Source organism: Taudactylus pleione, unplaced genomic scaffold (assembly GCF_031769625.1).
Source record: "Taudactylus pleione unplaced genomic scaffold, aTauple2 ptg000130l, whole genome shotgun sequence".
NCBI lineage: Eukaryota > Metazoa > Chordata > Amphibia > Anura > Myobatrachidae > Taudactylus > Taudactylus pleione.
In genome coordinates, this window is record NW_028284532.1 from 6822359 (window position 1) to 6966537 (window position 144179).

Here is a 144179-nt window from a genome sequence, read left to right on the forward strand (position 1 = left end):
TTTTCTGGTTACACAGTGGGCGGCACAATCACGTGGCAGTTCAACTTCTAATATGGCACATCTTGGAAACAGAGTGGCACTGCAGTGCCAGATAGGATGGCAGTTTAATAAACTATACTACCCCATATTAGAAACTAAGATTTTTTTAATTTGACTTTATGCACACGCTGTAAATGACGTAACAGGGAGGAGGTGGTTAAAGTCCCTAACTCTACTTACTGTAGCTTCACAAATGCTACAGATGGCAAGACAATTGTTGTCTGGGTTTGGGTAAAAATAAAAATCCAACTGTTATGTGTGGAATTAAGTCTTATGCCCAGGTATTCTTCTTATGATGGACAAGGTCTTCTTCCACTGGTGCCTCACATACACAAAAAAACATCCACATCATCAACATCCTCATCAGCAACATCTTCATTAGCACCTGCATCATGCTATATCCCCCTCATCCTGTTTCACTGCTACCATAGCATCCTTAATGTCTAGGTCAGTGATTACTTGACTTGTGCTGCTCACAAGTCCCCACTTTGGCAGAGGGTGAAGAAATGGAGGAAGGAGGCTTTTTTATGAGTACAGAAAGGTCAGACTCACACATAGCAATTGTGGACACACTCAGACTCTCCTCAGGGATTTGTAACATTTCTGTTTCTGAACACACAGTTTGTTCTACTGCTTTAGGGGTTTTAATGTTTTGACACCTCTTCAAGACTCTGAGTGAAAATGTCTTGCATCATCATGAGAGGCAGGAAAAATGCCAATTGCAGAACTAACACTCATAAAGGCCAAGGTCTGAGCTTTTCTTTGCTACTGTGTGTGGTGAATGGCATATTGGCAGTGTTATGTTTTCTGCACTAAACTTTACCTTTACTAAAGGTGTTTTTTTCTTTACATTTGTGAAATAGTGTTTTTTATTTTAGATGCCCAAGAGCATAGAAAGCTTAAGTAGATGAAGTTGAAGGACTAGTATTATCATGACTGGTGGCAACAGCTGCAGTGCTAGTATTTGATTGCTGCTCCTGCTCTTCTCTCAACTGAGAAGTTATCCATATCGACAAAGACACAAAAGTAGTACAAACAATAGAACAATATATTTTTGTTTTACTACTTTTTTCGCAAATGACAGGTCACACTGTGGGATATCACAGCGCTTATACATGTGTGAACAAACGCAGTGGGGTACAACAATTTGTACTAAAGCATACAAACCTTTTTTAAAAACTTTTTAAAACATTTTGCAAATTACAACTGACACTGCTTAGATTTACGTGAATGCAAGTACAGCCTGAGCCTGAAGGACTGGAGTGGAACCAGCAGCACTGGAGTGGATGGACACTGGACAAATATATATATATGTCAGCAGCACTGGATTGAATGGAAACTGGACAGATATATAAACGTCAGGAGCACTGGAGTGGATGCACACTGGACAGATATATATGTCAACAGCACTGGAGTGAATGGACACTGTACAGATATATAAGCATCAGCAGCACTGGAGTGGATGCACACTGGACAAACTTGGGGAACTTCAGGTGGACTCGGTTGTCAAAGAATCAAGCTTGCTCATCTCTAATTTTTACATTGTGCAAATGCACTAAATGAAACTTTTTGTTAGGCCAATATGTACATCCATATTGTCAGAACATTTTAGCTAGATTTCTATTCTATTATTTTGCTTTGCTTTTTGGGTGGAATGCAGTGCCACTTTTGAGGCATATGAGTCCCACTCGTCTTTAGTGTTGAAGGGGTTCAAATCTTATTGCACAAAATCAAATTCATTGTGTTAAGTCATTAGGTAGAAATTCAGCCCCGTTAATACCCATTGCAGTATGGACACGCAGCGTAAGTGGTAACTCGCCGATTCTGGGCACCTTCTCTTTGCCACCATAGTTTAGATTGTTATCAATAAAGGATTAATTTTTCTGAGGCATTTCTCAGTACCTGGAAACTCCTAGCTATTTTTTTTCTACTGATGCTTGGCCATTCCATTAGTCGGAGGAAATGCAGTGGCCGCGGATCTGCTGATCTAGTGAGATGGGGTCATCATTGATACTCTATTTCAGTGTCATAAACAGAAATGTATTTTTATTTTTATTGAATATTTCAGATTAATGCATAGTAAATTAAAAGTCAGCATTATAATACATTGAATGATAAACATTGTTGCACTGATCTTTTCTGAAATTAGCAACTTTCAATTGGTTACTAAAATTACTATTTATACATACTGTAACAGGATACATCACACTGTTGTAGTGTGTTCTGATGACAATCACTTACGTATACAAGCTGGTTTGGGTGCTATGTAACACAGCACATAGTCAGATATGACAGTAGGGAGGTAGGACAGAGGGAGGTAGAGGAGCTTGCAGTCCCAACCAGGAGAGTATCTTGTCCAGGGGTAGACAGCAGTCAGAGCATGTTCCATGCAATTTGTCACTTTGTAAACTTTTGGGCTGGCTGATCCCGATAGATTTTGCAGTAGGTTTATATCTGCAAGTACACCAGGCACAAGAAGTCAAGCATTATATAACTTTAAAAATATCATTATGTAATAACAGTTATTTATATTGTGCACACAAATTACACAGTGCTTTGAAGAGAATATTTGGTCATTCACATTTTTTTTCTCTCAATGGAACATATTGATCATATTCCCTACCTCGTGAATACACACATACACAAGGTTAATTGTTTTGTCAGAAGCCAATTAGATTACTAGTTTTTGGAGTATAGCAAGAAGCCGAAGGACACAGTGGAAATCCATACGATCTCCACATAGACTGGGTCTTAGTAAAGAATTGAATTCAGGACCTCAGTGATCCTGCCCATAACAACCAATCTGTGACCTGATGGACATACTCTGCCAACCAGTTTAGGGGTCACTATACTTGAGCATCCCCAGTGGGCTTACTTTGCCACCTGTAAGGTATAGGGATTCCATTTCACTGCCAATAACCACCTTCGTTGTAAGAGGTTAAGTCGCTCTTACCATCATGCTCCAGTACTGGCAACTGAAATTGCTTACTTTTGGGTATATGTGTGGTCATGCTGCTGTAGCAGCTCCTGGATAGTAATAGCTAATTCCTCAATGGCTGCTTGCTATGGATCACTTCTGCTCTCCATCAGTTATCAGACTCAAAGAGTATATAGGTGGATTTAGGAACAATGATGTTATAGTAGTGCTGCTAAAACAAAAATGGAAACAATGGAATTTACCTATATATCAATAGTAAAGATGGATATAATAGGCTTCCTTATTACCTTGGGTTATAGTCTGTCTTTAGCGCTAAAGGGGTAATGCTTCGTTGATAAATGGGGGCCAACGTACCAACCAACCAGCTCCTAACTGTCATTTTTCAAACACAGCCTGTAAAGTGACAGTTAGGAGCTGATTGTTTGGTATGTTACCTCTCTCCAAGGCTTAGTAAATAGACGCCAAATAACAACCAATCAGCTCCTAATTGTCATTTTACAGGTTATGAGCTGATTGGTTAGTACTTTATCTCTCTCCACTTTATCTCTCTTCAAGTTTTAGTACATATACCCATAATAGTGCCTCCATACAGGGGGCATGATGATATCTGGAGGCACTGATCTCTCTGAGTGCTTCAGGGTGGCTCAGCAGGTGATTCCCATCTCCCCCAAATTTTAGAGTAATAGTAATAACCTATATACATATCCAGCTCTCCCTCATTGTTAGGGAGACTCCCTGAAATAGTAGAAATCTCCCTGACGCCCTGAGGAGTCTAGAAATCTCCCTGATTGCACCTTACCCCCATTATGTATCTGTTATATACTTGGGAAAAAAATAAATCAGTTATATATACATTCAAATGGAATCATCAGTGCCATTTTTTTGCATTGGTTATAAGGCAATATACTAAACTCATCCCCATCCACACTCCTGTGTGCTCTCCTCGCTCTGACAATGACCACTGGTTCTCCTTCCCACTGATCACCTCTTCTCACTCCCACCTTTTGTCTTGCTCCCAAACACTGGTACTCACTCACTCGTCTTATCACCCACCCTCCTATTGCCACCTGTCCCCAAATCTTCAAACAGATTTTCAAAATTCATCACTTTATCAAAGCCTACTACCTCTCTAACTAACCCTAACACTTTGCCCCCACACACTGACTCAACTCTTCTGTGTCACCCCTGTGTGACTACGTCTCTCCTATAGATTGTAAGATCTCATGAGCAGGTCCCTCTTCCATTGCTAATGCTTTCTTTCCTTAGTTAAATCATCATCTCTCCCCCCTCATGGTATTTCCATTGTCATCAGTGGCTCTGAAACCCTAGGGCAGTGATTTCCAACCTCGGTCCTCAAGGCACACCAACAGTCCTGGTTTTAGTGATATCCATGCTTAAGCACAGATGGTTAAATCAAAATAACTGAGGTACTAATTAAGTCACCTGTGCTCAAGTATGGCTATCCTTAAAACCTGAACTGTTAGTGTGCCTTGAGGACCGTGGTTGGGAACCCCTGCCCTAGGGTATCGATTCAGCCAGTGCTGATTTTCCACAAACTACATACGAGTAGATCTATCTATATTATTTTTTGTCATACTACTACAGTATGTCTGTAACGTACTTTTATATGTAATTAATGTTTTGTAGTTTTGTATGCACTTTATGTCCTGCAATGCCTAATTTGAATTTTTAGGACCTGCAATGGCGGTTTTGTATGCACCTTGTTGCACCCTACAAATAAAGAATAATATGAATAACTTACAAAATTCATAGTAGTGTTCACCATAATTCTCCTTTACTGTAGTAGGGAGATTGTCCCATAGACGCTTCAAATTATTTGTATGAGCATCAGGTGAGCAAGTCAGCATTGTTTGAAATGCACCAGGTTCTATCATTGAGACTTTTACCCCAAAGTCACGCTGTTCCCTTCTGGAAAGAAAAAAATAATTAAACTTTTACAATGAAAGCTGGATGTATGGATGGATCCTTTTCTGTTGTACAGTTACTGTTCTGGGGGAAGCAGTTATGTATTAGGGATGTAGAGGAGAAAAATGGGAGTGATTGTTTCTTTGAAATGTTTTCTATTAAAATACAGTGTCAACTACTTTCCTTGTTAGCACAGGCATTGCTCAAACTAACAAGGCCAGCTAGAAATTGAGCTAGCTCTGCTCCATGACCTCAAACTTTTTGTCAAACCAGTCTTTCTTTACAGTAGATTACAATCACTTTTTGGTATGGCCACTATGGTGTGAGTTTGATAACTGCTTTGTTAATTTTGGCTTTTAGTTTAGTTAGAGTTTCAGAAAAGCAGCTGTAAGAGCGGGGATTCAGGTAAGCCTGGCTGAATAAGGGGGATCACTACTGGGGCACTGGACACTAATGGGAGCCTGCATAAGGGGGACCCATACTGGGGTACTGTATAAGGGGCACTAATGGGGGCCTGCATAAGGGATACCACTACTGGGGGCATTGCATACTGGGGTACTGTATAAGGGGCACTACTGGAGGCCTGCATAAGGGGAACAACTATAAGAGACACTGCATTAAGGTGCATATGGAATGGAAAAGAATGTTCCCAGAGAGACGAGAAAGGGGTGTGCGTCATGTTGACATGCCCCATTTTCCAGTGGCCATGCCCATTTTTTGGCACACATGCATTTGGCGCAGTCACATAGGGGGAGGCTCCTTTTTTAAATGTGCCCTGGGCTCCAAATACCCTAGTTACGCCTCTGATAAACATAACATGTTCCCACCAACTAACACAATGGAATCTGTTCACTCTTCTCAAAATTTAGGTAACTTTTCTTTAAATAACTTCAGGCATCTCCACTTAGCCCTATCAATTATTCAATAGAGCACAAGTCTGAAGGGAACTGCAGGTTTCCCTTTCATAAGTGATCAGGTTCAACCTGTGTAGCCAATAACTAGAGTAGTTTCCACTCTGGCAGCACCCACCCTCTCTTCCACCCCTGTGTACTGTGTAGAAACTACTACTCGAGGTTGTCTGGGGTTTCCAGAGCATGCTCAAATTGATTGCTTTTGTAAATCAACAAATAGTAGAAGAATTGTGCTACATGTAATAAAAGAAAGGGATAATTGAGAGTTACTGCTTTGGAAATGCTAAGCTTTTCAGAGCCTGGTAAATGTTCTTTTTTGTAGTCCCAATAGACAGTTATGGTAACTCATTTTGCATGTGTTAAGAGTTGGACTAGAGATATCTGCTGCCTTAAGGTCTGTACACACTAAACCATATCCTCACTGAGGCAGTGGCGTGCTCAACTCATTTACAACACTGAGCACACACACTAAACGATATTGTTGACGATATCATTCAGTGCCGGCACCCTCCCTCATCCCCGAACCTGCACAACCTGACGATATCACCAGGTTGGACTGCAGGTTCGAGCGATGAACAATTTTGTCAATGACCAGCAGGAGTGCGCAGCGTTGGTTGTCGACGACACACACACTGGCTGATATTGTGAACGATTGAATGATAATGATATTGTTATCGTTCAATCACTCATAATATTGGCTAGAAACAAATAAGGGTACTGTGCTTGATCCTTACAAGGCTAATGTATGTTTGTATTGTTTACATGTAATATTGATGAAGAAGGAGATGCTCCGCATGCATGAATATCTAATCAATTTTACTACGCAATAAATGAAAATGTACACAACAATAAAATCAATACAGTACAATAGATACAGCCGATAATTGGAGCTTATAACTCTAATGTATATAGATCAGTGGAATAAGCAAGTTTCCACTGATAGTTGCGTGGGTCAGCGGTAAACCACTCTTGGTTTAACTTGGGTTGTAGGTGAGTAACGGCGTCCAGTTAGTCACACGGTAACCCCGTCCGTTGGTGCTAGCAAGGTGATGCCTCGTTGCTCGGGGTGTCTTCAGGGCGGGAGTAGAGGGCCACGGGGTGCCAGAGCAGGGGTTCCTGGCAAGGGAAAATTGGTTGGTGGCTCCGGTTAGTGCCACACTTTGTATTCATGCTGCCCTGAACCAGGCCACACAGCTATCTCCCTTTACCTAGGGAGGGGATGCTGCTGGTTTTGACCTTCTGAACTCTGCCGGGCACCCCCTTCAAAGAGGAATTCACCTGCCACTTGCCGCGCTGCCTGTTGCTCCCTCTTCAGCCCTCTATGGATGACAGCCTCGCTTGGTGTGCTTGTCGGTGTCTCCGTCTCCTTGTTACTTCCAGGTCACGTGACCGCTAGTGGCACCAGACCGTCCACTGCTCAAAGTTAAACTGTGTGTAATGGAGTTGAATGACAGGATTACTAGTATGGATATTTGTGAGTGCTCCTATTGGCTAGTGTGTACCAGTGGAGTAAGTTCATCCCAGGTGCCCGGAGGCAAGTTATCATTTAGTGCCCCCTATCCCCCATATTTACAGCCCTAAGTGGGGTGAATATATTGTGGGTGATGGAGGAGGTGCCCCTTCAGTGCTGGCGCCCGGTGGCAGGCACCTCCATTGTCTCCCATACTTCTGCCCCTGGTGTGTACGCAGCTTTACGCTCTTGGTAAATGGCTCGCTACTAAAAATGGCAAAATACAGACAGCTGTTAATTCCAGATTGGCAGCAACTGTGAATCTTAAATTGGGTAGCACAAGCAACACTACTGATGCCCATCCTGCATACATATGGTGTCTGGTCCCTCCGCCTGGGCCAGTCACCCATGGGCTACCATCTGAGAGCTGTAGAGATTACTCTGAGGGGTCTATTCATGCAGCAGAGAAAAGTCCTTCATCACTCTCTAACTGTGATAACAGGTTTTTCACAGCTTCGCTTTATTAACAAATGGGGGTTGCCATGTAGAAATCTCAGAGTTCTCCAACAGGACCCTTATTAGTGTAAATATCACTTTCCGATACACTAGTATGGAGACAGCAATTCAGAGAAGAACAGAAATATCATGCTTTTGTTTTGCTTATCAATATAATTTCGCAATCAGGTGATGTAAATCATACCTCAGTAAAGGGAGAGGAGCAGTGTACAGGTAGATCACTGCTCCTGCTCCTTCATTGTCTCACGTCAGCTCTGTGACGTGAGCAAATGCTGAAGCACAAACACACTGTCAGCGCATGCACAGCAGTGTGAAGAAGACTTACTGGACTACCGATAGTACAGTCTTTGTGCTGCTTGCTGGGATTACGGAGGGGCCATTTATTGGAAGACGTCACTGGACAGATAAGTTTTCCCTGAATGGCTACAAAACATTATACAGTATATAGAGGCCTCTAAGTGCTATGTGCTGAGACGGTCTTATGCTGGTGCTGAAACACAGGAGGAGAAAGGCGGGTGCCAAAGCCATTCGCCTCCTTCTCTTTGATGAGCTGTCTACTGCACTGACAGCAATTGGATGAGGAGACAAAGCAAGCTCCTCATCCTACTGGCTGCAGGGCCCTCCTGTGGATTTAACAGATTGTCCTTCATATCCTATATTTTGTACAATATCCACTATAATGAGTAAATTCAATCACTGGCATTATATTGAGAATGTACCACCATTATATGATAGTCTAGATGTGCCTGGAGAACCTATTTTTCCATCTTCACTTCTCCTCTAGTCAAAAGCTAGCAACGCCACTGGCACAAACCCTTTGAAAACAGCTGTTTTTGGAGGTTTGAATGCATATTTTAATATAATAGGCCTTTAAATGATCTGGATCCACAAAATTATATCTACAGTAGTTTTTTGCTTACAAATACTGGGCCTGATTCAGAGCCGGATGCTCTGACAGAGCGCTCGCTCTGAATCAGGGCCGGCCCTCTGTTTTTTTTGAGCGGCCTCCTGGCTGCTCGCATAGCTGTGGGTGACCATGATGATGGCAGCGACGCCCCCGGCCCACCCACCAAAGGGGGCGTGCTGTCACTCAACATCGACAGCACGCCCCCTTTGGTACGAGACCTGGAGCGACGGTTTGCCCGTCGCTATCTGGGTCTCGCGCATGACGTTGCCTGCTCCGTCGTACGCATGAGCACTGGGCCACCATCAACCTGATTGTGAGCGCATAGTGCTCGCGAGCGGGTCTGAATCAGGCCCACTGATACATTTTCATTTAAAGATCTCAGTATTACTAAGCAAAAATACAGTAGTATGACCAATACCAGGGTCTGCTGGCAAAATTTGGGGAATTTATGAGACAATGAGTTAGCTGTGAGGTCAGAGTGTGCTGAGAGTGGCTCAGTGTTATATGGAAGGAACTGGCAGCGAGAGAGGAGGTAATGAGAGACAGCTATGGATGGGCAATCAAGGATATATGCAGGGAGGACTCTATGAGACAATTATGGAGGTGGCAAATAGGGAGATATGCAGGGAGGGCTGGTAGAAAAGCTGGGGCCACTTGATTGCATTCCCTTCCCCCCCAGGCTAAAAGTTGCCAGCCAGCCCCTGGATGTGAGCTTCGCTGTTGCCACCAATGGTGCATCTAAGTCTTAGCAGAAAGATCATTGGTTGAGGCATTAGGATAAAGATGCGGCAAAAGATGCAACCACGTCTGTGTGCTTCTCTAATTCAGGCCCATAGTTGTGGATGTGCTTGGGCACAAAATAAAATAAACCACTATTAGCAATGTTAAATGTATATATTCTAATTTCCTGGAGTGTATGTTTTGCTGCATTCTGCCTGTAAACCACAATCACATATGGGTACACATACACAGGGGCGTTTCTAGAGAGGAGGGGGCCCATGTGCAGTCTCCGGCATGGGCCACCTCCTCTCTGCCCGGCGGCCAGCAGCGCACTGAGCTGTGTGCGACCAGCGCCGGAGTTATAGACTCTGGGCACTAGAGTGTGCCCAGAGTCTATAGTGTATGCACAGGTCACCGGGAAAATGACTGCGGTGGCCATTTTCCCTGTACTGCGCATGCGCAAACGACGGGAAAATGGCCGCCACGGCCATTTTTCTGTCGCTTTACAGCGACAGACGCCCGCACCGACGTGGTACTCCAGAGAGGTAAGTATTATTATGGGTGCAGAGTATGTGTTGTAGGGCCCCCCTGGACCCAGAGGCCGTTTTCCCCGCACACCCTGCACCCATTATAGTTACGCCCCTGCCCATACACATCACTAACTAGTAGATTAGATTATGGTGACTGACCTTAGGCTGTCTGAGAAGGCCTCCACACCATACTTAGATGGGCTATATCCTCCACCACTCGTGGATAATCTTCCAGCGGCACTGGATACATTAACAATACGTCCCCGGGCCTTTTGGACAAGATGGAGCAGGTGCAGCGTCACGTTGATCGTACCGAGCAAATTCACATTCAAAACCTTGGAAAAATCTTCAACTTTTTGCCACTCATTAGGGGCTACGCAAAACCCAAACCCAGCATTATTCACCAAGCCCCAGAGCCCTGCAGTACATAAAATAAGATTTGGTAAATAGAATCACCAATATGAAAAGTTAACAAGTTCACTTAAAGCTGCATTTCTTGAAACTTGCACCTACCTAGTTCCTCCACTGCAGCCACGCTTGAACTGGCCCAGTGGGTGCCGGGCAATTTCTCAATTTTGCTTATGGTTAACGTTCTTGCCATTTTTTGGCTATTTTAGTTACATTTGACGTGTTAGAATGAACAAAAGACTAATGATGTTATCTAAAACTACAAAGGTTTCTGGGGAAAAACAAGGTATAATTGTGTGGGTACTGTGTAACCAGTAGGGTTAGTGTTAGTGTGACCCTTGTCCCAAATTCATCTGTTGTTCAAGTTTTTCTGTTGTCAAATATTTTGCTCTAAATTATTGTTCAAATATATGCAGGTCATGTAGTGACATGTGCATACAAATTGTTATTCGGGCATAACAAAATATACTTACTTAATAAGATAGTTTTGATAATAATGACATGGTCGGTGGCCTTGACATTTATACACACAGAAATTATATGTATTATTCTTAATTGAGGCAATACTGCCCCCTGCTGCTAATAAAAGTAGTGTTCCCATATGTATTCTGGGGAGACACATCCCTTAATTTCAAGTAAATAAAAGGTGAATTCATACGACACATTATCCTTTGTAACTGGAGCCTATATGGTTGAGTGGTGTGTCCAGTATCCACAATCATCAATCTTGGTGACGATTTATAGCAGAAGGGGTTCCCCAGGAATGAAAAAGCTGATGTACATGCACTGCATTGAAGCTAACCTAAGTAGTGTATATTTTGTATATGTGTGTATATAAACATAATCTGTTAAACACACATACACACACACATATTTATATATATATATATATTTATATATACACATACATATCTCAATAAACTGTTTATATAATCTTGATTCTGTGTGTTTTCACTCTGTCATGACCCACTTTCATAGTGTACAAAAAGTCCCCACTGATAGCAGTACTGCATAAAATAATAATCTATATTGATGTTGGAATGTGACAACCCCAAACATTGGAAAATGGCTTCAGCACAGGGGTTAAAAAACCCTCAGCAATGAAGGCGTTAATAACACTTCTCAATTACAAAATTACTTTCACATCTTATATTAACCACTTGCCTGGCGTGGTCACATCAGATGCGACCACCCCAGACTGGACTTTAACCGACAAGGTCACATCTGATGCGACCAATCAGAAACGGCCACTAGGCGGCTGCGGGAAGCTAATCTTCACATACTCGCCTATATCAGAGGGACCTCTCTGTCACCCAGCACTCTCGGCTTCCCCTCTTTTGTGTACCGATCACTGCTGGCCATAGTGATCGGGCACCCTGCGGCACCCCACTCCCAGCATGGCTGCAAGCCATGACATCCATAGCAGCAGCAGCTTCAGCTCCTGATAGCCGTGGCTGCTGCGTCTTGATGGCTGTGGCCAGCAGTGATCAGGAAGCTAGCTTCACAATCATGACATGCTACCTCAATGATGTTATCACACCTCCTGCCTTGATACTATGTTGAAAGGGATGCTGAATCATTAAAACTCCAATATGTCCTTGATTGCAGAACAGTTATGCTTTGTGGAAAAATCTTCTGAAACTACTTATATGTGTGTTCTTGTGAAAACCAGATCACATATGAAAATATATTAATATGATTTAAGAAAAAAAAATGGGATTGAAGCTTATAAATAGGTTAATGAATTTGACACCTAGGGGATCAATCCAATTGTGGGTGCCTTACGGCAGCCTGTATCTGCTCAAAACTGCTCACAGCCTCATGGGGTTGTTAGCAAAAATTAGCTAATTCAGGCTGAAAGCGGGTCGCAAGGGGTACGAGATGCTGTGCCGTTGCTGACGTTTTAACACCATGGCAAGGGCAACTGACACGCTTCACAGCTAATTGGATTGAACCCCTAGTAGGAAGTGCATAGTTGCAACAATAGACTGAGAAAAATCAATGTCAGTTGGATGCACTACTGTAGTTATAAATTATACATTACAGAAAAGTAATGTTTTAGCTGTCCTTGATAAGAAACTACTAAGAGATACAGTTTCAACATAGCAGAGACAAGGCATTGAGCTTGACCATATGATCATATGTTCATGTGACCATGCCTGAAGAAGACTGCTGATCTTTAAAGAGTCACGCAACAAAGTAAAGAGTATAGGGGGCATAGTGATCAACTAATATTTCCGAAATATCACACCTGTTTTTGTAGGGTTCCTGCACATATTAAGCATCTCCAGGATATAAGTGGGGAGGGGGGACCGCAGCAGATATCAGGGATAATTTCTGCAGTCCCCTGTTTATGACCACTAAGGATGCTCCCAAGGTTTCTATGGTGGTTGCTTAGTTGCTGAATTTACCAAGCATGTTCCAGAGCTTGGCCGCGGAAGCTGACGCCTTTAGATTGCGTTAGCCATTAGAGCCTATTAGCCTCACTCCACAATATTTTCTCATTAGAATACATATGCGCAGTAGCAGGGTCCCGAAGGAGAAGTGATTGCATTAGTGTTCACTTTATTTCTAACATATCACAGGGATGGCTTCTTTTTGAAGCCCCTGTTCACAAATGTGTTTTTTGATAGTGTGCCCCTAGGACTTAGAATGTACTGTACATTTAGGTTAGTCTAGGGGAGAGCTATAAGCATATGGGATACAGTATGGTTAGAGTGATGTACTGTAGGTTTGTGATATAAGGGGCACATTACAGGTAATACATTGTTAAATTACAGGCATAAAAGTGCATAAAAAATGCAAGTAGCACTCTAAATACCCCTGCACACTATTCTCATCTCCTCACACTGTACAGACAAACTTATTGTAGCCCTCCATCACCTTTGTAGAGTGAGATAGCAGAAAAATATTTAATATGAAGAAACTCTTGCTAACAAGTATTAATGGAATTTCACACTGAAAAGAGCAAACTACTCTGCCCTACAACTTCATGCTGAATACATTAGGACTAGAAAAAGAATGAAAATAAAAATAAATCACCTGTGTTTCCAACAGCACTTGATACCCACTTGGCAGTAGAGCTCACACTTTCATTGTCAGTAACATCCAGTATTACAGTTTGCAGTCTGCTGGAGGTCTCCTTCTTCAGGTTCTCAGCTTCTGTCTCCGTCAGACAGGCAGCCAGAACCCTCATTCCACGTCTGTCCAGCTGCTTTGCCAGCAGGTTCCCAAATCCAGTGTCACATCCAGTGATGAAGACATATTTGTCTGTGAGATTCTCCAGTATCTGACTCTGTCTGTACCATCTGTACAGGAGGATGAGAGCCAACATCGCCAGCAGAGGGAGCCACATGATGCAGCATGACATTATTCTCCTGTAACATGAGGTTTTTTTCACATTAAGTAAGATTCTTTTATAACATTATACCATGTTTTTTAGTTAAAATAGTAAAACATTATGCCAGTTCCCTTCCAAACAGAATTAAATTCTGGAGCCCAGGAATGCTAGCCTGCCCACACAGCATTCTGAAATGAATGTGAAGCCCCAGTGTTACCGATTGCTGATACAGTATCTTGGAGTTCAGGTGGGAGCTAGACAGGGCCAGAAGCTGAGGGATTTTTTTGGAAAATGTCTCACCATCTCACTTATAAAAGTGAATGTTGCAATATAATGGCCATGAGAATGTTGTATATTTGTATTAGAAAAATATACAGGTTGAGTCTCCCATATCCAAAATGCTTGGGACCAGGGGTATTTTGGATATCGGAATATTCCGTATTTTGGAATATTTACATATCATAATGACATATTTTGGGAATGGGACCCAAATCTAATCAGAATACATTTATGTGTTATATACACCTTAGACACACACCCTAAAGGTAATTTTATACAATCTTTTCAATAATTTTGTGGCTCAAACAAAGTTTGTGTACATACATAAAATACATTTATGTTTCATATACATCTTATACACACAGCCTGAAGGTCATTTTATACAATATTTTTAATAATTTTGTGCTTTAAACAAAGTTTGTGTACAGTACATTGAACCATCAAAAAAACAAAAAGGTTTCACTATATCAGTCATGCTCAAAAGATTCCGTATTTCGGAATATTTGGATATGGGAGACTCAACCTGTATATGAAAGTGGAAGTAACAAGGAATGCCTGGAGATTTTTGATCACAGATGTCCACATGGAGTACCCTCACTGACATTTACTATAAGATAACAGTTAAACTCAATATGGTAAGGTGGGTGCAAGCTGACAAAGTATTTTTCAGAAAAAGAATGCTTCTCTTGTGTGTTAAGAACTATTGTTTTAGTATTATAGGAAGTCTATTTTACAGTTATTGTTTGCCATCCTTTTTGGCTGCCTCCTCCAGAAGAAGGCAGTCAGGTTGGCACTGTGAGGGGCGGGGATTGTCAGATGTGGGGGGGTCTGGGGGCATGACGACTTGATTTTGTCATCGTAGCCCAGCCCCCCACTATGGTGGAGCCAAGGTGACGCAATTTAACGTGACATCGGATGCCTGTACCTCCCACTTCCCTGGGGAAGTAGGCAGCCAGGTGGCCCAAGCCTCCAGGAGACTTGTCCACCTTTCCAGTGGGCCAGGAGCACCACCTGATATTCGGAGCCTCCAGGCCACTCCGAGGGCAGGCAAGTATGTTAAATTGGTATGAATGAATTGTAACTGTGGGCCTGATCCAGAGTTGTATGCTATTGCCAACACAGCTGCTGTACGCACTGTAGCTACTCTGAGAAAATATGCAAGTGTCGCGGCCACTCGTGGCATCACAAATGTAAGCAATTGCATACAAATACACAGTCCATTCACAGATCCTTTGACTAATGAATAGCCCTATGGTCGTGCAGAATGTCCTTGTAAACTGAGACGAAAGAGTCATATTTCTTCCGTAGTGGATTGCAGATACAGGCTGTGACACACAGCTGAGACACCTGCGTTATTACCCGACACTCCCCGTTACCATTCCCAAATGCTCCCTGACTGTCAGTCTCACTGAAAATAAAGAGTTGCAGTGTGCAACTACGGTAATGTAATTTGACACAGTGCGACTCAGACAAATGCACAGTGGAAAACAATTGCTCCATTTGCATAAACATCAGCATAGCGTAATCTCTGATATAGCTCCAGTGTTTGTATTTTGCGCATACTATTTTTTTTTATTGTTAAGGCACCACAGTTTCTGCAGTACCTTCCATAACTACCTACCGTCGGACCTACCACTGCATACCGATAGCAGGAGTACCATATTATGAACTCTCCCCTGGCCAAGGACTAATCATTTGGTATTATTTCCTCAGGATCTCAAATAAGCTCTACTCATAATTCATGATGCGCAATTTCTTTCTTTTATGTAAAAAATAAGTTTACCGTACAATATAACACTTTAGTGATTTCCATATTTCTTTGAGGTACATGTAAAATTTTATTTGAATTCAAATACCTTCGATTTCCTGCTATGAGATACAAAAGTAGAGATGTGCGCTGACCCCCATGTTTTGGTTCTAATTAGGGGTGTGCACCGGCCACTTTTCGTGTTTTGTGTTTTGGTTTTGGTTCTGGATCTTTCTTCGTGTTTTGGATCTGGATTGGTTTTGCCAAAACCACCCTTCCATGTTTTGGATTCTGGGTTTTGTGTTTTGGATCTGTATTTTTTTGAAAAAAAGCATAAAAACAGCTAAAATCACAGAATGTGTGGGTTTTTCTGCTCCTATGCTATTATTAACCTCAATAACCTTAATTTCCACTCATTTCCAGTCTAATCTGAACACCTCACACCTCAAAATAGTGTTTTTATGTCCAAAAGGTTGCACCGAGGTAGATGGATGACTATGCTAAGCGACACGAGTGGGCGGCACAAACACGTGGCCCATCTAGGAGTGGCACTGCAGTGGCAGACAGGATGGCAGTTTGAAAAACTAGGCCCCAAACAGTACATAATGCAAAGAAAAAAAAAGAGGTGCAAGATGGAATTGTCCTTGGGCCCTCCCACCCACCCTTATGTTGTATAAACGGGACATGCACACTTTAACAAAGCAATAATTTCAGCGCCAGGGTCTGCCACACGACTGTGGCTGAAATGATTGGTTCGTTTGGGCCCCCACAAAACAAGCTGGCAAGTAATCTGTCCCTGCACAAACTGGCTCTACGGAGGCAAGATGTCATCCTCATCCTCCTCATCCACCTATTCCTCATCCTCTTCAGTGTTGTGTACATCCTCATTGAGTATTAATTTGTCCCCGCTGGAATCCACCACCACAGGTCCCTCTGTACGTTCTGGAGGCTGGTCTCCCTGGAAGAGTTGATAATTCATTTTTATAAACGTCATCTTCTCAACATTTTGTGGAATCAACCTTCTATGCCTTTCGCTGACAAGGTTCCCGGCTGCACTAAACACTCTTTCGGAGTACACACTGGAGGGGGGGGGGAAACTCAGGTAAAATAGAGCCAGTTTGTACAGGGGGCTCCAAATAGCCTCATTTTCCTGCCAGTACAGGTATGGACTGTCTGACATGCCTACTTGGATGCGGTCACCGAAACAATCCTCCCCCATTCTGTCAACGGTGACAGTATCATATGCAGTGACAGTAGACATGTCAGAAATTGTTGCCAGGTCCTTCAGTCCGGACCAGATGTCCAAACTTGGTCCTGACTGCCCTGCATCACTGCCAGCGGGTTGCTTAGGATACCTAAGTTTTTTTTTGGCAGCCCCAGTTGCGGGAGAAAATGAAGGAGCTGTTGACGTGTCACGTTCCGCTTCAGCTGACAGTGTTTTCACCAGCAGGTCTTTGCACCTCTGCAGGCTTGTGTCGGCCGGAAAGAGAGACACCACTTAGGCTTTAAACCTAGGATCAAGCACAGTGGACAAAATGTAGTGGTCTGATTTCAACAGATTGACCACCCTGGAATTGTGGCAAAGCGAATGAAGGGCTTCATCCACAAGTCCCACATGCCGAGCGGAATCGCTCCATCTCAGCTCCTCCTTCATTTTCTCCAGCTGCTTCTGCAAAAGCCTGATGAGGGGAATGACCTGACTCAAGCTGGTAGTGTCTGAACTGACTTCACGTGTGGCAAGTTTGAAGGGCTGGAGAACCTTGCACAACACAGAAATCATTCTCCACTGCACTTGAGTCAGATGCATACCCCTTCTTTGCCTATGTCATAGGTGGATGTATAGGCTTGAATGGCCTTTTGCTGCTCCTCCATCCTCTGAAGCATATAGAGGGTTGAGTTCCACCGCATCACAACCTCTTGCTTCAGGTGATGGCGGGGCAGCTTCAAGAGTGTTTGCTGGTGCTCTAGTCTTTGGCACGCAGTCGCTGAATGGCGAAAGTGGCCAGAAATTTTTTGGGCCACCCAAAGCATCTCCTGCACGCCCCTGTCGCTTTTCAGAAAATTCTGCACCACCAAGTTTATTGTGTGAGCAAAACATGGGACGTGCTGGAATTTGCCCAGATGTAATGCCCGCACAATATTGGTGGCGTTGTCAGATATCACAAATTCCCAGGAGAGTCTAAGTGGGGTAAGCCACTGGGCGATGATTTCCCTCAGTTTCTCTAAGAGGTTGTCAGTGGTGTGCCTCTTGCTGAAACCGGTGATACACAGCGTAGCCTGCCTTGGAACGAGCTGGCGTTTCTGAGATGCTGCTACTGGTGACGCTGCTGTTGTTGCTGCGTAAGGTGATACATCTACCCAGTGGGCTGTCACAGTCATATAGTCCTTAATCTGCCCTGTTCCACTTGTCCACATGTCCGTGGTTAAGTGGACATTGGGTACAACTGCATTTTTCAGGACACTGAGGACACTTTTTCTGATGTTTCTGTACAGTCTCGGTATCGCCTGCCTAGTGAAGTGGAATCTAGACGGGATTTGGAACCGGGGACACACTACCTCCATCAATTGTCTAAAGCCCACTGCACTAATGGCGGATACCGGACGCACATCTAACACCAAAATAGCAGTCAAGGCCTCAGTTATGCGTTTTGCTTCAGGATGACTACTGTCGTACTTCATCCTCCTCACTAAGGACTGTTGGAGGGTCAATTGTTTAGTAAAAGTAGTGGTGTTCCTCCTTCCTCTCTGGGATGATGAACGACTCCCAGCAGCAACAGCAGCAGCGGCAGCAGTAGGCATAGCAATGCACGATCCTCCGGAGGAATCCCGGATAGGAGAGTCAGTCATGCCAGTGACATGGCCTGCAGGACTACTTCCGATCCTGACTAAGGAGGAAATTGACGAGGATGGAGTTGACGGTGTGGTTTGCAGGCGCTTGGATACAACAGGACAATGGGATTTAGGTGTCCCTGTACTGCTTACGGTCTTAGACAAAGTTTCTGAACTTGACAGTAACTTTTTATGAACGCGCTGCAGGTGCCGTATAAGGGAGGATGTTCCTAGGTGGTTAACATCCCTACCCCTACTTATTTCACCTTTACATATGGTACATATGGCAAGACAGTTGTTGTCCAGATTTGGATAGAAATATTGCCAGACCAAAAGAGGTGGAATGTTTGGTCTTCTGCCCAGGCATGAGCGTGATGGGCTTTTTCATCCCACGGACAACAACAACTGTCTCCCCCGGAGCCAGATTTAAACAAACCACATCACCATCAGAATCCTCCTCGCCAACTTCCTTCTCAGCGCCAGCTACACCAGTATCCTCATCCTGTTGTACTTCAACAGTGACATCTTAAATTTGCATATCAGCAAATGGACAGTGGGTGCTCCTTTCAGGCGTGCAAATGGTGGAAAGAGCCACCTCTTCCCATCCAGTGCTGGGAAGGTCAGGCATCGCAGCCACCACCACACTTGGACTCTCCTTGGGGATTTGTGATATCTTCTTAGAAAACACAGTTCTTCGCTGTGCTTTTGCCAGCTTAACTCGTTTGATTCTTTTAGCGGGAGGAGGGCTTCCATCGTCATGTGAAGCTGAACCACTAGTCATGAACATAGGGGAAAACCTTAGCCGTTCCTTGCCACTCCGTGTTGTAAATGGCATATTGGCAAGTTTACGTTTCTCCTCAGATGATTTAAATGTTTTTTTTAAGGTCATTTTCCTGAACTTTGTCATTTGGGATTGTATGTGCCCTCTACTATGACATTGGGCATTGGCCTTGGCAGATGACGTTGATGGCATGTTATCGTCTATGTCATGACTAGTGGCAACAGCTTCAGCACTAGGAGGAAGTGGTTCTTGATCTTTCCATATTTTATTTTTATCGGAGAAAGTTTGGTCCTCCATTTATGTTATATTGATATATACATGCGGCTAAGGCGCACACAAACACAGAAAATAATTTTTTATTTTTGTTGGAGACTAGTGCACTTTGTGGGTTACACCACCCTTTAAGAAATGAGCCAGCCGGCTCTTTACTTATGGGACACAGGCGCACGCTTGGCGCTGCTCCTTTGTTGATGCACGTGCAGCTACAGTGCACACAATTCACAAAGACAGAAAAAAAGAATTTTTTATTTTTTGTGGAGTGCACTTTGGGAGTTACATCACCCTTTAACAAACGAGCCAGCCGACCCTTTACTTATGACACATGCGCATGCTTGGCGCTACTTTGTTGATGCACGTGCGGCCACAGTGCACACAATTCACAAAAACAGAAAATTATTTTTTATTTTGTTTAGAGTGCACTTTGGGGGTTACAGTACCTTTTAACGGTCAAGCCAGCCCGCCCTTTATTTATGACACAGGCGCACGCTTGGTGTTACTCCTTTGTTGATGCACATGCGGCTTACTGTGCACACAATTCACAAACACAGAAAAAATATTTATTTTTTTTGCACTTGGGGGGAGCACCCCTGATGGACAGAGCACCCCCTGGACAAAACTACAGCACCCCTTTAGGACTGGGACACTGCACAGGACTTTGGAGTGGACACAGCACCTATGGACAGCTGACTGCACAACACAGTCCAGACAGCCCCTATGGACTTTGGAGGAGTGTACACAGCCCCTATGCACAACAGCAGCACAGCACAACACAGCCAGCCCCTATGGACTTTGGGGGAGTGGACACAGCCCCTATGGACAACAGCAGCACAGAGCAGCATAGCACAGCACAACACTACACTACACTACACAGCACAGCCAGCCCCAACTCCCACCCTCCCTCTTCACTGTCCACAGCCGAGAGAGAAAATGGCGCAGACGCGGGTACCTTATATAGAATCCAAAACCCGCGAGACCCGGAAGGCAGGATGATGATGTTTTGCCTCGATTTCAGATTCGAGTCAGGTGGGAAAAGTCGAGCCTGACTCGGATTGGCCTCGGATTGGGGGGGCTCGGGGGGGTTCGGATTTCAGAAATCCGAACCCGCTCACCCCTAGTTCTAATTCATAATCGTGTTTTGGTTTTGGTAGATCAACCCTCACATGTTTTGTTTTTGGATTTGTATTTTGTTTTAAAAAAAATTATAAAAACAGCTAAAATCATGTAATTTGGGCCTGTTTTTGTTCCTACAGTATTATTAATCTCAATAACATTGGCTGGGACCCACGTGTGGATGTAGCAGTCACTCATTGGCTGGGACCCATGTGTAGCCAGCCAATGAGCGGCCGCTATATGTAAAGCAGCCTCTGATTGGCTGGTGGTCCATGGGGATTTCCCAAAGTGGCCTGGCACCTGTCATTCATGATGTATTGGTATGTGTGACAACACACATACAAATACTTGTCTGCATGGATCAGGTCAGTCAGTTTGTTTTATTGGCCAAGTCCGGCGATGCTACGGAGAACAGCGCAAGGACAGAGGAGAGTATAAGATTTTTATTTTAGGTACACCCGTGGCATCTACATGGACAAGTGGACGAGAACAGCTGGCTGCAGGTAAGTACAGTATGTGTGAGTGGGATAGGTGTATGTGTTAAAGATATATTGTATACAGTGTATTTGTTCTGTGGTTATTTAACTATTTATTTTACAGTTGGGGTATGGGTAGCGGCTGCCTGCTGACACTTGTAGTTCTACAAGTGCCAAAGTGCAGGCATGCCAGCACCTGTAGTTCCACTGTAAAATACAATAGTTTACAACTATTTTTCCAATACTATTACCCCCGTACCCACAGGCCAGGGTTGCGGGGAATAGCCTGGGCTTCAGCCTAAGCCTGTGGTTTTGGGAAAGGGGGGTCCCCTTCTTGGGGGGTCCCCACCTCCCTTGAGATCCCTTGCTTGGGCTTAACAGCTTGGGGTGATAATGCTTTAGCCGTGGAGACCCGGTGAGTTTGGGTCCGGTGCTGGTCTTAAATATAGGGGAACCCCTACCCATTATCCCCATTATATTTAAAACCAGGACTGGCCCTGCAGCCAGGTGCTGGTTCCCAAACTATGGGGGAACCCTACAAATTTTTTTCCCTATAATTTTAGGAACCAGGACTGGCTAAGCAAGTCGGGGCTAGTTATGTCTTTTGGGGTAGGACCCTACGTTGATTTTTTTTTAAATTAACCCTCAAAACACAGCTTCCATTATTAAACATACACAAATCAAACTGATCTGTGTATTTTTGATGGAAACTCGCAGCTCAGGAGGTGGTGAACATGCAACTTCTATTTAGTCCCCGATTTGGCTGCAAAAACGGCCGAATAGCACAAAACGATTAATGGAAAATTCCCGAATTAGGCTGAAGTGAATGAAAAGTACTTCCGATTTCAGTAGATAGTGTATTAATTTCTAGTTAAAAAAACGGCCAAATTTGCTGTATTAAGATGCCAGATTTCACCCTCAGTAAATGAAAAAAAAACCCGATTTTAATAGTAAATTCGCGATTAGCAAAAAAGTGATATCACCCGAGATAGCAATTTCGAACCAACACAATTCTTAGTAAATTTACCTCTCAGTGAGAAGGTGTCGCATCATCATGTGAGGTTATGGAAGAAGATGCCTGACTGACAACAGTTTTAGAACCACTACTCACAAATAAAGGCCAAGGTCAGCATATCCTTGCCACTGCATGTGCTGTATGGCATGTTGGCAATTTTATGTTTTGCTGCTGTAAACTTTCCATTTATTATTAAAGGTGATGTTCTTTTTCTTAAACATTGTAAAATATTGTTTTGATTTCAGGTGCGCTGTCTTAAACCCTCTATGCCATTGAGCACCGGCTTTAGTAGATGTTGACATACTAGTATCATCTTGTCTGGCAGCAGCTGCAGCATTAGTACTAAGGGCCTGATTCACTACAGATCACTATTGCGATCGCAGCTACAATTACACATGAAGGTCTGCTGAGAAAATCTGCAATTGAATGCAATCGCAAAGCCGTTGCACAGCCAGCATAGAGACACCCACTACCGCTATATCACATCCATAATACATTGCAGTCCTGCATATACATTGAAAGGCAAATCAGGCTGCGCAATCTGTACATGTATAGGTCACGTATAGAACCATCGGTCGCAATGGTGGATGGCGCCGGCCAGCTGAGTAAACCTCAGCTTACGCAGGCTGGCCAGCTTGCAATCCCAGGAAACTGAGTCCATGGATACAGATCCTGTCCTTGTCGCTCCAGGAAAATTGGAGTGACAAACCCCAGTTTCCAGGAACTGCGGCCTTCTCCACCCTCGCACCCCATTGTAAATGCCTCTGCCTGTCAATCAGACAGAGGCATAGCAGGGGCTGCATGCTATCATGCAGGACCCAATCTGCACATGCACAGAACAGGTCCTGCACACACGTAGATTCCCGAGATTCGGGTATATACGTTCAGCATTGCACGGAAAATCAGGTCCTTCACAGTCTGCCACAGCATTAGTGCTTGCGCCTCACAGCCCTTCACTGACACAGTCTTCTTAGTGTTCAAGGCATCCCACAGCCATTCACAGTCTGCCACAGCAGTACTTAGTTGCATCCCACAGCCCTTCTCTGACACTGACTACCATCAACCCATCCTAATCCACAACATTCCATGTGAAATGGCGCCCGCAATCATGATGGAGGGACTTTTATCGAATCCAAAACATGCAAGATCAGTCATTGGAAAGATGGGGTTTTTTTGCTTCGTTTTGGATTCCCAGTTTGGTGGGAGAACCCAAGCCCGGGCTCGGAAGTACTCAGATATGCAACATTTGGGTGGGTTCAGTTTTCAGAAAACCCCTATATAAAAGTCAATCACGTATTTTATATTTCCACATGTTGGAACTTGGCCTATACCATCCGATGGGTGCCGGACTAAAGATCTACATAAAAAAGGTCGACAATGTCTAGATAGACACCAGATGTTAGACAGACTAGTGACAAAATGTCAACACACAAGGTCGACATGGAAGAACGTCGACGGGTACAAATGGTCGACAGTGTCAAAATGTCAACATGAAATTGGTTGACATTTTTTTTTTTAGGGTTATGGATAGGCACTTACATGAGGGTTAGGGTTAGGCACTTACATGAGGGTTAGGGTTAGGCACTTACCCCAATGGGAGGGTTAGGCACCAAGGGGAGGGTTAGGATGAAGATTAGGGTTAAAATGCAAAACGATCATGCGTCAACCATTACTGTGTCAACCATTTTCATGTCGACCTTTTGACACCGTCAACCATTTGCACATGTCGGCATTCTTACATGTTGACCTTTAGTGTGTCAACCTTTTGTCCCTGTCGATATATTGTCAGTCTTAACATCTGGGGCCAAATGTAATAGGGTGAAAGTTTAGAAAGTGTGAGAGTTTAGCAGTAAGCAGTAAGCTCTCACACTTTTTAAACTCGGCCAATGTAATAGAGTCCGAGAACATGAAAACTCACATGATTTTCAGAGTTAAAAAAACTCACGATTTAAACTCTCATCCAGATGTTTTCCCATTTTGAAGATCCAACTCGATCAATGTAATAGTGTGAGCGTTTACTGCTAAACTCTTACTTTTTCTAAACTCTCATCCTATTACATTTGGACCCTAATGTCTATCTAGACATTGTCAACCTTTTTTCATGTAGAACTATTATACCACACCCTGCCCGATGTACTGTATGAGGAAATATATCCAGGGATAGGAGCTCAAACTACTATGTATAAAGTAAAGTGATCACTAATGCAATCACTTTACATTGTGCTGCAGGTTCCCGCTGGCCTACTGCACATGTAAGGCAATTAGACAGCAAATGCCCATTATTACCAGGGAGGGAACCCACACAGAATCCTTTCCCGGTAAATACAGGTTGAGTCTCCCATATCCAAAATGCTTGGGACCAGGGGTATTTTGGATATCAGAATATTCCGTATTTTGGAATATTTGCATACCATAATGAGATCTTGAGAATGGGACCCAAATGTAAACACAAAGTGCATTTATGTATTATATACACCATACATACATAGCCTGAAGGTCATTTTATACAATATTTTCAATAATACTGTGCATAAAAAAAGTTTGTGTACATACATGAAATTAATTTATGTTTCATATACACCTTATACACAGAGCCTGAAGGTTATTTTATACTATATTTTAATAAATTTGTGCTTTAAACAAAGTTTGTTTACATTGAACCATCAGAAAGCAAAGGTTTCACTTTCTCAGACATGCTAAAAATATTCCGTAATTCGGAATATTTGGATATGGGATACTCAACCTGTAGTATAATATGTAGCCTAGAGGAATGCTGTGTATGCACCTGCTGTGCCAAAATATGCAAATGTTACAGCCGCCGGGATTTGTATTGAGACACTCAACTGCAACTTTGCAGATCCAAGCATCTGCATCCAAAGATGCAGCATGGGGAAGTAGTCTCATGCCGACCACTGACAAGATTCCCGGCTGTGATGAAAACACTTTCTGAGTACACACTGAAAGGTGGGCAGCTCAAGTAAAGCAATGGCAGTTTGGGTAAGGGCCTACAAATTGCCTCTTTATTCCTGCCAATAGTTCTTTACATTTCTTCAGATCTGTGTCCGCTGGGAAGACAAAACAATGGCCCTCATTCAGACCCACTCGCAAGCGGGCGCACGTACGTTAGGCGTACGTACAAAATTATTTAAATTCTATGGCTCGCTCGTATTTTCGTTCGCATCTAAAATTCCTCCCTAAACTCAGGCGACCCCTCCTCTAACTAACGAGCGTGCGAAATAGCGAGCGTACATCCCCGAAATGGCTTGAAGGGAACGCACGCACAAGTGAAACCGGAAGTGGCCTTGTCAGATGTCGATTACCTGCTCCTTTATTCTGCCTACCTCCCTCAATCGTATCATGCCAATCAATGTATCAATTAGCTTAATTGTTTTTTTTTTTTCAACACAATGCAAGAAACTTTACTCTTGTCCGTGTTTGTGTTTACCCGCAGAATACGTACGGATAGAACATTCGCTTTTATTGTTCAAAAAACATGTGAACCACAATTAAACAATTGTTCTATTGCTGTGGATCCCCGCATATTTTCCGGGGTTCATTTCTTTATTTAAATTTGCAAACGCATGTCACTGCATCAAGCCTATCATAACTCTCCAGAGATTTCTGGCCCTGTTGAACACATGACTCATACACTAACCAATAAAATTGCTCCTGTTAATTTCAAAAATACATTAGCCAATCAGAAATTTTTTGCACACTTTATCAAAAATGTTTTGTATGAAAAACTCCATTGCCATCATGAGAGCCTCCGCATTCACCAGGCGCGAGCTGCTGGTGCTTACGGAGGTGATGGATCGCCGTATCACCAGCCAGCCTCCACCCATCACCAACCGGCAGAAGCGCTCCGCATATGCGGAGGCACGGTCCCGCCTGCGGTCCTTAGGGTCACGCCGCAACATCGGGCAGCTGGAGCGCAGGTGGTCAGACCTGCAACGGCGAACGCCCCGCTTGCTGGCATGATTTCGCATGCAGATACTGGAAAGTAAGTGTTATGTATTGTGGTTTTCATGTTTGTGTTTGTGGGGCAAACTGGGTGTGCATGTTTTCCTGTCTGTCCTATTAATTATTTGTCCTCATATCTGCGTGTGCATGTTTTCCTGTCTGTCCTATTAATTATTTGTCCTCATATCTGCGTGTGCATGTTTTCCCTCTATTTCTGTTTTTTTCATTCTACTCCTATTTGCATGTTTTTTGTTGGTTTTTTTTTGTTTTTTATTTGGGTCGCGGATTTGGCCAGAAACTAACCTCAATTTGTTTGACATATTTTAGGTGGACAGCCAAGACTACGCCGTCACTGTCCGGCCAGACGGTGTTCCCGGCCACTATCCCCAACCCCCAGCCAACACTCCACCCCAAATATTTCCCCTATACCCCACTCCTCCCCAGCCTTCCCAGACCCTCTCCCGGAACTGTCGGGCCTCATTCCCCTCCGTCCCACTTCCCCCTCTCCTCCACCCACCCCTCTTCCAATTACCCCCTCCCCGGAGTCCGTCATTACCCCTCCCCGTTCTTTGGGGAATGAAGGCTCCTCCGAGGAAGAACATGGAGGGACTTCCGGAGCTCCCGTTTTGGCTCCCGGTATGTTTTTCTTTCGCATTTTTTTTAAGCACAAACTGTTTGTATGTAATCATGTGTCATGCCTTTATTCGTGATTTTTGGGGTTACTTTTGGTGATTTAGCAGTTTGCCTTTACCTCTTCCTGCTGGTTTCAACATACACATATCACACCTGTGGGAATTTGTACATAGGCCTTGTATTTTTGGCAGCACCCCCTTTTTGTTTTGGTTTCTTTTTTTTAGGTTTAGGAGTGATTTCGTTGTGTTGTTTTTTTTTTAATGTGGCTTCCCTATTGTTTTATTAATCCACACACTTTTCTCACCCACAGAGGAACAGAGGCGTCGGCAAGAGGTGGTCGAATGTGTTGGCCAGATGCGCCAACATGTCATTGGCGTTCTTGTGGGCCTTGACCGGCTGTCTGGCATCCTTCGCCAGTAGTTTTTTTTGTTTTTTTTCGTTTTATAAATAAATTGTTGATATCGAATATACGTTGTGGCTCATTCTTTTTTTCCCAAACCACAAAAAATTTCCCTGACATAAGTCTACTGTTCCTGCAAGGATTTCCCTTTTTTAAAAGTTAGATTGTGTTTTGTATTTGTATGTAAAACAGCCACAAGAAACACAGAACAGTAACAATGTCATTTCCCTTTTTGGGTGTAGTGTCAATTAGATATTTCTACATTTTACAGGTTCCTAGTTGGTGTGCAAGCTGCTTAGGCCAATCTTCCAAATCCAAAGGTTTGGACAGGCTTCCTTTTGGTGTGGGTTGGGAACCTGAAAACATATTTCAGTTTACATCAACTGGTGTCAGTACTGGATTACCCCTTAGTCAAATGTAAGGTGTGTTAACCTGGTTACACTTGCTGTTAACGTCCAAAAAAAGGAAGACCATTTCACTCTCCAAACATTTATTCACAACATAAATGAGAAATCAAAGTGGTCACTCCCTCAAAAAAAAAAACAATGATAAACTCAAATACAACACATACAAATAAAATATTAAAATTAAAAAAACAATCAAGAACTGGTTGACGAAGGACCATGCCAACATGATTCCACAAACATGGCTTTGCGATATATGGGTTCCAGAATATATGCCCCAAATCACCAGATCCAGGTTTGGTAAGGGTAGCAGGAAGTAGTGAGCGTTGGAGTGCCAAAGATTATGTGAACAAACAGAAGATGTTGAAAAAAAATCAAATAAATTAGATGTTCGCAAACAAACACAAACACATTAGGTATAAACACTGTAGTTTTGGTCAAACTTACCTAAAAAATCTGGCCACCACATCATCGCGTATGGCCCCCCCACATACTGACCTCCGACCAACCTCGGGGGGGCCATCCTCAGGTAAGGCATCCTCTGGCTGCATTGGGACACCACTCCTTATGGCGATGTTGTGAAATATCCCACACAGGACCACAATTTTCGACACCATATCCGGCAAATACATGAGCTCGCCACCAGAGCGGTGGAGGCATCTGAATCGGCCTTTTAAAAGGCCGATACAGCGCTCCACCACTTGCCTGGTGGCTGTAAGTGCGGAATTATACTCACTTTGTGGGCCTGGTGTGGGAGCCAAATAAGGAGTGAGCAGCCAGGACATGCAAGGGTATCCACTGTCTCCTGTGAAAAATAAGAGACAACATCAGGAACACTGTGTATCAAGCTTAACATTGTTATGTACTAAAGGTCTCCACTTACCCAGAAGCCACGCATCACCAGCTTGTAGGTTGGTTAGTTTCTGCCATATCCCTGATTGCCGGATGACGAAGGAGTCATGTGCACTTCCTGGTAATTTAGCATTCAGGGACAGGATCTGGAGGGAGGCATCACATACCACCATTACATGCAGGGAGTGATAGTGTTTCCGGTTTCTAAATATTGCCTCCAGCCGTGCTGGAGGCTGAAGTGGTATGTGAGTACCATCCACAACCCCTATGATGTGTGGGAAGCCAGCTATTTGGTAAAAATTGGCCTTGGCCACACTAAGGGCACCCATATCCAAAGGCATTTGAATAAAATGATGGAGGTGCTTGAAAAGTGCCTCCATCACTGCCCTCAGGATCCGGGAAAAGGAGGATTGGGAGATGCCCGCCACTATTCCCACCGTTGTTTGAACGATCCTGAGGCACAGAAATGTAACACCGCCATAAATTGCGTCAGTGGTGGTATTGCTGTTGGACTGTCAATTTGCCGCTCAAGATCACTTTCTATTAATGAGAGAGTGTTTATGATGATTTTGGGAGGTAGACGGTAGCGTCTTAAAACCTCATCATCGGGCATTCCAAAAAGGGTGACACGTGTTCAAAATATCTGGGGCCTTGCATGCCTACGATGCCTACGCCTGGGATGAGATTGAGGTTGGTCGGCTTCCGGGACCATTGCCAGAACAATCCACCCCAGATCAACCTGAAATTCAAAGATTTCAAAGTAAGGCTTTTGAGCCACCCCAAAACTATATTAAAACAACTTAGCTTGATGATACCATCCATTGCTGCTTACATGCCGGGGTATTGTCATTATACGTCCAAACTGAAAATAAACACCAAAATTACTTGACACATTTCACTCTGTGCATTTTTGTTTATAAATTTTGTGCTAGACCAAAGTTAAAATATGCCAAACACCCATTTAGCAAAACCGCAAAGCTACATTTAACACAGTACATCAAAACGGGACGTAATGTTGGCTCAAAAAGCGAAAGATAAACCACCAAAAATTTAGAATGATTATTAAGCGGTTTAAAATGCGCTAATTAGTTCGCTACTACAAGTCACAAGAGTAACTACTAAAAATGCGCTAATTAGTTCGCTAATACAAGTCACAAGAGTAACTACTAAAAATGCGCTAATTAGTTCGCTAATACAAGATAAAAAATGGACTTACCAAGAGCAAATATCTAAGATTCAAAATCAAAAGGTCTTTGGGGTTGAAAATAAACAAAATCTAAAATAGAAGAAATTAGGGATCCAAAAATTACAAAATATACGAAACACAATGAAACAACAATTGAACAAAAGTTAGACTTCACAAAACTTACCCAATCAAGAAACGAGGTCCCAAAAATATAAACCAACAAAGATAACGGAAAAAAAAACGCAAATCTAAACAACAAACGAATCTCCAACCGCCAACTCCTTTCTACGCAATCAATAAACTCCAGCCAAAATAACCTCCAACAATCCAAAAACGCCACCTCGACTTGAGACACACCAAGCCATAAATAGTGTTTCGTTTCCCGCACAAATTAAGGATGGATCATAGGGCCGCACAATCAATGGAAGAGGCTGCTGGGCCCAGTATTCCGGCCAAAGCGGGCAAAAAAAAAAAGGCAGCCACATTTCACAAGAAAGGAGATGGAGGTTTTGATACAGAAGTGTGTGGACATCCTGCCACAGGCAGACAGGAATATGAGTCTAAGCCAGAAGTGGAGAATGTGGGAAGAGGTAGCCGTTGCTGTCAATAGGGTGGGTGATTATGTCCGTCTAGCCCGGGATGTCAAACGGCGGTAAGTAAACCCTTGCCCCCCCTAAAAACAAACCCCATTTTAAACCAAAGGATAATGGCTTCCATTTTTCCCCACAGATGGGGCGACTTCAAATATCGCCTAAAGCAAAAACTCGCGGACAGGGCTAGGCATGCAAGGGGGACAGGTGGGGGTCCCACCCCTGTGTCATTGGAGTTGACGGATTTAGAAGAGCTGGCACAGGGGTGTGTGCAGCCTGTGGAGGTGTTTGGCGTGTCCAACATGGATACGGACATGCCAGACTTTGCGGCTCCTCATGTTGGCCCAGGTAAGTATTGTGATGTCACCAACTCTGAAATGCTATTGTGCCAATATGTAGATTCTAATGTGACTCTTTTCTCATTTTTCCAACAGAGACACAGGCGGATGAGTCTGCTCCAGAGGGAAGCCTTGGCCGCAGAATTTCTGCTGGCTCTGCAGGGGAGGAACCAGTACATCCGGCTGAGGACCCTGCAGAAGCCAGTCCAGGGCGTGCCCCCTCGCACGCAGTGGGCCTCCTCACAGAACTCAATTTCAAATCGGATTTCCATACGGAGATTCTGCAGAGGATGGACGCCAGTCTGATACGGGTGGCTGAGGCCCTGGAGCAAAATGCTGCGGCCAACGTGACCATTGGTCAGGCCCTGGCGGAAAATACCAGGGCCAACATCCGCATCGCCGATGCCCTGGAGCAGCTCGTTCGCCAGCACATGGTGGAGCCGACCTCCCTTCCTGCCGGAACATCAGGATCCTCCACCTCTGGCACAACATCAGCCAATCCTCCAAATGTGCCTAGCCCTGTGCCTAGTCCAGAGGCCACAACATCTGCCTCTGGACAGGCCAGCCCGATGGCATCCCGGACCCGGTCTGGCGCCCACCCTCCCCCATCCAAACGGGCGAAAAAATGGTGACAGCAATGGCGACTTTTCCCACACTCCTTCTGTGCTTGGCTCATATTCCTTTCTGGTCAAAACTTCCCTCTCCTTTCTTGTGAAATGTTTTTAATTTATTTTTGTAAGTTTATGTTAGCAGTTATTGATTATTTATTTTTGTTAAAAAGTATCTTTGCCAGAAAAAAAGAAAACAAAATATTATGCCAATTGGTTTGTGTTTAAACAATAAATTTATGATAAAAATCTGACATTGTATTGTGACATTATTGTACAAATGGGTTACATTTAATCCTGGCCCTAAAGGCAAAAACTGACACAAAAAACCATTTCATTTTTTTTACCAAAAAGGCCTCTTGAAGGAACGTTTAAAAAATCACATAACGATGCAAATTCCACAGTAAAAAAAAAAAAGGGGAGCTAATTAAAACATGATGACATTATTGTCACAATAGGCCATAAACAACAAATTGAGGCCAAAAAAAACCCCCAAAAATGTACGCCAATTGATTGTGTAATCCTGACATTAGCAGGTATGATTTCCACCTGCGTACGGTTTTGTGCTATCCCAATAAACTGCTTTCCAAACACATACCAAGCCGGTTTTCAATACAACACTAATTGCTTTTGTGTCCACCCGCGATTAATCGCTGCAACATCATGGAGTCCCGGGACGGAGGAGAAGGCCATCGCCAATGTGGTCGAGTAATCCAGACCCTAAACTGTGCGAGCATTTTGAAGGGAAAGAGGATGTTCCAGTGACGTATGTGACGGTCCGAACACATTTGACGTTCGCATCTGCTAATGTATGTACGCCCCAAAAACGCCTCGCCACGCCTGCGTTTTTCCATCTCCACCCCCGTCAACACCCAAAAACGCCCTGTTCTGTCAATCACATTTGACATGTCACTTCCTGTACGCTATTTTAGGAACGAGAGAAAAAAAGCTCGCAATCTGCCATACGCACATGCGCAGTGTAACACCGACGCATGCGCGGTTAGTCAACATCGGAACGCAACGAGCGTACTGTTGGTAACGTGCGCCTCGGAATGAGGGCCAATGTCTTCATCCCTTCTGGGATGAAAATCCACTCCTAGCAGCAGAAGCAGGTGCAGGATTCTCGAGAGAGCCACAACTTAAGACCTTAAATCTTGTGCTTGTCCGCATATCTGTTCTGGTTAAGTGGCAGTTTGGAGGCCACTAACAAACTATGGCCCTCATTCAGAGCCACTCGCTAGCGGCAGTACGCTCGTTCCGAGCGATGTTCGCACATCTGCGCATGCGTACGTTTTTTAGTACGCATGCGCGAACCAGTCAGTGCGGCCGAAAATCATTTGTACGCAATATAGCGAGTGCCTGCTATTTTGAGTGACAGAATGAGGCGTATGTGGGTGGTAACAGGGGAAGGTGCTTGAAAACGGGGAGTGGAGATCCGATCGCAGGCGTGCTTAAAGGTCAAAACGGGCATTTTATGGGTGTGCATAATTAATACAGCAGCGTCATTGACCACGTCACTTGGTTTTTTTTAACTCAGAACTGCTCGCAAAATAGCGGTTGAAAAAACCAACCACAAGAATAGCGAGCAGTTCATATCCTGTTCGATGTACTCGATTAATCTAATAAATAGCGGACATGACATATGGTGCGAGCGGCCAGGGGGCGTTTTTATCAAATAAACGAGCGTATGTTTTGCTCGCTCATTCAGACTTAGAGGTGTGAACAGACTGCAATGTGTGAACGGATCATTTGCATAGCCACCCCTTGTTTTTGAACGAGCGAACGCAAATAGCGAACGGCTCTGAATGAGGGCCTATGGATTGAGTGACAGAATTGTCGTTCAATTTGACCACACACACAAGAGGCAATGGGCTCTATTCAGAAATCAAATAGCTTATTAAAAAATGTGGAAATGAGCATTTCAGCATTTCTTCATACTATTCAGCAAAGGGTTAACGGAGGAGATAATGCAACTATCTACTCCGTAATACCGAGCTCACACAGTTTCACACTGTAGAGAACAAGCCATTTCTATGTGCAGCTCTTTAATGTCTTTGTTATTCAGCAAACATGAAAACGTTAAAAAATGCGTAAAAGCTGAATTCATATATCGGCATCTTAGAATGGCATTATATGTAGAAAAGCCTTATTTGAGCCTAAAAACTATAGGGACAGAGGGATCTCGTCCAATCAGTCCCTGCACCTGGCTGAAACACCGCCCACACTCCGCCCCTGACTCAATAATTACACCTAACAGTGTTCCCAGCAGTGTAATTATTGAGTCAGTGTCCTGCTGACTGTCTCATTGTGGCTGTAGCACAGTTGAATATTCAAACACCAACTGTCATAACAAGTGCTGCCAAACATCACTGGCAGCTGGTGTAGCTCCCCTATTTGAATAGTGAAGGAAGGAAGGCCCTCATTCAGAGCCGTTCGCTATTTGCGTTCGTTCGTTCAAAATCAAGGGGTGGCTATTCAAATGATCCGTTCGCACATTGCAGTCTGTTCACACCTCTAAGTCTGAACGAGCGAGCAAAACATACGCTCGTTTATTTGTTAAAAACGCCCCCTGGCCGCTCGCACCATACGTCATGTCCGCTATTTATTAGATTAATCGAGTACATCGAACAGGATATGAACTGCTCGCTATTCTTGTGGTTGGTTTTTTCAACCGCTATTTTGCGAGCAGTTCTGAGTTAAAAAAAACCAAGTGACGTGGTCAATGACGCTGCTGTATTAATTATGCCCACCCATAAAACGCCCGTTTTGACCTTTAAGCACGCCTGCGATCGGATCTCCACTCCCCGTTTTCAAGCACCTTCCCCTGTTACCACCCACATACGCCTCATTCTGTCACTCAAAATAGCAGGCACTCGCTATATTGCGTACAAATGATTTTCGGCCACACTGACTGGTTCGCGCATGCGTACTAAAAACTGTACGCATGCGCAGATGTGCGAACATCGCTCAGAACGAGCGTACTGCCGCTAGCGAGTGGCTCTGAATGAGGGCCTATGTTTTTTTAATATCCCTGTACAGGCTGGGAAATGCCTTTTCATGTGGAAGCTTTGCAAAGGATTATTTAACAGTCAATTGTTTTGGAAAACACTACTAGAAGTCTTCCTGGTCCCCTTCTGGGATGAAAAAATTTTCACTCCCAGCAGGAGGCATGGACTGATGTGAATGTGTCAAATTGTTTTTGTAAATGCCTCCCCTCCTCTTCTCCCTCATAAATTTACTTTGGAATAAAAAAATTACATAAATTTACTACCAATCAACAATTCCTGTCCCTGCCTTCAACTACATACATACTCCAACTCCCTCAGGCCTCTCTTGAATAATAAAAACATTTTTTCCTGATGTGCCATGTTGGAAGTTGAACTGCCACGTGTTTGTGCTGCCCACTGCTGCTGCTCAGCTTAGTCAGCCAGCTAGTTTTTGTGCAAAGGGCCTGATTCTTAGCCGCTTGTAAGCGGCCACTCGTTCGCTCTGAGCGATGTTTGCCCAACTGTGCATGCGTACAGATCGTTATACGCATTGCGCGAACCAGTCAGTGCGGTCGAAAATCATGTTCATCGCAAAATAGCGAATGCCTGATAATTTGAGTGACAGGAGGAGGCGTATGTGGGTGGTAACGGGAAGGTGCTTGAAAACGGGGGGTGGAGATCCGAACGCAGGCGTGCTTAAAGGTCAAAACGGACATTTTATGGGTGTGCATAATTAATACAGCAGCGTCATTGACCACGTCACTGGGTTATTTTATAGCCAGAACTGCTCGCAAAATTGTTGTAGCAAAAATCAACCACAAGAATAGCGAGCAGTTCATACCCTGGTCGATGTACTCGATTAACCTAATAAATAGCGGACATGACGTATGATGCGAGCGGCCAGGGGGCGTATTTTTTCAAAAAACGACCACAAGTTTTGTTCCCTTGTTCAGACATAGAGGCGTGAACAGACCGCAAAGAGCGAACGGTTCATTTGAATAGCCACCCCTATTTTCTGGACGAACGACCGCAAATAGCGTCCGGCTCTGAATCAGGCCCAAAGTTTGGGCCTAAACTGGATGAAAACAATATAGTGAGCTGTGAGGTGGTCAAGATTGACTGGAAACGAGTGGAAATAAATATTATTGAGGTTAATAATACTGTAGGAACTAAAACAGATGCAAATTGTGTGATTTTAGCTGTTTTTATGATTTTTTTTAGAAAAAAAATACAGATCCAAAACCAAAACCCCAAAACAAAACACGGAAGGGCGGTTTTGGCAAAATCAATCCAGATCCAAAACCAGGGGAGATACAGATCCAAAACCAAAACACAGGGGTCAGCGCACATCTCTAATTACATCCTGGAAAGTACATTAAATGAAATCAAACTTTTTTCAGCTTTATTTACACATTATAACCCTCAATGGGATCCGGTCAATATCCCAACCTAGGGGATTCTGTCGGTCAGAATGCCGGCACTGGAATCCTGACATCTGTCAGAATCCTGGCGTCGGCATCCCATCCACCAGAATCCCAAAGATAAGTAGCAGGATTAGGGGGAGGGTTAGTGTTAGGGTTTATGGTTTATTAGGTTAGGTTTAGGGTGCGGGAGGAGGTTTTGTTTAGATACTAGGGAAGGAGATTAGGTTCAGTCACCGAGGAGGGTTATGGTTAGAGTAGGGAGAAGGGGAGGGTTAGGAAACCGACCCTCAACATGAAAGTGAAAATAACATTTACACAAATCTTAACAATTAATATAATTACCAAAATACCTGCTTGGATAATTGGTCATACCCTTATAGTAGTGGTTCCCAACTCCAACCTTTGTGTACCCCCAAAAGGACATATTTTCAGTATTTTGGTCTCTGGAAGCAGATGAGATATGATTAAAGAAATCCACAAACCATTAACTGTTGGTGATACTTGAGGTTTGGAGTTGAGAACAGCTACCTAATGCTGGGTACACACTAAATGATGTGCAGGGCTGCCGACAGCTCTGCCGGACCCAGGTACAGGGAGGGGGCGTGGCCAACAATGGAGGTGGGGCCAGACCCCCTCCTTACAGATAAAAAATCATTATGTTCTGCACAGGGGGCGCAGGTGTCCGGGGATGGGGGTGCAATCACTACCTCCTCCTGCATATAATACAGGGAGATAGAGAACTGACTGCTGCTGCAGCAGCCTCTCTCCCTAAACCAGCACACAGCGTGACAGGTGGAGGCTGCTGCAGAAGTCTCTCTCCCTGCATGAACTTAACAGCAGCGGCAGGGGGCGCGGGTTAATAGTACCCACTCCCCCAATCTCTGCACCCCTAACGATGTGTACCCAGCACATTCTGCAGCATATCACCATTCGGACCTGCATGAATCGTCAGCAAAATAGCGGGTACACACTGCCCAATGTGGACGATATGTCATCAGATCCATGGGATCGGACGACATATCATCTAGTGTGTACCCAGCTTTAGAGTAATCATTACCTTGCTCAGGTACAACCAATAACCTTCGACCTCACACACCAGGCCAATTGGCCAAAACCTGACATCAATTGTAGTGGTTATGATTACTTCAGAATGAAATAGGATTCTACTACTACTTTTGCAATGTATGGTAATGCAGAAAATTCACGATAGTACAAAAAGTGCTTTCAAAGGGACTCTAGGATAAAGTAGAGGACTGGCAATGTTAAGATTTCAAAGGCTTTTAATCTCCCTCTGGGTACCATTCAAAGCATATGGCATTCACTTGATTCCGATGAGTTGGCCCCCTTTTTTAAAACGGCAATAATTTAAAAGGCAAAACCAGGGTTGTTTTGTCTTTAAAATGATTGCTATTCTAAAATAAAAATAAGCAGGTTCGCCGCAATAAATTGAGACAAAGATAGAACTTTTTGAATTGAACACCAAATACTATGTTTGGCGAAAGCCAAACACAGCAATACAACCAAAACACACCTTACCTACATGTACTATTAAGCATGGTGATGGCAACATTATGTTGTAGGACTGTTTCTCTTCGGCAGAGACTGGGCAAATTGGTCAGGATTGATAGGAAAATGGATGCTGCCAAGTACACCCACATTTTTTAGGAAAACCTGTGGCCCATAGCTGAAGATGGGCAGCATGATAATGACCATAGACATACCACCAAGAAAACAACACAGTGGCTTAAGGATAGGTGAATGTCCTTGAGTGGCCAAGTCAGAGCCCTATATCCGATAGAATCTCTATAGATGTACATGAAGAGAGCAGTCCATTGACGCTCACCACAAAATTTAAACGAACTTGAACAATTCGGCCATTAAGAATAGGCAAATATTCCCCAATGTAGGTGCTCAAAGCTGGTAGAGACATATAACAGACTGATGGCTGTAACTGCAGAAGATGGCTCTACAAAGTATTACTGTACATTCGGGGACTGATCACTTTTCCAACCATGTTATTCTATTTTTTCATTTTTTATTGATTTTCAGAATTGTTGCCTTTTATTATGAGTTGAATGTTGTTAGGGAAAATTGTAAATAAAGATAGAAGGTTTGATTTAACTACATTTCTTTTTCAGGGCAAACATGACAAAAAGGTAAAGATTTTGACAGGGTGTGAGGATTTTCTATAGTCAAAATATATACCAGGATTCTCCAGTCAGAGTTAGAAGTGTTGGCAGGTATATAAAATATCCTGCCTTTAACATGGATTTAATAACTGAAAACAAATAAAGGCTGTCTCATGGCCGTGTTATGGGAGTGTCAAGGTCGTGTGACTGAATGGGGCTGCGTTCCAAAATGCAGTGACCGCAGCCAGAGAGGCGATGTTTAGCTGGAGTTCAGAAGGAACTCCTTAGACTGGTGTATGTGAGAATGGTGAATGCGATGGTGCACTAATGGTGGAGATTTTGAAACCATCGGTGGAGTTGTACCATCCACAGGCATCTCAGGGCTTGCACTATCCACACACTAGTACACATGGGGGAGGCTGAAACTACCACATGCATATTACCGCCACTGAGACTCTACAAAAAATTGCAACCGTCACTGCAACTCAGGCCCTCTATGTGCACTCTTATTCTTAAACCAAGTACTCTGTAACGGTACTCATTTCACCTCAAAAACTCGCAATGCGGATGGGGTATAAAATGAAGTGTTGCATCTCTAATTAATAATAACAGACACAACGATGCCCTGTGCCAAAAAGAGCATTGGTGCCCCCTCCTCATTATTTTTTAAATAGGGACATAAGAAATGCACCCGAAAAAGGACAATGGCCTCATGGGGAAGGGCGAGGAAAGAGATAGAGGAGGCCAGGAGCTGCTGGGGATATAAAGAAGAGGAAGCTACAAGTGAGAATGATAATAAACAGAAAATTTACATGCCCGAACAGCGCCCTCTGCCCTGTGGTGCCCTGTGCCATGGCACTGGTCGCAACTCCTTAGTTACGGCCCTGCACAAATTAATCATATTTTTTAAATGAAAATTTAATCTGGATAAACTTACATGATATCTTTTTGTGATGTTACATTTATATCAATTGTTATTACATTTTGTTTTTTTCTCTTAACTCTAGGCTGACAGCCAGGATGTGATGATAATTATTGGTACCGTCCAATGAACCTCTATTGAAGCCTCTATTCATAGCTATTCCTGCATGTAGCCCCTGATAATTTCTCTATGAGAAATAATGAGAAAATTAGGATGTATGTGAAAAACTTGTGATTAATAGAGCATCACATTGAGAACACATGAGAACAGCACTGAAATATCTGGAAGAATAAGCCACTGCCATTTCCACCAGAGCCGGCCCTAGGTAATTTGGTACCCTAGGCAAAATTTTGACTGGTGCCCCCTATCAGATGATAATCCCACCAGCAATCTAAGTGTTTAAATGCGGATGTAGTTATATTGCTGGCGGATGGGATGCCAGCTGTCCAAATACTGATGCAAGAACCCCTAACGTCCATACCTGGGTAAGTATGTTAAGTTTCCCCATAATGGGGGGGTTTAGATTTAGGAGCTCCCGGGGGGTAGATTAGGGATAGGCACCCCCGGAGTGTATTAGGGTTAGGCTACGTATGGTTAGACACCACTCGGGGGAGGTAATAGGCATATTTATCAAAGGATAAATGCCCGGTCTTTACACAATATGCCGCACATTAATGCCCTTTACACATTATGCCACAGAGCAATGCCCAGCCTTCACACATGCCACACATTAATGCCCGGTCTTTACACATTATGCCATGCAGTAATACCCCTTACAAATGATGCTGCACATTAACGCCCTTTACATATGATGCCGCACATTAATGCCCTTTAGTCCCCAACTGCAGCGCCCCAGTAGTAGTTCCCCTCTGCAGTGCCCGCAGTGGTAGCCCCCCTCTGCAGTGCCCCAGTGGTAGTTCCCCCTCTGCAGTGCCCCCAGTAGTAGTCCCCCTTCTGCAGTGCCCCCAGTGATAGCCCCCCTCTGCAGTGCCCCAGTGGTAGTCCCCCCTCTGCAGTGCCCCCAGTGGTAGTCCCCCCTCTGCAGTGCCCCCCAGTAGTAGTTCCCCTCTGCAGTGCCCCCAGGAGTCCCCCATAGCTGCCCCTCAAATAGGAGTGATCTGGGCATTAGGCCCAGATCACTATAGGGCAAATTGGTGGGTCAAAAACTGGGGACCCACCTATTTGCCCTTTAGTGACCTGGGCCTAATGCCCAGGTCACACACCTTTTTGGGGGGTGGCAGATTCCTTCAATTGGGCCTAATGCTCCCTATGTAGCCCGGGCCTTGTGCCTGCCTAATTACCTACAGGCCTATTGTCTGAAATTATGCCACGGGCCTAGTGCCCGACAATCCTGGTGGTCTAGGGAGGGGTAAATAACTGTGGCCCGAGGCCGCCTACCCGCACGGTGGAAGAGGCTACGGGGGGGAGCTTCGATAGCTCTTTTGCTTTCCTCCCCCGCAGTCCCCTTCGGTCCTCAGCTTCAGTCTTCTGCCGCTGGCCTGCCCAGGCCAGCGGCGCCGACTCTTCCTTCTTAATCGCGCTGTCTTCTAACCTCTTGCGCGGCCGCCAGAACTGTTGCCGCGCCGCTATTCACTTATCTTTGGGGGGTCTTCACTCCTCCCCTCCGCCGACGGACTGAACGTTCCCGCTCTGCAGTGTCTATTCAAGAAGCCATGAGTGGGCGGGGCTTTGACGCGACGAGCCGCGATTGGCTCATCACGTCTGCCTCCTATTGGCTGCTGGACCATGAGCCAAAAGCTCGCGGCCAGTGCCAAACCACCGCCGCTACTTGGCTTCCAGGCAGCGAGCTCTGCGCAGCCTAGCTTCTCCCGCTGCCACTGGTGGAAGGGACCAGGCAGTCCCTTCACCAGGTACCTGCCGCGGTGGCTTACCCGGCTCTGGAAACAAACACTGTTCCAGCGCCGGGCACGGATGCTGTGCCGATGCTGGAATCATACACTTGATCCCAGCACGGCTTTCCACAGCAGCAGCCAATGAGAGTCTATCTGACTCTCATTGGCTGCTCTAACAGACAGCGTTATGTCTGTCTCTGCAGGGGGACACGCTGTGCTGCAGCCAGCTGTCAGGGATTGGCCACAGCACAGGCGTTCCCGGGGACCCAGTAACTGGTAAAATACGCGCTATAGCGCGTATTTGCGAACTCTGGGGAGGGCATCAGCAGAGCCCTGGAATGCCCCTAGGCATTCCAGTCAGCCCCTAGGCATTTACTTAGAATGCCTATGCCTAGGGCTGGCTCTGATTTCCACAATATGGCCCTGTAGTCTAAAGTGGAATTACGTGCTGCCCTAGAGAATGGTTGTTAAGGACAAAAATATGTAGCCAATTTTCGGTGGAAATAATGTCTATACTCCTGTACCAGGCAAAACTGGAAAATAATGTTTACACTAAATTATTTATGTGGTTTATGACTAGGAATTTATGACTAGCAGCAGTGGGATCCCTGTCTGATAATCCATGTAAAACGTTGATCATATTTGGGCTAATGGAAAAATTGGTCAAAAAAGAAAAATGTGTGTCACCCCCATTTTTCGGGAGGGTTGAGGCCAGGGTCTGTGTCTGTAGATGCAGATTTCCTGGCCTCACAGCTGTCAGGACCCAGTAGTACTCCTGTTGTATTAGTGGCGTGACATGGCAAAGAGTGTGAATGCTTACAGTGATCTGCTTACTTTGTGGTGGAACCTCTTCAATTAGTCCTCCTGGCAGAGGGAGGAAGATGATAGTGGATGGCAGTGACATGCGGTGAGGTCAATAGTTGGGGAGGCACGCATGTATGAAAAGTAAACACAGTTTTTATATAAAAACTCTGGAGCATGCCAGGGAGTATGACAGGGAAGGCTATGCCTCCCCTGCCTACCCTGACTGCACGTCCTCGGTGTATGGAGTTACGCTATCCGGAACAAAACAAGGACGTTCTAGCAAGTGGATCTATCTTTTGATGATGATGAAAGAACAGATACGATAAACGCCACAGTACTTTTTAAGTAAAGTATCACTTGTTTGAAAGCCGCGGTGAAGACTCCTAATAAATGTCATCTTCTATGTAGCCTTAAACCTTCACTGATTGTCAGCAGAGGTAAACAAATGAAAACATCAAAAACCAAGAAAAAGGACTTGATATCTGATATTCATGCCTCTTTATTACTGGAGAGGCAGAACGGGGGAGGGAGGGGTGGTCTAAAATAGGCCAAGTAAGTTGTTATGCAAACAACTCTGTATCAGCTCATTAGACCCACCCGAATTTTGCAGATCCGAGTCGGATCCAAGCCGGCTCAGGGTTTTCCCGCCTAACTCGGATCTCAAAGCGAGGCAAAATGTCATCATCCTGCTGTTGGATACACACAAGTTTTGGATTGTATAAAAGGTTCTGCGCTTGCCACCATTTTCATTCTGGCTGTGGAGAGTGAAGAGGAAGCAAGGGAGGGGCTGTGCTCTTGTTGTCCATAGCGGCTGTGCTGTGCTGTTGCCGACTTACTGTCCATAGGGGCTGGCTATATTCCATAGGGGCTGGCTGTTGTCCAGGGCTGTGCTGAGCTGTTGTCCACTCTATACTCTATAGGAGCTGTGCTGTGGACAGAAGAGCGGGGCTTCAGTGGCTCCTGTGTCACTGCAGTCCATAAAGGGGTGCTGCTGTGTTGTCCAGGGGGTGCTCTGTCCATCAGGTATGCTCTCCCCCAAGTGTAAAAAAAAGAATCAAAGTGTTTTTTTCTGTGTGTGTGCATGTTAGCTACACTTATCAACAATGTAGCTGTGCAGGGGTGCTGCCTGTGTTGTTTACCAAGAAGCTGCTGCTTTGTTCAGGGGTGCTCCCCCTTCCAGTTATTAAAAAAAAAAAAAAGAAATCTATAAGAGTATTTTGTGTGTGTGTGTGCGCACGTTAGCCACACTTATCAACAACATAGCTGCACAGGGGTGCTGCCTATGTAATTTATCAAGTGGCTGCTGCCTCATTCAGGGGTGCTCTCCCCCCTCTAGTTTAAAAAAAAAAAGTTTTTTTTTTCTGTGTGTGTGCGCGCGCATTAGCCACACTTATCAACAGCGTAGCTGCGCAGGGGTGCTGCCTGTGTCATTTATCAAGGGGCTGCTGCCTTGTTCAGGGGTGCTCCTCACCCAGTTTTAAAAATGTATATATTTTTGTGTGGTTGCATGCGTTAGCCACAACTTAGCTGTGCTATAATTGCTTGGTGACACTGCTGCAAGACCGCAGTGAGTATGAAGGACAGTCACATGACAGGAGAGCAGGAACCACATACCAGTTGTGTAGGTGCAAGGAACAGCAGTCATGATGATGATGCAAGGTCATCAACGTCATCTATGAAGGCCGATGCCCCAGGGCTTAAGTCAGGCCATGTAAAATCAACTTTTACCCTGTTAAAGGAAAAAAAATCTGAAGCTAAGTCAGCTTTAGAGAAACAAAAAATTGGCAATATGGCATTCACTACATGAAGTGGCAAGGAAAGGACAAGGCCTTGACCTTTATTTATTACTGGTGGTTCTAGTTGTGATGATTTAAGCCCTTCTGCTTGTAGAAGAGGTACAAAAATAATTAAGATGAGTAAGACACCGGAACCAACTGTGTGCTCCGAAAAGTCACAGATCCCCGAGGGGAGACCTAGTGTGTCCGTGGTTGCCATGTGTTAGCCAGACCTTTCTAATACTGTACTTGAAGAGGATCCTCCTTCCACCATTTGTGTGCCCTCTGCAAATGTAGGGATGAGCAGCACAAGTCAACATGCTGACGTAGAAATTGACGATGCTTCTGTGGAATTGCACCAGGAGGATATTTATGTAGTTGGCGATAACAACAAGGATGATGAGGATGTTGATGATGATGAGGATGTTTATGCCAAGGATGTTTGTGTAAAAACTGTAAATCAGGCAACAGTTGTTGTCTATGGAGGGAAACATCCAATTTTTGCCATGCCTGGGCAAAAGACCAGAAAATCCACTTCTCATGTGTGGAATTATTTCCACCCAAATCCAGACAACCTTTGCCAAGCCATTTGTAACCATTGCCAAGTTACAGTGAGTAGATGCAAGGACCTTGACCATCTTGGAACCTCCTCCCTGTTACGTCACTTGCAGCACATTCATCTAAGTGAAAAGGGTATTTAAAATTCAGAAACTTTGGCTACAAAAAAACCTAACAACAATCAGTCCAGTGTCATCTAGCTGCTCCCTTTCTGTCTAGATCCAAGTGACTGCAATCTCCACCACCACCACCTGCATCATCATCAACATCCTCATTCATGATCAGAAGTAGTCCTGCATCCAATTTCATAAGAATGACTCACTGGTCTCCTATCCGTGGTTCCTCAGAAGGATCCTTGAGTGCTACGCCTATTGCTGCTGCTGGGGGTGGATCTTCATCCTAGAAAGGGACCAAGAAGTCTACTACTAGTAGTAATATACAAAAAAAATTACTATTAAACAGTCCTTTGATAGAGGAAGTATGTATAACAGCCGTCACCCAGTTTCACAGCGGATCACTGACGCCATGATGGCTGTGCTAGTATTAGATGGTGAAATAATAGAAAATGAGGAAGATAGTGTGGAGGAAGTGCAAAAGGAGGATAAGGGGGAAATTTGTGTCCTATCTGAGGATGTTAATGAGGAGGATGTTGTTTGCCAGAAAAGCCACATCTTGGGTGTGGAATTATTTTAATCCAAATTCTGACAACGGTTGTGAAGGCATCTGTTCCAATTGTAAAGCCACAGTTAGTAGAGGAAGGGACATTAACTAAGGCACCTCCTCCCTGTTAAACAAATTGCATGAACTCGCTGCAAATTATGTAACAAAATTATAATAATTTGTAAATTAATAACAAGCAGTCCAGTATCAGCTACCAGCAGTTTGGACCAGCACACGTACTCTCCACCACCAACATCCTCATCATCAACCTCCTCCTTAATAATTGAAGGTAGTCCTTCCAAAAAATGTCTTGTAGGGACCCAAACAAACCAAGGAGTTCAGCCACAAAAGTGTCAGTCCTAGTCGCTAAAGTGCTTGGTTTGTTAAACTGTGCATGTCCTTTTTAAATCCCATATAAGAGTGGGTGGGAAAGACAATTCCATCTTGCATCTCTTTTCTTTGCATTTTGCACAATTTGTGGCATTGCCGACTGATATTATTATAGTTTAGTAAACTGCCATTCTGTCTGCCACTGCTGTGCAGAGCCCATCTACAGAAAAGAATACGACACAGGAATTATCCAAGTCAGTTATTGTGACTCCATCACCTAGCAAAGAAGATTAATACAGGATTTAAAAATGAATGTCTAAGGCGCTTATGCAATTGGAATAAGGATTTGAGACCCATCCAGATCGATTCATCATTGCTATTGCAACCACCATAGGACCACGGTGTTGATTTGTGTCCATTGTACTGATCTCACCTATAAAGGGTGAGTATATGTCTATATACATGCTTTTTTGGTTTTTATCACAGATTTACACTATATTTTTATCCATTCTCTTTTTTTCCCCCAAAATAACACTGATCCTTGGGAGCGCCGGAATACTTCTATACAAAAAACTGGCAATGTTTCATGCTTACTCTAGCCAGCCAGCTCACTGCAGCCTTTGGCCTATATTGGTGAAAAATAGTGAAATCAAATTGTGAGCTATGAGGTGGTTAAAAATGCATTGAAATGCCTGAAAATGATTGTTATTAAGGTTAATAATACTGTAGGAACGAAAACAGACTCAAATTATGTGGTTTTAGCTGTTTATATTGTTTTTTTTTTTTTTTTTTTTTTTAAATACAGATCCAAAACCAAAAAACAAAACACCAAGGTTAAAGATCCAAAACCAGATCCAGATCCAAAACACAAGGAGATACAGATCCAAAACCGAAACCAAAACACAGGGGTCAGCGCACATCTCTAGTCACAATATGTGTATCAATATATTACACTGCGGTCTGACCAGCAGCAACACAGTAGAAACAATTAAATAATGTACTGTAGTACACTGGGGTACAGCACCAAAATCTATATTAGCTTCTTTTTTTTTTTACACTGGGCACTCTTGGATGGACAGAGCAGTACCTGGAAGGACACACCAGCCCCTGCCCTGTATGGACACAGCAGTTCCTGGATGGACACAGCAACCCCTGCCACTGGATGGACACCACAGCCCCTGCCCCTGGATGGACACCGCAGGCCCTGCCCCTGGATGGACACCGCAGCCCCTCCCACTGGATGGTCACTGCAGCCCCTGCCCCTGGATGGACACTGCAGCCCCTGCCCCTGGATGGACACTGCAGCCACTGATGGACCCAGTAGCCCCTGCTCTGGACAGACACAGCACCCCTGGACAGACACAGCATGTCTGTTTACTTCACTCTCCACAGCCATAGTGAAATGGCGCAGATGACCGGGTACCTTTATAGTATCCAAAACCCTCAAGAATCCGACAGCGGGATGATGATGTTTGCCTTGTTTTAGATTCTGAGTTTGGGTGGCAAAACCCGAGCTGGACTCGAATCCCAGCCCGGATATTGAAGTTCGGGGGAACCAGACCCGGTCATCTCTACTTCACACATATACAAACCTAGTTTATGTTGAAAGTGGAGTGCACTACTGCACAGACCCCAATTTACTGTTTCTCCAGGGAGGCCTCATTCCCTGTACCAAAATGGTCACCACCTTGCTACTGTGTAGAGTGTCATGATGGGAGACAGAAGTCTCCTACTTGGCTCCTAATAATGGAATTGTTTATTACCTGCTATTACGCTGTTCCATCATCCTGCACCGCTACTCAAAAGCATCACACACTCACTGCATGGTGAGCAGTATGAAAGCTCACTCAGCTCAAGCACCAGTCCATCACCACTGTGTACACCGCATTGAGTATAGCTGTACCTGCTATTTCCAATTAAACCAACATGACTGGTGAAGTTATACCTCTTTTACATCTGAATGTCGGGTTGCACCTGGGATTTTGCTCACGTGCACATCCCGAATGCAACCCAGCTGAGACCCCTTTTAGACTGGCGGCCCGACCTGACACTAATGCCGGGTCGATGATGTCATTGGCATCACATGATGAGCTGGTGCATGGAGATGATCTCTTCTCCAAGCGATGGCTCTTCCTTTGCAGTGAACAGGACCCAGGTCGCATCGACCAGGGTTACCCATTCACACTGCATCACGAACTGGCTTGAACATGCGTTCAACCCTTCTCATGACCATGGTTGAAATGCCGGGTCACTCGACCCAGCTTATTTCAACTCAGCCCTTTCAAACTGCACAGTAACCCGGGTTGCTACTCACTCGCGTGCAACTGTGAAAGAGGTATAACTGGGATGTTCATAGTTTCAGTGACCCGCTGGTGTGTGCCTACATACTGTAACTCTTCAATATCAACACCTGTACACACACATAATTTCCAACAGTTTACTTAATTATCTACTCATTTATCTTATGCATTGAATAGTTTTCAATCTACTCTTTACTACAAAATATGTATACTAATAACTGTGGTTAACATAATTTTAAGCATTAATCATATTTTAATCAAACAAATACATATCTGGTAACACAACAGAGTTAGTGAATAAAAGCACCTAAGGGCAGATGGGTGGGATGCAAATACCAAGCAGAAGGAGTCTCAGCCTTCAAGTGTACAAAATGCACAAATAGGGTGGAAAGGGGGAGGGGGCTTGGTGCCATCTGCCCTTAGGTGCTTTTAATCATCTACACAGGTTCCTACATATGCTGTCTACATATTAGAATGGGTACTATGATAGGCAAGACCTGGATAATTTGACATAATGTGTTAGTAGTAGGGATGTTATGGACCCAGCTTATGGGGGTCACCTTGACGTGGTGGATGGGCAAACAAATTTGACCAAACTTGTACTAAGAACCTCACTTATACTCCATTTTAATTGTAGAGTTTATTAGGATTATTTTGACCATCATTGTTCTTAGTACTCAGAGTATGCACCTGTGTTCTTTGTCCCCTGCATTGTTCTACGGTATACTTTTAGGATGCCGGCAGCCGCAATACCAACCGCCGGCTTCCCAACTCCTCAATCCCGGCTAGGGTTAAATGGCAGGCGTCTAAAATCTTGACGCCTGTCATTACCCCTACGCCGGGAGACCGGCACCCCGATCGAAGAGATGCCGGGTGCCGTGAGCGGACAGCCACGGAGGGGGGGGGGTTAGGTTTAGAACTCCTAGGGGGGACTTAGGGCTAGGCACCCCCAGTGAGGGTTAGGGTTAGGCTAGGGGAAGGGGGGGGTTAGGGTTAGGCACCCCCGGGGGGAGGTTAGGGTTAGGCCCCCCCTAGGGACATGGGTTTGGCAGCGGGGAAGGGGGGTTAGGTTTAGGCACTTAGAGGGGGATTAGGGTTAGGCAGTTGGGGGGGAGGTTAGGGTTAGGCACCCCTAAGGGAGGGTTAGGGTTAGGGGGGTAGGTTAGTTAATACTTACCTGGGGACGATTGGGACTTCCAGTGCTGTTGGGCTGCCGCTGCCGGGATCTCTTCCTCTGTTGGCCTGACGCTGCCGGGATTCGAACTGCCGGCCATGCGGCCGGCGGTATTACATACCGATTCCTTGTTCTACAAGTCTCAGCATGGTAGCACTTCTTATGTTTAAAATTAGGGTGTGCAGTCCAAGCCACCACCCAAAAATACAACAGAGTTGACGAACATACATTAATGTACACTATATAGTTAATAACTTTTTTTAAACTCTTTTGATTAGTTTTGACCCACAATATTCATCCTTAATGTAACCCTTTTTCTTACTGGGTCAATAAAATGTGCCTACACCCAAGATTAATTATATGTGTGTATAATACCTAGGCTCGCTTGGGTAAGCCTGATTAAACTTAAGTGTATTTTTCAATGTGGTGCACAAAATAATTATCACAATAAATCACCAACTTCTTTCTCCCTTTTGAATCCTGTAGGTACAGATGAAATGGGACCTTCTTAATGCTCTTCCAGGTAAGAAAACACACGTTATTATAGATTTTTGTTATTTTATGTTAACCGATGTGAAAGAATGAGAGCAAACAAATTACTGTGTTTAAGAATAACAAAGTTACACTTTCCTCTAACACTAATGTCTCTTTGATGAACATACAAATTGATGAAGTCCTCTATCAATTGAGTATATAGACATCCTTGTTAATATCCACTGTGTTGGTCCGCTTTCAATGTCTTTGAAACATTCAAATACGAATTCTCATATTACCAATAGTTTCTTAAAATAACATAAATAGCACAATAAGGGCGGGCGAAACAGGAGTCAATGAAGGAAGTTTATGTATCTCTAGCTATTTATCACTTCTCTGTAAAATAAGTTCTGAAATAATTTGTAGCAGTACCCCAATTAAGCCACAATGTCATATATAAGTCCTCCAGAAGTGGGGATGTTATTGATGTAATACAATCCTTTCACTTTATACCTGGGCTAGAGCTATGGCCCTCATTCAGAGCCGCTCGTAAGCTCATCTGCACATGCGTACGGATTGTAATACGCATGCGCGAACCAGTCAGTGCGGCCGAAAATAGTTTGTTCGCTAAATAGCGAATGCCTGCTATTTTGAGTGACAGGAGGAGGCGTATGTGGGTGGTAACAGGGGAAGGTGCTTGAAAAAAGGGAGTGGAATTCAGAACGCAGGCGTGCTTAAAGGTCAAAACGGGCGTTTTAAGGGTGTGCATAATTAAAACAGCAGCGTCATCGACCACGTCACTTGGTTGTTTTATAGGCAGAACTGCTCGCAAGATAGCGGTAGGAAAAACCAACCACAAGAATAGCGAGCAGTTCATACGTTGTTCGATGTACTCGATTAATCTAATAAATAGCGGACATGACGTATGGTGCGAGCAGCCAGGGGGCGTATTTTTCAAAATTACGACCGCAAGTTTTGTTCGCTCGTTCAGACATAGAGGCGTCAACAGACCGCAAAGAGCGAACGGTTAATTTGAATAGCCACCCCTTTTTTCTGAATGAACGACCGCAAATAGCGTCCGGCTCTGAATCAGGGCCTATGTTCCCAATTATTGATGAGATCAAGCAGTACTTATACTGTAGATAATTTGAAGGTTGCTGCTTGCCCAAAATTCAGGATAAAGCAGTACTCCAGGTGCTCTTCTCTCCTCAGGATCATCTCCCTAGTACTTTTCCTCCTATTTTGCTATATGTTTGACTAGGATTCCAAATAATAATGTTAGTATAAGTCTCAAGGTGACTTCTGGGGTAGAATAACTCCTATCTGTGCTGTTTAGGTTTAAGGTCAATTATTAATGCTGTATAAGAGATCCAGCTGAGTGTGTTACTGGTGTAATAGTAGTCACTGTAGGTACAGCGCTGCTGCTGTTCCCACTGCCACTGGTTAGCTTTACTCACTTCTGCTACCAGACTAGCTGTCAGCTGCCTGTATAATGCAGGCTCTCCTTGCCTTGGTATTGGTGGCTGGGACTCAGGCACGGCTGTTAGCTATCTCAATATGGGCAGTCTCTCTTACTGACCGGCCCCGGCTCTGATGCGACTGTACTCTTCACCTCCAGCCGCCTTCAACTGGAACAGCTGCTGGGAACTCTAGTCACCTCTGACCAAGTCGCTACCCATCCAGCCTCACTCTGGCCCTGCGCAAACTCACACTCCCGGATGCTGCTAGGATCTCCCTTCACACATCGCCAGTGGAGTGATGAGTGGCAGTCTTTGGTGAGGGGAACTCCAGACTGTCAGATGCTGCTAACAGCTCTTAACTCCCCTCTCTCTAAACGGATCCTCTATTCCTGACAGACAACAAATCACTACCACCTATATCACTCCGCCCCTGCTCTGCATGCTTATGTTCCAACATTAACCCCTGCCAGTCCCGCCCTTTTACAATCAAAACATAACATTTTACAAAGATACATCTCTATATTTAATCTTATATGTTAAAACAACTTTCCCTAATAAATTGTGATATATCATACCTCAGAGATCTGTCACAATATCCCTATACTTCCTGTATAACAAACTCTAGACATATATCAATATGGCTACATTAACTTAAAGAAAAATCTAAAATACTAAGAATTACATTACTTATACTATAGACTTCAAAAGAAAAACCCAGTAACTCATAACACTGAAAATTTGTGTGCTAAATTAAGGAAAGCAATTCTTGGGACCAATTACCATATTAGTGGCTTACATCATCCAAAATGTAATTTTTCCCCGCTAACTCCAAACTAGTAGAATGCTGGGGGTTCCAGGGCAACATTCTCCATAATTTTGTAAAACTGACCCTAGCTAGTGTCATAATGGTTCTTGTCCAGGAGATGTAAACAAGTTCAAACAGCCTAGTGTCAGTTTCTAACAGACACATTGTTTATATCAGAACTGCTCCCAGCTATCATTGCTAGGACAAAAAAGCATTACAACTCAGGTGGGGGAGGGTGTTTTCCAAAACAGAAGACATAGGATTAGGAAAGGGACAATGGGTCTGATTCAGCATGGATCGCTATTCTGCTTATATGCATGCAACGCATTTGCTAATATCAGCGGTGGTCTGTAAATAATTGCAATTCACTTTGCGATCGTAGCCTAACATAAGGACGTCCACTTCCCCTTACTCAAATCTGTATACTTGCGCAACATAGCGAAACAATCATTAACATTGAGTAACATCTGACCCATACGCACAGTTAAGGCAGGTCAGACCTCACTCAGGAATTGCTTACTTCAGCGCACACTATGAGGCCTCAGGCTGCGTTTGGTATCGCAGTGGCTAATTTATGCACGCCCATGCAATACCATCCCAATGCACTGACACACCTTTGTTTGCCCAATCAACCCCCATCACCACCTACAAACGGCACTTCCTGTCAATCACCAGTCCCGATCACAGCGCCCACTTCGCGCATGTGCACTGCGATGTGTATGCATGCGTACTATGCAACAATCGGCTGATTGCGTGCATATAAGCAACTGCGATCCTTGCTGAATCAGGCCCAATGTTGGTTGAAAATCATTTTACAGTATAAGCTGTGTAATTAAGGTGTATCGGTTTTCTGATTCCAGTAAAAAAAATTTGCAATGGAAAGGATTCCAGTAGGAAACATAGGATTATCCTTGAAAAATTAGGATATATTTAAGCCCTAAAGGTGCGTACACACTGGGCGATTAACATGAACGATTGAATGATTACGACATCGGAATTGTTCATTAATCGTTCAGTAATCGTGCAGTATAATGTCGAAAAACGACTAGCGATGCACGCTCCCATTAGTCGTTTTTTACAACAATCACCGCCTAAACATGCTGGCCAACCTGTCGATAATGGCAATATATCGTTCAGTGTAGGCACATTGAGGGTCATTCAGACCCGGTCGCAAGCGCTGAGCACTCGCAACCGGGTCGATGTTTCTCCACTGGGCATGCGCACGTCGGAGGCGGCTCCGAGGTGCGCATGTGCGAGACCCGGCTAGCGACGGGCGCTCCATCGCTACGGGTCTCGCACCAAAGGGGGCGAGCTGTCGATGGTGAGTGACAGCTCGCCCCATTTGGGAGGCGGGCATTGGGCATGGCTGGCCAAATCTAGGCGTTCCTGATGGAACGCTTGCCGTTTGGGGGCAGCCCCACTGAAATCAGCAATGTCGTCAGTGGGGAGCTTCCTGCTTGATCAGAGCAGGAAGCTCCCTGGGGCTTGCGGTTGACGAGACCTAACCTTAGGGTCTCGTCGCATGCCCCGATGGTCACGATGGTCTTGACCATCACCCTGGTTGATCGCAAGAGCTGTGGGTGGTAACCCACAGCCTAGCGATCGACCAAGAGGCGGAACTTAAAAAAGTAAGCAGCCACCCTCATTTAGAGCGATCGCATGCAGCAAGCGATCGACTCTTAATGAGGTCCTTTATCCACTGCACAGGAAGATGTACGATTATGTTGTAATCGTACATTCATTCCTCTATCATCTACTGTGTACGCACCTTAACTCTAGAATGGCTGATAGCTCTTCAGTTTAAATTAAGTTGTGTAGAACTCACCTCTACAGTTGAGTAACGAGCAGCACAGGTTCAGTCCACAGTCACTGTAGTGAGAGAGAAAGTGATGTCCTAAAAGTCATACAGTGCAATGTTGAGCAAAAAGGGAGGAGAACAACTCAAGACTGCACAGACAAAAAGGGGACAAACCTGTTCATTCAGCTACAGCAGGTAACACATTCTTTCTATGTATTGTTTTAGATCGATAGGGGAAAAAAGCACCAAGCGCCAAAAGGGAGTATATTACAATAAAAACGTTAGATAGAATGTGTAAACAGCTGCCCACCACCTGGGAGTATGCCAACACTCCCAAACGGCACAGAATGTGCCGGTGACTGCAGACACCATCATTGAGCAGACACCATCATTGTTCTGCCACAAACTCTTCTATTGTACTTTATGTGAAGGTTGTACAGTATATACACTACCCACGTTTCAGATTACAGCTTCTATAGAGAGTGGTGAATATTTGTATTTAGTACATGTTATTGACACTTTGTTCATTTATACATATATTCTTCATTCATACATATTTTTAATAAATGCTCTACATTTTATGTATTCATTAATGGTGATCATGTGCTTCTAGCGCCGTTCCACCTATACTCTTCCTTATGTATTGTTTTATGCTTCTATCTCATAGCATTATACTTTTTTTTATATATTGTTTTGTGAAAGGATCATTTAATTAAAATACAAACCGCATTACTGTACAATATAAAATATCAAGGGCATAATTTTTAAGCCGTTTTTTTTTTATAAAGTAATGTATAAAGATGTGCCCTCATATACCTTTGCTGCAGTCATGACAAACTGACCTTTTTGTCGCGCTAGGTCCTGTATGACTCTGCTAGCGCCAGGCATCTTTTTTGCCTGAAAATGCATATTAGTCACAATGTGATGCAACTACAGATATGCCAGCTAAATTGTTGCCGATGGCACAGTGAATCGTGCCATGCATAGCAAGAGACGCGTGCCTGCAAGCTGATACGAGACCGTGCCTCCATAGGAATGCATGGCATAATTGCAGTGAGTGCCATAGCGTAGCATGTTGAATGCAGCCATGAGGAATTGCATGGCGTGATGCGTGCGCACGTTTTTGTAGCGATCAGCCACAATGAAACTGGGCACATCTGTAGGATTCACCAGGAGACTGTGATGATTAATATGATATGTGACACTTGTATATCTGTGTGCGACTGAGTCTCTGAATGAAGTGCTACTCTGCTGCGGCCTCAGGTTTTTTTCCACGCCAAGTACTGTTGTGCTTTGTATACAGACTCAGATGCACTCGGATATACAAGTGGCGTATATCCAATTAACCAGCCCAGTCTCCTGGTGCTTTCTAGTCGCATCACATTGCGACTAAAATGCATTTTCAGGTGAAAAAAGATGCCCAGTGCTAGCAAAGTTGCATGGGACCTGGCAGCTCACTTTATTGAGGCAAGTTGTATAAGGACAAATCTGTAAATAGCCAAATGAAGGATATTTCACAGGCCCCTTATTGTTGATGATAACAAACCTGATTAAAGAGTTTGAAAAAAACTTGCCTCATTTTTATATGGAAAAAACACCCAAAGAATACAGGGGGTCATTCAGACCCGGTTGTTAGCGCCGATGCGCTCGGACCGGATCGATGGCCCCCCACAGAGCATGCGCATGACGGCGCCGGCACGCGCATGCGTGAGGCCCGCTACGACCGACAGCGCCGGTCGTAGCGGGTCTCGATCCAAAGGGGGCGAGCTGTCGGTGTTGATTGACAGCTCGCCCCCTTTGGAAGGCGGGCCGGGGGGGTGGCAGCCCAAATGGAGGCGTTCCTATGGGAACGCCTGCCATTTGGGGGAGGCCCCACTGACATCACTAGTGATGTCAGTGGAGAGCTTCCGGCTCAGACAGAGCCAGAAGCTCTCCGGGGCTTACGACAAGGGAGACCCTACCCTAGGGTCTCGTCATAAGCCCCGATGGTCTCTGACCATCACCAGAGCGGTCGTTAGAGCTGTGAGTGTTAACCCACAGCCTAACGACCGCAACAGAGGCGGGCGGTCGGGATGCAAGTGGCCGCCCAGTTTCTGAGCGACCGCTTGCTTCCTCCGACCGCCTCTGAATGAGACCCACAGTGCTAACCTAAAAGTCTAGGGCACAGGTTCCCAAACTTGGTCCTTAAGGCACCCTAACAGTCCAGGTTTTAAGAATAACCATGCATAGACACAGGGCTGTAACTAGGGTAATGGGACCTGTGCCACCACACAGGGTACCGCAGGGCAGGGGGCGCTGTTTGAGCCTTTCAATTTTCTGGTTATAATCATTCTCACTTGTAGCTTTCATTTATTTTATCCCCAGCATCTCCTTGCCTCACCATATTTTCCCTTCCCCATGAGGTCATGCCCCTTTTTCGTGTGCGTTTTGTCCCCATTTGAAAAATAGAGGGGGCACCAATGCTCTTTCTGGCACAGGGCACCAAAAAGTCTAGTTACGGCTCTGCATAGACACCAGGGATCCTCGGTCAATTTGATCTAGCAATCTGTGCTCAACTATGGATATCCTTAAAACCTGGACAGTTAGGCTGCCTTGAAAACTGATTTTTAGGCCCACTGGTCTAGGGGGTAAATGTATTAAGATTCATGTTTGCTTTCTATTACAATCCAATGGACATCGGCAGCAGATTGGTGCCCAAAAATGCAGGATTTACTATTCATTGTTTTTCAGTGTTTATTGCAAAGTGCCAGAGATACCCATCTTTTTTTCTATCCAAAAACCTGGCTGATTGTCCCCTTTATGCAGTAACGTCACAAAGGGGTTGCGCGGCACAGGGGTGAAACCAAGGGGTGACACCAAGGTGCATAATCCCCCTCAGTGACAGGAGCCGGGTGCTGTACTGTATAATTAAGTGCAGCACTCGGCTCCTGACACTGTGAGGGAGCCTGTCGGCACTGCACGCACCTCCAACACCCCTGCCCCTACCTCCAGGCTCCGAGTGATAACGGGGCCATGGGGTTCGGCCGTGAGGCCACCTCCACTTCCCGCAAAGCCACACCCCTTCCCATGAGGCCACGCCCCTTATGGCGCTTTGCCCCCCCAACGTCCCTCCCGCCACCGGGTGACACCGTGGTGAGGGACTACCACTGCCTTTATGATAATCTCTGCTGTCAAATAGAACTATGAATCCATCTTTAAACTGCAGTGGATTCAAAGCACTGCCCAGAGTCAGTATGATCTAAATAGTGAAATAAAATAGTTTTTTGCAAGAGGAAGTCCAAACAAGTCTGCCCTGGCATGATAGCACTTGAAGAACCACAAGTGCCAGCATGCTCAGATATTAAGGGTATAGAAAATATGAAAATAAACAAAAAGATACAGAATATTGTACAGCTTTATTAAAAAAGCCTTCCCCCACACACAGGGTCGGCAACGGAAATCTTGGGGCCTGGTACATTGATATCTCTGGGGGGCCCACATTCTCACCACCACAACCCCCGTTCCTGCACATCCATCCCCTGCATGTGTGATATGTGAAAGATGATAATGTTAACTGAAATTATGCCAGCCTTAAAATAAAGTAAAAATACTCTATGACTTCCCACCCTGTCTCTCTGTCACTAACGATGCAGGCTGTAGTTCTTCACCATCATCAGCCCAGAAACCCCCCATCACTTTCTTTGTCCCCAGCCCAATCACTTTCCTCTGCCCCATCACCTTCCTCCATCACTTGGGCCCCCAGCCCCCTTCACCTTCCTCTGTCACCAGCCCCTATCACCTTATGCCCCTTCACCCTCCTCCATCCCCAGCCCAATCACTTTCCTCTGCCCCATCACCTTCCTGAATCACCTGCGTCCCCAGTCCCCTTCCTCTGTCCCCAGCCCCTATCACCATCTGCCCCCAGCCCCCATCACCTTCCTCTGCCCCATCACCTTCCTCCATCCCCAAACCCATCACCTTCCATTTCCCCCATCACCTTCCTCAATCACCTGCGTCCTCAGCCCCCTTCACCTTCCTCTGTCCCCAGTCCCTATCACCTTCAGCCCCCATCACCTTCCTCTGCCCCTTCACCTTCCTCCATCCCCAGCCTCCATCACCATCTTCTGTCCCCATCCCCAATCACCATTCATTACCAGTCCCTATTACCTTCCTCTGCACCCTTCACCTTCTTCCATCCGCAGCCCCCTCACCTTCCTCTGCCCCTAGCCCCTATTCCCTATCCTCTATCACCTATCACCTCAACTCCTCACCACCCCAGCAGCGCAACCTGCCTGATGGGCAAGGAAGACGTGCGGCGACGTGACCTATGATGTCACGCCACTGCATTGCTGACTTAAGGTCAGGCCTGGCTCAGACCACAGCTGAACCACCTGGAAGAGCCCAGCGCTACCCGGGCCAGGCTACAAGAGACCAGCGACTGGGCGGCTATGGGTCCCGGTGGCCGAGGGCTGGAAAAGTGAGTCCGCCATCTGCGGCCTTGTTTTGCACCTGTCTGGGCCTCAGGGCCACTCTGGTCCTCGGGGCCCAGTATGAGTGTACCTTTAGTTCCTCCCTGTAACCAGACTGCTCACACATTCATCTTTCAATTTAATACTCACAAAATACATGAATAAGATTATCTTTGTTCCATGTAGCATCCACAATTCTTTTCAAAACAAAACAACAATTAACAGACACCCTTTGCAGGGTCCCTATGCTCCTGTCACTCCATTGAAATTACAAATGAGTGGGTTCGGTTTCCAGGAACTTATCAATTCCAAGGGGATCAGAGTCCCAGCTCAGATTTCCCCACCATATTAAGATCCGCAAACTAGGCAAAATGTAATCTTCCTGGCGCTAGATCTCACGTGTTTTGTATTCTAGTGTATATAAACTATCTCCCCTATGATCTGGTGCCATTTCTCAATGTAGATCATGGGGCACTGTACTACAGACACTGCATTGTGGGACTGGCTGCAGAAGAGGGTGTTGGTACTGGTATGTAGTGTACTAAAGCCAGGGTTCAAGGGCATAGAAGTTTAAGATTCGGCACCTGAAATCAATACAATATTGTACAATGTTAAAGAAAAAAAAAATCACCTCTAATAATAAAGGGAACGTTTCCTGTTTAAAAATACAAAATTGCCCACATGCTACACACAGTGGCAAAGAAAAGCTCAAGCATTGGCCTATATTATTGACTGGTAGTTCTGCAACTGCTGTCAGTCAGGCATCTTCTTCTGTAGCCTCATATGACGATGCAACAACTTCTAATTCTTGAAGTCTAGAAGGGGTGTCAAAATTAAAACAGGCAAATCAGAGCAGAAAAAAACCACTAAGGCTGAAAAAACAGGAGAGTCTAAGGGTGTCCATGAATACTATGTGTCAGTCTGACATTTCTGAACTGTACTCTTAGAGAAGCCTCCTTCCATTTCTGCACCTTCTGCAAATGTGGGGATGAGCAGCACAAGTAAAGATGGTAACATAATAGAAATTGAGAACACTAGTGTGGAAGTGTAACAGGAGAATGAGGGGGATATTTATGTACTATCTGATGCTAGTAAGGCTGTTTGTGTAAGTCAGTCACTAGTGGCAGCAGTTCTTGCTCATGATATAAAGAATATCATTGTCATGCCTGGGCATAAGAACAGAAAAGCCACTTTTTGGGTGTGGAATTATTTTAACCCAAATCCTGACATCTTTTGTGAAGGCATCTGTACCATTTCTAAGGCCAAGGGCCCTGATTAAGACCCACTCGCAAGCGGCTGTCCGCTCGCAAGTGGGTCGATGTTCTGCACTGAGCATGCGCACGACGGAGGGAGCTCCGTCGTGCGCATGCGCCAGATGCGACGAGCGAAGGAAAGTCCTTTGCGCGTTGTGTCTGATCAAAGGGGGCGTGCTGTCAATGTTGATTGACAGCATGCCCCCTTTGGTGGGCGTGCCGGGGGCGTGCCTCCCTGACGGGGGCATTCCCACGGGAACGCCTCCCATCAGAAGCCGGCCCACTGACATCACTAGTGATGTCAGTGGGAGTGATTTTGGCTCTGATAGAGCCAAAATCACTCCGGAGCTTGCGGTTGAAAACCTCAACCGCAGGCTCCGGCTCGCAGTTTCGATGGTTGCGATGGTCACGACCATCGCGGCCATCAAAATGCACGCTCATATAGGCTGTGGGTGGTGACCCACAGCTATACGAGCGTCCAGGAGGACGCTCCATTTTTATGGAGGGCGGCCCTCATTCAGAGCGTGCGCTCTGCTCAGAGCGTACGGCTCTGAATGAGGGCCAAAGTTAGTAGAGGTAAGGGCGTTTTCATCTATGCACCTCTTCCCTGTTATGTGTCATTTGCTGCAAGTTCATGCAATTTATATAACAAAATTAAAATAATTTGTAAAATAATAACAAGCAGTCCAGTATCTGCTACCCGCAGTTTGGACCAGCACATGCAATATCCACTGCCAACAACCTCATCATCAACCTCCTCATTAATGATCAGAGGTAGTCCTTTCAAAAAATTGTTTTGTGGGAGTTCAAACAAACCAAAGATTTTAGCCACAAAAGTGGCAGCCCTGTTACTGACATGCTTGGTTTGTTAAACTGTGCATGTCATAAGGGTGGGTGGGAGCCGGGAGCCCAAGGACAAACCATCTTGCATCACTTTTCTTTTCATTACGGGTTGAATTTTTGAGGGGCATTGGGGACAGTCTTTTCTGCATAGACAAACATTTTAATTAGTTATTGCTCTAATTGATTACTAATTAGCAACAGATTTTTAACCAGAAATAATGTGGTGACTCACAAAAAACAATTAACAGAATTATGGACCTTATTCAGTATTATTCAGTAATATGCACAAAACAATTTAATAGATTATTCACAACAGTCAACATAAATTCTTGCAAGCTTGTAGATAATGGATAAGCTGAAAATCTGTTTGTGGACTAGATTTAGGAGAAAAAACATTGTATTATCCCTCATACTCAGGGGTATATTTACTAATGTGCAGATTTTATAATTGGAGATGTTGCCCATAGCAACCAATAAGATTGTACTTAAAATTTCATGCTCCTCCTATAAGATAATAGCTACAATCTGATTGCTTGCCATGGGCAACATCTCTACGTCTAAAAACCCGCACTTTAGTAAATATACCCCTCAGACTCTCTGGTGCACCTCATAGATGTACTATAGGCCTGAGTTACCCAATTAGGAAGGAGGAGGTGGAGGGCAGTATGGTCAGGTCAGCCTCTAATATTTGTTAGTGCAAGAAAGGCTGTTTTGGAGTTTGCAGCTCTAGGGTGTAACTATTAATTTTCTTGGCTTCTCTTTCAACATTTCTGAGGAATGTTTGGACATTAGCATTGTATTCTTCTATGGTCTTAAATATTATTTTCTTAAATCAATCAATTATAATGAATCAATCCTTTACCTGCCTTCCAGTACATATATATTCCATCTCCCTGTACTGCTCTCTGACCTCTGATCTAGTTCTTGATTAATGAAAACATTCTTGGTTTCTATGGGGTCAGATAGTTTATTAAAGTGCCATTCTGTCTACCACTGCTGTGTGTCAATGTTTCATAGATGTGCTACAGTCTTTTAAACTGAAATGTATTTGCTCAGCTTCGCTGTTACTTAGTTTAGCCAGCCAGCCTCTGGGCAATATTGGTGAACAATATTGTGAGCTGTTCAAAATTGTCTGGAAATTACTGGAAATTAGAGATGAGCGGGTTCGGATTTACTAGGTTCTAATCGTCATATTACTGCAAGTTCAGATTAGTTCGGATTTATTGAATTGGCTATCCAAAACACGTAATAGCTGATAGCCAATAAAATGCCATTTTGAGAACCAAGTAAATCTGAGTAAATCCGGACCCACTTATCTCTACTGGAAATTAATGTTGTTGAGGTTAATTTTAAACAAAAACAGGCCCACATTACATGATTTTAGCTGTTTTTAGCAATTTTGTGGAAAAAAAAACAGGTCCAAAATCAAAACAAGTGAGGTTGGTATTGGCAAAAGCAAAACAAGACTATAAATTAGAACCAAAACACAAGGGTCAGCACACATCTCTGATTGAAATGATCGGAGAAGTGCTGACTGGCTGAAAGCTGACACTGCCATGGAAACTATTCTCAGGATCTCAGTCAATCTGTGCTTCCCCATTCATTTTAATGGAGTGACTGGGAGTAACCTACCACTCAGCTCCAGGACCCTGCAAAGGGTGACAGTTCAAATTTGCTTTGAAAAGAATTGGGGATGGTACATGGGCCCTGATTCAGAGCCGGACGCTCTGACGGAGCGCTCGCTCTGAATCAGGGACGTCCTTCTTGATTTTTAGAGCGGCCTCCTGGCCACTGGTATAGCTGTGGGTGACCAACCACAGCTATAGTGAGTGGCCAGGAAGATGGTCGCAATGGTCAAGACCATCGCGACCATCGGGCTTGCGATGAGACCCTTTTGGTAGGGTCTCATTGCCGCAAGCCCTAGAGTGCTTTTGGCTCAAACAGAGCCGAAAGCACTCCCACTGACATCACTTGTGATGTCAGTGGGGCCGGCCCCAGACGGTAGGCATTCCCATGGGAACGCCTCCATCTGGGCAGCCACGCCCCCGGCACACCCACCAAAGGGGGAGTGCTGTCACTCAACATCAACATCACGCCCCCTTTGGTACGAGACCCGGAGCGACGGTTTGCCCATCGCTATCTGGGTCTCGCGCATGCGCACGAGGGAGCCGGCTCCATCGTGCGCATGCACACAGGGCCACCATCGACCCACTTGCGAGCGCTCAGCGCTCGCGAGTGGGTCTGAATCAGACCCATGGAATGAAGAGGATCTAATCCATGGATTTTGTGAGTATTACATTGGTGAAAGAGATGTGGGGGAGTGTTTTTTTTTTAAATAAAAGGATACTATATGTAGTGTCTTGCGTTTTATTAATTATTTTTTTTTACAGGCAGACTAAAGGTGCCAGAAGGTCCTTAATGTCTGGGCAAGCTGTCACTTGTGGTTCTATTAGTGCCATCATGCCGGGGCAGGCTTGCTGGGACTTGTAGTCTACCTGTACAGAACAATGGGCCAGATTTAGAGATGTATGCAAGCCCGATGCTTACATACATCTCTGATGGTGTGAGACCTGCACATGTGCAGCTATTTGGGGGCAAGGATAGGGTGACAACAGCCAGCATTCTTGAAAATGAGGGCTTGTCAGATCCGAAATAGGACACCTGTAAAGTGGCAGACTATCAATGTTCGGTTATTTGTTATAACATCAGATACAATATTTGTGAAAATATTTTACTTTGGATACAATAAATCCTGTATTATACCCCTTTTACACCAGAGCAAAAACCCAGGTTATTGCTGGGTCTACCCAGGTCGCAGCTCAGTGTAAAAGGGTCCCTGAGAAAGAACCCGGGTCAAGTGACCTTGCAATCCAACCCAGGTGGCTATGTAATACCTCTTTTCCACCAAAATTCCGGGTCTGACCCAGAGTTGGAACAGAGGGCCTGATTCAGACCCGCTCACGAGCACTGTGCTCGCATATGGGTCGCTCCGGGTCTCGTACCAGGGGGGGTGTGCTGTCGATGTTGAGTGACAGCAAGCCCCCTTTGGTGGGTGGGCCGGGGGCATGACTGGCCAGACGGAGGCATTCCCATGGGAATGCCTACTCTCTGGGACCGGCCCCACTGACATCACAAGTGATGTCAGTGGGAGTGCTTTTGGTTCTGGTAGCGCCGAAAGCACTCTAGGGCTTGCGGCAACAAGACCCTACCACAAGGGTCTCATCGCAAGCATGATGGTTGCAATGGTCTTGACCATTGCGACCATCTTCCTGCAAGCTCGCTATAGCTGTGGGTGGTCACCCACAGCTATGCGAGCGGCCAGGAGGCCGCTCTAAAAAAAACAGAGGGACAGCCCTGATTCAGAGTGAGCACTCTGTCAGAGCATCCAGCTCTGAATCAGGCTTAGAGTTCCTATCCGGATCAGACCCAGAATTTAGCCGGCGCCGACTCGGGATTTTCCCGAGTTGGCGCCGCTCACACCGGATTCGGGTCTGCATAGACCCGGCTTTCCCAGCATGAAAGTGGATGTTTGGAGATGACGTCATCTCCAAGCGCCACTGAAGCCGGACCAATCGGCCGGTTTGCAGCGCACTCCAGGTCATCGTGACCCGGAGTGCGCTGTTCTCACAGCAGGGTTTCACGGGCTACGCCCATGTTAAGCCCTGCTAGTTACCTGGGTTGGATTGCCGAGTCACTTGACCCGGCGATCCAACCCTCTCCCCTTTTACACCAGGGAGCTACCCGGGTTAACCCTGCTATAACCCAGGTTTTAGCTCCGATGTAGAAGGGGTATATACGGCGCAACCCGGGACATCCGACCTGGGTCATGCCTAAAATTAGCCGATTGGTGGTTATGGAGCAGTCACCTCCCACTTTTTATGATCTCACAAGTTTAGCAGGGCAGACCCAGATTCAGTGTGAACGTGGCTGACCTGAGAATAACCCAGATCGATGGTGCTTTGTAAACGGTGTCTGACCTGGGTTGGAATCATGTCTAAAAACCCAGGTTGTACCCGGGTTTTTGGTGGAAAAGAGGTATTAGATACAAAAACAAATAGTTACCATCTCCCACGTGTCATTATTTCAGAGATAATGACAACTGAATGACAGTCTGCACTACTAATCGGAGATTTTCAGCATTTCCAGCTTGTCAGATAGCCTTCTATACAAAGTATCTTATTAAACCCAAGATGTGTCAATTTTAACAATCAAAGAAACGCTGTGGACACAATTTATACATATAAGTGGATATCTGTATTATAGTCTATTTTTGGACTCAACTACATGGCAATATACAGTAGTGCCCAACAGTTCTTTCTTTTCTTTTTTGCAGACATACAGTATATTAATCATGACAGATTGTTTGTTAAGTGAAATTTAATTTTATTGTATTATATGTTTTATGTTGATGTAATTGCTATGTAATTATTTCTATCAAGTTTCCTAAAACTTTTTTTATTAACTAAATTCAGACATCTGACAGCGCTTTGAACGATCTTTTTTGTTTATGTCTCCAAACAAACCACTTTAGCACAATTATCACTTGAATCTTTCTAGCCCCCCTTTCAGTCTTGCTAACAGTTAAGTGCAAACTATATTATGTTGATAGAACATTCATGGAAAATCTTTCAAACAACCCTTCATTGCTGACTAATACAATCTGTAAATGTATCATACACTAAAACACCACAAAAACCCATGGCTATCATACACAAGGTGTTGGTTGTATAATGCAGTGGCTCTTACCTCAAGTACCCCCCTGCAGGTCATGTATTGAAGATTTCTGTCAGTGTAAGCAGGTGGGATAATTTCTTATACAGCAAAATAGATTAACTCACCTGTGCATGATTAAAGTAATCCAGAAAACATGATCTGTTGTAGGTACTTGAGGACTGGAGTTGAGAACCGCTGTTCTAATGCAGAGATTTTCAAACTCGGTCCTCAGGACCTCAAACAGTGCATGTTTTCCAGGTCTCCTCAAAGAATCACAAGTGAGATACTTAGCTCCACCTGTGGATCTCTTAAAATGTGTCAGTGAGTAATGAATACATTTGTGCACCTGCCAGGAGACCTGGAAAACATGATCTGTTTGGGGTCCTGAGAACCAAGTTTGAGAACCTCAGACTCCATGTTCAATATATTATATAAATATCAGTGATCGCAGTAACACATGTAAAGGCTATGTCTCATCAATCCCCATTTCCCAGGCATTCCCACAGATCAGTCTCATGTGTATCTGAACACACGAGCCAGAGTATTATTTTACATTTATGAAACTCAAAGCAACAGGAGGAAAAAGAACAAGCCCAATTAGGGATAAGCTACTCTCAAATAGACAATATGATGAATGATTAATTATTAACATACAGCTGTGGATGCTATAAAATATATTTAATATAATAAGAAAGTTTATGTTACATAAAGATATATATATATATATATATATATATATATATAGACAATATTATATATGCAATCTAATAAGAGCAAAAAATAAAATAAAACACAATAATCTGTATTGTCTGTAATATTAGAATTCACTCTGTTCTACTTATTATCTGATTCCCACTTATTGCATTATGAATAGTATGTCCAATAGTGATGTCAAAAATAAGGAAATAAAAAATTATCTGCTTAGTCTGTGTAGCAGCTCTCAATTCTCATCAGTAATGGTTCCAGGCACTATAGGACGGGATGAAGAAATCTGCCCAATGTATGTTTAGATTGTAATACAGACTCTTTAAAAAAGAGATAATTACATTTCGCTTCCCTGATATTTTCCTGGCCAAAATACCAGTTTCATCATAGATATGATGGGAACATGAGGTAATGTCAGCAGCTGGCATAGACCTGTCTATTAATGACAGGTGTGTCTGTTAAGGTGCCCCCAGTAGTGGTCCCCCCTATTCAGTGCCCCCAGTAGTGCCCTTTACATATATCACAAAGACACACAAAACAATACACAATTTTTACCTGAATCACCACTCCTGTGTGTCAACATGACACACCTCAGTTTCTCATCACTCTGGGAACATTCCTTTCCATCCCATATGCACCTTAATGCCCCCGGTAGTAGTGCCCCTCTTGCAATGCCCACTGTAGTACTGCCCTTTATGCACTGCTCCATGTAGTAGTGCCCCAGTAGTGCCCCTTATACAGTGCCCCAGTAGTGCCCCTTTTACAGTTTCCCCCAGTAGTGCACCTTATACAGTGCCCCAGTAGTGGTCCCCACTATGCAGTGCCCCCAGTAGTGCCCCTTATACAGTGCCCCCCATAGTGGTCCCCCCTATGCAATGCCCCCAGTAGTGGTTCCCCCTATGCAGTGCCCCATATACAGTGCCCCCAGTAGTGGTCCCCCTATGTAGTGCATCTTATACAGTGCCCCCAGTAGTGATCCCCCTTATGCAGTGCCCGCAGTAGTACCACCCTTATACAGTGCCCCCAATAGTACCCCTTATACAGTGCCCCCAATAGTGGTCCCCTGATGCAGTGCCTCCAGTATTGACCCTTATACAGTACCTCCAGTAGTAGTCCCTTCTATACAATGCCCTCAGTAGTGCCCTTTTATACAGTGCCCCCAGTAGTGGTCCACCTATGCAGTGCCCCCACTAGTAACCCTTATACAGTTCCCCTTACACAGTGCCCCCATTAGTGGTCCCCTCTTTGCAGTGCCCCCAGTAGTGCCCCAAATGCAATTCCCCCAGTAGTGCATCTTAAACAGTGATCCCCAGTAGCGGTCCCCCCTATGACGTTCCCCCAGTAGTGATTGCCGCTATGCAGTGCCCCCAGTAGTGGTCCCCCCCTATGCAGTGCCCCTTACATATATCACAAAGATACACACAAAACAAAACACCATACTTACCTGAATCCCCACTCCTGCATTCGCCGCTGTCTACTCATCTATCCTCCCTTCAGCACTTTGGGAGAGACATCATAAAGGTTGTATACATATAATAGAAATGCGATGGCCTTGCTTGTGGAGGTGCTACTAAATAGTACACACTGTAAACAAACATTTACTTTGTGCTCAGGGAGGTTGTTAGGGATAATGGCGCCAAAACTTGCTGTTTACAACCGAGGACAGCAGCCTGTATCTCTCCAGCTGAGCTACAACTCCCAGCATCCGTGCTGTTTGAGAGGCCTACTGGAAGTTGTTTGTCAACAACGGATGGTGTGCCTTAGGTTACCTCAGCCTGCTTTACGCACTGTATGTAACATGTAAATATTTGACCAATATACACAACTCATTTTTGTATTAAACATTTTTGCACTTAATTTCACACATCCTGGCAGGAAGATGCTCTGTGCTGCTGTTCATATTTCTGGTCTCTCTCATGACACTCACCATCTACATTATCCAGTTATTACGCTTAGAGTCACCTACATACAAAGGTGGCAGCCTATCAATTCACCAAGGTTCTGGAACAACCAGTTGGGGTTGGGAGAAATGACAGAAACTGGGTAAATGTATAAATCTACCATGTTTTGCAGACCCAATCAACTTTGTAATTCAGATTTTTTTTAAATATTAAAGGGGCATACAGGGGATGCTGCCTGTGGCCATAAAGGGGGAGGAGGGGAGTCATTTGTAAAGAAACTTGACTCATTCACATCAGTCCTTGCCCCAGTTGAGCGCTTTGGTGGTTCCGCATTTTTTTAAATAAAAATAAAAGGAGCATGTGGGAAATGCTTTAGGTGGCCATTAAAAATTCTGGACATTTTTAGCATTCAGCAACGCCATGTAGAAGACTTCAGTGGCTGTGACAGATCAGTTACCAACAGGGTACATCTAGGAAAGAGAATGCACTGCAGTGGCAGATAGGAAAGCAGTTTAATAAACTATAAGAATAATGTTTGTCATCTACACAAACAGACAGTTCGCAATGCTCCAAACAGCGCATAATACTAAGAAAAGAGGTGCAAAATGAAATTGTCCTTGGACCCTCCCACCGACGGAAGTAATGCCGGTGTCGCACCTGCCCTGCTCTGAACAGGAAGGGGACAGAGGGATTTTAAAGTTTGGTACTAAACATCTCTAATCATTGTGCTTCTGAGATAATGTATGGGCAGGATGGGAGGGGAGGAGGGAGAACATCTCCAGATACCATCACAAAATAGCTTCTCCATTTGGTGTTTGAGCTGCATCTGACCAAACATGGCTGTTATAATCAAGGAAAGCCAAGCCCACCAGGTTGGTATCTGCAAATCAAGGTTGAAAAATGACATAAGAGTATTTTGCAAGTATATAAGGATATATAATCCTGGCGCTAGGTAGTGATATTTAGGGCACACAAATATAAGCAGTTGCCTTCCTGAATAGAGGAGTGTCAATCCTCATTGCAGGGCCATAGGGAGGGTGGTGCGGCCGGTGTCTCCACACAGGGCAGAATCCTCCAGCGGCACCGGCCACACACTTCCTGGCACCAGAGGCCTGCAGGAAGAGACTTCCGGCAGTGGTGCGCAGTGCACAAGAACATAGGCACAGGATCCCGTCCGCCTTCCAGCCCCTGGAAGGAAAGGTGAGTGCTCAGGGGGAGGAGGGGGGCAGAGAGGGAGCGAGAGGGGCTGCAGTGCTGCACAGGGCACACTGCCATCCAGATAGGGCGCTTCCTCAATGCAATCAGACAGAAAAAGGAAAACACAGGTGGCGCTGCTATATGTGTAATAAAGAACACAATATATTCAATTACTAAATATAAATTTTATTAAAATTAAGATATTAGCAATGCCGGATTTATGTTTAATATTGCATATAAAAATGGTTGATTTGAACTATTTCGGGGGGAACCCAGAGGTGAACTCCTGTAACAGCATCCTAAGCCTAGGCATTGCACACTGGGCCTGATTCAGACCCGGTCGCAAGCGCTGTGCGCTCGCAACCGGGTCGATGGTCACCATTGCGCATGCGCATGACGGAGCCGGCTCCGTCATGTGCATGCGCGAGACCCGGATAGCGACCCGTCGCTCCGGGTCTCGCACCAAAGGGGGCGTGCAGTCGATGTTGAGTGACAGCACGCCCTCTTTGGTGGGTGGCCCGGGGGGGTGGCTGCCTAGATGGAGGCATTCCCATGAGAACGCCTACCATCTGGGGGCGACCCCGCTGACATCACAAGTGATGTCAGTGGGAGAGCTTTCGGCTCTGTTTGAGCCGAAAGCTCTCTGGGGCTTGTGGCCACGAGACCCTACCACAAGGGTCTCGTCACAAGCCCGATGGTCGCGATGGTCTTGACCATCACGACCATCATCCTGGCCGCTCGCATTAGCTGTGGGTGGCAACCCACAGCAATGCGTGCGGCCTGGAGGCCGCTCCATATTAAAAAAAAGACGCCCTGATTCAGAGCGAGCGCTCTGTCAGAGCGTCCGGCTCTGAATCAGGGCCACTGTTTGAACCAACCAATGACCCCCAGTGAACTGGAAATGTCCCACCCATGGACCAATGGAAGAAGACACAGCCTGCTATTATACATACCCATAATTTAACTGTATAAATTAGGCTCTCCTGACCTAAAGACAGGGGATTGACAAGGCATATTATACTCCAACCTATTAATGAAGTAAGAGTTACTCGCCTAAAAAATATAAGACTAGACAATAGTTGTAGTAAAAATCATAACTAATTATACTCAATAAGGCTCAACAGAGCCCAATGCTATAACCCTCTAAAATATAGAAAATATGAGAGCTGAGATTAATATTATCATACTAAGAAAATGGATAGAGGAAATATTTCAATAGCAAAGTATAAAACATTCTTATTAAATAACAGAGATATAGAGCATTCAACAATCAAAAAGTATACTCAGCTATTGACGGAAATAAGTATGAAGCAAATCTACTAGGTCTTCAGTGTCCAATAAACTAACTTATATGAAACCAATCTAATTCACGATCACTCAAAGGAAGTTCAGGAAAATTTTGAAATAAAGTCATCGTACCAAATTAAGAATGTCTGATATATCCTAAGAAGAAGCCTCTCGTTCCTCACAAATTTAGGCCATAGTGTCAGAAGGATTGGTGAACTCTTTGTAAGTGGATCCTTCAAACAATCTAAGCCTGACTGGGTAGATAAGAGCAAATTTACGTTTGTTCACAACCAATTGAGAGCAAACAGGGGAAAAAGCTTTCCGAGCTCTAGATAATTCTACCGAATAATCCTGAAAGAGAAAAAGCCTCTTACAGTCCCAGTCTATCGGCTTTGTTTTCTTCTTTGAAGCCACCCAGAATGTGTGCTTATGTAAATAGTTGAGACATCAATAAAGAACAACTCTTGGTCGTGCATATGATGTACTGGGACTTTGGCCTAGTCTATGGACCCTCTCCACTACCAAATCACGGCATTCCTCTTCAGTGTCGAGTAAGGTTGGTAATGTATTACAAACAAACTGGGCCAAGGCTGAGCCTTTGATCGATTCTGGAAGGCCAACTAGTCTAATGTTATTTCGATGAGACCTATTTTCAAGGTCATCTAGTTTATTCCCTAAATGATAATTGTTTTGCTCTACCATTTTCACTGTATGTTTTAGTTGGGAGACATTTTGGAAAACTTCACCCATTTTCTGTACTGTCTCAGTAACTCTATGAGTTAAGTTGGGACAGGAGTGGACCCATTGTTGTTTTTATGGCTTCTACAGCATTATTGTAAGTAATAGGAGCATCTGAGACACTACGTCCCAGCTATGTTAGTTAATCTTGAGGTAATATTTCTTTCTTAGATGCAGGTGTTGCAGGATCTGACTCAGCACCTGAAGACACTGTCATTTCAGCCCGACGTTTCTCTTGTCTCTCCTGTTGTGGCTTCAGTGTGGCTGAGGAAGGGAAGTACTTTTCCATAGAAAATGTGTCTGCTATGGTGTCGTATATGAGCAACAACAGTGAAAACTTAGTATAAAATATAGTTGCAGTATAGCAACGGAGCTCTGTGTAATAGATAATTACAACATTAAAGCTGGATTCAGGTTCTGGAGTGAAATCTTAATACCACATGGACAATAGAACAATCAGGTAATATGAGAAATAAACAGAAAATACTATGACCTGAGCAGCTGTCACAGTGTGCCGGACACCGGTCATCACTTACCAGGTCCTGCAGCACTGGCTCCCCGGCGGGCAGCGGGTGGGGAGATCCCAGCGCCCGCTGCCGATGAAGCCTCCTCCGCGTCCCTGTCACTTTCCCCGGCGGGCAGCAAGCAGGGAGATCCTGGCGCCTCCTGCCTCTGGCTCCCGCTGTGGTGGCTGTGTGCAGGCTGCCGCGGCTCCCTTTAGGGGCACACGCCGTCCTGCAAGAAGATTTAAAGGGCCAGGTGCGCCAAACATTAATCATGTTTGGCGTGAGAATTGAACTCCTCCCGATAAGAGGGAGTATCTGGCAACTGACAGGTGCCAAAGTATAGGCTCCAATACCTACTTCAGTGTTCCAGTGCATATCCTGTTATTCTGTTTCTGACCTTGGCTTGTTGTGACTCTGTTTTCATCTGATCCCTGGTACTGCATTAGATATCTGGTTTTGACCTTAGCTACTCCCTGTGACCCGCTTACGTCTGCTCCCTGGTACCGTTTCATCTGTTTGGTTTTGACCCGGCCTGTCGACTACGCTTAAGTCTACTGCACTCCATCCAGAGTTCACTAGCACCTGTATAGGGAAACCTAACCTGAGTGTCGCGACCTGTGTGTAAGACGCAGCCAAGTCCATATCTTCTTGCGAGGGTCCCTGGTGAATACCGCTGGTACATTAGACTCCACACCTCAAGTATAGGTCACACCAATTCCCTAAATACGGGCCGCATCCACAATCCATCCGAGAGTTGCGACACCAGCAGTGTCATTAAAATAAATATTCTGCAATTGATGCTATCTATCCATTGGTTATGGGGGTGAAGCAGGGTGAAAATAGCTCTGGATCTTTATGTGCATCCAGGCAAAGCACCTCTATTATCCTGTTGATCAGGGTTTGGATATCAAAATGGCGGGCATCACTAACAGTCAGAAATTATATATTAATGGAGTGGCGTCTCCGTAGGTCCGGGCGAGGCCATGATCGTTCCAGCCATAAATTCAGACTGCGGTCTCAGCCACTGCGTTAGGCCGCAAAAGGTAATAGCAGACGGGAGCCGTGGGAAATGGATTTTTCCTGCTGATTAAACACTTTTTCTCCTAGGATGACTTTTCCTCCATAAGGGTATATAGGAAAAACATATATACAAAATTGTATATAGTGAAGTAAAGTTTAATATTTACATACATACAATTATAATACCACCACACAAATGTTAAGCAGCGTACCAGATACTGGGGGGTGTAGATCTCTCACACCCACACATGCATATAGGTTGATGTACCCCAGATGCCTCCCGGGTAAGGTGCCTGGATTACTCCCAATATGTCCACCCTTCACCTGTATAGCTGCTTTCCTTTCTCCACCCATCTTTTAGTGTTTGCAGCAAGGAGAGCTCCAAGGTATGCGTCTTCCCAGGTCCACATCCAAGCCACGCCCCCATCTGTTGCTTAATTAATCAGCTTTCAATCACCTTTCATTGCAGGTGCACTGTGTGCTCATAAGACTATCACTAAAAGCATTATTTTGCTAGCAGGTATAGTACTTAGCAATATTTATTATAGCAATACAAATATAAAAATATATAATATAAAATATTTTGCTATACGGATAGACTTTATATAGTACACTGATAATAGACATGTATATCACCAGAATCAGATTCTAATAAGTCACTAATATAATAATAGTGGTGAATAATATAAACAAAAAATAATAAGAATAAGAAAACAAAGAAAAAAGAAACAATACATAAATGTAAGCATTACTTATCTGGATAAAACTTAATAGGTACTGTATATAAATGGCAAAATAAAATATGTATATGTCATATGTAATCAGATAGAGAGTTACCATGTATAAGTATATTTATTCAAAACCAAATAAACAAGTGAGTGAGATGCCTAATACTAGTCTATAATTTCTAATACATTACAGGAAGAGATTTTATATAAATTCTAAATCTATATTCTCATTTAAACCCTATGGTTTAAGAGATCACATTTTCAGAATCAATGCAGCCTCTTGTCTGCATAGGAGTCATGACCCCTAAATGTCCTAGACACCACCTCCAAACCAACCAGTTTTAAACCTGTTGGATCACCAGAATGTGACTCAGAGAAATGTCTAAGAACGCAGTGTTTCAGGAATCTGTTTATGATATTTCCTCTATGATCCATGAATCTGGTCTTTAAGGTGCGCATTGTTCTTCCTATATAATATAGCCCACATGGGCACATTGGCAAATTAGTAAGTATATAACTTATTGGGAATTACAATATATATGAGTTTCAAAAGAGAATTCAGTTTTGGATATTGCTGAGTATACAATGTTTGTATTATTTCAAGCAAACAAAAATGTGGTGCATCTATTATAGTTGCACCTATAGAATCCAACAGTAGGGGGACCCAACCATGTGTACCCACTATTCAGCTTATTGTTATGTAAAGTATTTTTAAGGTAGCTTGGGACGAGAAAATGTCACTAGCCAGTTCTGATATACAGACTTTGCCATCAGCTCTCAGAGACTGCACCAGTGCATCACCAGTGGGTCTTTTTTGGGAAAGTGGCGTTTTTTCTTGGCAGTCGCACTTGCTGTAGAAACTGAAGGAAGAGCCATCACTGCATCACTTTCCACTTGAGCAGACAATTTGCTTACTAACAGCTCTTTGCATCTCTCCAGATCTGTGTTCATTGGGAAGAAGGACACGATGTACAGTATGACTTAAACCTAGAATCGAGCATGGTTGCCAAAATGTATTAATCCTATTGGAAGATCCTGACCACCCTTGGATCCTGGAGAAGTGAATAAAGGACTTGATCTACAAGTCCGACATACTTAGCAGAATTTTGTTTCAGTTTTTCCTTCAGTTTCTTAAGCTGCTTTTCCAACGGTCTAATAATGGGAATTACCTGACTTAAGCTGGCAGTGTCTGAACTCACTTCACAGGTGACTACTTCAAAGGGTTGCAGCACTTTGCACAACACGGAATTATTTTCCACTGAGCTTGAGTAAGGTACATTCCCCCTTCTCTTCCTATGTCATAGTTCCTTGTGTAGCTTTGGATGGCTTTTTGCTGTTCCTCCATCTGCCAAAGCATATAAATTGTGGAGATCCACTTTGTGACTAAATCTTGCTTCAGCTGTTGGCAGGACAAATTCATAATTTCTTGCAGGTGCAATCAGATACAATGTCCTCCCTTCAAGATCAACTTCAACAGTCCAATTAATTCATAAATCTTTTAGGATGTAGTTCCTTCGTGGCAGTGTGTAAACCAATGGTAATAGTTATTTTCTTCCGAAATAAGTCCCCACGTAGAGTTTTCCGGATAAAAAAAATGGAAGTTAAAAATGTGTTTTCAGAGATGGTAATAAATCCTCACAAAGAGTAGTCTGGCATGGGACTGAATAATCAACAGCCTTGTTACTTAATATACTGCCACTAAAGGGTTCTTGGTTCCGCTATGCTATCTTGCTGCCGGGTCTGGGTTACACCAGCAGCCTGCACCACTCACATGACGTCATGTGAACAGTGCTGGCTGCTGGTGTGATCCAAACCTGGTGGCCAGGTAGCATAGCGGAACCAATAACCCTTTAGTGGCAGTCAGAAAAGTGGGACATTCCCATGAACACATAGCAAATATGGACTAAATAGAAAAGGAAAATCTTTATGAGGTTACAGTCATGTATCTTGCGTTTGCCCTGTTCCTCATGTCCATATATCTGTGGATAAGTAGACATTAGAGGTGTGCACCGGCCACTTTTCATGTTTTGTGTTTTGGTTTTGGATCTGGATCTTTCTTCGTGTTTTGGATCTGAATTGGTTTTGCCAAAACCACCCTTCCGTGTTTTGGGTTCTGAGTTTTGTGTTTTGGATCTGTATATTTTTGGAAAAAAGCATATAAACAGCTAAAATCACAGAATTTGTGTTTTTTTTGTTTCTATGCTATTATTAACCTCAATAACATTAATATCTACTCATTTCCAGTCTATTCTGAACACCTCACACCTCACAATATTGTTTTTAGGCCAAAGCTAGCTGGATGACTATGCTAAGCGACACAAGTGGGCGGCACAAACACGTGGCCCATATACAGTAGGAGTGACACTGCAGTGGCAGACAGGATGGCAGTTTGAAAAACTAGGCCCCAAACAGTACATAATGCAAAAAAAAAAGATGTGCTAGATGGAATTGTCCTTGGACCCTCCCACCCACCCTTATGTTGTATAAACAGGACATGCACACTTTAACAAACCAATCATTTCAGCGCAAGGGTCTGCCACATGACTGTGGCTGAAATGATTGGTTTGTTTGGGCCCCACAAAACAAGCTGGCAATTAATCTGTCCCTGCACAAACTGGCTCTATGGAGGCAAGATGTCATCCTCATCCTCCTCATCCACCGATTCCTCATCCTCTTCAGTGTTGTGTACATCCTCATCCTCACAGAGTATTAATTCGTCCCCACTGGAATCCACCACCAAAGGTCACTCTGTACTTTATGGAGGCTGGTCTCCCTGGAGGAATTGATAATTCATTTTTATGAACATCATTTTCTCCACATTTTGTGGAAGCAACCTCCTATGCCTTTAGCTGACGAGGTTCCTGGCTGCACTAAACACTCTTTCAGAGTACACACTGGAGGGGGGCAAAATAGGTAAAATAGAGCCAGTTTGTACAGGGGCCTCCAAATTGCCTCTTTTTCCTGCCAGTGTAGGTACAGACTGTCTGAAATGCCTACTTGGATGCTGTCACCGATGTAATCCTCCACCATTCTGTCAATGGTGACAGTATCATATGCAGTGACAGTAGACATGTCAGAAATTGTTGCCAAATCATTCAGTCCAGACCAGATGTCCAAACTTGGTCCTGTCTGCCCTTTATCACCGCCAGCAGGTTGCTTAGGATACCTAAGTTGTTTCCAGGCAGCCCCAGTTGCGGGAGAAAATGAAGAAGGAGCTGTTGATGTGTCACGCTCCACTTCAGCTGACAGTGTTTTCACCAGCAGGTCTTTGCATCTCTGCAGACTTGTGTCCACCGGAAAGAGAGACATCACATAGGTTTTAAACCTAGGATCGAGCATGGTGGCCAAAATGTAAAGGTCTGAGTTCAACAGATTGGCCACCCTCGAATCCTGGCAAAGCGAATTAAGGGCTTCATCCACAAGTCCCACATACCGAGCGGAATCGCTCCATCTTAGCTCCTCCTTTACTTTCTCCAGCTGCTTCTGCAAAAGCCTGATGAGGGGAATGACCTGACTCAAGCTGGCAGTGTCTGAACTGACTTCACGTGTGGCAAGTTCGAAGGGCTAGAGAACCTTGCACAACACAGAAATCATTCTCCACTGCGCTTGAGTCAGGTGCATACCCCCTCCTTTGCCTATGTCATAGGTGGATGTATAGACTTGAATGGCCTTTTGCTGCTCCTCCATCCTCTGAAGCATATAGAGAGTTGAGTTCCACCACGTCACAACCTCTTGCTTCAGGTGATGGCAGGGCAGGTTCAAGAGTGTTTGCTGGCACTGCAGTCTTCGGCACGCAGTTGTTGAATGGCGAAAGTGGGCTGAAATTTTTTGGGCCACCCAAAGTGCCTCTTGCATGGCCCTATCATTTTTCAGAAAATTCTGCACCACCAAATTTATTGTGTGAGCAAAACATGGGACATGCTGGAATTTGCCCAGATGTAATGCCCACACAATATTGGTGGTGTAGTCAGATATCACAAATCCCCAGGAGAGTCTAAGTGAAGTAAGCCATTGGGCGATGATTTCCCTCAGTTTCTCTTAGAGGTTGTTGGCAGTGTGCCTCTTACGCAAACCAGTGATACAAAGCGTAGCCTGCCTTGGAACGAGCTGGCATTTCTGAGATGCTGCTACTGGTGACTCTGTTGTTGTTGCTGCATAAGGTGATACATCTACCCAGTGGGCTGTCACAGTATGTGGACCTTTTTACAATTACAGAGTTGGGTAGGAGTGGTTTAGCATCAGCGAAAGCATCCGGGGGTATTGGTGAGGAAGCATATCATTCTTATAATAATTGGATGAGTGCTGGTTTTTGCCACTTCTAATCTCTAGACTAGGCCAACAGAATAAATGAATGTGCTGAGGTACATTCATCCTATCCATTGCATGCAGGTTAAATGCCTGCGCCACCACCTGGCATTCCTATGATAAGGATTTTCGCAGGAAGCAGGATGGTAATCAGATCATGGCATTGGGTTTCAAGGATGTCGAGGTATGGCTTGATGTTACACAGCAGCGCAAAGTCCTAGGTGACAGTGCACCAATGTGTAAGGTTCCGTTCCCCGGCAAAGCGCAGGCCATTCCATTTGTGAAAGGAAAGTGCTTTGTTATTAATACTGGTCAGACACTCTGCCAAGAATTACACCAAGGCAGCTGGGTCTTCAGGCACCCCTTGTAGCGACACCACAAAGTAGTTTTGTTATAGCCCCTTCCCCGATTTGTTTGCCAGCTTTGTTTAGATGGTTAAGTTTTTACCCAGATAGGGCCTCCTCCAAATTTTTGTTTCAAGGTTTTTTGTGTGGTTTTCGCATCCAGGTCGTAGGGCCAGTTGCAGCTGTAGCATCCTGCAATTTACGTTCTGCCAGAATATTTCCCGAAGTAGTTAGAGCTAAATTGGCCACAGAACTGCTTTTGGGTTGCATGGTCGGTCCATTTCCCATACCTCACATGCCCAATTTGTGCATATGGCCACCAGCCGTAGTCCCCAAAAAGGTTCCAGGTAAGTTCAGGCTTATACAGGACTTGTGGTACCCTGCCAGCAGGTCAGTTAATGATGCCATTGAACCTAACATTAGCAGTGTGAGTTATCAATCTTTTGATGATGCGCTCAGCCTTGTTAGGAGTTTTGGGCTCGAGGCATTAATGGTGAAGGTTGATATTAGGGATGAGTGGGTTTGCTTTTCTGAGAACCGAACCCACCCGAACTTCAGGGATCCTGGGCGATCTGAGGCGCCCCTTGGATCTCTCTTTCTAACCCGGAACCGTAATCTCTTTCTAACCCGGAACCCTAACCCAGAACCCTAATCCTCTGTGTCGGATCTCGAGGTTTTGCCTCGAGTGGCCATTTTAAAAAATGCCTTTGCCTTCAATGGGCAAAGCACTGATTGGCTGACAGAGCCATCTGTCATGGCTCTCAGCCAATCAGCATTATGGTGTTCATTTGCATGTAGCATGGACCCAGAAGATTCTTGCAACATGATTGACACAGAGCACAGATGGGTCAGTGAGACCCATCTGTGCTACTGTGTATTTCAATGACACAGATGAACACATGGACCAGGAGATCAGTGCTACTTGCATCTGTGTCATTGACACAGAAAACTGAAGGGTCCATGAGACCCGTCTGTGCTGCCATGGTAAAAAAAAACCCAAAAAACCTGTGTAAAAAAAAGAAAAAAATTGCGTGCCCCCCCCAAAAAAGAGCAACCAGCCTCAGGCATTCATGACCCAGTGCTGGGTCCCCCGTACTTAAGCATGACCAGCACCGGGCTAGTCAAAACCACCCCTGGTTGCCAAAGTTCGGGGAACAAACAACATAGGGGTCCCCCGTATTCTGCGCAACCAGCACTGGGCTCTAATCTGGTCCTGGTTCTGGAAATACAGGGGAAAAAAATAAGTAGGATTCCCCTGTATGTTCCAGAACCAGTACCAAACTTTTTCTAGCGAGGGGCTGATGCCACAGCCAGGGGAGCCCTTTCACTGTGCCCCCCAGCCGCAGCATCAGCCCTGACTGCTAGTCAGTAAGGGGGACCCCTACATCGTTTGTCCCCTGTATTTAAGCACACCCAGCACTGGGTCACTAATGCCCGAGACTGGTTGCTTTTTATGGTGAGGGGGCACGCCATTATTTCTTTTTTTACACAGGTTTTTTTTTAACCGCGGCAGCACAGACGGGTCTCATGGACCTGTCAGTGCTCTGTGTCAATGACACAGATGCAAGTAGCACGGATCTCCTGGTCCATACGTGCATCTGTGTAATTGAAATACACAGCAGCACAGACGGGTCTCACTGACCCGTCCGAGGTCTGTGTCACACAGATGCATGTAGCATGATCTCCCGGGTCCATGCTACATGCAAATGGGCACCATAATGCTGATTGGCTTCCTGTCTGCCACTCCTAGATGGGCCACATGTTTGTGCCGCTCACTTGTGTCACTTAGCATAGTCATCCAGCTACCTCGGTGCAACCTTTTGGCATAAAAACAATATTGTGAGGTGTTCAGAATAAACTGGAAATGAGTGGAAATGAATGTTATTGAGGTTATTAATAGCGTAGGAATAATAAAAGGCCCATTTTATGTGATTTTAGCAGTTTTTTTTATTTTTTAAGAAAAAATCCTTATCCTGAACCAAAACCCGAAAACAAACACGGAGGTGAGGTTTTGGCAAAACCAATCCAGATCCAAAACCAGGGGAGATCCAGATCCAAAACCAAACCAAAACCAAAACACGGGGGCTGGCGCACATCTCTTGTTGATATTGAATCGGCCTTCTGTTTGTTACCCTTACATCCCAAATATTTTCGCTTAATGGGCTTTAAGTTTGACGGTTCTTATTTTTTAGACCGTTGTTTGCCCATGTGATGCGCAGTCTCTTCCACGTTCTTTGAAAAGTTTAGTACTTTTCTTCAATGGTGCATTCAGGCGGGTACTGGTCATACTGGTGTTGCCCATTACCTGGATGATTGTTCAGTCGTGGGACCAGCGGGGGAGGTCACCTGTGGTGACGTGCTTTTTTCAGTGAACCCATTTTTTTCATGCACACTGGGGGAGCCCGTCGCACATGAAAAAACAGAAGGCCCAGTGACATGCTTATCCTGTTTAGGCATCAAGATAGACACCTTGGCCGGTTGTTGTCCCTTGCCGGATGACAAGGTTCAGCGGCTGAAAGAGCAAATTGGTCATTGCAAAGAAGCAGGCAAGGTTTCTTTGCGGAAGGTGCAGTCCTTGTTAGAGTTGTTACATTTTTCATGCCATGAAATACCCATAGGGAGGGTTTTCTGTAGGAAGCTGGAGAGATCCACATCGGGTATATCTTTGCCACATCACAAATTGCGCCTGCCTAGGGATATCATGGACAATCTGACTTTGTGGTTGTCGTTCTTAGGTGAGTTTAATGACATTAGGAAATGGCCTTCTATTGCCTAGCAATTCTTTGCAGGGATTTATGGATGCGCTTGGGGCAGTTGTTTTTGGCGAGTATTTTGATGGCAAATGGTGTGACGAGCCTAGGCCGGAGTCATGCCACTCCTCAGGCTTGACGGCAAGTATGCTACTATTGGAGCATTTTCCAATAGTGGTCGCTGTCAAGCTTTGGACCCAAAATTGAGTAATCAGAACATTGTGTTCTGGTGCAACAATTTAGGGGTTGTTGAAGCCATTAATAATTAGAAGTCATCTTCTATGCCTGCATTGCATTTAGTGAGGCATATAGTGCTTCGTTGCTTGGAAGCGAATATTGGATTTAGGGCATGCCACATTCCTGGGGCGGACAACTACATAGGAGATGCATTGTCGCATTTTCAGTGGTTAAGATTAGGAATTTAGGGTCCGATTCAGACCCGTTCTCTAGGAAGCGTTCGCTCGTAGCTGCATATGGTTTGCAATGTGTGCATGCGTACGCATCGTACTGCATGTGCACAAACTAGTCCAAGCGATCGGGAAGTATTCGCTCGCTGCGCATAGACAGCCCAGCAGAATGAGTGACAGGAGAAGCCATTTATGGGTGGTGACAGGGGTTGCTCTTTGAAAACGGGGGAGTGAAGGTGTGAACGCTGGCATGCCTGAGCATCTCAACGCCGTTTCAGAGGTGTGCATAATTAAGATGGAGCATCATAGTACAGTGCTCGCAGTACTTGCAGTAGGGTATGGTCAACCAGGGACGCTGTGTTCGCTTCCGATGGTGCCAGATGGTACCAATGGTTGATAGCACATCCTGGAGATGACGTGCACAAGTGGGCGTCTTAAGACAGGCTGGGCCTGCCTTGCTGTTAGTCAGCCGAATTTGCATATGCATCAAGTGAGCGAACACATCCTGGAGAATGGGTCTGAATCAGGCCCATAGCACCATATGCTAGTTCTCACGGCCTAACTTGTCCTCCTTCTGTATGGCAGATTGTTAAGCCGGTATAGAAGGACTGGCAACCATAGCTTTGGCGCCGTCGACTAGGCATGCATACTTAGTGGCCTGAAGAGATTGGGAACACTACCTTGGGTCAGAGGTTGCCTCAGGTAAGACAGAAAGTAATGCCTTAGCGCTTTGTCTGGGGCTGTTATGAAGGAGGTAGGTCTAAAGTGTCTACAACTACGGCCCTGGATATTTTTCGAGATTAAATGGCAAGGCAGACCCAACTAAGTCCTTTTTAGTTTCAAAAGCTATGAAGGGCTGGGCATGTTGCGATATCTTACAATCGATGCATTCGCTGGTTGATGTAGTGTCGGGAGTATCTGTGGATCCATACGAGGCAGCACTGTTTCAGGTTGCATTGTCAATGGCTTTTTACAGGGTTTTTAGAAATTGCGAGTTGGTTGTGTCCCCAAGTGCTCGTTGGATTCCGGCATGCTAGCTGAGAATGTTGTCCTTAAGGCCGACTCCCTATTATGCAAGATACACCACTCAAAGACCGATCAGCTTGGTCGGGGGCGGTGGATTACCCTCAAAGCGCAGCCTCAGTCTGGAGCGTGCCCGATATTGTTAACAGTTAAGTTTGCTATTTTACGCCCATTGCACTGTTGCCATTGGCAGGCGCATGCAAATTCCTCTCCCCTTATGAAGTTTCAATTTTTAGCTGTCTTTAAACGTTGTTTGCTTGCTTTACATTTGGATGTGTCCTCTTATGGGACGCATTCCTTTAGGATAGGAGCTGCCACTTGCGCTGCAGAAGGCATGTCTGTCAGCAGCATACAGTTGCATGGTGATGGAAATCTTCCACTTGCAAGCGTTACATTAGTCCTAACATTAGCAGCTAGGCATGCGCTCCCTGCGGGGTTGACCCAGACTTTTACTCATCACCATTGCTGCTCCCCTTTTTGTTTTATTGTATTGGCTATGTTTTTGTTTTTGGAGGAATGTATAATTTATAGCTATATGTTTTCTGTTTTGGTGTGGATATTGACTGTGTTGGGATTAATATGATTACAGATGCATCTCAAGACAGCTCACCTATTTGGTTTATTGGGCATTCCTTAATTTTCTGGGTGGCAATCCCATTTATAAACCAGGTCAGTAGCTTTAGTTGGTGGTCGGGAGGTTAGGTGGTTAGGAGTTAGGGGGCTTAGGTCGGAGGGAGTCCTTCCACTTATTACTGAGTCCATTGTGAAATGGAGCATTCCTGGGTGCATGGTTTCATGCGGGTGGTAATGATCTGGGTAAAGGAACAGGTGTCGGCCTCATCCTCTGAATTAAAGCCAATTTAGAGGAGGTGCAGGCTCGGTGGGGCCCCATTAGCATAATATGGTCGGATATCACTCAGCGTTGTGAGTGGCAATGCTCTTATAGTGCAGCGATTTTAGACCGGGCGAGAAGGAAAGTTAATGCCTCTGTTGGCAATTTTGTTATAGTGAAAGGGGGTTCTGTGGTTAAACACCCTTACGTCAAATATGATGACCCCAGTTTATTCCGCCCTGATGGGTTTCATCTTAATTTAGCAGGAATGTCCCTGTTTTTGCGTAGTCTTTTTTCAGCATTTGGTGTGGAGTGGTAGTGTTTGGGTGGCGAGCTGTGGTTCATTATGAACCTAGCATTGGCAGAAAATCATTGCTTCTCAGCGGCCCAACAGGGTGCAAGTGGAGTTGCGGGGCACCTTCCTTTCACAGGGCAAGTTGTCTCTGCCCTTAAGGAGGGACCTGGGTTTCTTCCTAGAGGTTGGGCCCAGTAGTACTAAGTCAAATAAAGTGGGGTGTAGCCTATCGTAACTCAGGTTGCATCAGAGGCCTCCAGGTAGCCTCATTTAGTGTTTTATTGTGGGCTAGATCTTTGGAATGCTTTTTTCTTCACCACCTAAAACTTTTGTCTTCCATGGTAATAAAAATGTTGACCGTTTGATTCTACTTCAATTGTCAGTGTCTTCATTCAGGTTAATTACAGCAATAAACATCTTTGTGAGGAACTAAGGGGGTCATTCAGACCCACTTGCAAGCGGCAGTACGCTCGCAAGTGGGTCGATGTTCCCCACTGCGCATGCGCACGACAGAGGGAGCTCCATCGTGCGCATGCGCGAGACCCGGTCTCGCACCAAAGGGGGCATGCTGTCGATGGTGACTGACAGCACGCCCCCTTTGGTGGGCGTGCCGGGGGCGTGCCTGCCAGACGGAGGCGTTCCCATGGGAACGCCTACCGTCTGAAGCCGGCCCCACTGACATCACTAGTGATGTCAGTGGGAGTGATTTTGGCTCTGATAGAGCCAAAATCACTCCAGGGCTTGCGGCAGGGAGACCCTACCGCAGGATCTCCGTCGCAAGTCCAATGGTCACGATGGTCAAGACCATCGCGACCATCTTTTTGGACGCTCGTATATGCTGTGGGTGGTGACCCACAGCTATACGAGCGTCCAGGAGGACGCTCCATTTTAATGGAGGAGGGCCCTGATTCAGAGCGAGCGCTCTGGTCAGAGCATCCGGCTCTGAATCAGGCCCTAACTCCTCATAGGATAGGGGGCTTATGTAAAGTGTATTGTAATCTATATTTCATTGTTGTCAGTACAGTACAGTATGTTTAATTTTGTTAATTTATTTTTGTTTGTCCTATACAATAGGTCAGTGGATATGAATCCAATTGAATTGGTGTGGACCGGGTTAAAAAGGTACATCAGGTCTGATGTGAAGCTGACAACTAAACATCAGCTGATGGATGGGATACAGAATATAAATCGGCAGGTCACAGAGAGTTTCTTCTGGAGTAAACTCTTCATCACCAGTGCCACTTCCATGCGGTGTCCCACAGGGTTCTCTACTATCTCCCATGCTTTTTGCAGTATTCCTACCAATGGGTGAAATAATCACATGCCTGATACACAACTGTACCTGTCCTTTGCTTCAGGTACAAAGGACCCCATAACAACCCTAAATGGCTGCCTAGCTGAGCTTCAGTAGTGGATGAGTGCCAGTTGGCTGCGACTGAACCCTGATAAAACAGAGGTCCTTATGATAGGTCACAAGTCAGGACTACAGCATAGCCAACCAACAGGACTTACGCTTGGGGGATCAGAATTACAAAACAGGGAACATGTGCGGAATCTTGGTGTTGTCCTGGATCAGGTGTCAGCCAATCAAATCCTCATTCTTTCATCTGAGGAACATAGCCAGAATCAAGCACTTAATTCCCTCAGAAGAATTGCCTAAAGTAATACATGCATTTATATCATCACACCTAGACTACTGCAACGCCCTCTACCTTGGACTCCCAGCAAAAGAATTGCACCACTTGCAGATGGTACAAAACGCAGCTGCCAGGCTGTTAACCAACCAGCCACGTTCCAGCCACATAACACCGATTCTGTACTCCCTTCACTGGCTGCCTTTCAGATGGCAAATTGTTTTCAAGATTGGCTTACTAACTTAAAAAGCCCTACATGACCATGGCCCAAGGAACCTAAAGCAGCTTCTGATTCCTAACCGTCCCACTCGATCACTGCGATCCATTGATGAAGGACTATTAACAGTACCTAGAATCTCCCGGAAATCGTCTGGGGGTCGAGCTTTCAGTTTAGGGGCTCCAACCTTACAGAACTCACTTCCCTGCACAGTTCGAGAGGCCTCCACTCTAGAATCCTTCAAAAATAGACTCAAGACTTACCTTTTCACCCAAGCATTTCACTAATGTCCCTTGTTTAAGCTTATTTTGTATTTTGTACTGTAAAGGCAAATGTAAAGCACTTTGAGTCCTTTAGGAGAAAAGTGCTACATAAATAAAATTATTATTATTATTATTATTATTATTATTATTATTATTATCTGTATAATGTCTTAGCTGTTACAGTTGAAAGAAATGTTCAAGCCACTGGTATGTAGCTTGTCCTATACTACTGCATAATTGATGTAATGAATACTGTGCATTCATGAAAATGTTTTTTGTTTTTTTTCATTAAGTATTTGCTTACGGTAGGTCAATAATGGCATACTGCTGTACTGTACTGTATGTTTTCTTAAATTAACCTTTGTGTGTGTTTACTCAAAGTACTATATAAAAGGTTGTATTCAGAGTACTGTATGATAGAGAACACACACCCTTTTATTCTAAAAATACTAGACTACCTTGTAAAATGGCAACAAACGTTGTTTTATTCCAAACCAGAAATTAGTATGTCCCTCAGATTATATTTAAGGTACATAGATGATTTTTAATTGTTTAGATAGGAACAGAAACATATTACGATCCTTTTTGGATTCTCATAGCGCTACTGATCACCTTGTGCAGCTGACTTATGACATCAATATATAAAAGGTACATTTTTTAGATGTCATTTTAGAAATTAAGTCTAATGGTATAAATATGTCATTGTACATGTAACCCATGTGAGGAACTAAGTATGAGTGGTATGTCAACACAAATGCCCATAGCACATTCCTTATACATGGGTAGTCAGTCATATGTAGTTTATTTGGTATAGAGTTTTAGATATATCTGTGAAGATATTGTTAATGATTCAACTAAATTATACTTATGAGATAATGTATATGATATTGTACGCTTAACTAGGGAGGAGTATTATTCAATTATGTGTATTGTAATAATGACAATTGAGTGCTTAGGGACCGGGAGAGCTAGTGACAGGGAAACTTCTAGAAGGAACAGGTGCGAGGACGGTAATGATACTATGAGACAAACCAGTGGATCAGCGTATTAATTGTCATTCTACGCACAGTGGGCTTGATTCAGAGTTCGGAATAGAGAGAGAGATAGCACTTAACTGTGTACCTGGACAAACCATATTGCAATGCAATGGGCGTAAATACATATATATATTTTTTTGCATGTAGGGTAAATACTGGCTGCTTTTACATGTAGCCCACAAATACTGCACAGCTTTATTATTACTCTTCAATTTAGATGTCAGTTTGGACACCTCCCTCCCAAATCTAAATCTCTCTGCACATTTTAAATCTGCCCCACCTGCAGTGCAGCATGGTTTCACCAAGATGATCAGATCTATTCTCAACCAACTTTGAATCAGGCCCAGTGTACTGTACACTCATGAGAATACTTCCTCTTGGAAAGCTTAGATATGTTGTGCTTATAACATTGTATATCACTCTGTTATTCACAGATTGGTTGTAAATAACAAATACAAAGTAACTTTTGGGACTCTGCAAATTGTTACTCCTACGTAATTGAAACAAATGTGTCCTAAGACTCAGAACTGAATGATCTAGTTGTACCATTAATTATCCTCTATAGTCTATAGCATCTGTCAAAGAAAGTACTTTCAAGGGGACTTTAGTACTCTGTAGGAGGCATTTGAGAAACATTGAATTAGTATATGTTTTATATATATATATATATATATATATATATATATAAATAGTTGGCACTCCAGTGCATTGAAAAAATACTTGCGTCCGGTGCCCTCCAATTGTTTCTCCCTAGGCAGGTGAAACTATGTACATGTAGAGATGGCGGCACTCGCGAGTCGTCTCGAGTGCCGTCATCTCTACATGTATATATATATATATATATATATATATATATATGTGTGTGTGTACATGTTTATTGAGAATAATAGGCAGTACTGAACTATGGGCCTGATTCAGAGCGCTCACTCTGAATCAGTGCCCGCCTATTGTATTTTTAGTGCAGCCTCCTGGCCGCTCGTATAGCTGTGGGTGACCACCCACAGCTATAGCGAGCGGCCAGGAAGATGGCTTGCGACGAGACCCTTGTGGTAGGGTCTCGTTGCCGCAAGCCCTGGAGTGCTGTTGGCGCTCAACATCGACAGCACGCCCCCTTTGTAGCGAGACCCGGAGCGACGGTTTGCCCATCACTATCTGGGTCTCGCGCATGCACACGACGGAGCCGCCTCCATCGTGCGCATGAACACTGGGCCAACATCGACCCGCTTGTGATGGGTCCTGGAGGTGTGGATGTGAGAAGAGAGGGAGGGCTCCATCCACAGGCCATTCCAGGTGGTGGGCCTTTCAGTCTGAGATCAGGCTGATTAGTAGTTGCACCTGGAAGTGGCTCATATAAGCTGGATCAAGGTTTGGTTCATTGTCTCACGTACCCTGGGGAGAACAGACACTGAGGTTTGTTCAGAGACACTGTGATATTTGAATGTGCTGTGTTTGTGGTAAGGCAGTAGGTCCTGCCACTTGTAGAGAGGGAGTAACCTGTCTAGTTAGTGCCCAGATGGTTTTATGTTTATGTTTATCCATTTGGCACAATAAAAACTGGTTCCGACCAGCTTGCATGAGATCCCAGACTGCTGTACTGTTTCCTGGCTGCTGTGTGTGTGGGGAGGTGTCCATCTGCCCCATGAGAGGGACCCCCTTACCCAGTCATATCACAAGTGGTGGAGAATGCGGGCAACACACACGGAAAATTGCAGCAAGAGAAAAAGTTTTACATTGAAAATTTAAAGAGACAGACACCAATTTGTCATTTGGATGCCAACCTGTGTTTTATGGAATCCATGAAGGTGGTGTCAGTAGATGCTTAGAGAAGCCAGATTCCACTTCCAGCCTACACCTAAAGACAACATGGAGGACATTGTTAAGGCATTTGCTTCAAGCTATGGAAACTCAGCAGGAAACTAACAAATTTCAGCAGGAAGCTACCAGAACTCAGCAAGAATCCATCAGGGCTCAGCAGGAACCCACCAATGTGCAACAATTGGCCTTGGAGACAGCCCAGAGGCAACAACAAGTTGCCATAGAGGAAACCCACCAGGCCATAAGAGACGTGGTACAACAGCTAGTACTCCGGTCTGGAGATGCTTCCACTGATCTTCCAACCAACAATCACTCCATACGGGCCAGTCACTTTCTGCAAAAGATGACCCAGAGTGATGATGTGAAACATATCTTACAGCCTTTGAAAGAACCGCAGAAAGAGAGAATTGGCCTAAAGAGCAGTGGGCAAATCTTGTGGCACCCTTCCTGTGTGGAGAACCACCAAAAGCATACTATGACTTGTGTCTGGCTGATGCAAAAGACTATAATAAACTGAAACAGGAAATCTTAACTGGATTGGGAGTCACCGTATTTGTTTATGCCCAACGAGTCCACCGCTGGGAGTTCCAAAAAGAAAAGCCTCCACGCTCTCAAATGCATGACCTCATCCATCTTACCACAAAATGGCTGCAGCCAGAGACTCTAACAGGACTACAGATCGTGGAAAGGGTCATTATGGATCGATATCTGCAATCTCTACCTGCAACTCTGCGCAAATGGGTGAGCCATGCAGACTCTAAAACAGCAGACCAATTGGTTGAACTGGTGGAGAGGTATGTGGCAGCTGAGGAACTGTTGAGTGTGCCCCACTGAGCCCTATTTCCGCAACAGCAATCTCCCGTGATCACTGGTAAGACTGTTCCAGGAGAGAAGGGTGCTGGGCAGTGGAATGTGCTTAAGACTGTGGGTTTGGAACCTGGAGATAGGCCAGCCAGGCCAGAAAGGTTCCTACCCCATAATAGACTTGATAATAGTATGATTCAATGTTTCTGATGTGGTGGTTTGGGCCATATTGCTGCTGATTGTTCACTTACCTCTGAACCTATGCAATGTGATACTGGTTATGTCAATCACAGAGTGTCTTTCTTTGCACAGCCAGCCTGTACTTCTGACCGACAGATAAGCAAATGTGTATAGTTACTGTAGACGGCAACCAAGTAGAGGCTCTGTTAGATTCTGGTAGCCTGGTTACACTTATGATAGCTGAACTGGTAAACCCCTTGAAGCATAAGGGAAAAATTGTTGGTGTGACCTGCACACATGGGGATACTCGCTATTATGTTCCTGCAGAGGTGAACATAGAAACACAATGTGGTTCTGCAATAGTCTCTGTGGGTTTTGTGCATGGTTTGATATATGATGCAATATTGGGGAGAGACTTTGCTCACTTCTGGAACTGGGAAAGCCGATTTGTTACAGAAGTAAATAACCCCTACCCATTTGAGAAGGTTACTGATGCAGTAGCAGAGGGAGTTTCTTCAGAGTGTGAGATGTTCCCCTTTTCTAGCATGATTGGCGAACTAGAGTATGCTGAGAGTGATGGTGGCTCACCAGGTGATGTGCCTCCCACTGAGATGAGAAGTGTTATTGAGACAGGTGATCGTCTGCCTGATCTTGAAGTCAGAAAAGAGATCTTTGCCGTGGAGCAGTTAAATGACCCCACTCTGGTAAAAGCCAAGGAGAATGTAAAAGTGATTGATGGTAAATCCATAGACCCTGATAGTCCGTTGTCATATCCTTACATGGCAGTATGCCAGGATTTTTTGTATCAGGTGACTAAGAAAGGAGAAGATATTGTGGAACAATCAATAGTTCCCAAGGCATACAGAAGAACAGTGTTAGATCTGGCTCATGGTCATATAACTGCAGGTCACCTAGGGGTAGAAAAAAAACACTGAGCGAATGTTGCAGAGGTTTTTCTAGCCCAGGGTCCATAAAGAGGTATCTGACTATTGTGCATCCTGCCCTGAATGTCAGTATCATGCTCCAAGACCACATTTTAAAAGTCCACTTGTTCCATTACCCATTATTGAGGTTCCATTTGAAAGAATAGCTATGGTTTTGGTTGGACCATTAATGAAGTCTGCCCGGGGCAATCAATATATTCTGGTGATAATGGATTACGTTACCATGTACCCAGAAGCGATACCATTGCGCAATACATCAACAAAGACCATTGCTAGAGAATTAGTCCATGTCTTTAGCTGGTTGGGAATACCTAAGGAAATCCTGACTGACCAAGGCACCCCATTTATTTCAAAAATCATGAAAGAGTTATGCCGCCTGTTTAAAATTGATCAGTTAAGAACTTCTGTGTATCACCCCCACACCGATTTGTTAGTGGAAAGTTTTAACAATACTTTAAAACACATGCTAAGAAAAGTAGTGGACAAAGATGGTAAAGATTGGGAATTACTTATTGCCTTATTTGTTGTTGGCCATAAGAGAGGTTCCCCAATCCTCCACCGGGTTTTCACCTTTTGATTTGTTGTACGGGAGACACCCAAAGGGATTACTAGACATTGCCAAAAAGAAATGGGAGGGGCAGTCCAGTCTGTATAAAACTGTTATTGAGCATGTTTCCCAAATGCAGGTGCCAATAGTGAGAGAGCACTTGGAACAGGCCCAACAGGTGCAGCAGAGGGTGTACAACTGCTCAGTTATGCATCTTTGCTCCTGGGGACAGAGTGTTGGTGTTGGTTTCCACTGTAGAAAATAAACTTTTGTCTAAGTGGCAAGGACCCTATGAAATTCTAGAAAAAGTGGGGGAGGTTAATTATAAAGTTTACCAGCCTGGGAAAAGAAAGCCAGAACAGATATACCATGTAAATCTTATAAAACCTTGGAAGGATAGAGCAGCTCTGTCAGCCATCACAGCCCCTCCAGTAAACCCAGGGCCCTTGGTACCTGAAGTGACAGTAGCTAAAACCCTGTTGGCAGTTCAACAGCAGGAAGATAAGGAATTTCTTATCAGAAATAGGGTTTTGTTTTCAGATATACAGGGCAAAACCACATCATTAAACATGATATAATCACTGACCCAGGGGTTAAGATTAACCTAAAGCCCTATAGGTTACCAGAAGCCCAAAGAGAATCAGTAAAGAAATAAAAAAAAATGTTGGAATTGGGTGTAATTGAAGAATCGCATAGTGAGTGGTCAAGTCCCATTGTGCTTATTCCAAAGCCTGATGGGAGTGTGCATTTCTGCATCGATTTCCAAAAATTGAACAGAGTGTCAAAGTTCAATGCCTACCCAATGCCTAGGGTGGATGAACTAATTGCAAGACTAGGAACAGCCAGGTATTTAACCACTCTAGACTTAACCAAAGGGTATTGGCAAGTGCCGTTAACTGAGAATGCCAAAGAAAAGACAGCTTTTTCTGCACCAGAAGGGTTGTTCCAATAAAAGATGTTTCCCTTTCGGTTACACGGGGCACCAGCTACCTTTCAAAGGATGATGGGTAGAATTCTAAGGCCCCATAGACAGTATGCTGCTGCTTATCTAAATGATGTAGTCATTCATAGTCCTGATTGGCAGTCTCACCTGCCCAGAGTACAAGCAGTAGTGGACTCTATCTATAAGCCAGGTCTGACAGCCAACCCAAAAAAATGTTGCCTAGGGATGGAAGAAGTAAAGTATCTTGGATACACCATTGGCAGAGGTTTGATAAAGCCACAGCTTAATAAAATTGAGGCAATACAGAACTGGCCACGACCCCTGAATTAGAAGCAGGTGAGAGCCTTCTTAGGGATTACTGGGTCTTATAGGAGATTTATACCCAATTTTGTCACCGTTGCAGTCCCACTGACTGACCTTACCAAAAGCAAACAGAAAGTCATGGTTAAATGGAGTTCTGAAACAGAGAAGGCTTTTCAGGAGTTAAAAATAACATTGTGTACCCAACCAGTTCTGATGACCTCTGATTTTGACAGGGAGTTTGTTGTGCAAACTGATGCATCAGATGTAGGCATAGGACGATCCTGTCCCAGAGCAAAGAAGGTGAAGAACACCCTATTTTTTACTTAAGCAGAAAATTGAATGTACATGAAAGAAACTATACTACGGTCAAGAAAGAAGTGTTGGCCATAAAGTGGGCATTAGAAACTCTCAGGTACTACTTGATGGGAAGGAAATTCAGATTAATCACTGACCATGCCCCTTTGAAATGGATGTCAGAGAACAAAGAGAACAATGGGGGAATAACAAGGTGGTTCTTGGCATTGCAAAACATTAAGTTTACAGTCGAACACAGGCCAGGAACCCAGCTGGCCAATGCAGAAGCTTTGTCGCGTGTTTATTGTTTGAGGGTTGCAGTTGTTCCACCCCACAGGTCGAAACAAAGGGGGGATATGTGATAGAACCATGGGAGAAGTCTGAGATGGCATTTGTGTGTCCCAGATTCCTATCATATGTGTTTTAAAAAAAAACAGGAAAAGTCTGTTATGCCAAACAGACCAGAAGTGTTGGCTATTGGTAAAAGCCGGAGATAATGGGTGCTGGGTGTGTGGATGAGATCTAAGAAGAGAGGAAGGGCTCCATCCACAGGCCGTTCCAGGTGTTGGGCCTTTAAGTCTGAGAGCAGGATGATTAGTAGTTGCACCTGGAAGTGGCTCATATAAGCTGGACCAAGGTTTGGTTCATTGTCTCACATACCCTGGGGAGAACAGACACTGAGGTTTGTTCAGAGACACTGTGATATTTGAATGTGCTGTGTTTGTGGTAAGGCAGTAGGCCCTGCCACTTGTAGAGAGGGAGTAACCTGTTTAGTTAGTGCCCAGATGGGCTAGGTTTTATGTTTATGTTTTGGTTTATTTATCCATTTGCACAATAAAAACTGGTTCTGACCAGCTTGCTGAGATCCCGGACTAGTGTACTGTTTCCTGGCTGCTGTGTGTGTGTGGGGAGGTGTACATCTGCCCCAGGAGAGGGACCCCCTATCCCGGTAATATCACAATATATAAGGATCCATTGCGGCGGCAGTCATGGAATAAGACACAACAAAAAAAGTGCTTCCAACGTTTCAATGCTCTATTGCTGCATTTTCTTCAAGGTGCAAGTTACAAACAAACAATAAAACACATACCTAAATACTTGTGAGACGATCCATTCCTCCGTCCGCCGCCACCCACGGTGCCAAACACTGACGTCATAGTATTGAAATGCTGGTAAGTATAAACAAGCATATATATCAATGAAAAACTTAGTATAAGAATGCTGGAAATAAATGCCAGCATCCAATCAGTTTCGGCACAAAACTGTCACATACCAGGCAGACATGCAGACATGATATCTATGTAATCAAATTTATTTCCAGCATCCTTATACTAAGTTTTTCATTGATATATTTCCATGCTTGTTTATACTTACCAGCATTTCAATAATTTGGATTATGTTTGTATATTATGTGCTTTTAAGGACCACATTAAGTGGTTTGTTTATCCTTGTCTTTTTTCATGTTTGTTGTTAAATGGTTGCCATGGTGTGCATCTCTCTTCCCATTGGTTAGTTTGGATCACATGGTGTGGTTCTCTCTATGCCCTTGCTTGGCACCTCCCTATTACATCAGTGTTTGGCGCCATGGGTGGCGGCGGGCGGAAGCATGGATCGTCTCGCAAGTATTTAGGTATGTGTTTTATTATTTTTTTGTAACTTGCACCCTGACGAAAATGCAGCAATAGAGCATTGAAATGTTGGAAACACTTTTCTTGTCATGTCTTATTCCATGAATGCCGCCGCACTGGATCCTTGCTTGCAGCTGCACTGACTGTGTTTAGCTCAGAAGGCACCGGACCGAATTACTGTATATATCTTTTTGCTATATTTGCACATTAGAGGAGTGCCGCTTTCAAGATTGTGTGTGTGTATATATATATATATATATATATAGCAGCAAGGCGAGTGGCACTCCTCGGATTTCATAAAACAGATCACCACACTATGTCATCATGATTCCAACATATCAAATGTTTAATTAAATTTTTCTGACGAGAAATGTAATTAAACATTTGAAACATTGGAATCATGATGCCATAGTGTGGCGATCTGTTTAAAGAAATCCGAGGAGTGCCGCCCGCCTTGCTGCTATTTTTGGAGGATACCTGGGCACCCAGGTATCTCTATTTTCTTCATTGGAGTGCCGGTCATTATTTGGATAAGATATATATATTATATATCTATATAGATATATACTGTGCTTAAAGTCATATTGATTTCCTATAAGTCGCTATTTAGCGCTGCAAGTCGCTTAAGAAAGAATTGCTTTCCAGTCCAATCGTGTGGTTCCAAAGCACAAAAAGTTATTTATGTAAAAGGGATAACACGTTGTAAGATTTAACAATTAGAGTAAAAAGCAATGAAAATAGTACAGCCCGATACATACGCGTGCGCACTGGTCCCAGTATACAGTCATCAATCCAGAAGTCTGCGGTCTCAAGAAGATGTCTACACTGAGATCGGGACACAGCCTATATACCTTACAGGTTTCAGCTTTAACAATGGGACAAATTGACAGGTTCTCATTGGTTCTTGCTTCTGGTCAATCTGGTCATTGGTCAGTTCATACGGTGTCATCAGGGGTATGGCTCATTCTTACAACAGTCCCATTGTGTAGCTTCCCGCCAAAGAACTGATTAATACTGGCTGCAACACTGCATACAAGTAAAAACATTCAATAACTCCCTATCATCCATAACTAGCGGAAGCATAATGCAATTTCTTTGCGATAGAAACGGATGTCTGCAAATAAACAGGGATTTAGTATGATACCAAACATGACAAAGGTCCAGGAATGATGATGTTTGTCCATGCAAGATGACGTTTAGCCTCTTTCTGAGTTCCGTTTTTTTGGAGGGAAAAATCCGAACTTGGCGTGCAAACTCGAACCTATGCGAGCCTGCACATCCCTAATATGTATATATAGATATACACACACATACATATATAGATATATATATATATATATACACACACACACACATCTGTGTATATATATATATATATATATATATACACAGATATATATATATATATATATACACACAGATATATATATATATATTATGGGCAGGGCTTTGATTTATTTATGGGGGTGGGGTTATCGTCAATGGGGAGAGGCTGCTGATAGAGGGGGTGGAGTGAGGGAAGGACAGCGCTGATAGCGCTACCTTCCCTGCCCGGCGGCTGCTGCTAGCTGGAGTTGGAGGGAGAGATGGACAGCGCTGTTAGCGCTGCCTTCTCTGCCTTGTCAGCAGCCGCTAGGCTGCTGCTAACTGCCGGAGTAGGGAGAGAAGGACAGCACTGTCAGCACTGCCTTCTCTGCCCTGTCAGCAGCTGCTGGGCTGCTGCTCTCCGGAGGAGGGAGAGAAGGACAGCGCTGTCAGCGCTGCCTTCTCTTCCCTGTCAGCAGCCACTGCTGCTAGCCGGAGTAGGGAGAGAAGGACAGCGCTGTCAGCGCTGCCTTCTCTTCCCTGTCAGCAGCCGCTGCTGCTAGCCGGAGTAGGGAGAGAAGGATAGCGCTGTCAGCACTGCCCTCTCTGCCCAGTCAGCAGCTGCTAGGCTGCTGCTAACTGCCGGAGGAGGGAGAGAAGGACAGCGCTGTCTTCTCTACCCTGTCCTCTTGGCAGCCGCCAAGGGGAGGTGGGTTCGCCGGCGCTGGGCTGGCCGATCACTGCAGTGATCGGCCCACAGGGAGGGGCAAAGTGTGCAGAGGGACCAGGAGGTCCCTCTGTGATTGGCGGCTGCTAGAAAATTATTTTCCAGCAGCCGCCCATAGAGCTTTTTTGACTGGTCATATCAGATACGACCATGTCAGGGAAAGCCCAGTCTGGTATGGTCGTATCTTATACGACCATGCCAGGCAAGTGGTTAAGTACATCTCACATCATAATTATTAGCTAACAAATACCTTTAATAACTCTGATTATTATCTATAATGTGTGGGAATCATTTTATATGTATGCATTCGCATATGTGCGTCTGTGTATTGAAATAGCAAATATGTGTCTGTATGTATGTGAATACGCATATGAGCGCATACGTGTATGTATGAGGATCAGTCCAATTGTGCACTGTAGTATGCTACAGGTCTGCTAGCATCACCATGTTTCTGTGTGAGGACACCAGCTGCGCAGCCATCAGCTTCCTTACGATATAATGCAAAGGGGTTTTCATAATCTGGTATTCCCAAGGCAGGTGCTCTTGTCAGACTATCCCTAAGGTTAAGGAAAGCCTGCTCTGTCTCTTCAGTGTGTAGGACATGGTCGGGTCTTGAGGATGAAACTAAGGGCCTGATTCAGAGGTGCTCGCAAAAAGCGAGCGCTCGCTCTGAATCAGGGTAGGAGCATGTTTTTTTAGTTGCGGCCTCTTGGCTGCTTGCATAGCTGTGGGTAACCACCCACAGCTATAGTGAGCGGCCATGATGATGGTTGTAATGGTCAAGACCATCGCGACCATCGGGCTTGCGACTAGACCCTTGTGGTAGGGTCTTGTGTCCGCAAGCCCCAGAGAGCTTCTGGCTCAAATCGAGCTGGAAGCTCTCCCACTGACATCACTGGTGATGTCAGTGGGGCCACCCACAAATGGTAGGCGTTCGCAAGGGAACACCTCCATTTGTGAAGCCACATCGACAGCTGCCCCTTTTGTAGTGAGTCCCAGAGCGAGCGCTTTTTGTGCTCGCTCCAGGGCTCATGCACACGCAGTGCGCACACCACGCATGCGCACTGGGCCACCATCGACCCGCTTGTGAGCGCAATGCACTTGCGAGCAGGTCTGAATCAGGCCCTAAGTCCTGCAATGGTAATGCCAAAATAGAAAAACCTGGGATCCACATCCTGCAGTATCCATACAAGAAGGTACAGATTTGTTGCTGGTTTTGCGGCAGTCATGGTCTGTATGGCCTGAATTCTGTCTATTGTCAAGTGTCTTAGCCCCTGGGTTAGACAGTCCCAAGTATTTGACCTTAGTCTGGCATGGCTGTAATTTGTCCTTTGCAACCTTGTGCCCTGTTTATGAGAGATGAAGCAACGACAGTTTAGTATCATTTAAACATGACATAAATTAATCAGAGAACAACAACAAATCATCTTAAACAATGTATTATGCATATTCAGCAAACCTTAAAATCATAATAAGTTAGAACTGCAATATTATATATGGTTTACATGCGATCTAATACACAGATCTAATACACAGATAATACAGTAGAGCACACCACCTGTTATAACTTACTCAGAAGTGAATTCATTAACTGCTGTATTGCAAGCATTTACATACAAACTCCACACAGAAAATCTTCATATGAAGCACATACAAACTATACACAGAAAACTTTAATCCACGATTTCTTTAACAATAGAGCCTGCTGTTCAGTGTGACTTCAGTCCTGTGAAAATACTCTTTTTGGAAAGAAAACTATTACATAACCTAGTATCCTAATTTTGGTCAATACTTGATCAAAATGAACCTCCTATTAAACAACAAATGGATGCATTGTCTAGACTTCCAAGTAGATCAAAGAAAAACTGTTCTTATTAACATATATAGTAACTATTCTGACTTCAGTTCTCAATCTCAATATTTACTGTTAACAAGGACACCTGATCTTACCAAAATGCACAATGACTAAGACTGCGTACACTTACAGTACATTCAAATTATGTATGTTAAATATCCACTATGGTCAGAATCACCTTCTAATGCTAACATTCCAAAATTATGAATGATTACCTAAATATCTAAAATGTTAACAATTGCCCCTTTATGGCCATGCTACACTTAATCTCACTAATTTCAGCCGCTGCCTTTTCCTGTCTCTGTGGAACATCTAGCATATGAACAGCATGAGCAATGGCTGAAATTATAGTGGGTTCATCATCTTCTATAACAACATTTTCCTTAAGGTGACTTAAAACAAGATATAAGTTACTTGTTACGATTTTTTTATTTTTGGTATCGGCTGTACTTTCACCTGCGGCCGCATACGGCGGCGGTGGTGCACATGCACTCTCTTCTTTATGCGCGGTACTGCTACCTTGCGGTGCACTACCTTGCGGCGTGAATACACCACTTTGCGGTGTGCCATTTTGCGGCGTGCAATTTTGCCATGTGTTCCCCTCGTGCAGCCACAGTTTTAAACAGTCATTGTATTTTACTCTTTTCTTCAATGATTTGACTAAACATATGTTATTTCTAACATTACTTAATACCTCCAAATCGAAACTGCCAACTTTGGGAAAGGGTTTCATACATCATTTGGTCATCTCGACCCATATGTCGCAGTACGCTGTTGCGTACGTGCCATACTTCTCATTCATTATATACCTTGCCAAACCAGTCGGCCCATCCATAAGCAGCACCTCATCGACCATCCCTAGCGACTGCTTAGCACCAATCTGGGACAACGCTTTGGCTACTTTCGCTAGAGATTTCAACCGGTGGATGAATTAAACAAGCTGCGTCCACTCACTTCCACCCATTGTGCACAGCTGACCGCTAAGCATTTTTTTTGTTAGCTTCCACAATGAGGAAACAGAAAATAGCCTATGCAATTATTCTGCTTTCTGGACAAATTTTACCAAGCTTTGTCCGACCGCTTCCTACTTTGAGTTACTCTCCACTGGTAGAATCTAAGTATTCCACTTAACCTTGCCAGTGATTTCTTACACCACAACCAATTCACAATCACGGTTCACACAACCATGCGGTCTGATCACATTGCCCAGAGACACTGACCTATCAATGGACTTTGCGATTACAATTGGAAGTCGACCGAGAAACAACCTGCGGTTTCTTGCCCAGTTATGCCTGCTATGTATACTGCTACAGCTGTCCTACCCGCCTCTTGGACACCTTGCCAGCCCTATCTATTTTCAACAGTTCAAAAAGCAAAAACCTTCTCCGTTTTTGTTTTTCCTGTCCACATCACAAGCATATGTTCACATTGATATACCTTTGTTTTCTGGCCAGAGAAATGCTTTCCCTCATGGCAATATCAGAGGTTTTAACAAGCGATACAAGACTATCTATCAAAATGATTGCTTAAACATGTGGTAGTACTACAGGGTAGACGCATACGCTATTTGCGAATCGCCTATTGCAGCGCAAAAGTGACAATAAAAGAAACAAACTTTTGTCTCTTGTTCCTGGATTCTAATCAGCACTCCTTAGATTACACAAAAACGGATATTCGGTTTCACAGCATAAAGTGCTACACAGGCTTTAAACAGATTGCGTTCTTACCCGTATATGACGCGTCCACCCTTTGGTGAGATATCAAAATCTGGTCACTTTGAGTAATTTTAGGTAGCATGAATTCAACTGCGAGCCCCCATTTATTGATTTCCTATAAGTCGCTATTTAGAGCTGCAAGGCGCTTAAGAAAGAATTGCTTTCCAGTCCAATCATGTGGCTCCAAAGCACAAAAAGTTATTTATGTAAAAGGGATAACACGATGTAAGATTTAACAATTAGAGTAAAAAGCAATGAAAATAGTACAACCCGATACATACGCGTGTGCATTGGTCCCTGTATACAGTCATCAATCCAGAAGTCTGCGGTCTCAAGAAGATGTCTACACTGAGATCGGGACACAGCCTATATACCTTACAGGTTTCAGAGTTAACAATGGGACAAATTGACAGGTTCTCATTGGTTCTTGCTTCTGGTCAATCTGGTCATTGGTCTGTTCATACAGTGTCATCAGGGGTATGGCTCATTCTTCCAACAGTCACATTGTGTAGCTTCCCGCCAAAGAACTGGTTAATACTGGCTACAACACTGCATACAAGTAAAAACTTTCTATTCAATAACTCCCTATCATCCATAACTAGCGGAAGCATGATGCAATTTTTTTGCCGATAGAAACGGATGTCTGCAAATAAACAGGGATTTAGTATGATACCAAACATGACATGACCACTGTATTCTGAACCTTCGATCTCTTTAAGTACATCTCACATCATAATTATTAGCTAACAAATACCTTTAATAACTCTGATTATTATCTATAATGTGTGAGAACCCATACATTTTATATGTATGCGTTCACATATGTGTGTCTGTGTATTGAAATAGCAAATATGTGTCTGTATGGATGTGAATACGCATATGAGCGTATACGTGTACATATGCAAATATACATACGAGCGTCTATGTGTATGTATGTATATATATGTGTGCGTTATGTGCGTCAGTATATGTGTGTTGTGGATTCGCATTTGTGCGCATTGGATTGCGCGACGCAAAGTAGCATCCTAGTAACACATAATCCGACCATAGATGACTATATCGTCAGATAATAATTGTAAGTTATCATATTCAATTATTTGACTTTGACAGTGGTCCTAGAGAAGTGGTGGAACTTGCCCCCTCAAACATCCTAGCCATGCCTTTCTGCCCATCTAGCAGATTATTTATTTTATTTATTATTTATTACCAGTTATTTATATAGCGCACACATATTCCATAGCGCTTTTACAGAGAATATCTTACCATTCACATCAGTCCCTGCCCCAGTGGAGCTTACAATCTATGGGCCTGATTCAGAGCCGTTCGCTATTTGCGGTCGTTCGCTCAAAAACAAGGGGTGGCTAATCAAATGATCCGTTCGCAAATTGCAGTCTGTTCACACCTCTAAGTCTGAACGAGCGAGCAAAACATACGCTCGTTTATTTGATAAAAACGCCCCCAGGCCGCACGCACCATACGTCATGTCCGCTATTTATTAGATTAATCGAGTACATCGTACAGCGTATGAACTGCTCGCTATTCTTGTGGCTGGTGTTTTCAACCGCTATTTTGCGAGCAGTTCTGAGTTAAAAAAAACCAAGTGACGTGGTCAATGACGCTGATGTATTAATTATGCACTCCCTTAAAACGCCCGTTTTGACCTTTAAGCACGCCACCGTTCGGATCTCCACTCCCCGTTTTCAAGCACCTTCCCCTGTTACCACCCACATACGCCTCATTCTGTCACTCAAAAAAGCAGGCACTCGCTATATAGCGTACAAACGATTTTCGGCCGCACTGACTGGTTCGCGCATGCATACTAAAAACCGTACGCATGCGCAGATGTGCGAACATCGCTCGGAACGAGCGTACTGCCGCTAGCGAGCGGCTCTGAATGAGGGCCTATATTCCCTATCACATACTTCCACACATACACACTAGGGTTAATTTTATGTTTTGGAGCCAATTAACCTACCAGTATATTTTTGGAGTGTGGGAGGAAACCGGAGTACCCGGAGGAAACCCATGCAAGCACAGGTAGAATATACAAACTCCACACAGTTAGGGCCGTGGTGGGAATCGAACCCACGACCTCAGTGCTGTGAGGCAGTAACACTTACCATTACACCGTCTGTGCAGATGCCACACCCCCAGCCACATCCATCTAGCAGTTGCCACACCTTTTCAGAAAATGCATGCAGCCATAGGGATCAATGGGGGAGATGTATGAAGCCTAGAAGTGGTATAAGCACACGTTATGTGCGCTGATACCGCTTCTCCCCGATGTATGATCGGGGGTCTGGGCGGTAAATGACAGGGGCACTATGCGCCCCTGTCATTATCGGCGCTGCTATCTACAAGATAGCAGCGCCGATAGCCTGGGCTATGTACGAACGATCAGATCATCTGACCGTTCGGCCGTAGTAGCTGGGGCCTGGCGCTAGCCTATCCCCACAGCAGGGACAGCGCTGTCCCTGCTGCGGCGGCTGCCGGCTCCAGGGCTCCACGCTGGGATCTCGCGATACTTGCAAGATCCCGCGCATGCTCTGTGGAGCCAGCCGGAACAGAGACACAGCACATCAGCACTAGGCTGATGTGCTGTGGTCTCTAGCGGGTAGCGCCGGAGGGGGGATTTAACGCTCCCCCTCTCCGGCCGATGAGATGTTCATACATCTCATCGGTAGTGCTTCCTGCTTTGCCTCGGTAAAGAGGTGAAGCGGGAAGCGATATAGTAGCACGTTAAGTGCCGCTATAATATATCTACCCCATTGTGCCTTAAGACCAATGCAGGGTAGTGATACTAATGATCCCATTTGAATGTATACATTTCTGTTATTTTAATATATAGAGCAGCTTCATAAAGAGGGTGTATAAAGGTGCAATGAGGGAGATTGCTACTATTTCAGGGAGTCTTCCTTACAATCAGGGAGAGTTGGCAAGTACTGTATGTTCTAAAGTGATTTTTGATAATTTCAAACAAACCCCTGGCATTTTCTCTAAACTGGTATAAAGTACACCCCACATCCATGCTATTTTGCAAATAGCAAAACCCCGGTACATACATACTATATATATATACATATCTATGTATGATATATCATATCTACTGTATATAAAGATTTATTAGTAAAAAGGACCCAGCATATGCAGGGTCAGTGGAAGTAGGTTGAGCATACACAGTGTGTGTGTCAGGGGGACAAGTGGGAGCAGGGTGAACACACAGTGGAAAGGGGCAGGTGGAAGCAGGGTGAACACACACACAGTGAGGAGGGGGGCAGTGGGAGAATGGAGAACACACAGTGGGGAGGGGGGGCAGTGGGAGCATAGTGAACACAGTGGGGAGGTGGGGACAGTGGAGGAATAGAGAACACAAAGTGGGGTGGGAGGAGCAGTGGGAGCATAGTGAACACACAGTGGGGAGGGGGACAGTGGGAAAATTGAGGACACACAGTGGGGAGGGGGCAGTGGGAAAATGGAGAACACAGTGGGGAGGGAGGGCAGGGTGAACACACAGTGGGGAGGGGGACAGTGGAAGAATGGAGAACACAAAGTTGGGAAGGGGGGCAGTGAGACTGTCATTGGCTGTATGCAGAGGTGTGCCAGCATTGGGCCATCCTGGCAAGGGTAAGTCTAGTGGCATCTCTGTGTCACAGGTTTCTGGGCATCACCATGTTGTCTTTGGCCATGTGACATAGCAGGCCAATCGTCTGTAGGTTACCTGCTCTCTCTGGCCTATCACTTTCTGCTATTGGGTACTTAAGGGTGTTTGGAGCTCCCTGTAGTTGCCAGTGCAACGTGTTCACAGTGTAGCTGTGAGAGAGTTCTCTGCGCTCCTGAAACCTAGACTTGTGCTCCGGTGCTTGCCCTAGCTCCTTGTCGGCCTCTGGCTCCCTGCATAGCCTGCACCGCTCTGCCTTGGCTTGCTCTCCACTGAGATCAGCCCTGCACCTTCCACCAAACTCACTCCTGCTTGAACCTGTCTCCTCAGTTAACCCACTCCTGTCTGAACCTGTCTCCTCAGTTAACCCAATCCTGCGCAACCATAATCACAGCATTACCATATATCCCCTTCAGCCACTATTCAGCAAACCAGGATATCCACTTCACTCTCACAGTCTATCTGGATTCATCTCTGTCACTGATCTGGACATTTGTTTACTCCCATTCACTACAGTTCCCTTCAGCCACATACAGTCAGGTGCATAAATATTGGGACATTGACAGAATTTTCATATTTTGGCCTTTATTCATCACCACAATGGCTTTCAAATGAAACAAACAAGATGTGCTTTAACTGCAGACTTTCAGATTAAATTTGAGGGTAATTACACCCAAATCAGGTGAACGGTGTAGGAATTACAACGGTTTCTATATGTGCCTCCCACTTTTTAAGGGGCCAAAAGTAATGGGACTATCAACTCAAAAGCTATTTCATGGACAGGTGTGGGCTATTCCCTCGTTATTTCATTATCAATTAAGCAGGTAAAAGGTCTGGAGTTGATTCTAGGTGTGACATTTGCATTTGGAATCAGTTACTGTCGACTCTCAATATGAGATCCAAAGAGCTATCATTATCAGTGAAGCAAGCCATCATTAGGCTGAAAAATCAAAACAAACCCATCAGAGAGATAGCAAAAACATTAGGTGTGGCCAAATCAACTGTTTGGAACATTCTTAAAAAGAAATAACGCATCAGAGAGCTCAGCAACACCAAAAGACCCGGAAGACCATGGAAAACAACTGTGGTGGATGACAGAAGAATTATTTCCCTGGTGAAGAAAAACCCCTTCACAACAGTTGGCCAAATCAAGAACACTCTCCAGGAGGTAGGTGTATATGTGTCAACGTCAACAATCAAGAGAAGACTTCACAAGAGTGAATATAGAGGGTTCACCACAAGATGTAAACCATTGGTGAGCCACAAAAACAGGAAGACCAGATTAGAGTTTGCCAAACAACATCTAAAAAAGCCATTACAGTTCTGGAACAACATCCTATGGACAGATGAGACAAAGATCAACTTGTACCAGAGTGATGGGAAGAGAAGAGTATGGAGAAGGAAAGGAACTGCTCATGATCCAAAACATACCACCTCATCAGTGAAGCATGGTGGTGATAGTGTCATGGCGTGGGCATGTATGGCTGCCAATGGAACTGGTTCCCTTGTATTTATTGATGATGTGACTGCTGACAAAATCAGCAGAACAAATTCTGAAGTGTTTCAGACAATATTATATGCTCATATTCAGTCAAATGCCTCAGAACTCATTGGACGGCGCTTCACAGTGCAGATGGACAATGACACGAAACATACTGCAAAAGCAACCTAAGAGTTTTTGAAGGCTAAAAAGTGGAATGTTATGCAATGGCCAAGTCAATCCCCTGACCTGAATCTGATTGAGCATGCATTTCACTTGATGAAGACAAAACTGAAGGGAAAATGCCCCAAGAACAAGCAGGAACTGAAGACATTTGCAGTAGAGGCCTGGCAGAGCATCACCAGGGATGAAACCCAGCATCTAGTGATGGCTATGCATTCCAGACCAGGCTGTAATTGCCTGCAAAGGATTTGCAACAAAGTATTAAAAGGTGAAAGTTAGATTTAGGATTGTTTAGTTTGTCCCATTACTTTTGGCCCCTTAAAAAGTGGGAGGCACATATAGAAACCGTTGTAATTCCTACACCGTTCAACTGATTTGGATGTAATTACCCTCAAATTAAATCTGAAAGTCTGCAGTTAAAGCACATCTTGTTTGTTTCATTTCAAAGCCATTGTGGTGGTGAATAGAGGCCAAAATATGAAAATTCTGTCAATGTCCCAATATTTATGCACCTGACTGTATATCAGTTTGTTTATTACTGGACTTTAGTTTATCTTATTGTTCATGACTATGCACATTCACATTAAACAACCCACCTTTCAGTTTAAACCTGTACCGGTGTCTGCTTCTGTTTCCACCACGTGTCCACAGCAAACATAGGGCCTGATTCAGAGCCGGACGCTATTTGCGCTCGCTCGTTCAGAAAAAGGGGCCGATATTTAAATAGAGCGCTCACTCTTTGTGGTCTGTTGACGCCTCTATGTATGATCGAGTGAACGAAATATGCGCTTGCTATTTTGTAAAAACGCCCCCTGGCCGTTCGCATCATACATCATCTCCGCTATTTATTAGATTAATCGAGTACATCAAAAGGCATCTGAACTGCTTACAGTGCTTGTGGTTGGATTTTCCTACCGCAATCATGCGAACAGTTCAGGCTAAGAGACAACCAAGTGACGTGGCCGATGACGCTGCTTTGTTAATTATGCACACCCTTAAAATGCCCGTTTTGACCATTTGGCTCACCTGTGTTCGGATCTCCACTCTCCGTTTTCAAGCACTTTAACCTGTTACCACACACAAACGCCTCATCCTGTCACTCAAATTAGCAGGCACTCGCTATTTTGCGAGCACACGATTTCCAACCACAATGACTGGCTGGTGCATGCGCATTACAACCCATACGCATGTGCAGATGTGCGAACATCGCTCGGAGCGAACGAGCTGCCGCTTACGAGCGGCTCTGAATCAGGCCCACAGGCCCTGATTCAGAGCCGGACAATCTGAGAGAGTGCTCGCTCTGAATCAGGGCCGTCCCTTCTCCTTTTTGGAGTGGCCTCCTGTGGGTGACCACCCACAGCTATAGCGAGCGGCCAAAATGATGGTCGCAATGGTCAAGACCATCGCGACCATCGGGCTTGCGACGAGACCCTTGCGGTAGGGTCTCGCTGCCGCAAGCCATGGAGTGCTTTTGGCTCTATCAGAGCCAAAAGCACTCCCACTGACATCACTAGTGATATGTTACAGAAGAGTAGTTTTTTTCTAGTGATGTCAGTGGGGCAGGCCCCAGATGGTAGGCGTTCCCATGGGAACGCCTACGTCTGGGCAGCCACGCCCCCGGCACGCCCACCCAATAACCATCGACAGCCCGCCCCCTTTGGCGCGAGACCCATAATGACGGCTTGGCCATCGTTATTTGGGTCTCGCGCATGCGCACGACGGAGCCGCCTTTGTCGTGCGCATGCGCACTTGGGCAAAATCGACCCACTTGCGAGCGCTCAACGCTCGCGAGCGGGTCTGAATCAGGCCCACAGTCCCTAACAGTTTGCACTGGCCAAATGAATTTGGCTATTGGACAGGAGTCCAGAACAGATTTAATTCACAACATAACTTCTCGTCTGGAAGGATTGGAGACCATGCAACAACAAATGGCACAGTATGTATAAGAAATGGCACTCCATCAGTATACTTTACAAGCTACATTAATTTCTCCAAGTATGCCTGCAGTTACTTCTGTCTCCACTTCTGTGGTACTGTATCTGCCTCTGGAGCTCCTCCTCATTTGTATTTACCACCTTTACCTGGCAAGTTTGATGGCAATCCTAAACTGTGTCGTGGATTTCTCAAACAGTGTGATGTACATTTTACTTTGCAACCCTCCAATTTCCCTACTCTTAAAACCAAAGTGGCCTATATTGTGTCGCTGCTGTCCGACTCAGCCTTAGATTGGGTTTCTCCACTCTGGGAGCGATCAGATCCACTACTGGATAATTATCCAGAATTTTTAACATCATTCAGGAGGATTTATGATGAGCCTGGAAGAACCACTTCTGCTTCATCCAGTATTATGAATCTGAAACAAGGTATCCGTCCTGTCAGTCAAGAGGTCATTCAGTTTCAGGCGTTGGCATCAGAGACCGGATGAAATGAAGAAGCCCTAACATCGGCCTTCTGACTATCGGATCATATAAAGGATGATCTAGCCACTCGTGATTTACCCTCTAGTCTTAATGATCTCATTTCCCTCTGCAACAAGGTTTACATAAGCTTTAGACAACGCCAAGCTGAGAAGCACAGAACTGATCCTTTTAGGCCTCATCCTCAACCTTCTCCTACCCATTTTTTTCCCTCTCTTACAGATGAAGAACCCATGCAGGTTAATCATACCCATCTTTCTAAAGAAGAACGACAGAGATGCATTCAAAAGAACCTTTGTCTATACTGTGGAGACACGGGTACCTGGTGGTTTCCTGTACCCACAAGCCAGGAACCGCCCTTTCCTAAATAGTTCAAGGGACACTCAGTTAGGAGCAATGCTTTCGTCCCCAAAGCAAAATTACTCTTGTCCTGTCAATAGCTCTAGACATTAAGTCTAGTCCGGCATTTGTATCTGCCCTCCTGTATTCTGGGGCAGCAGAAAATGTCATGATCTCTCGTTTGGCAGATAAATTACAAATTCCTTGCATCACCTTGGATCCTGCTATCTCCTTGACCTCTATCGATGGTAGACCTATTTCTAATGGAACTGTGTCTAAAAGAACCCAATCTATTCTAGTTCATATTGGAGCCCTTCATTTTGAACATATCAGCTTCTTAATCATACCCAAGGCTTCCCTTGAGATTATACTTGGATACCCATGGTTGCATAAGCAAAACCCCAGAATTGATTGGAACACTATGCAGGTTCTGTCATGGAGTGAGGAATGCCAGTGGTCTTGTCTTCCGAATATTCGACCTGTGAGAAAAATTCAGATGTCAGAGGCCCCATCTATACATAAAGAATATCAATCATTTACTGATGTTTTCGCCAAAAAACTAGCTAACATCTTACCACCTCATAGAAAATGGGATTGTCCTATCGATTTGTTGCCTGGGAAGACTCATTCCCATGGTTGGACCTATCCGTTGTCCCTACCAGAAACCGACGCCATGTCGGAATACATCCAAGAGAACTTAAAAAAGGGATTTATCCGACCATCCACATCACCTGCTGGAGCGGGATTCTTCTTTGTTTCTAAAAAAGATGGAGGCCTGAGGCCGTGTATAGATTATAGAGGCCTGAATGATATTACAGTAAAAATCAGATACCCTCTAAAATTGATCATCAAATTATTTGACAGAGTCAAGGGATCCACTATATTTTCTAAATTAGATCTCTGAAGTGCATACAACCTCATCCGTATCCAAGCAGGTTACGTGTAGGAAAACAGCATTCAACACAAGGGACGGTCATTTTGACTACTTGGTCATGCCGTTCGGGCTGTGTAACGCACCTGCTGTTTTTCAAGGATTTATCAACGAGATCTTTAGGGATCTCTTATATGTCTCAGTTGTCGTCTATTTAGATGACATTTTGATTTTTTCATCTTCTCCTGAGAAACACCATAATCATATCAAAGAATTCTTGTTCCGTCTGAGAAAGAACCAACTGTATTGTAAATTGGAGAAATGTGTGTTCGGTGTACCAAGTATTCCATTTCTTGGATATATCATTTCAGTATCAGGTTTAGAAATGGACCCCAAAAAAGTCCAAGCAATACTGGAGTGGTCCCATCCCACGTCATTGAAAGCCAGACCTCTGCGTACAGCAAATGCCAGTCTCCACACGCCAGCTCCCCCGCCCTCATTCAGAATGAGCACTCGCTTCTTGCGAGTGCCTCTGAATGAGGGCCACAGTCCCTAACACTTATTATGTGGGTCTCCCTAGCATTCCCATACCTACCTGTAAAAGTAGACCAAAGCTGGGGTGGAGACACTGACCAACTTAAAAAGTGTTACATACACGAAGGACTCAGATAGAAATACTATCTTAAAATATTATATCTTCCATTCCCCAGCGCTTCATAAACGGTTACCTTTCTCACAGTTCCTACAGGTAAGACAAATTACTACTGACCCAGCACAAATGCAAACAGACATGCAAGTCATGCTGGATACATGTATAGTATTGAATATCCCTCATAGTGAAACATTAAAATCTAAAAATGGGATTAATAAGGACTTTGCTGCAATACCATGGGTTAATAAATACACCACCCATAGTATTCAAGCCAATAGGGAAGCCAAACATTGTTGGCCTGTAGTTAATAGAGATAAAGATCTGCCACAATTATATATTTGCAAACTAATGCCTAATTATACTATGGAATCTAATTTCAGGAACCAATTAATTATGATGTAACTCCATTAAAAAAAGAAAAAAAAACAGGCTGTTACAGATGACTTGGCTGTGTACCTGTAGTTCAATGATAGTGGATGACACCTTCAGTCAGCCTCATTCTGGATAACAATTTGCTATTATGTATACATTTACATGTACATAGACATTTGGCAACAGGGGTAAGAAATTTTTAATTTGGACACATTGGTCCCCAGAGACTTAAATGAAAATTTAGGATTGCACTGCTTTATTTAATATGTAATGTGGCTAGTAGCGGTTCACAATTTACTGTTATTATATTAGAAGAAATCTATATATTTATCATTTGAAAGCAGTGATATGTATTCTTTAACTATACTTCTATTTGGGCTGATTTTATAAATACCTCTTACAGTTTTTTGCATTTGTTTTTAATCTACAGTATATGTTTTAATTAAGCATTTGTTTTTAATCTACAGTATATGTTATAATACAGTATGTGATGTCTATTTCTTAGAGTGAATATGCTTTGTTTCCATGGATACTGTATAAATTGCCTAGATCGGCTCAGCGGGCAGTATAGGCTGGATGACGTTACTGGAGGGGTGCCGCAGAGTTCTCTGCCGGACATGACTCAGTGAACATTTGGAAGGTGTGCTCGCCCAGCTGACTTGTGTCAGGTAATTACTGTTTCCTTGTCTTTTTCTTTATATATGTGGTATGTCACTTTTCCTCTGTTTGCCTGATGATGGGGTAATACCCAAAACCTTGGACCAATAAAATCATTTTATACGTCTCTGAGTGCCGCCAAATAGCCATTTTATAGGGCACCTGGGTCAGTACTATCTTTAATTTGTGGATGAGTGCTGGATATTGGATTGTTTATTACTGAATACGTAATAAAGAATATTTTTAAATTAATTAATTTCTTGTGGTTTCCAGTAAATATTTTTAATATTTATTTTAAAAGTTTCATGTGTTTTATGTTCATGCCAGCCTTGGCAAACCTGTGGTAAGAGGAATTCTATGATGTAACATGCATGCAGTATGACAATAAAAAACGTGTACACTACTGTCCCCCTGCCACAGCATTAACCAGCCCCAAACTGGTAACCTTAGGCCTGGGATTACCAGGGTAGTGGGAGTGGGATTGGGACCCCCCACACACACTTTCCTGGGGTTAAGGGAATTTGGGGTCTATAAAATATGCAGTATACAGTAGTATAGGTTGGTTGGCAGTCCTGAATACAGGAATGCTGAGTCAGTGTGGTTTACAAAAGAAGTATCAACTACAGTATACAATAATGTTGTGTAGTGTGAAAGCCCAAAAGATAACCTTGAGCAAATACTGTAAGCAGACTAATGAAAGGCTTTTGACACGTTCCCACATCAAAGACTACTACTGTAAATTAGCCAAATAGACAAAAAGATCTTATTACTGTACAGTATATACAGTTTTGGCCAGAGAAGGTAAAGGTGGGACATGAGAGAAACTTTCAAATACAGTACATTGAGGGTTTTATTAAACTACTGTACAGTACAGGAGGTACTGTAGACATTCTTAAAAAAGAAGTACAGTAGTAGAATGCACTGTATAGTACTTACTGGGTTGTGAAGGGTGGCTAGGCCCTGCCTCTTCCTCCTCCTCTCGCTGTTGCGGTGGATGTACTGTGAAAAAAGAACACTGCACTGTAAGTTTTCCTCAACCCCATTTAAAAAAAATGAAACCCCTACTGCACTACAGTATAAGTCTTTAGGTGAAACCTCAATAACAACAGAAACAAATACACAGAAATACTGTATAGCATGTGAATACCAAGTACTCTACAAGAATTATACTGGGCAATAGTGAAAATAGTTACTTTTAATTGATTCCCTAATTTCTGGTGAAGTACAGTATTAGGGGTATTTTGTTAGTGTCAATATTAGACATTATTAAAATAAAAGGGAAGTACTGTATAGTGCAGTAGTAGAAAGCGAAGTTCTATACAGTACAATACTTACTGGGTTGTAGAGGTCAGTTTGGCCCTGCCTCCTCCTGTGGTGGTGGCCTGTGAGGGTACTGACATTCTGTGAAAAAAAATTCTAACTACAGAATATTTAGAATTAATACTTTTAAGCATAGAAAAATAATTGATACTTTTTCACGCATTATTTATTGTCACACAGTATTTTTGATGATTGAATAAGGTTAATAAAATGTATTTAAAACATATACAAAACAATATTACATATGAAATATTATTAAAATAAATAAAAGTATAGTGTACCCTTTAGTAGGCAGGCCCTTAGTCTCTGCAGCCTCCCCTGCACACCAGGTCACTGCATCGCTTCTGCAGAGACTGAATTGTCCTCTCCCGCCCCACTCCCTGGAGATTTTCATAATCAAATGCCCACCACTTCTCCACATTACTGGACAGGGGCCTGCCCCTATGTTTTACAATGATGTAAAGTTCACGGTGGGAATATGGCCTCTGTCTATCTGCCATGATAGTAGCCAATCTGCCATGATAGTAATCAATAATGAAGTCAATGACACTGCAAAGGTCTTGATTATCAATAGTTCATTTGCAGAGCAAACTAAACTTAACATTTTAAAAATATACTGTACATAATATAATATTGCTAACAAAATAAAATTCAAAATTATTCTTCAATTCCCCTCCCTCAGTTGAGAGCCACTGTTAATTAAAACCCTGCGGCAGTAGAGCAGACGGCCATGCCGGGGTGGGGGTGCGTTACTTACACACATTTGGCCCCTCTCTGGGCTTAAAGAAAGGGCTGGTGGGCAGGAGGCTGGGTCAGTTCCCCTCAGAGCCCAATAGTCAGCTAGTGATCGGGGGGGATGAGGGCACCGTCGGACTCCCCTCCCTGGGCTTAAATAAAGGGTCGGCGGGCGAGTGGGATGGAAGGGGCCCCGGCCGGTTCCCCACAGGACAGGTCCCTCCTCTGGGCTTAAGAGTCTGCTGACTCCCCTCGCCAGGCGGGGAAAAGAGGACTCCTGGCAGCCGAAGGGGTAATCTGGCCCGATACTTCAACTACACAGGCACGTGGAGTGCCATCCGGCAGAGAACTGATTAGCTGCCGGGCCACAATTCAGTCCCCACGCCAAAAACAGAGAGAGGACCCCCAGCTGTTCCTTCACCCTACCTGCCGCCCCACCTGGACCCTCCAGTGCTGTACTCTGCCTAGCCTGCCACCCAACCAGGACCACTCAGGGCTACCCCTCCCTCTGCACACCGAGACCCACCAAGGAGTGAGTAATATATACACATGTAGATATAAGTAAATATATATATATATATGAATTTGTTTTCTATTAAATTTTGTATAAAAAACTATATATATATATATATGTGTATATACATAAATACATGTGTATATATATATATATATATATATATATGTGTGTGTATATATATATATATATATATGTGTGTGTGTGTGTGTGTGTGTGTGTGTGTGTCAGGGACAGCAGGATTTCACTGGTAAATGTGGAACAGCAGTTGAACATTGATCCAGTCCAAGTTTTCTTTACGGTTAGAGATGAACTACAGCTAGGCTGATTAGTAGCAACTGTTAGCTAGCTTTAAAAATGTTGTTTGTGTACAGGGATGATGATCCTGATCATGAACTAGTCGCCCAGGTTATAGGTCCGGGGGTGACTAGTGTTAGGGATCCTGGACCTGTGAGTCCACTAAAAAACTGTATTGCTGTTTGGAAACTTCTGTGTACCAGCCTGTAACATCTGTCTGTTGGATTTTACCTGGTCTATGTGATGTATATGGGATGTAATTAGCATCCCAGCAGTTTGTAGGCCCGAGTCAGTGGGGGCCCTTCAAAATTTGCTAAGGAGCCCACAAAGTTCTAGTTACGCCCCTGCTGAAACAGCAAGGTGCACTGCAATTGGACCTGCCTTGAGTGGGTCACAAAGCTGTTGTGAGCCAGGAGCCGGGAAGTATGCAGCCGGCAATGACACAGGACTTCTCTGCCATGAAGTCAGACCCACCCTGGGTATGAAGGGGATTGATCCGGCAGTCCATGACAATACAAGCATATACGATAGGTCATCTGCAGTCCCAACAGTATATTCAGCACTCTAGCTCAACACATTTCTGTACTAAGTTGGAACTCTTGCCTTCTCCCCATCAGACTCTCCACCTCTCTACAATCCTTCAAATGGGCTCTCAAGACCCACTGCTTCATCAATGCTTTCCAGCTCTCATCCTAACTTGCTACTACATGCTCCCTCCTCCTTGTCTTCCCCATCTGTATCATGCCCATCTGTCTGCCCCTCCCCTTGAGAATGTAAGCTCTTGCGAGCAGGGCCCTCTACAATCTTGTGCTTTCCCTTACATTATTTTCATCTACTTCTTACTCACCACTAGGACACTTAACACTTGGTGCTTATGCTCTGTTGCTTAATTGGGTGTAATGGCCACCAATGTATCAATGTATTTTATCCATGTCCTTGTTCTTCATTGTATTGCATTTTACTGTAAGTCACTTTTTTGGTTATGTACCTTGTAAGGCGCTGCGGAACACTTGTGGCGCCATATAAATAAATGATAATAATAATAAATCCGTCAGGAGCATAGTTTACCTCTCTCGAATTGGAGGCAGTTCTTATAAGGGATCACTTTACCTCTCTGTTTGCTCTACCGTAGTACCATCTTCATCCACTGTTATTTTATTTAGTTCTGTAGTTTTCATCAGTAGAGCAGTGGCCACCCAGTGGTTAAGCTGTTTATTGCATGCTGTGCATTCAGTCGCGTCTCAATGTGCCCATCCACGATATTTTCATAACGCAACTAAGACGCCTGTATGACATGACCTGAGCAACAACAAAGGTGGACTCATCTGTACAAATGTTGAATATCAAATTAATAAGCACAGTCTCCCAGTGTTTCCTTGTTGCATCCCATTGCTACACATTTTCCGCAAAAAAATACGCCTGATGCTGTCAGAGTTGCTTGGGACCTGGTGGCCCACTCAGGTCAGGCATGTCACGCTACATAACACACTGAGGACAGATGTAGGAGGACACATCTGTTAGTACTTTGTCAATGTCACCACCTTTTGAAGCTGCATTAAATCTCCTTTACTTGCAGCCAACTTATGTCACAGTGAACAAATCCAAGCATTCAGAATTCTCATTATTGGAGTCACTGTTTCTATACTTAATTACTTGTGTAACAGCACCACCTTCTGGTAACAATCATACACTTCATGTTTCATATTTTCACTAACTGTAACTCCCTAGACTCTATGGCAGTGGTTTCCAAACTTTTTGGAATCACGGCGTCCTAGAGTATCATCATTGTTCTCACGGCACCTCTAAGCCAAAAGTTTATTATTGAGAAAGAAAATGTAGTCAAGTAATAAAGTGAAGTAAATTGTGCTACCTGTCATCCTTAAGTTATGTGGTGGTGAACAGGTTTGCACTTCTGTTTGTCCACATATTTACATTACTTTGACTTTAAATAATTTGATTTGGTTCTGGACCACCTACCTGAGGCACCCCTGCAGGTTTCCCGAGGCACCCCTGCAATTTGTCAAGAAAGATTAGAATTTGGCTGGAAAATCTGAACCAATCCGAGCCTGCACATCTCTAATTTAAATGCATTGCTTCATAAAGGCATGCAGGACTATATTGCAATGCCACCTGCCTCTTTGGGAAATTCCTTTCCTCTGTCACATTGATATGGTAGGTATGGCACCTTTGTGACCCTCGACAACAGTTTTCATATAGATTGGGTAGCTGTGGAGAATCTAGAACACTGCAGGAACCCGAGGATTAAATGGGTGTGCTTCTTCCTTCTTCCTCGGTAGAGAGGTAAAGGGCTCCAGACCCCAGTCATAATAATCACACAAATTGTAAACAAGTATGCTTTAATTAATATAGCAATATGTTTAAAGACTACTGTCTTGTATTACATGCAGCTTGGTCCTTCAGGTTTACTATATACAATCCTAAGCAGCCTTGGGTAACCTGGACCTTACATTAGCAGCACATTTTTTATGTAAATTACTAAATAACTTCTACATAAATGATTTGTCTTTATTAGACTGGAACACTTCTTCTCTGACAGATGTGGATGCTCCTTAACAGAAGTTAGTATTGCAGTAATGTCAGTAATCCAGTAATATTTTCTCAAGAATCTTTCATAAACACAATCTGAATTGCAACAATTGCAATATCAAACTATACAGGATACCCTTGTTTGAATTACTGTAGATAATGGTGCATACACACGGTCAGATTTTGAACCGAGTAGAACCGAGCCTGCACATCCCTAAGAATGATAACGATTTAAAAAATCGTTCAATCGTTCAAATCTGATGAAAAAATAGTTCATGTATACATACATGAACGATGGACGATGAACGATGCGCGTTCACGTTTGTCAGAGAACGATATCTGAGATCTGACATGTTTGCAGTCAGATTTGTCAGATATCGTTCTTTTTCTTCAAATATCGTTCAAATTGTTCACTGTTGCTTGTTTTGAACGATTTGGACGATTTGAACGATTTGAATGATTTTTTCATTGGTGGCCACTCCCCAGCCACTCCCCGAGGTTCCATTTTGTGATCAGCACGACGCAGAGCCAGCAGTGCAAGCCGGTGGTGCAGCTGAAGACGCCCAAGACACTCTAAATAAGGTAAGTGTATTTTTTTTTTTTGGAGCAGCATTTCAAAGCAGTGGGGGCCGGCAGCATGGGGGTTAATAAGGATACCAGCGGGCATCAGCAGCGGGAGCAGGGCAGGGGGGGAGAGGGTGGAAAATGTTCTACACCAGCGGGGACATTTTGTATATCATCAGCGGGGCATCATCAGCGGGGGCAGTGCAGGGGGGAGGGGGTGGAAATGGAGGACACACCAGCGGGGACATTTTGTATGTCATCAGCGGGGCATCAGCAGCGGGGGCAGTGCGGGGGGGAGGTGGTGGAAATGGAGGACACACCAGCGGGGACATAATTTTGTATATGAGCAGCGGGGGGGAGGGGGGGGGAGATGGAGGACACACCAGTGGGGACATTATTTTGTATATGAGCAAGGAGGAGGAAATGGAGGACACACCAGCGGGGACATTATTTTGTATATGAGCAGGGGGGGGGGAAGTGGAGGACACACCAGCAGGGACATTATTTTGTATATGAGCAGGGGGGGGGAAATGGAGTACACACCAGCGGGGGCATTATTTTGTATATGAGCTGCGGGCCATCAGCAGCGGGGGCAGGGCGGGGAGGGAGGGGGGGGGCAAAAGTTGGACACACCAGTGGGGACATTGTTTTTTATATGAGCAGCAGCCCATCAGCAGCGGGGGCTGGGCGGGGTGATGGGGGAAATGGAGGAGACACCAGTTGTGGACAATGTATTCAGCGGGCCATCAGCGTCGCGACTGCTGCCAAACCTGCCATGTTGTTATTTTTTCATCTGCAATGTTATGGGAAAACATGGCATGTCATATAGGACCTGCTATGCTGCTGCAACACCTGGCATATTGTTATTTTTTCATCTGCGATGTTATGGGAAAACCTGGCATGTCATATAGGACCTGCCATGCTGCTGCAAAACCTGGCATGTTGGTTATATGACAGAAACACTCACAGGTATCACGGGGAGAGGCACAGTACGTGCTAGTGCATAAATGGATCTCAGCGACATAGGATATAGTATTTTTGATGGGCCAGTTATTTTTTATATTAAAGGCTTTTTTATTGTAATGTTAAGAGAATTGACATACCTGTTTTTTTGAATGTCTCTTTGAATCTTTGTATTTCAGACATGCCTGGTAACAAGCACACAAAATATGAGAATGCCAAACGTTCGGGAGCTGGGACAGATGAGGTGAAGAAACCAACATTATGGTATTATGATATCCTGTCCTTTGTCCTGATGAAAGAGGCGGAGACACAGTCAGTTAGCTCACTGGAGGCAGCCGTGGAGGTGAATCCTCCTATTGAAGTAGCGGAGACTCAGGATTCTGTAAGTTCATGGACTATATAGTTTTTTAAAAAATTCTAGAACCTGTTAAATATAGTTTTCAGATGGTATGTAGTGATGTAGGTCCTATTTTTTTTTTTAGTTTAAAAACTTTTTTTATTGAATTTTTTTTTGGTTTTTGTATTTTTAATAATAATTTGAAATTAATTCATATTTTCTTTCCTAGCTTCGTCCTATGGAGGAAGTGGATCCTGAGCCTCCAACCAGTGAGCTAACGGAACTTGAGGCATGTAGTGTGGAGGCGCCACCAACAACACCGCAGCCCCAGCCAGAGGCAAATAGGCGGAGGTTGGCAGCCAAGGGGGCGCAAGCCTCAAGTTCCAGACCTGATCGGGCTGAAAGATTTTTAACACGTGCTGAGGAGGTTCTTCATACAAATTCGGATGACTTAACAGTTTTCGGTATAAACATGGGCAATGAGTTGAGGAAAATGAAGCCCCGAACCCAATTTCTTTGCCGGCGGCTTATATATGGGCTTATTTATCGTGGTATGACAGATGAGGTGGATGAAACCACGACAATAAGCCCATACATACCCCAGCAAAGTCTTCCCACGGAAAGAAGTACCAGTCACCTCCATGCACCGATTCCCCCAATTCCTCCTCCACAAAATGTCTCCCCGTTCTGCGTCGGGATCCCCTCAGTCACCATCAAACCTTCCTGGGCCGTCCTCATTTGCCCTTCACTCTGCTGTTGGGAGTGCATTGCCCACTCTTGCCCATGAAGATTTTTTTGATACCTAATTTTTGTAGACACGTTTTTTTATGGCATGTTTGTTAATTTTTTTTTAGCCCTATTTCTCCTTCTCTTTCGTCTGGATGTTGGACACTTGCTCATAATACCATAATGTTGGACTCTCTTCACCTTATCGTTGCCCTTCCTTTGGAATGTTTGGCTTCCGCTGACATTGTTCGGAATATTTTTTGTTCTTCTGCTTTATCCAGTTTGGGTTGCATTTGTTTTTTTGCCCATGCAATACTTCTGCAGCAGCTGATGAAGCCTTGTAGCCCCGATCTGAGTATTCTTTATTTTCAAGGCACTCATTGGCTTGGCACTACCCAGAATATCCTGTCCAGTATTCCTGGGCGATTTATTTTTTTGTATTTTAAAAAATAAAAATTATATTTAATTTAAAATTCAAAATTCATCTGTCTTTATTTAAACTTATTTTAATTAAATATTAAGCAAAACAATTAATGTCTTTAGTATTTGCAATTTATAATTATTGTTTTAAATCTGTGACTAGACAGTGGGCCCGATTTAGACCCCCTTGCACGCGCAGAACGCCTACAAGTGGGTCGATGTTCCATCATCCTGGACGCTTGCTAAAGCTGTGGGTGGTCACCCACAAGTTAACGAGCAGCCAGGAGTATGGTTTTAATAAACAAATTTTCCACCCTGATTCCGACCATTTGTAGATGATTAAAAACAATGTTTTTGGACATATTTTACAAAATACCCAAATTGTCCCTAGGGGGGTGGCTTTGCGAAAAAGTGCCCTACATATTTTAATAATTGCGTATATTTGCAGTAGGGGGGAAATCCACACTTATTTAACTATTTATTTTACAGTGAACTCACAGGTGCCACATAGCTGCTAGCACTTGTAGTTCCACAAGAGCATAATGACAGGCATGCTGGCACTTGTAGTTCAACTGTAAGATTCAAAAAATTAAGATCATTTGCCCAACACATTACACCTATACACAACACTGAAAGGGATAGGGAGAAGAGCGCCAGGCTTCAGCGTAAGCCGGGGGTGCTGGGGAGGGGGGTAAACTTCTTTGAGGGGTTCCCCACTCCCCCTAAAATCCCTGGCTTACCCTAAGTGATTTAGGGTGGTAATGCTTTGGACCTAGAGGCCAGGAGTTTGGGTCTCTGAAGCTTTGGCGTTACTCCCAGGTCTGTTTAATTTTGTAATGTACAAGAACAAAATAAGTAAAGAGACAACTTAAAAAAGCCAACACAGGAAAACATATAACAAAGAAGGGTTCAATTTATTTTTCCTTGTAAATACAAATTGTATGTCAGGTAATTTTTTAAAAACTTTTAGGCACGGTCTGCCTGCCAGGGAACGGCACCTTCACCATTAAAATAAGAGACGTATCGGTCCCTGATTTGCTTGGCCCCTGCTGTGACACCTTGGGGAAGCAAGGGAGGATTGACAGAGGACCAGTTTGGAAGTGCCGGTTCAGTGGAAACTCCTGTTGTCAAACTGGGTTGTCCTTGGGTTTTACGCAGCAAAAGGTTATGTAAGACATATGCTGACAGAACCACCCAATTTATCTTATCCATACGCAGATTTATAGCCGTGTGGAAAACTCTAAAACGATTACTCAAAATCCCAAAGGCGTTCTCCACTGTTCTCCTGGCTCTGGATAGACGATAGATGAAAATTTGCCTTTCTGCTGTCAATTATCTTTTTGCAAATGGCTTAAGGACATGTTTGTCCAAGGCAAATGCCTCATCACCCACAAATACAAATGATAACCCATGTGAACAATCATTAGCAGTAGAAAGTTGTAACATGTTCTTCTCCATCCTTTCATAAAATGTTGTGTTTTTAAATGATCCACCGTTGGAGGCTCGACCATTCTTTCCTACATCAATGAAGATAAATTCATATTTGGCAGAAACTATTGCCATTAGGATGATACTGAAGTAGCCCTTGTAATTAAAGTACACGGAGCCAGTATTGCTGGGTTGGGTAATCCGGATGTGCTTGCCATCAATGGCACCACCGCAATTTGGAAAATCCCATCTCCTTTCAAATTCCGCAGCAATGTTCTGCCAATCGGCAACTGTAGCAGGGAACTGAAATTAAAAACATAAAATATGTTTCAGCACATTTAATTCTTAAATTGATGATCAAAAAATAACATTATTTACAAGGGTCAATTTACTACGCAGTGTTTTCAGAGACAGAGTGAAACAACAATAAAGGTGACAGGCAATTGGGGTGTTTGTGAAAAGACAATGTGAAACTGTTGAAAAGCCATCCTTACATAAAATCAAACTTGATGTCCAAAATAATACATCCTAAAAAAACAACTTAGCAAGGCCAGTTTAATGGCGAGGGAGGGTTAAAAGGAGTGTTTGTACAATGGCCCACAATCACATGGGTTTACCAAAACTACTGGCCCATGTCTCAACCTGCCGCTGGTGTGCCCTCTGCTTGCGTCATGTAAACTGCAGGGAGCGCAGGATGAAAATAAAAATTACACACATCCAGCCACCAGCTGCCTCACAATCCATTTTCTCAAGGGAACGGCAAATGAAGAAAGACGTCATGACTTACAGTATACTGTAGTGCAATAGAAGAGTTGAGTCTCGGCGAAGGGTAAATTACATTTGTGTCAGGTGGGTGAATTAAGGTATTTTTCTGACCAGTATTTTTGATGTGTGTGATAGGGCCACTGTCAATGCATTAGAGTGGTGCAAAAATAGGCAATACAGTATACTGTGGCCACTATAGGGAGAACCATATAGGGGGGCCACTTCATGGGGACACAGCATAGGGTGTACTAATATGGACGACAGAACTTATTAGTTTTCAACCATGCAGGGCCGGTGCTTCCACTAGGCAAGCTTAGGCATCTTCCTAGGAGCGGCCCCCAGTAGAGGGCGGCCAGCCCACAGATAACCCACTCCACCAAATTGACGGGTGCACACTGACATTGTGTTATCATCGGGCACCTGGCTCCTCCTCTACCCCTGCCCCCTGCGCCGCCGCCAGCAAAAGCCGGAGAAGGGAGCTCACTCCTGAGCTCCGTTTTCTAGGTTGCACAGTGCACTATGGGAGTGACATCACCCATGATGTCACTTCCATATTGCCGAGGAACGGACGCCGTGGATGGACGGCAGCAGGTCTGGAGTGTGTTTTAAGTTGTTTTTTTTTTGGATGTGTTTGTGCGCCCGGCTGGGGAGGGGTGGTTACTACAGGGGGCATTACTTTTGGGGGCACTACAGGAGGCCAAAGTACTGGGAGCACTTCAAGGGGCATTACTACTGGGTAACTGCAGGGAGCATTACTACATAGGGCACTAATAGGGCATTAGAACTGGGATCACTACAGGGGCCTTTACTATTGGGGCCACTGCAGAGGGCATAACTACTGGAGGCACTAATACAGGGGGCACTATTACTACTGGGTGCACTGTATAATGGCCACCATTACAGTGAGCATTGCATACTGACAATTGACATTGTCATATTGCAAATTGACATTTCCCACATGACAGTGCCCATCTGACATTGCCCATCTTACCATGTGGTAAATGTCTTATGCGGTTGACAAACTGTGGGCCTGATTCAGAGCCAGACGCTCTGACCAGAGCCCTTGCTCTGAATCAGGGCCATCCTACCTATTATTGGAGCGGGCTCCTGGCCGCTCGCATAGCTGTGGGTGACCACCCACAGCTTATGCGAGCAGCCAAAAAGATGGTCGCGATGGTCAAGACATGGTCAAGATGGTCTATCAGAGCCAAAAGCACTCCCACTGACATCACTAGTGATGTCAGTGGGTCCGGCCCCAGGCGGTAGGCGTCCATCTGGGCAGCCACGCCCCCGGCACGCCCACCAAAGGGGGCGTACTGTCAATCACCATCGACAGCACACACCCTTTGGTGCAAGACCCATAGCGACGGCTTGGCCGTCGCTATTTGGGTCTCGCACATGCACACGACGGAGCTTCTTCCGTCGTGCACATGCGCACTAGGGCAACATCGACCCGCTTGCGAGCGCACAGTGCTCGCGAGCGGGTCTGAATCAGGCCCAGTGTTCACTCTACAGTCAGTGCAGATGCTGATTGGCTGGCGGAACGTGCCAGCTACGTGCTTGGCCCATCAGCTGTCATTCACAAGCTATCGGTATGTGTGGCAACACACATAGAGATAGTGAGTACGTGTGGACAGCATTCCTTTTTTTGGTTGTCAAAGTTCCTGGGGATGGTGCGCAGACCAGTGCCAGGATATAGATGAGTATGTTTTCTTTCACTTGCAGGGGCAATCATTAAGGATTCTACTGGAGAAGAGAACAGACCGGCTGGTATAGGTAAGTATGTGTGAGTGGGTAGGGGTATGAAATAAAGTTATACTTGTCACGGTGTGCATGTTTTGTCTTTATTTAACTATGTATTTTACAGGGGGGTACAGATGCCGCATGTCTGCTGGCACTTGTAGTTCCACAAATGCCAAAGAGCAGACATTCTGGAACCTGTAGTACCACTGTAAAGTACAAAAGTTTTACATTCTTTGGCCCCCCTATTACCCCCATAGCCTATTAGTCCCTGCAGCCTTGGGTTGATTTCTAAAATACGGCTGAACCCTACACATTTTGTTCACCTTATTTTTAGAAACCACCCCTGGCTGCACCCCTAAACCCCAAAATCTGCATTTTTTTTAACCTGCTAAAGGCAGGCAAAAATGTATCCCCCTATTTTACATTGACTTTTCACCGGCAAAAAAAAAAGTTTAAGTAAATGTAATTAAATTAAATTGAATACGGGGATAATGAAAATCGGCAAACATATAACGTCATCGCCGATATTTTTTGTGCCGATTCCGACCTTTTCCCTACAAATTTATTACCCCAGTCAGTTGGTTAAAAAAAAAAACACACAGTATGTCATTACATGCAAATAAAAATAATAATTTAAAATACCTTTAAGTACGGGGGCTGGAGGGCTTGGTATATGGCCTTGCACGTCTCCGGTATGATGACGCCCAACGCCTGAGGTGAAATAAGGGAACCAAATTTCAGGTCAGCCAAGGGTCTTCCGGTAGCCAAATATCGTAAGGTAACCACCAGCCTCTCCTCAGCCGATATGGCCCTCCTCATATTCGTATCCTGTCGCTGAAAAACAGGAGTCACAAGCTGCAGCAACTCCTGAAAGACGACGTCGTCCATCCGCAAGAAATTCCGGTAGTCATCCGGATTATTCTCACGGATTTCCATGAGCAAAGGCATATGGGACATGGTATCCCTCCACAAAAGCCACTCCTTTGTCCAGCAAGAGCGAGGCCTCCTCCTCCTCTCAGCCCTCTCCCTCCCAGACAAAATTGCGACTCCTGCGTAGGCCACCATCATTCGCTGACGAATGGGATCCATGTCACTATAGCACAATAAACACACTTTGTAAAAGGCAAGCAAAAAACAAAGCGGAGCAAATTAGCAATGCAAAGACGTTTAGCTGGTATAAACCGAACCAAACTAGCCACAGAGCAAGAAATGCAAAGCTATAAAATGGCCCCCAGCTTTTTATTCCCTCATGCTAGTCACACCCAGCATTTCCCTGTCAATCATTAACTTTGGACCAATCTTTCTCATTTGAATTTCCACCCTTTTTTTCTGTCACATTTGTCCAATATCGTTTAAACCGTCCATCGTTTATAAAAATCGTTCAAATCGTTGAATAAATCGTTACAAAAATCGTTCAAATCGTTTGAAAAAAAAAAATCGTTCAAATCGTTCGAACGATATCATTCAAAAAAAAAAATCTGACCGTGTGTATGCACCATAACACTTTCTATGTATAGTACATTCTTTCCTAAAGCCCCCTGTGATAGTAAAACTTGCCAGATGGAGTTCTAACCCCTTGACCCTGACTTACACCTCCTATCTATCACCTTCCAATTACACCTGTATGTACTACTACAATAAATTGAGTTATACTGTATCAAGCACCTAAACATCACTATTTTGCACTCTATTGGCCAAGCTACTGGTGGTGCACTTTATTTGCTGATAATAGTTAGAGGAGTATTCAACTGAGTATATAACTTAGGCCCTCATTCAGAGCCACTCGCAAACAGCAGTACGCTCGTTGCGTTCTGATGTTGACTAACCACGCATGCGTCGGTGTTACACTGCGCATGTGCGTACGGCAGATTGCGAGCTTTTTATCTGTCGTTCCTAAAATAGCGTACAGGAAGTGACATGTCAAATGTGATTGACAGAACAGGGCGTTTTTGGGTGTTGACGGGGGTGGAGATGGAAAAACGCAGGCGTGGCGAGGCGTTTTTGGGGCGTACATACATTAGCAGATGCGAACGTCAAATGTGTTCGGACCGTCACATACGTCACTGGAACATCCTCTTTCCCTTCAAAATGCTCGCACAGTTTCGGGTCTGGATTACTCAACCACATTGGCGATGGCCTTCTCCTCCGTCCCGGGACTCCACGATGTTGCAGCGATTAATCGCGGGTGGTCACAAAAGCAATTAGTGTTGTATTGAAAACCGGCTTGGTATGTGTTTGGAAAGCAGTTTATTGGGATAGCACAAAACCGTACGCAGGTGGAAATCATACCTGCTAATATCAGGATTACACAATCAATTGGCGTACATTTTTTGGGGTTTTTTTTGGCCTCAATTTGTTGTTTATGGCCTATTGTGACAATAATGTCATCATGTTTTAATTAGCTCCCCTTTTTTTTTTTAATGTGCAATTTGCATCGTTATGTGTTTTTTTAAACGTTCCTTCAAGAGGCCTTTTTTTTATACAAATGAAATGGTTTTTGGTGTCCTTTTTTGCCTTTAGGGCCAGGATTAAATGTAACCCATTTGTCCAATAATGTCACAATACAATGTCAGATTTTTTTCATAAATTTATTGTTTAAACACAAACCAATTGGCATAATATTTTTTTTTAGTTTTTCTGCCAAAGATACTTTTTTTCAGAAATAAATAATCAATAACTGATAACATAAACGTACAAAAATAACTTAAAAACATTTCACAAGAAAGGAGAGGGAAGTTTTGACCAGAAAGGAATATGAGCCAAGCACAGAAGGAGTGTGGGAAAAGTCGCCATTGCTGTCACCGTTTTTTCGCCCGTTTGGATGGGGGAGGGTGGGCGCCAGACCGGGTCCGGGATGCCATCGGGCTGGCCTGTCCAGAGGCAGATGTTGTGGCCTCTGGACTAGGCACAGGGCTAGGCACATTTGGAGGATTGGCTGATGTTGTGCCAGAGGTGGAGGATCCTGATGTTCCGGCAGGAAGGGAGGTCGGCTCCACCATGTGCTGGCGAACGAGCTGCTCCAGGGCATCGGCGATGCGGATGTTGGCCCTGGTATTTTCCGCCAGGGCCTGACCAATGGTCACGTTGGCTGCAGCATTTTGCTCCAGGGCCTCAGCCACCCATAGCAGACTGGCGTCCATCCTCTGCAGAATCTCCGTATGGAAATCCGATTTGAAATTGAGTTCTGTGAGGAGGCCCACTGCCTGCGAGGGGGCACGCCCTGGACTGGCTTCTGCAGGGTCCTCAGCCGGATGTACTGGTTCCTCCCCTGCAGAGCCAGCAGAAATTCTGCGGCCAAGGCTTCCCTCTGGAGCAGACTCATCCGCCTGTGTCTCTGTTGGAAAAATGAGAAAAGAATCACATTAGAATCTACATATTGGCACAATAGCATTTCAGAGTTGGTGACATCACAATACTTACCTGGGCCAACATGAGGAGCCGCAAAGTCTGGCATGTCCGTATCCATGTTGGACACGCCAAACACCTCCACAGGCTGCACACACCCCTGTGCCAGCTCTTCTAAATCCGTCAACTCCAATGACACAGGGGTGGGACCCCCACCTGTCCCCCTTGCATGCCTAGCCCTGTCCGCGAGTTTTTGCTTTAGGCGATATTTGAAGTCGCCCCATCTGTGGGGAAAAATGGAAGCCATTATCCTTTGGTTTAAAATGGTGTTTGTTTTTAGGGGGGGCAAGGGTTTACTTACCGCCGTTTGACATCCCGGGCTAGACGGACATAATCACCCACCGTATTGACAGCAACGGCTACCTCTTCCCACATTCTCCACTTCTGGCTTAGACTCATATTCCTGTCTGCCTGTGGCAGGATGTCCACACACTTCTGGATCAAAACCTCCATCTCCTTTCTTGTGAAATGTGGCTGCCTTTTTTTTTTGGCCGCTTTGGCCGGAATACTGGGCCCAGCAGCCTCTTCCATGTCATCCTCCTCACCTATTTGTGTAAATTTACAGAATTCACAAAATCACAACTTGCCTCATCTTATGTTTCAAATTAATCGTTGATAGAAAATGCATGAAAGACTTACCGCCTGACTCTTGGGCATTTTTTCCCTGGTCTGTCGCCATGTCTGCGGTCCAAACAAGAAATACACCAGAATTTGAATGTGTTTTCGTGACGTATTTATACATGCGTCCTTATTTTGCGGCCGCATCATTGATTGTGCGGCCCTATGATCCCTCCTTAATTTGTGCGGGAAACGAAACACTATTTATGGCTTGGTGTGTCTCAAGTCGAGGTGGCGTTTTTGGATTGTTGGAGGTTATCTTGGCTGGAGTTTATTGATTGTGTAGAAAGGAGTTGGAGGTTGGAGAATCGTTTGTTGTTTAGATTTGCGGTTTTTTTTCCGTTATCTTTGTTGGTTTATATTTTTGGGACCTCGTTTGTTGATTTGGTAAGTTTTGTGAAGTCTAACTTTTGTTCAATTGTTGTTTCATTGTGTTTTGTATATTTTGTAATTTTTGGATACCTAATTTATTCTATTTTAGATTTTGTTTATTTTCGACCCCAAAGACCTTTTGATTTTGCATCTTAGATATTTGCTCTTGGTAAGTCCATTTTTTATCTAGTATTAGCGAACTAATTAGCGCATTTTTAGTAGTTACTCTTGTGACTTGTATTAGCGAACTAATTAGCGCATTTTTAGTAGTTACTCTTGTGACTTGTATTAGCGAACTAATTAGCGCATTTTTAGTAGTTACTCTTGTGACTTGTATTAGCGAACTAATTTGCGCATTTTTAGTAGTTACTCTTGTGACTTGTATTAGCGAACTAATTAGCGCATTTTTAGTAGTTACTCTTGTGACTTGTATTAGCGAACTAATTAGCGCATTTTAAACAGCTTAATAATCATTCTAACTTTTTGATGGTTTAGCTTTCGCTTTTTGAGCCAACATTTTGACCCGTTTTGATGTACTGTGTTAAATGTCGCTTTGCGGTTTTGCTAAATGGGTGTTTGGCATATTTGAACTTTGGTCTAGCACAAAATGTATCCACAAAAATGCACAGAGTGAAATGTGTCAAGTGATTTTGTTGTTTATTTTCAGTTTGGACGTATCATGACAATACCCCGGCATGTAAGCAGCAATGGATGGTATCATCAAGCTAAGTTGTTTTAATATAGTTTGGGGGTGGGTCAACAGCCTTACTTTTAAATTTTGGAATTTCAGGTTGATCTGGGGAGGATTGTTCAGGCCATGCTCCCGGAAGCCGACCAATCTCAATCTCATCCCAGGCGTAGGCATCGTAGGCATGCAAGGCCCCAGATATTTCGAACACGTGTCACCCTTTTTGGAATGCCCGATGATGAGGTTTTAAGACGCTACCGTCTACCTCCCAAAATCATCATAGACACTCTCTCTTTAATAGAAAGTGATCTTGAGCGGCAAATTGACAGTCCAACAGCAATACCACCACTGACGCAATTTATGGCGGTGTTACATTTCTGTGCCTCAGGATCGTTTCAAACAACGGTGGGAATAGTGGCGGGCATCTCCCAATCCTCCTTTTCCCGGATCCTGAGGGCAGTGATGGAGGCACTTTTCAAGCACCTCCATCATTTTATTCAAATGCCTTTGGATATGGGTGCCCTTAGTGTGGCCAATGCCAATTTTTACCAAATAGCTGGCTTCCCACACATCATAGGGGTTGTGGATGGTACTCACATACCACTTCAGCCTCCAGCACGGCTGGAGGCAATATTTCGAAACAGGAAACACTATCACTCCCTGAATGTAATGGTGGTATGTGATGCCTCCCTCCAGATCCTGTCCCTGAATGCTAAGTTACCAGGAAGTGCACATGACTCCTTCGTCATCCGGCAATCAGGGATATGGCAGAAATTAACCAACCTACAAGCTGGTGATGCGTGGCTTCTGGGTAAGTGGAGACCTTTAGTACATAACAATGTTAAGCTTGATACACAGTGTTCCTGATGTTGTCTCTTATTTTTCACAGGAGACAGTGGATACCCTTGCATGTCCTGGCTGCTCACTCCTTATTTGGCTCCCACACCAGGCCCACAAAGTGAGTATAATTCCGCACTTACAGCCACCAGGCAAGTGGTGGAGCGCTGTATCGGCCTTTTAAAAGGCCGATTCTGATGCCTCCACCGCTCTGGTGGCGAGCTCATGTATTTGCCGGATATGGTGTCGAAAATTGTGGTCCTGTGTGGGATATTTCACAACATCGCCATAAGGAGTGGTGTCCCAATGCAGCCAGAGGATGCCTTACCTGAGGATGGCCCCCCCGAGGTTGGTCGGAGGTCAGTATGTGGGGGGGCCATACGCGATGATGTGGTGGCCAGATTTTTTAGGTAAGTTTGACCCAAACTACAGTGTTTATACCTAATGTGTTTGTGTTTGTTTGCGAACATCTAATTTTTTTTTTTTTTTTCACCATCTTCTGTTTGTTCACATAATCTTTGCCACTCCAACGCTCACTACTTCCTGCTACCCTTACCAAACCTGGATCTGGTGATTTTGTCCATATATTCTGGAACCCATATCGCAACGCCATGTTTGTGGAATCATGTTGGCATGGTCCTTCGTCAACCAGTTCTTGATTGTTTTATTTAATTAAATATTTTATTTGTATGTGTTGTATTTGAGATTATCACTGTTTTTTTGTTTTGGGACTGACCACTTTGATTTCTCATTTATGTTGTGAATAAATGTTTGGAGAGTGAAATGGTCTTCCTTTTTTTGGACGTTAACAGCAAGTGGAACCAGGTTAACACACCTTACAATTGACTAAGGGGTAATCCAGTACTGACACCAGTTGATTTAAACTGAAATATGTTTGCAGGTTCCCAACCCACACCAAAAGGAAGCCTGTCCAAACCTTTGGATTTTGAAGATTGGCCTAAGCAGCTTGCACACCAACTAGGAACCTGTAAAATGGCGAAATATCTAATTGACACTACACCCAAAAAGGGAAATGACATTGTTACTGTTATGTGTTTCTTGTGGCTGTTTAACATACAAATACAAAATACAATCTAACTTTTAAAAAATGGAAATCCGTGCAGGAACAGTCTACTTATGTCAGGGAAAACTATTTGTGTTTTAGAAAAAAAGAATGAGCCAGAACGTATATTAGAACTACAAAATTTATTTACAAAACGAAAAAAAAAAAAAAAACTACTGGCGAAGGATGCCAGACAGCCGGTCAAGGGCCACAAGAAGGCCAATTACATGTTGGCACATCTGGCCAACACAATCCTCCACCTCTTGACGACGCCTCTGTTCCTCTGTGGGTGAGAAAAGTGTGTGGATTAATAAAACAATAGGGAATCCACATTAAAAAAACAAAAACACAACGAAATCACTCCTAAACCGAAAAAAAAACAAAAAAAACAAAAAGGGGGTGCTGGCAAAAATACAAGGCCTATGTACAAATTCACACAGGTGTGATATGTGTATGTTGAAATCAGCAGGAAGAGGTAAAGGCAAACTGCTAAATCACCAAAAGTAAACCAAACAAGCACGAATAAAGGCACGACACATGATTACATACAAACAGTTTGTGGTTAAAAAAAATGAGAAATAAAAACATACCGGGAGCCAAAACGGGAGCTCCGGAAGTCCCTCCATGTTCCTCTTCGGAGGAGCCTTCATTCCCCAAAGAACGGGGAGGGGTAATGATGGACTCCGGGGAGGGGGTAATTGGAAGAGGGGTGGGTGGAGGAGAGGGGGAAGTGGGACGGAGGGGAAGGAGGCCCGACAGTTCCGGGAGAGGGTCTGGGAAGGCTGGGGAGGAGTGGGGTATAGGGGAAATATTTGGGGTGGAGTGTTGGCTGGGGGTTGGGGATAGTGGCCGGGAACGCCGTCTGGCCGGACGGTGACGGCGTAGTCTTGGCTGTCCTCCTAAAATATGTCAATCAAATTGAGGTTAGTTTCTGGGCAAATCCGGGGCCCAAATTAAAAAAAAAAAACCAGCAACAAAAAACATGCAAAAAGGAGTAGAATGAAAAAAACAGAAATAGAGGGAAAACAAGCACACGCTGATATGAGGACAAATAATTAATAGGACAGACAGGAAAACATGCACACGCAGATATGAGGACAAATAATTAATAGGACAGACAGGAAAACATGCACACGCAGATATGAGGACAAATAATTAATAGGACAGACAGGAAAACATGCACACGCAGATATGAGGACAAATAATTAATAGGACAGACAGGAAAACATGCACACGCAGTTTGCCCCACAAACACAAACATGAAAACCACAATACATAACACTTACTTTCAACGATCTGCATGAGAAAGCATGCCAGCAAGCGGGGCGTTTGCCGTTGCAGGTCTGACCACCTGCGCTCAAGCTTCCCGATGTTGCGGCGTGAACCCATCGACCGCAGGCGGGACCGTGCCTCCGCATACGCGGAGCGCTTCTGCCGGTTGGTGATGGGTGGAGGCTGGCTGGTGATCCGCCTATCCATCACCTCCGTAAGCACCAGCAGCTCGCGCCTGGTGAATGCGGAGGCTCTCATGATGGCAATGGAGTTTTTCATACAAAACATTTTTGATAAAGTGTGGCCAAAATTTCTGATTGGCTAATGTATTTTGGAAATTAACAGGAGCAATTTTATTGGTTAGTGTATGAGTCATGTGTTCAACAGGGCCAGAAATCTCTGGAGAGTTATGATAGGCTTGATGCAGTGACATGCGTTTGCAAATTTAAATAAAGAAATGAACCCCGGAAAATATGCGGGGATCCACAGCAATAGAACAATTGTTTAATTGTGGTTCACATGTTTTTTGAACAATAAAAGCGAATGTTCCATCCGTACGTATTCTGCGGGTAAACACAAACACGGACAAGAGTAAAGTTTCTTGCATTGTGTTGAAAAAAAAAAAACAATTAAGCTAATTGATACATTGATTGGCATGATACGATTGAGGGAGGTAGGCAGAATAAAGGAGCAGGTAATCGACATCTGACAAGGCCACTTCCGGTTTCACTTGTGCGTGCGTTCCCTTCAAGCCATTTCGGGGATGTACGCTCGCTATTTCGCATGCTCGTTAGTTAGAGGAGGGGTCGCCTGAGTTTAGGGAGGAATTTTAGATGCGAACGAAAATACGAGCGAGCCATTGAATTTAAATATTTTTGTACGTACGCCTAACGTACGTGCGCCCGCTTGCGAGTGGGTCTGAATGAGGGCCTTAATCGCATTCAGTACCATAAAATAACTGTATGATGCCTAATGGGTGCAAGGTGGATACATGTGAATGGGTATCTCAAGGGACTGCAGTGTAATTCGGTATCCAGCAATTAGATATAGGTAGTTGGTGTAAGGTTTGGATTATCCTTTGCTTGAATTTGGTCTACTTTATAAGTTGATAGATGACACCTCCAGAGTATTTTAATCAAAGGATCTCTAGTGTTTAATTTGCTGTATTCAGATAGCAACAGAGAACTATTTTCTTTAGCATTAAAGCTAGATACACACTATATAACGTATCATATGATATATCAATCTACACTGTTCTGAATGCTATATATTGTACACATCGTATAATATGAACGCCTGATCCGTCGTTCCTGATGGTTGTGCATTGCAATGTCCCATCTACTGTCCAGCATGGCATATGGGATGATGCAATTAATGATGTGGTGTTGTTACATGAGTCATGTAACGATACATCGTGCTATCATATGCTGGATCGTGCCGTATGTATAGTGTTTGCAATGTATTGTTATTTTTATCAGTCGCCGCATTGCTGAGTTGCACCATCGTATGGTGTGTACATAGCTTAGGTCTATAAGATTTGAGTACTCTGAAGTAGAAAAGTCTGTCCAGACTGTAGCTTAGAGGGGTGCTGGTACAAAAAGGAATTACTGCCAACCTCTCTTTTACTTTCTTTCCTTAGAGAATGCTAGATTATAGGTTTCCTGTAACCTGGAGCCTTATTTGCACACTAAGGGGTATATTTACTAATAATTGTGTCTGTCTGAATCATGTTTTCTGATGGTCTATGCATTCCTGTTTTTTTGATCTGTTTGTTGCGAACATGGGCGATTATTTCCGATTACGATTCACTCGGCATAAGCAAAATCCGATTGGACACGAATGAAGCCAGAAACCACCTCCTAACGTGATTTTATTGGTTCAAGCTATCACATGTAACAGTGTCATGACCAAACCATATAAATATGCCCAAACTGATCATAACTTGTGGGTTTTAGTGAGGAGTTGGCAGCACAGAGGGACAGTGAGAAGTAGGTATATTATTGGTGTATAGAGTTTTTGCGATTGTTGATTGTAGTGTGTAAATTGTCTTGTCCTTGTACTTGTTGGTTTATTTCACTTTATCTTTGTTTTCTTTTTTTTATTTTAAGCCCTGTTACTGTTTGTGTGTGTCTGTGGTGTGTGTCCTAAATGTTTGGAGCTAGTGTCATTTTCTGTTGTTTGCTGTTTATTGTATTTGTATTTTGTGTGTGTCCAAGGAGGGGCAGAGGAAGTTGAGGGAGAGAGTGTGGTAGAGGAGGTTGCTGCTCAGGAGGCTCAATATTTAAGTGATGAGGATCAGAGGTGTATCTAGGGGTCTGAGCTCCCCTGGCAAAGTAATGGACTGGTGCACCCCCTCCCTCCATATTTTCAGCGGCAGCCTCTCTGCTTCCATACACACTGTCCCCGCCCCATCTCCCCAGCCCGGGGGCTGAATGGGATCACTCTGTGAGCCGGCAGCCAGCCAATCAGGCTCCCTCTAATCAGACATGCAGAATAACAAAGACAGGACACCGATGAGAGTGAGAGGTGGATGATGAGTAATAGGGCATGCCATGCTAGCGCTTATAATGCCTCACTCCCTGGCAGGGCTGCCATCAGAAATTGTAGGGCCCAGGACTAACAAACTAGGCTGGGCCCCCTCCCTGGGTGAATGAATGTCATACTTTCCAACTTTCAGTTGCTCCTCTCCAGGAGAAGCCCAGAGAGGAGATGCAGCTAACCATTTTGGGGACGGGCTCTGTATGTCATTAGGCTGCCATGTACCACCTTTGAACCCCTCACCTTTATAGTAACCTATTCCTTCCCCATTCCTCCCCTGTAGTCCATCCTCCCTCTGTGACATCTCACATGTTCCCTAACCTGCCCAATAACACATTTATCTATCCCTGTAGTAACACAGCCCCCCCCCCCGCTCCTCTGTAGTAACATATTGCTTTGTCATTCCTTCCCTGTAGCCCATCCTCCCTCTGTGACATCTCACATGTCTCCCCCAACCTGCCCCATAACATATTTCTCTATCCCTGTGTTTATATTTAGCCTAAATATAATCACTTGTACATCACATACTGAAACAAATCATCAAATTCCCATAAATGACAAGCTTCATGACTTACCTGCTTGAAGAAAGCTCCTTCCGGCTGCATCTTCTGGTCCGGCTAGCTAGCACTGCTCCTCTAGTGCCGCAGCTCCTCTCCCAGCGGCGCAGCAGATGTGACGTCACGCACGCTGACAAACTTTATTGAACAACGGGATGGAAGGGGACAAGTGGGAGCTGACGCTGATTACCTGCAATCAAACAGGTAGTCAGCACGGCATGCAGGTTGGACCGCGCCTCCCTCTTCACTAATGTTGTAGCGCAGACAGTAGGAGCGGGCTCCCACTTTACTCATGGAGGAAGTAGCACCAGCGGTAGGAGCGGGCTCCCTCTTCACTTAAGCAGGCAGTAACAGGAGTGTACTCACAGCCTAATTCTACCCCTTGGCTGCGAGTTGGCGCCCCGGCGAGTGCCATCCTGGCCAATGGGTAGATATGCCCCTGATGAGGATAGTGATGATGTGTCCACACAGAGGAGCAAAATTAAAACTTAGCCTTAGTCCAGGAGGTCATGAAATCCCACCAGTATCAGGCTGGAAATACACCGGAAAAATGCCATTTGGGTGGGTGACTGTCATGATACAGTGTCACAGCCGCTGACACTGTAAGGTAGTATGTCACATGCAGATACAGCCGCACACAGAATATAGGCATACTGCATATCATTTGAATCAGTAGATACTTGTGCATCCTATGCATAATGCTTTGCGACTAATGGTAAGGTAAAAAGACGCTCTGTGCTACCGACTCACACAGTGCTATGTTAATTGTAACTTGTAGTACATGGAGGTAAGATGTACAGTATGTGGACACATCTGTATTTTTCATTTATTTTACCCCCTTGCCTACATTACCAAGAGCAACCAATCATATTCTAACACACATGTTTTTAAATGTTCTGGTAAATGTGACCTATAAAATGTATGTTTTAACATTGTGACATTACCTGGTTCACATTACATAATAACAACATGGCTTACATACTGACAATGCAGATTTGACACCAGCTCCTCAGAGACAGGACAGAGGGCAGTGACAGATGAGGCTGAAGAGGAGGCTGGCAAATAATGTGGTGAATAGCTTTTGTCCATCCCATAATCTGATATTGTTGTGTAATTGTTGGAATGTTTCTTATTTCGGTCCTTCACCTGCACCACCTCCACGTCTCTGGACAGTTCTTGCATCAGCAGAGCTACCATCCATTCCTGTCTGGCCTTTGTCATAGGAGTCTTTGGCCTCTCAATCCTCAAGTCTAGCTGGTGTCTGTGATTTAAAAAACAACACCATTAACATTGCACACTACACACTTAAGGGACAACACTACCACTGTATTACATTTACATCAGGATACATTGCCATATTTGTATGGTTCATAGGTGATTCTGGACAATGTTTACAATCAAAGCAGCCAGACTGCTAAGTATGACATTAATGTGTCATGTATTATGCATAAATGGAGGTTTTAATGTGGGCTTGGCCCAAATTGGTGATATGTTTAACTATCCGGCCGGTTTAATTCACTTACTGAAAGTACAAACTGGGGTGTGATAATATTTAGATATTGCAATTTAGATTAAGCAAACAATACTTACCCACTTGTCTACTATAGGTTCTTGAGATAATAAATCTGAAATTGTGCAGCAACGCTCAGATGTCAAACCTGTTGAAGCAGAAGATAAGAATTACAGTATGCTACAAATGTATGCAGATTCAGACCCAATTCCATCTTACCCCACATTATCAACTCAACAACCATAATTAAGCCCTAGCCCTCTGCTTGCCCAGTCAGACAATGTATTTTGGCTATCAATGTCAGAGTTCCACAATCAATAGCTGGGCCTACTCACAACCCAAGGTCATCAGCAAATCAACACAATAACTAAAACCAGCTACACACTGTCAGAATTTTTTGATTGGGACGAGGAACAGTATCTGTGCTACACATTATGCAATCTTTAGCTAGCAATTTTCCACCACACCACACTCATTTTGCATATGTCCACCTACAAAGAGGATGACAGTGACAGGAGATTTTCAGATAATCAAAGGAATGCATTTGTGGATGTTTTCTAACCATTTTATCAATAAAATGCTAAAACGATCGTTCATACACACTATACTGTACAATAAATGAGGGCGATCACCCAATTATTTGCAAATCAGCTTAAGATCTCCATTGGCTTATTGCTAATTAAATACCTTAACCAACCTTAATTAACTAAGCACTTAACTTATCTAATAAAGAAAGAGATGGACACCATAACAGCTTGGATAAAAGGTCACAGCTTTTATTTCCGAATTAATTAATGAATTCACCTAACCATGGTGGCCAGGAGACGTTGCGTACTCAGTTCTAGCTTTCAAGCTGACTTAAACGGGGAACGACTAAAACGTTCCCCCTAAAGACGCACTTACGCTGTGAAGGTCTCACCTCCCTCCTGGGCCAGTCTACTCTGAGCACTTCCATACAAAAGCGCTCGGGTCCCCTCGTACGAGAAGGACAGACTCGTCATGTTACATCGAGGTCCAGCGCCCTCACAACGCTCTCTTGCATCACAATAAAGCCACTGAGATGCAACGTTCTCCTGCCAAAGCCAGCCCCAATTTGAGACTGGCCCGCCACCAAAGGAAAAGACCACTAATCCAAAAAGGCAAGCAACTCCTTAATAAACAAACCTAAACCCAAATTATTAAAATGAACCCTGTCTGGGCGAAAAAATCTAGCTAAATTCGAACCCCAAAAGCTATGCCTGACTACCAAGCCACCAAATGACAGGACATGTTTATTCAAAGCTCTGTTAACCTTACGTCTAGCCCTATCCAAAGCCTTGTGATCCCGTTCACCACGCTTAACCAGTCGCGGCACTATTTCAGACCATACAATGCGCACATTCGGCCACAACAAGCGAACTGCATCAACCAATTCTCTCAGCTGAAAAGACAACTCCAAACCTTTCAATTTACACAGATCATTCCCACCAACATGCAGGACCAACCAATCAGGTACACCCCATTTTGCTGCAGACTCCACCAACAAATCTCGCCCAGATGCACAAAGCAGACCACGCACACCTATCCAGCGAACATGCGTGCCACCCAACAATTCACTGGCCCATCTATCCAAACCATGCCGTTCAGCCCAATAAATATATGAATGGCCAACCAGCCAAACCTGTTCTTCTCCAAAGTCTTCCCTTGTAAGGAAAGAACATCCTAACCATGAGCCACCGCACCAAAACCAAACTGCACACAACAAAATTAACAAACAGCAACTAAACTAGCAAGGATGCAATAGGGGAAACAGGTAACCTGAGTGAAGGAGAAAAACTAGAAAACCTTCCCCGTGAACCAAGTTGGGCCAGATGATGGTTCCCGGGAAGAAAAACTAAAAAATTCCTTCACACCCCCACTTATCGAATGCTAACCATTCGTTAACTGGGCGGTAAATAACGTTTTCGGGTTGTCGCAGGAGCGCACCTACAGCTTATTGCAGAGAACATACGTTTTATATGCAGAGGACCTCCACCTCCCGATCTTTTGAATATCACTGCTGGATGCTCCTGCTACTGCTGCACTAGTGGCAGCACCGATCCTGAAGGAATGAGTCCTGTAACTGGCGCCAACTAAGCCTAACACCACTTAGCCACGCCGAAGAACAGCAGTGAATTGAAATTTAGAAAGAGGGGACAGATTTGAGTGCACCAGCCATTGGGCACCACCTGCTGGATCACCAGCCATATATAAAGCGGCAAGTCGCACCGGGCAAACCGAAGCGTCATCCTGTTTATGCAAGGTAACCCACCTGCCCCGGCCTAACTGATCCGTCTTGGAAAACCGTAGTTTACACAAAACGGATGACTCCTGGAACACGATATCTCCCATCATGAACCCTCAGGACACCGAGGACTTGCTGGAAGCTACAATCTCACTGACCCTAAAAGCCCCAAAACACGCAACTGGAAAAGCCAAACAGAACCATAGGCAAACGCAGGGGTGGTTTCCTTCTGCCTGAAAACCCCCCTCCCAAGCCCACAATAGAAATAGTAATGTAATAGAATTTTACTAGTGCTGCATGTTCTTCACAGTATCACAAATGAAATAATTAGCACCGCCTGTTGATCTTTTAACATGTATCAGTCAGTAATAAATAACCTGTGCACCAACTAGGAGATCTGGAAAACATGCACTGTTAGGGATATGCTGCTATAGAGCCCAATATGTACATATATGTCCATGGGCAGTGCTAGGTTCCTCTGCTGCTCCTCCAGACTCCCGGACTTGCTCTAATAGTCTGGAATGGTGCCCACATCTAAAATAAAAACATTCAGCTCAGGCAGGATGGCCCTACTGCCGCATATAATGGCTTACTGTGATCGCTGGTCCTGTATATGCTGGGATTATGACACACAATACACTTTGTATGACGCAAGTTAAAGCTGGCTAAGTACTAATTATGGGCCTGATTCAGACCCACTCGCGAGCGGCTGTCCGCTCGCAAGTGGGTCGATGTTATGCACTGAGCATGCGCACGACGGAGGGAGCTCCGTCGTGCGCATGCGCCAGATGCGACGAGCGAAGGAAAGTCCTTCGCTCGTTGTGTCTGATCAAAGGGGGCGTGCTGTCGATGTTGATTGACAGCACGCCCCCTTTGGTGGACGTGCCGGGGGCGTGCCTCCCTGACGGGGGCGTTCCCACGGGAACGCCTCCCGTCAGAAGCCGGCCCACTGACATCACTAGTGATGTCAGTGGGAGTGATTTTGGCTCTGATAGAGCCAAAATCACTCCGGAGCTTGCGGTTGAAAACCTCAACCGCAGGCTCCGGCTCGCAGTTTCGATGGTCGCGATGGTCACGACCATCACGGCCATCAAAATGCACGCTCGTATAGGCTGTGGGTGGTGACCCACAGCTATACGAGCGTCCAGGAGGACGCTCCATATTCATGGAGGGCGGTCCTCATTCAGAGCGTGCGCTCTGCTCAGAGCGTACGGCTCTGAATGAGGGCCTATGTCCTCTTCATGGACTGGCCACACTCGCTCTAAAATCAAGCATTTGGAAACTCCCCTCTAGAAATCCTGCGTTTGCCACTGAGAACAGCGAAGCCACGAAAGAATCCGAAGCCACACTATCCATCACACCCAGCAAGCGAACAAGGAGATGAAGATCGATAGGCCTGCGGGAGTCAGCTCTGACAGGAAACTCCTTGGCCCATCCTTTAAGGGCTTTAGAAAGGATGAATGATTTGGTGGGATCTGGTAAACCTTTTAATTTACTGAAAAAGGAAATCCCTGCCAGAGCCGAAGTCATGGAAGCCTTGGAACGACCGTGCTGGTAATGTCCCCACACAAACCTAGACATCAACTCCGAGGAAGACTTACCCGGCTGAGAGCTTTGTGAACAGAAAGCCTGCCAATCCTGCCACGACGCAGTATAAGCCTTCCGAGTTGCTGGAGCCAGCGACCTCTGCGCCAGGCCCTCTATTCCGGCCTGATAATCTGCCATACAAAAGGAGGGCAAGGTAACCCAACTGCAGAAGCTGCCGGCGCCAGCAAACGGAAACGGGAGAATTGATATCGGGACAATGCATCAGCAATCGCATTATGCACCCTCGGGACGTGACGTGCGCGGAACCGAATGTTGGACTCTAAGCAACGCAAAACCAAATGCCTAAGGAGGCGCAAAGCCGGGGGGAGGAGGAATGCTGATTGTTGATGGACTGAACTACGCCTAGATTGTCGCACCAGAAAACTACATGCTGACATTGCGAAACGCTCCTTCCATAGCTCGACTGCCACTACAATGGGGAAAAGTTCCAACAAAAGCAAATTACTAGTAAGACCTTCTAAACGCCAATCAGGAGGCCAGGACTCTGTGCACCACTCCCCGTTAAAAAAGGCCCCAAAACCGGAGGACCCAGCCGCATTGGTGAAAAGCTGCAAAGTGCCATTCGACACTGGAGCAGCAGGCCAAATGCGTTCACCATTAAAATAACCAGAAAACTGGACCAGGTTCGAAAATCTTCCTTGATCTCAGAAGACAAACGAACGTAGTGATGCGGCTGGCTCACCCCGGCCGTGGACCTTTCCAACTTTCTGCAAAAAACCCTATCCATGGGAATTATGTGACAGGCAAAATTAAATGACCCCAGCAAAGATTGAACCACGCGCAATTTTACGCTATCTGTTCCTAAACAAACCGCAATCTGATCGAGCAATTTTTGAACCTTAACGTGTGGCAATCGACAACAACCAGCCATCGTGTCAATCTCAATGCCCAGGTAAGAAAGACAAGATGTTTTGTCAAGCGCAACAGGAACCCCCAAAACTCTAAACAAAGCTGTGGCGGAAAATAGGAGATACGTACAAACCTTGCTCCCTCCTGTACTTATAAAGAGAAAATCGTCAAGGTAATGCACAACACCGACATGACCAGTGCCTGCAACTATGCACCAATGTAAAAACGGACTGAACTTCTCAAAATAGGCACAGGAGACTGCACAGCCCATGGGCAGACATTTATCTACAAAGAAATTACCCCCAAGTCTAAAACCCATATACTGCATTGCGCCAGAATGTAACGGTAACAAGCAAAATGCGTACTCCTAACTTCGCCAGCAAAGCGCCCACACCAAAACTACGGACTAAACCCAAGGCATCGTCAAAGGACTGATAAACCACACTGCAAGCCGAATCGGGTATAGCATCATTAACCAAATTACCATGGGGGTAGGATAAATGTTGAATAAGCCGAAACTTCCCGGGCGCCATCTTAGGGACCACCCTTAAAGGCAAGATGCAAAGATTCAGCAAGGGAGGAGAAGGGAAAGGACCCTCCATCCTGCCCAGCAAAACCTCAGAATCCACTTTAGATCACAACATGAGGGAATTCCCGAGCGGAACGTAAATTGCGAGGCGCATTAATGTGGAGAGGGCCGGAAATAGGTAAACTGAAGCCAAATTTAAAACCATCCAACAGAAAGGCAGCAGCCTCTCTATCAGGATAATGAGCTAACCACTTAGTAAGCTCTGGCAAACAAATGGGTGACCTAGCTTTAACTAGCCGTCTTGGAGCTATCGGCCCTATCAGACCCTGCGGCTCCGGAGCCACGACGGCAATCCCTGGCCGGATGCTCCCCATTGCAAATGCGACAGGAGTGACGAAAACGACAAGAGGCACCACGAGAACACCCCGAGTCATTGAAAGCGAAACACTTCCCTCTCGTCACCCCCGACGCACCAGACCTAGATGAGGCAACCTTGCGGGGGGGGCACTGCGTCCGAAGGAGGCCGCCGCTGCGAAACTTCGAGCCAAACCTCGACATCTTTAACACCAAAAGGGACTATGCGACTACCCTCATGTTTACGCCTGAACTGGCAATCATAATCTTTCCACGATGTACCCCGTGACCGAGCGAACATATCATGCACCAATGATGTTCCTCCGGTCGCGTTTCTAAATAACACGCTGCAAAAAAAAGCATGCCTTTTAGCCAGGAATTGTAACCGCAGTAAATATCTCCCCCAATCCCTCCTGGCTTCTTAGCCTGAGTTAGGCCCTTCTTCATCTCATCCGTGAGGGTGAAGAAATCAACAAACTTACCCCTACAGATTTGTTCTCTAACGCTTTTGCGCAACCCCCGGAGAACCGCAGTATTTGTGCAATGTACAGAATCCGCTCCAGGCGGTGGTTCAACATGGACGGAGGTATCACCTGTCTTATTCTTGCCCTCAGTCTTCTTAGCTAAACGCCAGACGAATGAGAGGATGATGCAGAAAAAGAAGAAGACGAGGATGTGTCATACTCACCAGCACCTGGATGTGGAACCGAATTTCCAGAAACTTCACACGGAGAGTCCACCGGAGCCACCTCCATGTCCAAGGCGCCGACGGATCTGAAACTGGGACAGCAGCGTGAGGAACCGAAACAGTAACTGGTGGAACATTGAACGGGGGGGGTAGAAAGGGGGACAAAGGAAGGAGGGGAGGGCTGGGAGGCAACAGGGGGGAGAACGGGGGGGTAGCAAAGGGGGTGCAGCGATAGAGGAAGTAGGTACAGAAGGAGAGGAAAAAGGGGGGGGCAGGACCAGCAAAGGTGGAAATAGGGGGCATAGGCACCAGAGGTAAGTGAGAAAAGTTGGTTGAGGCAGGGTGTTGCATGACCGGAGCAGGGGGAGGGAAGGAGTGCCAGGGAGAAGGGCTGGAAAAGGGGATGGTTACCAATAAGAATATCCAGGGGGGAAAAAAGGGGAAACATACGGAGGATAAACCGAAAAATGGGGGGGCAGAGGAAACAGAGGAGATGACGGGTGGAGCAGGGCCAGCGCTCCAAGAAGGATGAGCCCAGGTAGAAAAGGAAGCAGAGGAGGGAAGATGGGAGCTTACTAAGGAACTGGGAGGATAGGAACCTGTCAACCAGGGAATTGGCTGTGAAAGAGGGGTACTGAAAACAGGGGGGGGCAATCATATTAGGCAGGGCACGCAGTCTGCTGCCCTGTGAAGATGCAAGGCTGGCAGGAGCCTGGAAATAGGGGCTGGAACCCACCACTGAAGTGGGATCCAAAATGGCCGCTGAAGTTAAAATGGCCGCCGGACCCGCCGCACAAATGGGGCCGGGGGCCCATGCTGGTGGGGAGATAGAGGAGATCCCCCGCATGCTGTTACCCGCAGGGGAAGCGGGCGCCGAAGGGGCAGGGTTTGCTGGAGCCGCATTTGCGGCATGAGGGAGAAGGGCTTAGCGGGGGAAGCAGGCGCTGGAGGAGCGGGGAAAGCAGGAGCCGCAGCCGTGGCCTGATGGTGTAGAGGCAACCCATCGGGGGAAGCCAGCGCTGAAGGGGCGGGGCATGCGGGAGCCAGAGCCGCGACCAGTGGGAGAAGGGAGCTGACGGTGGGGGAAGCGGGCGCGCGCCTGCCTGCTGCATTGAGAGAGACAGGGGAACCAGGAGGGCAGGTAAGGATGCGCCGGGAGGGAGAAACGGGGAGGCCAGATGAGGGGGAGAGTAGGCGCATAGGAGAGCTGGCAGGGGCAGCCCTGAGTGGGTGGGCAAACTCACATAGACGACTGGGAAGGGGGGCAGACCTCTTGGGACGGGACATGGTATAGTAGGGGTGATATCACAGGGAGATAATGCAATGAATGAATCCTAGAGACAAAGGGGTAGAACTAAGAAACCTAGGGTGTGACACTTAGCTGTACTCCAGAAATCACCAAATCAAATGCCAATCACCTCTTTTATACTGATAATCACAGGCACACCCACAATTCCAGGCATTGGTCAGCTAACAAACCACCTGACCCCTTATCCAGTTAATCTGCCTAGTAACAAGGCTGTCAAGACAGCAAATCAGCAAAAACCCCAGGATTCTTATTTGACTCATGTTTAGGCAACCTTCGTTTTCTATAATAATTGAATAGTGTGAAGCACAGGACACAGACATAGTCACAGCTTAACAGCTCTAACAGCTGAAGTGAGTAGAGTGACATCAGGGGCTGGCTGGCAACTTTCAGCCTGGGGGGGCAATACAAGCATTTAGACACAGCTTCTCTACCAGCAAACTGCGATGAAAAATCTTGCAGGAATGGTTTATGTAATGTGGGTGTGGTTTATGTAATGTGGGTTTGGCTTATATAATGTGGTTATAGCAATTTAAATATTTTAAAAATCTTACGTCAAAGACCTATAAACAAATACAAATCCTACCAGCCAAACTGACAAGCAGAGACTATTCTATTGTCTACACAATAAACACATTTAAAATCAGACTCCAAGGAATTCATTTAGTAAGTGTTGGGTTCTAACACTCAGCACTTCTGATTTTGTTAATGTCTGAAATTTAATAGGGCATTGCTATTACTAGCAAAGCACGTCTAGAAAAACATGGCTAGTAATATCATTGCCCTCTTAAATTTTGGGCATTAACGCAATGAAAAGCGCTGCGTTTAGAACCCCACACTTAGTAAATAAACCCCCAAATCTGACCGCCTCTCCTTGCTCATTAAACATTTTATACCAGATCTAACGGGGAGTCAGATCTGGTATAAAATATTTAATAAGCGAGGAGAGGTGGTCAGATTTGGGGCTTTACTGTTTAAAATCAGACCCCAGAATTCACTGTTCCAAACTTCCATTATTAAAATTCCTACCCCAGATATGACGCCCCCCCCAACTCACACACACACACGCAAACAACTCCATAATTAAAAATAATGACGCAAATACCCTCTCAGTAAACATCTTACCCAAAATTTGCCTGCCCTTTTTATTAAAAGTTATGGTCCAAATATGTTCTTCTTCCCTCCCTCATTGTAAATAGTTCCCAGACCTCAGATCTATACGGCGACCCAACTACAGAACTCTGAAGCTTCACCATACTTACCCTGCTAATCAGTCCATCTCGTTGTCTAGTCCTCCTGCAGTCTTTTGAATTCTGATTAATGGATAGCTCCATCCATCCATCCATCCACCAATTAGTGTGGGGAGACATCCCACTACTGTTATTGGTGGATGGGACTAGAGCCATCCACCAATCAGCGTTCTGCCAAACACAGACAGACGCTGCGGCTGCATCACAGGTATGTGTATGTGACAGGCGGCCGGGAGACAGAGAGAAGATGCTCCCCGGCCGCTCTGCAAATATAGAATAACATAAATGGTGTGGTCAGGGAGCATATTCTCTCTGTCTACTGGCCGCAGGGTAAGTACAGCAGCCTGGGTGGCAGATGTCACCCTGCCCCCCGGCCCAGCCCGCCTCTGAGTGGCATACACCCTAGAGCAAATTAGGGATGGCAATAATAGGTTCCTTGGCTCATTCCTAAGGTTGCTGGAATTTAATAATAGGTTCCAGGAGACATTTCTAAGAATAGTGGAATCGAATAATAGGTTCCAGGACACATTTTAAGGATGGTGGAATCCGAAACAAATTCTGGTAGGGACCTTAATTCAATTATATCAAGTTTGGGTTGGCAAATTAGGGGTCGCTTACCTGAAGCTTCCTACAGCACATCGCCTGGTAGCACATGACACATCACCACCCCTGTTACAACACTACCCAGATGCATACTTGCCTACACTACCAGAGGGGAGGCTCCTGATTCTTCGGGTAGCCACCCACACCCACGGAAGTGTAGGCACTTTTCCCGCATCCCATCAGCTTCCTAGTGAATTGGGCAGAGTGGGGAGATTCTTACCTGGAATCCTCAGTTTGTAATTAGGGGACGAGGCTTAATAATGCGATTTTGTGATCATTGCATCATTTGGGCCCGCCCCCTATTACAATATACATGATTCGCTGGATATCAACGCAAGGCGGTGGGGCCTAATGGGGGAATGGTTCGCCCCCCCGCCCCATCACTGCCTGACTGCTACCGTGGAGGTCAGATCAAATGTATGCCCTGATGCATACTCCACAGTCAAGCACCCAAGTCTGTTAGGGCTGCACCTAAGGGAAGGCTGTGTTTAGGGGCAAAAAATGTTTTTGTAAAAAAGGCACAAATTGGCAAAGAACAAGAGTTTTCCTAGGTTTATATGTGCATATTGTTTGTTTGTTTATTTGTTGTTTGTTGTCGTATACCAAACAGTTTTCATACATATTTCCTATTTGCATATTGATTTTCTGAACGTTTGTTGCAGCAAAAAAAATGGCAGTTTAATAAACATTGAAAAAACCTTCTGAGCCATTAATGAATGCAAATCTTATGGACCAATTATTGAAGCAATA

At 44.6% G+C, this 144179-nt stretch overlaps 1 protein-coding gene across 2 annotated transcripts; it reads right to left on the minus strand.

The window, feature by feature from the left end:
• Nucleotides 1-1181: 1181 nt before the first annotated feature.
• On the minus strand, nucleotides 1182-63981 carry LOC148523558 (retinol dehydrogenase 7-like). Of its 2 annotated transcripts, XM_088473180.1 has the most exons (6): nucleotides 63916-63953; nucleotides 52653-52696; nucleotides 13388-13722; nucleotides 10097-10355; nucleotides 4740-4906; nucleotides 1182-2493 (listed from the first exon to the last, which is right to left on the minus strand). In XM_088473180.1, exons 3-6 carry the CDS (start codon nucleotides 13713-13715, stop codon nucleotides 2273-2275), a joined length of 975 nt encoding a protein of 324 aa, XP_088329306.1. In that variant the 5' UTR covers nucleotides 13716-13722; nucleotides 52653-52696; nucleotides 63916-63953; the 3' UTR covers nucleotides 1182-2272. The 2 variants fall into 2 exon arrangements, with proteins under 2 accessions (XP_088329306.1, XP_088329304.1); XM_088473178.1 differs by lacking the exon at nucleotides 52653-52696 and having other exon boundaries at nucleotides 63916-63981.
• Nucleotides 63982-144179: the final 80198 nt, after the last annotated feature.

Excerpts from the sequence above, each read along its gene's own strand:
- LOC148523558 (XM_088473178.1), bottom strand. The coding sequence starts at position 13,715 with ATGTCATGCTGCATCATGTGGCTCCCTCTGCTGGCGATGTTGGCTCTC. Across the intron at positions 4,907-10,096 it reads GCCTTCTCAGACAGCCTAAG|AAGGGAACAGCGTGACTTTG; the intron begins GTCAGTCACCAT and ends TTTTCTTTCCAG. Across the intron at positions 2,494-4,739 it reads TGAACACTACTATGAATTTT|ATATAAACCTACTGCAAAAT; the intron begins GTAAGTTATTCA and ends GTGTACTTGCAG.